The sequence below is a fragment of the Nicotiana tabacum genome, chromosome 7 (assembly GCF_000715075.1).
Source record: "Nicotiana tabacum cultivar K326 chromosome 7, ASM71507v2, whole genome shotgun sequence".
Taxonomy (NCBI): Eukaryota; Viridiplantae; Streptophyta; class Magnoliopsida; order Solanales; family Solanaceae; genus Nicotiana; species Nicotiana tabacum.
The window spans coordinates 101,684,844-101,829,022 of record NC_134086.1 but is presented as its reverse complement, the minus strand read 5'-3'; the positions used below and the strand labels follow the sequence as shown (position 1 = coordinate 101,829,022).

The window sequence follows — 144,179 nt, the reverse complement described above, 5'->3', positions numbered from 1 at the left end:
TCGGAAAAAAGGCCCTCAATAAACCGGCAAACCCTCTCGCAAACAGTAGAAACCAAGGCTGGTGCATGTTAGCCAAACTAGTGTAACAGACAGCATACTCTGAGACAGTCATAGCACCCTGGCGCAAATGCTCAAACTCCGCACGCCATGTGTCCCTAAGGCTCTGAGGAACATACTCTCTCAAGAACAGATCTAAAAACTGAGTCCAAGTCAGTGAAGCAACCTCATCCGGACTGTCTAACTAATAGGTGCTCCACCGCTCATAGGCGACTCCTCAAAGCTGGAAAGTAGTGAAGGAAACCCCGCTCGATCCTGATATACCCATGGTACGGAGAATACAGTAATACTCATCTAGAAATCACAGAGCATCATCCGATGCTAGACCACTGAATACAAAAGGCTTGTACTTCTTGAACCTCTCAAGCCTCAGCTGCTCATCCTCGGAAACTGCTGCCCTGTCCTCGGGCTGATCTCGGACTGTAGGTTGTACAAGAATAATATCAGGTACCTGCTTAACAAGCACTCACTACACAGGAGTGCGGGTAGCGAGAATCTGTGCTCCTCCCCCGGCCTGAGATGTAGCCGCAGCAAGGGGAAGCAACCCTGCCTGAGACAAAGTGGTGTACATGCTTATGAACTATGTCAGAGTCTCCTGAAGTGCTGGAGTAGTAGTAGCAGTAGGTGTATCATTTGCTTGGACTCCGGCTAGAATTGCTTGTGGTACCTCACTGGCAGCTCGTGCAGGTGCTCTGGCTGTACCACGTGCACGTCCTTGGCCTCTACCTCGGCCTCTGATGGCTGCAGTAGGGGGCGCGGGTGCCTGATCATATCGGGTAGCGCGTGTCCTCACCATCTGTGAGAGAATAGAAGACAAAAGTTTAGAATTCTGACATCAAATCTCTCACGACAAGGAAATCAAATGAAGTGGAATTTTCCTAACAGTTACATAGCCTCTCGTAGATAAGTACAGACGTCTCCATACCGATGAGCGAGACTCTAATAAACCGGCTTGTGATTCATGACTCTTATGAACCTAGAGCTCTTATACCAACTTGTCACGACCCCAGTTCACCCTCCGTGAACTACCGTGATGGCACCTAGTCTCTACGACTAGGTAAGCCTAACAAATGCGGAAAAATAACAAAACTTGCGGAAGAAATAATTCAATGCCAAAATAATTGAATGAAACAGTATTTAAAATGTCGCTCGGCATGTACAATACAACTTCTCGAAAACTAATAACATTTCCCAAAACCCGGAATCTCGTGAAACCATAAGCCTTGGAATGTCTACCAGTGTCTAATTCCAGAATATCTAACAAGGAAAGGAAAAAAATATAGAAGGGCTAATACAATAGGGAGAGTAGAAAGGGACTCATCGGTCTGTGGACGTAGCAGATATACCTCGAAGTCTCTGGAACAGTCGCCTCACCTCAAGGGTGATAGTACTGAGTCAAAGCACCTGGATCTGCACAAGAAAAACATGCGTAGAAAGGGCATGAGTACACCACAGCGGTACTCAGTAAGTGGCAAGCCTAACCTCGGTGGGTAGTGACGAGGAAGGTCAGGGCCCTACTGAGGTTAAATAAAATATAAAGTTCGACAGTGTAGAACAGAATAGTATAAACAAGTACAATAGTAAAAGTAACACATGATATAAAGGGCAACAACAACTATTACAGAGGAAAGGTAAACACAGAAAGAAATGCAGCTCAGCACCATAATAACAATCGGGAATCTCCTAGGATACCATCATGTAGTCCCAAATATACATATCCAATGGATCTCCGGGGGATCCCGTCCCGTAGTTCAACTCATAGTGTGCGAGGATCTACCGGAATCCCATTCTGTAGTCCCAAATATAAATATCCAATGGATCTCCCGGGATCCCGTCCCGTAGTCCAACTCATAGTGCGCAAGGATCTACCGGAATCACGTCTTGTAGTCCTAAATATAAATACCTAGTAATGGGGGAATCTATCGGGTGTAGTCTCGTAGTTCCATATAACTGTTTAGGGGGATCTACCGGAATCCCACGTCCGTAGTCCTAAATAAACAGACAAGGGGGATCTACTAGAATCCCACATCCGTAGTCCCAATGGAAATACACAACAGCAACAAGAAAATATTCAGCAAATGTCAATTCCATATTAAGGCAAACAAGTAATTCTAGTCTAGCATGCTGCACAGAATTCATGTAGAGTAGTTTGAGCAAATAAAGCAATTAAATTACTTAAACATTCTTTCCTACGCTAACAACAGGCTTAATGTGCAAGTAATATAAACAGGGAAGGAAACATACTAGTAATTACTTAATGAAAATCGAATTTTCAACAATTAGCACAAGTACGCACTCGTCACCTCACGTACAAGGCATTTCAATTAACAATAATACCAAATCCTAAATAGAAAGTCCCCCACACAAGGTTAGACAAGCCACTTACCTCGAACCGGCTCAAAATTAACTCGAAACTATATTCTTGCCACGAGTACTCGACTCCAAATGACCCATATCTATTCAATTCAATTGCATAATGTAAATAACACTTCAAGTAACTAATTCTACAATTAAATTCTAAGCTAATACGCGAAATTAGGTAAAATGACCAAAATGTCCCTCGGGCCCACGTCTCGAAATTGGGTAAAATGTATATTTTTAGAATCCTTATACTCTCACGAGTTCATGCATACCAAAATTATCCAAATCTAAGGTCAAATTCCCAATCAAAATTCGAATTCTAGGTCTAAGAACTTTCTTCCAACTTTTCCCTAATTTCATCTCCAATCCGAAATTAAATGATGAAACTAACTATAGATTGATGGAATATAACTAGGAAGGGTGAAAGAATTGTTACCCAATGATTTCCTCCCAAAATTGCCCTCTCCCGAGCTCTAATTTGATTTTTCCAAATTTTGAACCAAAACCTCAAAATTTCATATTTCTGCCCAGCGATTACTGCATCTACGGTGAAGGGAGCGCACCTGCGGTCCCGCACCTACGGAAGAATGTATCGCAGGTGCAAAAAGTCACTTAACAGGCTGGGTCCGCATCTGCGGTCGCTTGGCCGCATCTGCGGCACCGCATCTGCGAAAACCTAGCCGCACCTGTGGATCCTGGAGCTTGGGCCAAATCTCGCTCCTGCGGCCATATAGCCACTTCGGCGGCGCCGCACCTGCGGTCCCACACTCGCAGGTGCGGTTATGACAGGTTCAACAATTCCAAATTCTTCCTAAGTCCAATTCCACTTTTATTAAGCACCCGAAACTCACCCGAGGGCCCCGAGACCTCAACCAAATATACCAACCAGTCCTAAAACATCAAACGAACTTATTCCAACCCTCGAATCACATCAAACAACACTAAAACCACAAATCACTCTTCAATCCAAGCCTAAGGATTTCCAAAACTTCCAAATTACACTTTCGATCAAAAAGTCTATCAAACCTCGTCCGAATGACTTGAAATTTTGCGCACACGTCAAATTCAAACCAACAGAGCTACTCCAACTTCCGGAATTCCATTCCGACCCTCAGATCGAAATCTCACTATCGAACCGGAACTTCAAAAATTCGACTTTCGGTATTTCAAGCCTAAATTAGCTACAGACCTCCAAAACATAATCCGATCACGCCCCTAAGCCCGAAATTACCTAACAGAGGTAACGGAACCATCGAAATTCCATTCCGAGGCCGTCTTCACACTGTTGCAACTACGGTCAAATTTCCAACACTTAAGCTCTCATTTATGGACTAAGTGTCCCAAAACTCTCTGAAACTCAAAACCGAACATCCCGGCAAATCAAAATAGCAAAAATAAACACGGAAAAAGCAGTTAATAGGGGATCGGGGCGTTAATTCTTAAGACGACTGGCCAGGTCGTCACATCTAAATTTCAGCCGATGAGAACAGGGGTGGCCCGCCGAATACCAAACTTTACAAGGGGCTTTAATTTTTTGAAATTGTTTTTAATTATTTTTTATTTAAAGTCAATTTATTAAAGCTTTTTTAGATGCAAAGCTGTTAATAATTTTCTTATAATCGATTTCTTCTGATAAGTCTTTCTCAAATGACAATATGGCTAATCTATTGTAGCTCTAATGAGACATTATTGATCATAGGTAAGATTTTATCAATTTTATTTTTTGAAGACTTCTTTCCGATGAAGCAATGGTATGAGTTATTAACATTATTCTACAAGCAATATAGACATTTGAAAAAGAATCAAATCTTCTTATTTGATTGAGTATATCAAACAAACGGTTTTCTTCTAATTGTATTATTTTTCTTAACACTTTTAATTCAGAAAATAAATCTAAACCATCGATATCAGATTAATTATTATGCTTTAAGGGTCAATCAAGATTAAGGCAATATTTTTTCAAATTTCTATCATCTAGTGATCTCGGTTTTTTACCGCTAAATAGAAAACCCAAAATATTTTCACATGCTTCGAATTGTTCAAATCTATTATAAGGTGAAAATATAACATTGTCTAATATGTATAAAAGTAATCAACTCTAAAATACTCTTCGAGAGATTTTGAAATTTCATTTTTAATATTCTCATCAAATTGTTTCTTCCTATATATCACATGTTTCTTACGAAATTCGGGTTCAACATTCATTTCTGTTGGTGAAAATACAATTGTAGTTGAAAAATAAAATAAAAAATAAAATATTTTCAGGCTGAGGCTCGGATATCTCGCCTCTTTAAGGAGATTCAAGCCCACTACAACAAAGTGTTCACTAGTCCAGCAGTAATCCTCTTGACTTGTCTCCCCCAGGATACAACAGCCCGATCACGTCGTATGACTCGAATAAACTCTGGACAAGTTGTTGAGTCCAAAGTTCTACCAAGATGAACACCTTCCTTCAACAAATTAAAAGTAAAAACTCTCTTCTTCTTTTTTCACAACTTTAACCCACTTTATTGAAACACTCTACAATTAATTTTTTCACACCACATTATGGAAGAAAGACTCCTATTTATAGGTGTAGGATTCTTCATTGAATTAAATTGGAAGAAAGTGGGGTAATATTATGAAATCATGGTGAAAATGAGATAATTAGTGTGTAATTAGTGGTAAAACATGAGAGAAGAGTTACAAAAGAGTTATGATTGTTTTCTACTCATGGAGTAGTGGGAGTTATGACATATTTTATTCTAATAATAAAATGCTATTATACTAACAATTTCAAATGCAATTTCCTTGACAGAAATCATAGCAATTGCAAGTTCTTCTTCTCTATATTTGTTAAAGTAAGAAATCAAACATTTTCACTCGACATAACTTTTTTAAAAATTTATATATAACCAATTAGATATAACAAATAATGGGCCCCCACAAATCAAGGGCCTAAAGCAGTTGTTTTACCTGCTTTAGGGAAGGGCCGCCCCTAAATAAGAATTACTATATATGAAACTACCCATATATGTTCTACAATCGCAAAGTTTAAAATAATTTTAAAAATATCTATGACGTTAAAATTCTAAGAGTTTGAATACGAATGGCGGACCATTCATTTATTGTTACTCTATTATTATTATTTCTTAATACAAATCATTGTTATCAATCTTAAAGTGTTTTATTCAAAATATATGAAACTTAATTAGATACATATTTGACCTAGTCGTTATTAATGATAAAAGCCTATATAAAAGAACTACAATGCATGTTATTCATTTATTAGTCCGGTGCATATATAGAGTGTGTGTAAACTTTTTTCCATTACAAAACTAGAGGTTTTAGGCTTTTAGCATATCTTTCTGGAAAATGTACCCAAGTAGTAATAATGTTGCAAAGAGATTTTGAAATCGAATGATGTTAAATAGTTAGTCAAATAATTGGAAAGACCCCAATCTTTAATGGTCATTCATCTTTTCTGGCCAAATTACATTACGAGAAAATTTCTCTAATATGCCACCCGACTCTTAGACCCTATTCAGGCAACTACAACAAAATCTTCTTTAACATTCTGCTGAGAGCTAATTGAGGAAGATATTAAATAATACTGCCACATGGCCTTTTACTTACAAGGTTGGGAATTCAAATTAATCTACTTTTATATTTAAGACTCTAAGGTTGAACTGTGCCTATTTCTTAAGACTTAACTTTTTCTATAAATAGGGGCCTTTATCGCATTCAACTCATCCCAATACAAGCAGAACATTGCAAGAATAATACTACGTAGTTGTCTAATTGAGAAAATTTTGTTTCAATCCTTGATAATGACTCTTATGGCTCTTAACCATTTTACTATTTTCACATATTTTACCCTTTTCTCTCTTCTGACTATTTCTTGCTTTTGCTTCAATCCTAAACGTCTCAACGTATCAAAAGTTAACACAAATTCGGACTGGTCACCTGCTGGAGCTACTTGGTATGGAAACCCTAATGGCGCAGGAAGTGATGGTAAGCTACACACACTAAATTTTCTTGTTAGCCTCTAAATATTGTAGGAAAAAGAAAAGAGAATATTGGTGCATTAAATGGTGCACATAATTATATATATTAATTTTAATAATTTTCTTTGGGTATATTTTGTGTTGTGCAAAGGTGGAGCTTGTGGGTATACTAACGCAGTAGATCAACCACCATTCTCCTCCCTAATAGCTGCTGGCGGCCCTTCCCTTTTCAAATCAGGCAAGGGATGTGGAGCTTGTTTTCAGGTGCGCGACAAATTCAGTACTACTAAGAATTTAAGCTAGCTATATGCGCTCACAATATCAATAAATTTATAGCAAGTTAGTTAAATTACATGCTAATACTTGCTAACAATTACTTACATTTATTCAATTCCCTTTTCTTCACAAATAAAAATAGAAAAAATATCTTATTCACCACGTACACATGCATGTGAAGGCAAAAAGAGAGGGGGTGATTAATAATTTTTGGTTGTGTAAATAAAATAAAAAATGCAGGTAAAGTGCAAGGGAAATGCAGCATGCTCAGGAAAGGCAGTGAGAGTGGTAATAACAGATGAGTGTCCAGCAGGAGCATGTGTAGCAGAATCAGCTCATTTTGATTTGAGTGGCACTGCTTTTGGAGCCATGGCTCTTTCAGGACAAGCTGATCATTTGCGTAATGCTGGAGTTCTGCAGATTCTCTACAAAAGGTGAACTTTTTCATACACACTATCTTTACTTCTAAACCTTCCCATTGTGTATATATATATATATATATATGGACAGAAAAGATAACAGCCAGTTTGAAAATAATTCAAGGACCTTGTTTCTTCGGCCCCAGAAAATCCCTTATAATATACATATATGGAGTAATATAATTTATAAAAAAAAAAACAGCCCCTATTCTATCCTTGATGAGAGATTTTCCGTGAATATGAAGAAGAGTTTGAAGGTGGAAGAAGGATGCACACTCTATTTAATAGAACATTAGTACTCACTTTTCAACTAGTGTTAGGTCGTTATTTGCCATTTTAAAATGCATAAAAGTGGACACTATAAATTAAAAAGCCTTGCGTTGCTCCCCCAATATTCCTAGTAATATACCTTAATCATAGTAAGCAGTATTTTGTACTAGTAATTATTATAGTATACTCAATTCCTATAATTTGTTATCAGAAATAATGAGGAGTTGATCTCGTAATAATTAACGGTACATGCAACAGAGTGGAGTGCAACTATCCCGGAGTATCACTGGCATTTCACATAGACTCAGGTTCAAATCCCAACTATTTTGCAGCTCTAATCGAGTACGAAGATGGAGACGGAGACCTAAATAGAGTTGACCTGAAACAGGCCTTGGATTCAGATACATGGCAGCCCATGCAACAGTCGTGGGGTGCAGTGTGGAAGCTCAATTCTGGCTCCTCCCTAGTGGCACCCTTCTCTCTCAAACTCACCGGAGAATCCGGGCAGACTGTGATGGCCAACGGCGTCATTCCGGCTGGTTGGCAGCCAGGAAAAACTTACCGATCACTTATCAATTTTAAAGTCTAGAGCTTAATGCTAAACAATGTGCTGCTTTATCAGTTACTGCACAAGTCAATATGGTAGACTTTGTGTTATCAAATTATAATTAGGGTGACTAGTAGAATAAACTATAAAGTAGAAAGACACAAGAAAAATGTGGCTGTTGTGTATTTTTAATATTAATACCATGCCCTATTTATGGTTTAGGGAATAGTACGTTCTCAAAGTTCAGACTACCTGTTGGTAAATTGTTACTTTATGGATATTACTGAATATTAAGTATCTCTTTATCCCATCGTTATATAATGCATGTGTTGAACTTATATATGCTTGGAGTAAAAAATATTTAGGAAAAAGATTTGCAATCTTTGGTTACCTTCAAATCTAACAAATGTTTCTCGAAGTGGGGATGATTTTCCATACTTATGAGCAAAATTTATTTTGTTTTAAAAATATTTCAACTCTTGTTCAATCTCAATATTAATCTTTAATATCGAAAAACATCACGGAAACATTAGCTTACACCATATTTTACACCTTCCACCCTTACTATGTGTCACCTACTGTTGTACCCAATCAAATATTTAAAAACAATCGATATCCTTTTAATATTAAGACTCTAATTAAGGTTCGATTCCAAACAACTTTTAAGATAAACATTAATCTTGTGAAAACACATGATTCTTCAATACTATTTTCTCTCAATCTTGTGATTTTCTACATGGTATCTGCTCACACGATCAAACATAGCCATAACAATACCCTCAACCTCTTTGTGTCTATCACCTGCTTCTCTGCACCATCTGATTGCCTCTTGTCCAGTTAAGTTGAAGCCATCAAACTATTTGATCTGTATGACACAAATACTCCAGTTGATTCAGGTAATGAAGGTGACAAACTTGATCAAGGAAGGCAAGCCAGACACAAGCAGTTCATCTACTTTTGATGGTGCTGACAAGACTGTCTACAGAGGTGATGACAACACTGATTGGGAGAAAAAAGATGTAATCCTCAGGAGTTGGATCTCTGCTACAATGACTGAAGAAAGCATGTACCTCATAGTGGGATGTTCAACTGCCAAGGAAATGTGGGAATGTTTGGAAGAAACATACCTGCAGGCAACCAAGGATAAGGAATTTCAGCTTAAGCACAACTACAGAATATCAAGCTAGGAACCAAAAAGCTTGATGAATATTTGAAGGAGTTCAAAGGCATATGTGATGGTCTCAGCCATACACAAGCCTGTTGATGAAGACATCAAAGTAATCAGCTTTGCTAGAGGAGTTGGTCAAAAGTACAAAACCTTTAGGACTGTCATGCTGGGAAAGGCTCCATATCCTACACTGAATTAGTTTGTCACTGCTCTTAGAGGTTTTGACATGAGAGAAGATGAAGAAGAAGTGGCTCAACAAGACTACAATATGGCTTTTACTTCTCAAAAAGGAAGAGGTCGTGGAGGTTACTCTAACAGAAGAGGAAACTCAAACTTCTCCTCAAGAGGAAGATGTTTCAGACCTGTAGGACAAGGCAACAATTAGACTAATCAAGCTACTCAGAACACTGCAAATCCAAGATAGCAACAGGGCAAGGAAAATTGCCAAATAAGTGTAAGACACAATCACACAGTCTTAAAATGTTTCTACAGGTGGGACAATTCCTATTATGCTATAGAGGATCTGCTACAGGCTTTTTCTGCTTTTAATCTGCAGAATACGCAGGCTGAACATGAAGCAATGTATGTTGACTCTGGTGCAAGCAGTCACATAACCAATTCAACAGGTAATCTATCAAACCTTCAATCTTATGGTTCTAATAAGATAATAGTTAGGGATGGATATAAACTTGACATCACACATATTGGAAATACAACAAAATCTGGACTTAAAGTAAAGGAAATCCTGGTTGTTCCTAAGATTAAGAAGAAAATGTTGTCTGTTAGTAAACTTGCTAAGGACAATTCTTGTATACTTGAGTTTGATGGATCTGATTTTGTTTTAAAGGACAAGAGCTCAGGGAGACTTCTGGCCAAGAGATCTAAGAATAATGATATTTATGCACTAGAGGACAATAACTTTTATGCCTTATCTGCATCAAAGGAGTGAAAGAGTATAAACAGTATTTGGCATGCTAGATTAAGTCACCCTAGCTTAAAGTCTTTAAAGATTCTTAGTAGTAACAAGTGTATTGATGTCAAGTACTGTAATACAATTCCTACTGTTTGTGTTAGTTGTCAGTTAGGAAAAGAATGTAAGCTTTCATTTGAATTGAGAAATAAGATTGAAAAAGAGCTTTTGTTTAAAATTCATTGTGATCTTTGGGGTCCAACACATGTTGAATCATCTCAGCACATGAGATACTATGTAGTGTTTGTTGATGACTGTACAAGATATACCTTGTTCTATCCACTAAGAAGGAAATCTGAATTCTAGGATATTTTTGTTAAGTTTCAAAAGATGATCGAGAAACAATTCACAAAGACTATTAAGATTTTTCAGTGTGATGGAGGTGGTGAATTTAATAGCATTGCATTTGTTGAACATCTAGATAATTGTGGTACTGTTAGACATATATCATGCCCTCACGCACCTGAGCAGAGTGAAGTCTCTGAGAGGAAACACAGACATATAGTAGAAACTGGTCTGAACTTGTTGTTTCATACAAAGTTACCACTGTTTCTTTGGGTAGTAACCTTCTTGACAGTTGTATTCTTAATTAACAGAATACCTTTATTAGTGTTACAAATGGTAAATCCATTCTTTAAGCTCTTTGGAGAGCATCTAGATTATAATAGTCTAAAGGGTTTTGGATGCAGATGTTTTTCCTACTTGAAAGGAAAAACAAAACTCTCTCCAAAGACCGATGCTTGTGTGTTTATTGAATACAGTAGCCTTCATAAAGACATATATCATTCCCTCACGCACTTGAGCAGAGTGGAGTCTCTGAGAGGAAACACAGACATATAGTCGAAACTGGTCTGACCTTGTTGTTTCATACAAAGTTGCCACAGTTTCTTTGGGTAGAAACCTTCTTGACAGTTGTATTCTTAATTAACAGAATACTTTCATCAGTGTTACAAATGGTAACTCTATTCTTTAAGCTCTTTGGAGAGCATCTAGATTATAATATTTTAAGGGTTTTGGATGCAGATGTTTTCCCTACTTGAAAGGAAAAACAAAACTCTCTCCAAAGACCTATCCTTATGTGTTTATTGGATATAGTAGCCTTCATAAAGGCTATATGTGCTATCATGCACCTACCAGAAGAGTGTTTGTCTCAAGACATGTGGTCTTTGATGAGAATACATTGCACTATGTGCAACCAGATACACCACTAGGCAATTCAAGTTATTCTACTCACATTGCTACCTTCTATGAGTTTTCTCCAGGTTGCAGGATACCTCAAGCCCAGATGTACACTCTTATAATTCAGGGGAAGTGTTGAATCGATCACCATTAATATGTGTAGGTGATCAGCCTACAACTGATGTGAATGCACCATCATCTAGTGATCATCTCACTCCCGAGTCTCCAGTTGATGCACTTGATGAGACTGCTGAGCCTACACCTACAACTGATCACAATGCTGCTGAGCCTGCTGAATCTCCTTTAGCAGCAGTTCCTAGAGGAATAGATGATCTCATGACTACTTAGAGTGAAGAACCAAACAGCTCAGCTCAAGACAGTGCGTCCTCTGACTCTAATGTGTTTTCAGTTTATGATCCACAGGGAATTCAACTTGAAGTTGACTTGTCTCATTGGTTTAATACTGAACCTAATCAGGACACACAAGCTATACCAATACAAGTTATACCAATTGATGATGTAGAACCAGTAGAGCACACATCAAAGGCACAAAGCTATCACATAGTCATATGACAGAAATCAAAATACATGCCTGTGAGACACATGTGTCTGGTAGCAGCTAAGGAGCCACATACTATAAATGAGGCACTTAGCTCACCAGAATGGCTTGTAGCTATGCAAGAGGAGATAGATGCAATTCACCAAAACAAGACTTGGATATTGGTGCCTAAGTCACCTGGTATGAATATAGTTGGCTCTAAGTGGGTGTTTAAAACCAAGTTAAAGGCTGATGGATCCATTGATAGGTACAAGGCAAGACTAGTTTACAAAGGGTATTCACAGCTAATAAGTAGGGATTTTAACCTATTATTTGTGCTCTTTACTTCCATTTTAGGCCAAAAATGCGTGAAGGTATTCCCAGAAACTAATGTAATATGCTTGCTTGCAGGGATTGCTTAAAATGAGCCAAAGGAGCTATAATCAACTCATAAAAGAGTCAAAACTTGAACAAAAATCATGATTGTGCCAACAGATGAGAAATGCGGACCGCGCCAAGCTTGTGCGGCTGCTAAAGTATCAACACGGCCGCGAACACTATTTCGAGGTCCACGAAATGAATAATCAGAGAGATGGATTTTTGGGCTATAATACAAACGCGGACTACATCAGAAAAGTGCGGTTGTGAAAGTACCTGCGACCGTGATTGGAATTCCGCGGATTGCGGTTACTGAGGTTTAGAGAGTTCACATTTCAAGCTAAAACAAGAAGTGCAGTCTGCGTTATAATTATGCGGCCGCGAAAGTATCCTACACAATCACGATAAAAATTAAGCGGTTTGCGAAACCATGCTCAACCCAGATCCAGAAGTTAAAAATATGGACCGCGATCAGAATTACGCGGTCGTGAAAGCAAGAGTGTGGCCGCGGTCAGAATTACGTGGCTGCGAAACCTCCACATGGGTATTTTTGTCCGAAAATTTTAGCTTAGTATAAATAGATCTTTTTGTCATTTTAGGTCAAGTTATGTATTAGATGAGCACCTGAGACAGCTGACTTTACTGCTTTTGGAAATTTTGTACTAGATTCATCTTTTAACATTAGATTTTCATCTTTTAATCTAGTAATATGAATTTCATCTTCTTTTTATCTTTGATTTATGTTGTTTCCATGAGTAGCTAAACTCATAGCTAGGGTTGTGCACCAACCCTCGTGTGGGTATTTGATGGGTATTGAATTTTAGGTCTTGAATGTGTATGGGTTAGTGATATTTAGCCTAGTTCTTGCTAGAACTATAGAATTAGTGGTTGCAAACACTGTCTCATGCCTTTATAACTTAGTCTCTACTTGAGAAAGAGGGAATAAGTCTAGGAAAGCTAGGCTAATAAAGAACTGGGGTGAACTCAAGAAATTGATAGCCCCAATTAAAGGGTTAAACCTAGAGATAGTAATATCCGACTTGAGCTAAAATCACTTGAATTGCATGAATACCCATTTGGACTTGAGAAAGACAAAGTGGGAAAAATCACTCAAACTACCAAGAGGTATTGAGTGAGTTCCCGGGTGTGATAGCTATATTACGACCCTAATTAATCACATGATTGCCCTAGATTCTTGTTACCCGTTAGATATCCACCTAGGTGGAAGTCACTACCCTAGTCCCTTTAAACCCTTGAAAATCAACAACAAAAATATTGTACTTTGTGTCAAATATTGCATGCAATAGAATAAAAGTAGAAGAAGAAATCAAACCAAACATTTGTGGAAGTGTAATTAAGAGCAAAACTCGCATCTAGACATGGATATAAACCTAATTTCAATTATTAATTCTCTGTAGATTCGATCACGACTTAGTTGCATTAAAACTGCATCGAACGTCCTCTCTACTCAGTATTAGTGTAGGCCTGGACCCGATCAACAGCTTGAAGGAGTAGATTTTGAAGAAACTTTTAGCAGTTGTTAAAGCAACCATTATAAGAATAGTTCTTTCGGTAGTTGTGAGTCTCCACTGGTATAATAGGCAACTAGATATAAAGAATGCATTTCTGCATGGACATCTATAAGAGGAGGTGTACATGAGTTAGCCACTAGGTTTTAAAGACTCTAGACATCCTGATAGTGTGTGACTTCTAAAGAAAGCACTGTATGGTCTTAAACAAGCACTTAGAGCCTGGTTTGACAGGTTCAGTTTGCACTTGCTCTACCTTGGTTTTAAGTGCAGTAAGGCAGGCTACTCACTTTTTGTGATGCACTATGAAAGTGGCATAGTCCTGCTCCTTCTGTATGTTGATGATATAATTGTCATTGGGAGTCACACTGCACTAATTTCAGAAATCATTGATGAACTAGCTAAGGAGTTTGCTATGAAGGACCTTGGACCTTTGCACTTCTTCTTAGGATTGAGGTCACCTACTTTACTGGAGGTATTCATCTGAATCAGAGTAAGTATGCTACAAAATTACTTGCCAAGACTAGCATGGCACTTGCTAAGCCAATAAGCACACCTCTAGCACAGAAGCATGGTCTACAAGAAGCTGTGGATAATCCAGTTGATGCCTCACTATACAGAAGTATTGTTGGTAGTCTACAGTATTTGACTCTCACAAGGCCAGACATAGCTCATACAGTGAATTTAGCAAGTCAATTCATGCAAAGCCCAAACAACACTCATTACCAAGCTGCAAAAAGGATCATTAGATATTTGAAGGGCACAACTGAGTATGGTCTAAGAATCTTGTCTCAATCACCATTCAGGCTATATGGTTTCTCTGATGCAGACTAGGAAGGGTGCCCTATGACTAGAAGATCAACTATAGGCTATAATGTCTACCTAGGAGCTAACTGCATATCTTGGACATCCAAGAAGCAACAAATAGTGGCAAGGTCTAGTGCAGAAGCTAAGTATAGAGCACTAGGCTCGACAACAACTGAAATGACATGGATAACCTACATCATCAATGACATTGGGGTTTGTTTAAAAACTACACCAACTTTGTTTTGTGATAACTTAAGTGCACTATATATGACAGTCAATCCAGTAATGCATGCAAAAAAAAAAAGCATGTTGAGATGGACTATCATTTTGTTAGAGAAAAGGTTGCTAGTGGTCAGCTAGTCACAAGGTTTGTTAGATCAAAAAACCAGCTAGCTGACATTCATACTAAGGTATTGACTAAGTAGATGTTTGCAAGTTTTCGAAGCAAGCTAGGAGTGGTACCTATACCCCTCACTAGCTTGAGGGAAGTGTTGAAGAAGTTGATCATGATAATGATAAGCTTGAATGATATAAGGATAATTAGATTGCATTGTAGAGTTTGTACTTAACTCAATGTAATAGTCGTACATATAGTAGAACTCTAAGTCATTTGTAGTAGTTGTCACTTAGCATACTTAGCCTAGTTTTTAGTTGTTTTTTGACTTGTATAAATTCAGTCACTTATGGCTTTGTAAGACATGTGAAAACACACGATTCTTCAATACTATTTCCTCTCAATCTTGTGATTTTCTACAATAGCCCAAACCGAAAAAAGCTTACTGGGTTATCAGTATTGGGTTATTAGGTTAATGGTTCAGTAACGATTTAGTATTATTTTACTATTGGGTTATCGGCTCGGGTCTCAGTTTGTTCAATTTATTAACGGTTTAACCGATAACCCAATAAACTTTATAAGAATACGATTTTTATACCTTTAGATATATAAATTTTACAGTTCTCCCAAATTCTCTATCTACTATTGTAACCTTCCCAATTTTTTCAACACATAAAGAAACAATAGTAAGGTATAACATATTCTTTGAGAGGGTTATAGCAGTAGAGAAAGTTTATCATATTCTTGTCACGACCCGGAATTCCCACCCTTGGAAGACGTGATGGCGCCTACTAATGTGAGCTAGGCAAGCCAATCTTTAACAGCTTACTTCATTAAAAAATCACTTCTTTTAACGATTATCAGTGATAGCATGAAAATATCAGAATTTAATGAATATACGGAAGACTTAAATTAAAGAAATTGAATAATAATACGGAAATCAACATATGCCTCTACCCAAGAACTGGTGTCACATTACTCACGATCTTCTAAGAGTACTAAATACAACCGTTTGAAAGAAAAATATAAATTGTTTGTCTCGAATACATGAGATAACAGACTGAAATAAATATAGAGGAGACGACGGGCCTGCGGATGCTTGCAAGCTACCTCGGTGTCTCACTGGACTGAAAGCTGGCTCCCGCGCTACTGCTGCTGTCCAAGACCTGGATTTGTGCAAAAGAGCACAGAGTGTAGTATCAGCACAATCGACCCCATGTGCTGGTAAGTGTCTGGCCTAACCCCGGCGAGGTAGTGACGAGGCTAGGACCAGACTCCAGATAAACCTGTGCAGTTATATACTATATGGCAGAAAAATAAACAGGTAATAAGCAATCAAAGCTAGGAAAGGGGAAACATGCTCCGGGGGTAGCAGATAAAACAGAATATCAAAGAATAGTAAGGAAACTACAATTTAACTTCTAACACGGATAAAGAGAAATAAGGCAACTTTCACTTTCAGTTTCATCTTGTTGTAGGTATGCAACCCGATCCCATTTCTCATATCTTGTGGTAGGCGTACCACCCGCTCCCATTTCAGTATATCTTGTGGTAGGCGTACCACTCGCTCCCATTTCATCATATCTCGTGGTAGGCGTACCACCCGCTCCCATTTCATTATATCTTGTGGTAGGCGTACCACCCGCTCCCATTTTATGATATCTCGTGGTAGGCATACCACCCGCTCCCATTTCATTATATCTTGTGGTAGGCGTACCACCAGCTCCCATTTCATTATATCTCGTGGTAGGCATACCACCCGCTCCCATTTTATTATATCTTGTGGTAGGCGTACCACCCGCTCCTTTTTATATTTCATCACATAATCACAAGAAATCCCGGCAAGGGAACATAAATAATATAATACTTTTCCCGGCAAGGGAACAACAATATTGAATTAGTCATCCCGACAAGGGAGAATCAGCTATAACCAATCTCAACTCAACTTGTACTCAGTTCAATTATTGAAAATGCTCAATCATCGAAGATCATTAAGTAAAGCACCCAAGTGTCATTTAAGAACACAACAACTTTCAATTTAAGACTCACGGTCATGCTTGACACCAATGTATAAATACTCGTCACCATGCCTATACGTCGTACTCAACAATAAGCAAGTAGCAAGTATGACTCAACTCCTAATCCCTCAAGCTAGGGTCAGACCAAACACTTACCTCAATGCCTTGATCAACACTCAAGTCTCAACTATAGCTTTACCCCTTGATTCCACCACCAATCCGCTCGAATCTAGGCCCAAGTTACTTAATTACATCAATAAGTGCAAATGAATCAACCCTAATGCATGAAAATGAGTTTTCTAAAGTTTTACCCAAAAGTCAGAAATCATCCCCCCGGGCCCACGTGGTCGAAACCCGAGGTTCGGACCAAAACCTGATTACCCATTCCCCCACGAATCCAAATATATAATTTATTTTGAAATCAGACCTCAAATTGAGGTCTAAATCCCTAATTTTAGAAAACCAAGATTCTACCCAAAACACTCAATTTCCCCCATGAAAATCTTTGATTTGAAGTTGAAATCATGTTAAAAGATGTTAAGGAGTGAAGAAAATGAGTTAGAAATCACTTACCAACATTTTGGAGAAGAAATGTTGTTTGAAAAATTGCCTCTTATGTTTTGGGGTTTTGAAAAGTGGAAAATAACTGAAATTCCCGTTTATTTATATCCCTCTCAAACCCCCAGTGCGGACCGTATTAAATGGACCGCGGCCGCACAGCCTCCACCGCGGACCGCACAAAAGCGACTGCGGCCGTGTTGGCCCCTCCCTGAAGACCTGCAGTTCAATACCCTGGGCGGACCGCACAAAGGCAACTGTGGTCACATAGCCTCCACCGCGGACCGCACAAAGGCGACCGCGGCCGCGCTGGCCCCTCCGCGGTCGCACGCGATTTCTCGCGGACCGCACTAGAGGGTTCAGAGACTGTAACTTCCTGAACCTGCAACATCTGACTTTCTAAGCCTAAGGCATTCCGGAGCCCACTCGAAACTCACCCGAGCCCTCGAAACTCCAACCCAAGTATACACATAACCTCAAAAACATCCTACGGACATATTCCTGTAATCAAATTACCAAAATAACATCACGAGCATCGAATTAAACCTCGAGATCAATAAAATTTCTCAAAACTCTTTTAAACAACAAATTTCTCAATAAAGGTTCGGATCACGTCAAACGACGTCCGTTTTTAACCAAATTTCACAGGAATGACTCAAGTCATATATAAGAACTGTACCAGGTGCCGGAACCAAAATACGGTCCCGGTACCGTTGCTTTCTAATCAGTTTTCACTTCAAATTTCCTTAAACAATTTCTGAAAACAATTTCACTTAAAAATATATTTCTCGGGCTAGGGACCTCGGATTCCGATTCTGGGCATACGCCCAAGTCCCATATTTTCCTACGAACCCTCTGGGACCGTTAAATCACGGGTCCGGGTCCGTTTACCCAAAATATTGACCGAAGTCAAATTTATTCATTTTAAAGTCTAGACTTAACATTTTTCATAGAATTTCATATTTAAGCTTTCTGGCTATGCGCCCGGAATGCGCACGCAAATTAAGGTGACTCTAAATGAGGTTTTCAAGGCCTCGGAAGCTCATAATGGGTAAAAAACAAGTGATGACCCTTTGGGTCGTCACATTCTCCACCTCTAAAACAACCGTTCGTCCTCGAACGGACAGAAGAAGGAAGTACCTGAGTCGGGGAATAAATGAGGATAACGGCTCCACATATCAAACTAGGACTCCTAGGTCGATGCCTTAGGAGGCTGACCTCTCCACTGAACATGAACCGAAGGAAAACTCTTCGATCTCAACTGACGGACTTGCCGGTCTAGAATAGCCACCGGCTCCTCCTCATAAGACAAGTCCTTGTCCAACTAGACAAAACTGAAATCTAACACGTGGGATGGATCGTCGTGATACTTCCGAAGCATGGACACATGAAATACTGGATGCACGGCTGATAAGCTAGGCGGCAATGCAAGTCTATAAATCACCTCTCCCACTCGATCAAGAATCTCAAATGGACCAATGGACCTAGGTCTAAGCTTGCCCTTCTTCCCGAATCTCATCACGCCTTTCATAGGCGACACTCTGAGCAATACCCGCTCACTAACCATAAAAGCCACATCCCGAACTTTGCGGTCTACATAACTCTTTTGCCTAGACTGAGCCGTACGAAGCCTCTCCTGAATGATCCTGACCTTGTCCAAGGCCTCCTAAACCAGATCCGTACCCAACGACCGAGCCTCTCCCGGCTCAAACCACCCAACCGAAGATCGATATTGCCTACCATACAAAGCCTCATAAGGAGCTATCTGGATACTCGACTGGTAGTTGTTGTTGTAGGCAAACTCTGCTAAAGGCAAAAACTGATCCCATGAACCTCCAAAATCGATGACACAAGCTTGGAGCATATCCTCCAAAATCTGAATAGTCCGCTCGGACTGCCCGTCCGTCTGAGGATGAAATACTGTACTCAACTCAACCTGAGTGCCCAACTCTAGCTGAACTGCTCTCCATAAATGCGAGGTAAATTGCATACCTCGGTCCGAAATGATAGATACGGGCACACCATGAAGACGAACAATCTCCCGGATATAGATCTCAGCTAACCTTTCGGATGAATAGGAGACTACCATAGGAATGAAATGCACTAACTTGGTCAGGCTATCAATAATGACCTAAACTACGCCAAACTTCTTCCAAGTCAGTGGAAGTCTAGTAACGAAGTCCATAGTAATCTGCTCCCACTTCCACTCGGGAAGCTTAATCCTCTGAAACAGTCCACCAGGCCTCTGATGCTCGTACTTAACTTGCTGACAATTCAATCATCGAGCCACATATGCAACAATATCCTTCTTCATTCTACGCCACCAATAATGCTGCCGCAAATCCTGATACATCTTCGCAACGCCTGGATGAATAGAGTACCGGGAACTATGGGCTTCCTCTAAAATCAACTCTCAAAGCCCATCCACATTAGGTACATAAACTCGCCCCTGAAATCTCAAAACTCCATCATCACCTAAGGTAACCTTCTTGGCACCTCCACGCTACACCGTGTCACTAAGGACACACAAATGGGGATCATCAAACTGTCGATCACGGATATGCTCCAATAATGAATATCGAGCGACCGTGCAAGCTAATACTCAGCTAAGCTCAGAGATATCCAATCTCACAAATCGATTGGCCAAAGCCTGAACATCCAACACAAGCGGCCTTTCACCGACCAGAATATAAGCAAGACTGCCCATGCTGGCTGACTTTCTACTTAGAGCATCGGCCACCACGTTGGACTTTCCCGGGTGATATAAGATAGTGATGTCATAATCTTTCAACAACTCCAACCACCTCCTCTGCCTCAAATTCAACTCATTTTGCTTGAACAAATACTGAAGACTCTAATGATCCGTGAACACCTCACACGCTACACCATACAGATAATGCCTCCAAATCTTCAATGTGTCAACAATGGCTGCCAACTCTAAATCATGGACCGGATAGTTCTTCTCATGAATCTTCAACTGCCTCGAAGCATAGGCAATGACCTTGCCATCCTGCATCAACACTGCACCAAGCCCAATACGGGAAGCATCGCAATAAACTGTGTAAGGCCCTGAACATATAGGCAAAACTAACACCGGTGCAGTAGTCAGAGTTGTCTTGAGCTTCTGATAGCTCGCCTCACATTCGTCCAACCATCTGAACTGGGCACCCTTCTGGGTCAACCTGGTCATTGGGGATGCAATAGATGAGAACCCCTCCACAAACTGACGATAGTAGTCTGCCAGTCCTAAGAAACTCCGAATCTCTGTAGCTGATGTTGGTCTAGGCCAGTTCTTGACTGCCTCAATCTTCTTCAACCTGAATACCCTCTGCTGATACAACATGACCCAGAAATGCAACTGAATTCAGCCAGAACTCACACTTTGAGAACTTAGCATATAACTAACTATCCTTCAGAGTCTAAAGAACCACTCTGAGATGTTGCTCGTGCTCCTCCTGGCTGCGGGAATATATCAAAATATCATCAATGAAGACTATCACGAATGAATCCAAATAAGGCCTGAACACTCGGTTCATCAAATCCATAAAAGCCGATGGGGCATTTATCAACCCAAATGACATGACCAAGAACTCATAATGCCCGTACCGAGTGCGGAAAGCTATCTTAGAGACATCGGATGCCCTAATCCTCAACTGATAGTAGCCAGATATCAAGTCGATCTTTGAAAATACCTTGGCACCCTAAAGCTGATCGAACAAATCATCGATCCTCGGTAGTGGATACTTATTCTTGATGATGGCCTTGTTCAACTACCGGTAATCAATGTACATTCTCATCAAACCATCCTTTTTTTTAACAAACAACACCGGCACACCCCAAGGCGAAACACTGGGTCTAATGAAACCCTTCTCAAGCAAGTCCTGGAACTGCTCCTTCAACTCTTTCAACTCAGGCGGGGCCATGGGATACGGCGAAATAGAAATGGGCTGAGTGCCCGGAGTCAAATCATTGCAAAAGTCAATATCCCTATCGGGCGGCATACCTGGCAGGTCTGAAGGGAATACCTCAGGAAACTCATGAACCACAGGCACAGAATCAACAGAGGAAACCTCCGCACTAGAATCATGAACATAAGCTAAATAGGCCAAGCACCCCTTTTCGACCATACGCCGAGCCTTCACATAAGAAATGACGCTATGGGTAGAATGATCAGGAGTCCCTTTCCACTCTAAACGAGGCATACCCGGTAAAGCTAAGGTCCCAGTCTTGGCGTGACAGTCCAAGATAGCGTGGTAAGGTGATAGCTAGTCCATCCCCAATATGACATCGAAATCGACCATGTCTAGAAGCAACAAATCCACACGAGTCTCAATACCCCCAATCACAACTACACAAGAGCGGTAGACTCGATCTACCGCAATAAAATCACCCACCGGTGTAGACACATAAACAGGAATACTCAACGAACCACTAGGCATGACCAGATACGTTGCAAAATAAAATGACACATACGAGTATATAGACCCTGGATCAAATAACACTGAAGCATCTCTATCATAAACCAGAGCAGTACCTGTAATAACTGCATCTGAAGCCTCAACCTCGGTCCTGGATGGGAGAGCATAACATTGAGGCTAGGCCCCACCACCCTGAACTACCTCTCTGGGACGGCCTGCTGCTGGTTGGCCTCCACTTCTGGCAGCCTGAGCTCCTCCTCTAGGACCTCTACCTCTACCTCTAGCACCTCTACCCCCACCTCTAGCTGGCTGGGCGGGCTGTGGAACATCTGGTGCCTGAACCATAGCACGGGAACCCTGATGCAGAGAACTGTTCGAAGCCCGAGGGCAATACCTAGCAATGTGCCTCGTGTCGCCACAAGTAAAACAAGCCCTCGGCTGCTGGGGCTGACGACCCTGAAAACTCTGAAGCGGCGGTGCACTGATAGGTGATGGTAGTACACTGAAGGACTGCGGATCAAAATACTGAATCGGAGGACCACGACCACCTGAAGCACCGTGAAAAGCCTGAAGAGCTGACTGAAAGGGCCTAGGAGGATGGCCTCTACCATATGAATCTCTACCTCCAGACGAGGTACCATTGAATCTACTTGAATGACGGGGCCTCTTATCTGACCCATGACCACCTCCCTGTGACAAAACTATCTCAACTCTGCAGGCCACATTGGCCGTTTCCTGGAAAGTGGTCTCACTGCCGGCCTCCTTGGCCATCTGAAGACGAATCGTTGAATAAGACCATCAATAAACCTCCTCACCCTCTCTCTCTCGGTGGGAAGTATGATAAGAGCATGCGCTCAAACTGCCTCCGAAAGGTCGCCCTTTGAGTCACGGGGAGAAACTTCTCCAAAAACAACGTTATGAACTACTCCCAGACAATAATCCCTCCACCAAGTCTTGGCGGATCCAGACAGACAAAAGGTAGCAAAATCAACTCCATTGGTCTCAACGATCCCCATGTTCCGAAGAACCTTGTGACAACTATCCAGATAATTCTAGGGATCCTCAAACGAAGCACCACTGAAAGTAGTAGTGAAGAGCTTGGTGAACCTATCCAGCCTCCACAAAGCATCGACAGACATAGCGGCTCCATCACCGGTCTGAGCTACTACACCCGGCTAAATTGCTCTAACTGGCTGAACCGCTGGAGTCTGAATCTGAGGAGCTACCTGCTCCAGAGTGCGTGTAGCAGGAGTCTGAGCCCCTTCTCCAGCCTGAGAAGTGACTGGTGCTACAGGATGCAAACCTGCTCGGGTGACACTCTCCATGAGGCCTAAAAATCAGACCAGAGCGTCCTGAAGAACTCGGGTAGCATTAAACCCCTCTGGGACCTGAGCTGGGCCCATCGGAACTGCTGGGGCCGGAACCTCCTCCTCAAAATCAACCTGAGGCTCCGCCATTGGTGCTACTTCTCGAGGCTGAACTCTGCTCCTACCTCGGCCTCTAGCACAACCTCAGCCTCTAGTAAGAGTTGCTGCTGGGGGCTCGGGCTGCTGAGCGGTATATGAGGAAGCGCGTGTTCTCTCCATCTGCGAAAGAATAGAGTAGAAATCCAATTAGCATTTGAGGAATGAATCTGCGCGACAAGAAAGAACAAATGTGAAGTTTTCCTAACTCGGTAGCCTCTAGGGATAAATACAGACGTCTCCGTACTGATCCTTCAGACTCTACTGAGCTTGTCCGTGAGTTGTGAGACCTATGTAATCTAGAGCTCTGATACCAACTTGTCACGACCCAGAATTCCCACCCTCGGGAGTCGTGATGGTGTCTACTAATGTGAGCTAGGCGAGCCAATCTTTAACAGCTTACTTCATTAACAAATCACTTCTTTTAATGATTATCAGTGATAGCATGAAAATAGCGGAATTTAATGAATATACGGAAGACATAAATTAAAGAAACTGAACAATAATACGTAAATCAACATATGCCTCTACCCAAGAACTGGTGTCACATTACTCAAGAACTTCTAAGAGTACTAAATACAACCGATTGAAAGAAAAATATAAACTGTTTGTCTCGAATACATGAGATAACAGACTGAAATAAAGATACAGGAGACGCTGGGTTTACAGACGCTTGCAAGACCTGGTTCTGTGCAAAAGAGCACAGAGTGTAGTATCAGCACAACCGACCCCATGTGCTGGTAAGTGTCTGGCCTAACCTCGGTGAGGTAGTGACGAGGCTAAGACCGGACTCCAGATAAACCTGTGCAGTTATATACTATATGGCAGAAAAGTAAACAGGTAATAAGCAATCAAAGTTGTGAAAGGGGAAACATGCTCCGGGGTTAGAAGATAAAACAGAATATCAAAGAATAGTAAGGAAACAACAATTTAACTTCTAACACGGATAAAGAGAAATAAGGCAACTTTCACTTTCAGATTCATCTTGTTGCAGGCGTGCAACCCGGTCCCATTTCTCATATCTTGTAGTATGTGTACCACCCGCTCCCTATTTAGTATATCTTGTGGTATGCCTACCACCCGCTCCCATTTCAGTATATCTTGTGGTAGGCGTACCACCCGCTCCCATTTTAGTATATCTCGTGGTAGGCATACCTCCCGCTCCCATTTCATTATATCTTGTGGTAGGCGTACCACCAGCTCCCATTTCATTATATCTCGTGGTAGGCGTACCACCCGCTCACCATCCGCTCCCATTTCATTATATCTCGTGGTAGGCATATCACCCGCTCCCATTTCATTATATCTCGTGGTAGGCGTACCACCCGCTCCCATTTTATTATATCTTGTGGTAGGCGTACCACCTGCTCCCATTTCATTATATCTTGTGGTAGGCGTACCACCCGCTCCCATTTCATTATATCTTGTGGTAGGCATACCACCTGCTCCCTTTTACATTTCATCACACAATCACAAGAAATCCCGGCAAGGGAACATAAATAATATAATAATTTTCCCGGCATGGGAACAACAATATTGAATTAGTCATCCCGACAAGGGAGAATCAGCTATAACCAATCTCCACTCAACTTGTACTCAGTTCAATTATTGAAAATGCTCAATCATCGAAGATCATTAAGTAAAGCACCCAAGTGTCATTTAAGAACACAACAACTTTCAATTTAAGACTCACGGTCATGCTTGACACCAATGTATAGATACTCGTCACCATGCCTATACGTCGTACTCAACAAGAAGCAAGTAGCAAGTATGACTCAACTCCTAATTCCTCAAGCTAGGGTTAGACCAAACACTTACCTCAATGCCTTGATCACCACTCAAGTCTCAACTATAGCTTTACCCCTTGATTCCACCACCAATCCGCTCGAATCTAGTCACAAGTTACTTAATTACATCAATAAGTGCAAATGAATCAACCCCAATGAATGAAAATGAGTTTTCTAAAGTTTTACCCAAAAGTCAGAAATCACCCCCGGGCCCACGTGGTCGAAACCCGACGTTCGGACCAAAACCTAATTACCCATTCCCCCACGAATCCAAATATATAATTTATTTTGAAATCGGACCTCAAATTGAGGTCCAAATCCCCAATTTTAGAAAACCTAGGTTCTACCCAAAACACCCAATTTCCCCCATGAAAATCTTTAATTTGAAGTTGAAATCATGTTAAAAGATGTTAAGGAGTGAAGAAAATGAGTTAGAAATCACTTACCAACGTTTTGGAGAAGAAAGGTTGTTTGAAAAATCGCCTCTTATGTTTTGGGGTTTTGAAAAGTAGAAAATAACTGAAATTCCTGTTTATTTATACCCCTCTCAGACCCCCAGTGCGGACTGCATCAAATGGACCACGGCAGCACAGCCTCCACCGCGGACCGCACAAAGGCGACTACGGCCGTGCTGGCCCTTCCCTGAAGACCTGCAGTTCAGCACCCTGGGCAGACCACACAAAGGCGACTACGGCCGCACAGCCTCCACCGCGGACCGCACTAGAGTGTTCAAAGACTGTAACTTCCTGAACCTGCAACATCTGACTTTCTAAGCCTAAGGCATTCCAGAGCCCACTCGAAACTCACCCAAGTATACACACAACCTCAAAAACATCCTACGGACATATTCGTAAAATCTAATTACCAAAATAACATCACAAGCATTGAATTAAACCTCGAGATCAATAAAATTTCTCAAAACTCTTTTAAACATCAAATTTCTCAATTAAGGTCCGGATCACGTCAAACGACGTCCGTTTTTAACAAAATTTCACAGGAATGACTCAAGCCATATATAAGACCTGTACCGGGCGCCGGAACCAAAATACGGGCCCGATACCATTGGTTTCTAATTAGTTTTCACTTCAAATTTCCTTAAATAATTTCACTTAAAAATTCATTTCTCGGGCTAGGAACCTCGGATTCCAATTCCGGGCATACGCCCATGTTCGATATTTTCCTACAGACCCTCCGAGATCGTCAAATCACGAGTCTGGGTCCGTTTACCCAAAATATTGACCGAAATCAAATTTATTCATTTTAAAGTCAAGACTTAACATTTGTCACAGTATTTCATATTTAAGTTTTCTGGCTACGTGCCCGGACTACGCACGCAAATTGAAGCGACTCTAAATGAAGTTTTCAATGCCTCGGAAGCTCATAATGGGTAAGAAAACAGGTGATGACCCTTTGGGTCGTCACAATTCTTTATACAGTACACATTATCCTTCATTACTTTTTTCCTGTAGAATCTTGATTGAGTTATCTTATCGGGTAAACTGATAATGATCGATAACCGATTAACCAATAAATGATATTGCATACGATCAAAATCAGGTGCCCCAGATCTAGCATGCTCGAGATATAGCACCGAGGGCTGAAGTTCAGTAAAGACCAAGTCGGGGCTCAAAGCCAAAATGAGAGGCTCGAAGAACTAAGTGTCCGAGGGTATTGGAGGCAAGTATGGCCAAGTCCGAGATAGAGCCGTTACGAGTTTGCTACAGGAGGACAAGATTCTCGCCACGTCTCCAAAATCATGGCGTAAATTCCGGGATAGATTTGTATGAATCTGTACCAGGCGATTATACAGTTGTACAAATAAGATTCTTTACTGTAAATGGAAATGTACCTTATTTAGGGCTCCTCTCCTATATAAAGGGGACCCCAATCATTTGTAAACATGATCTAATCATTGGCAAAGAATATACTATCCTACTTTTCTCTCTTACTGTTCATCAGAATTGTCCTTTATATTTATTGTTCTTACTTTATTGCTATTAGTTCATCTCGAGGCTATTAAACTCGAGGTCACCACTGCTGAGTAACATTGGTTTGGTTCATTTATTTCTTTCATTTCTACTTCATTTTTCTTGATTATTAATTGGTATTAAACTAAATCAAATATCTTTATAACCACAAATAAAATTTAATTGTTACTCGTATTTTCGAGGTAAATAGTTTGGCCCACCGTGGGGCTAAATATAATAGTGATTATTTCTTTACTGATTCTCATTACACACGTTGTTTTGACGCTTTTTCTTGTCAAGATTTTTTGATTCTCAGGTTGAAACATGTCTAGCACACAAAACGCACATGTTCATGACAACGAAGGTCTTGGAAAAAACAACAATGCAGGGGTTGGTGTACCACCGATAAACCCAGGGGAAGTGCCAAATATGGAACCAGTTGATGTTAGTTCACACATTGCTCTAAATGCGGATTTAGGCACAGACCCCCAGAGGGAATGTACGTAGGGAAGCTCAATCTGGTGGCCAAGGAGAACAAGGAATGGGAGATGGGGGAATCAACCATCAAGTGATATTCGAGATGCTACAAACTCAGTAGATCACCATCACTCAACTTCAAAGTTAGAATAAGACTTCGAGTGTTGCTGAACATGAAAACACTCGACGTGTTGAACCAGCACTAGAGAGGTCGAACGAAAATGACTCTGGGACTGACCCCACCAGTATGAGGAGGCTCGAAGAGCTCACTAAGAGGATTGAGTCCGGAGAAAAGAAGATTGAGGACAATGATAAAAAGGTGGAGACTTATAACTCTCGTGTTGACCAAATACCGGGGACACCTCCAGTCTTGAAAGGTTTAGATGCCAAAAAGTTCATACAAAAATCATTCCCCCCAAGTGCGGCTCCGGTGCCCATCCCCAAGAAGTTTTGCATGCCCAATATACCTAAATACAATGGGACAACTGACCCTAATAAGCATATTACTTCATACACTTACGGGATCAGAGGAAATTACTTGAATGACGATGAGATCGAATCAGTTTTGTTGAAAAGGTTTGGAGAAACACTATAGAAAGGAGCTATGATTTGGCATCACAACTTGCCCCCAAACTCTATTGATTCGTTTGCTATGTTAGTAGACACCTTCATAAAAGCACATGTCGGGGCCATAAAGGTGGCAACGAGGAAATCGAACGTCTTCAAGATAAAACAAAGGAACGATGAGAATGTTATGGGAGTTCGTGTCTATGTTTTAGATGGAAAGAATGGAATTACCACTAGTCTCCGATGACTAGGCAATACAGGCCTTTATGCAGGGTTTGAATGAATGGAGTTCGATAGCATCTCGATACTTAAAGTAGAACTTGATCGAGTATCCAGCTGTGACATGGTCAGATGTGCATAACTGTTACCAGTCTAAGATTAGGGTCGAGGACAACAAGTTGGGAGCCCCCTCGTGCTTAGTTCATCCTAACAGAATGGCGACTAAGCCCTCAAGGGATATACACAAGGAATCAAGATTCAACAAAGAACGCCCATATATCGATCGGAGAAACAACAACTTAGGTCGTAACATTCCTCGGAATGATCAGAGAAACGATCAAGGTCAAAGTTCTCAAGGACTCATTAGTAAGAGCAGGTTCGATAAGCATACCGATCCCACAGAGGCACCTCGATTGCCAGAGTATAACTTCAACGTAGGTGTATCGGGGATCGTGTCAGCTATTGGAAAAATCAAAGACACCAGGTGGCCCAGGACCATACAAATCGATCCTTCTCAAAGGAACCCAAACTTGATGTGTAAGTATCATGGCACACATGGTCATAGAACCGAAGATTGCAGGCAGCTAAGAGAGGATGTAGCTCGGTTGTTCAACGAAGGTCACCTTCGAGAATTTTTAAGTGATCGAGATAAGAATCACTTCAGGGAAAGGGATGCAAGGAAAAATGAGCAAGAAGAACCACAACATGTAATCCACATCATCGTTGGCGGAGTCGATATCCCCCAACGACCTATATTCAAACGTACCATGGTATCAATCACCAGAGAAAAATAGACTCGAAGCTATGTGTACGAGGATGCCTTATCGTTCTATGACGAAGAAGCAGATGCCATATCAAAGCCACATAATGACGCCCTGGTAATTTCTATCTTTTTAAATAAAATTCAAGTTAAACGTGTTTTAGTGGATCCAGGTAGCTCAGCAAACATAATCAGATCGAGGGTCATAAAACAGCTCGGCCTGCAAGATCAGATTGTACTTGCATCTCGGGTCCTAAATGACTTCAACATGGCAAGCAAACCAACAAAGGGAGAGATTATCCTGCCAGTAAATGTAGCCAGGACCATACAAGATACAAAGTTCAATGTCATCGAAGGTGATATGAGGTATAACACACTCATCGGGAGACCGTGGATACACAACATGAGGGTAGTACCTTCAACTCTTCATCAGATGATGAAGTTCCATACAAAGGATAGAGTAAAAACGGTCTACGAAGTGCAACATGCTGCAAAGGAGATGTTTGCAGTCGATAAAGTGATGCTGATACCAGAGCCTTCAACCTCAGGAAAGTCGAACACCAAAGATAAGCCATCGGCCAAATAGCAATCAATGATTCTAGTCCCGATCGAGCTAGAGGAATAGGTAATCGAGGAAGAAGAAGAAGAGGATTTCTTGACTCCTCGAACCTTCATCATTCCCGAAGAGTCCGATGCAACTAAGTAAACGATCAAGGAACTGGAGTAGGTCATACTGATCGAATACATGCCTGAAATAAAGGTATACCTGGGAACGGGATTAACCCCCGAACTCAGGAAAAAACTCATTCAATTTCTAATCGATAATATGGATTTCTTTGCTTGGTCCCATTTAGATATGACAGGAATTCCACCGAAAATAACAACACACCAGCTAAGCATCGACCCCGGGTTCAAACCGGTGAACCAAAAAAGGAGGCCCCAGTCTGAGGTGAAGCATGCATTCATAAAGGACGAGGTAACCAAACTTCTTAAAATAGGGTCTATTCGGGAGGTAAAGTATCCCGAATGGTTAGCCAACGTAGTTGCAGTTCCTAAAACAGGAAACAAGCTTAGAATGTGCGTAATTTATAAGGATTTGAACAAAGCGTGCCCAAAAGACTCCTTTCCGTTGCCTAACATCGATCGTATGATCGATGCCATAGCCGGCCACGAGATCCTAACTTTTCTCGACGCTTACTCCGGGTAGAATCAAATTCAGATGAACCTGGAGGATCAGGAAAAAAGGCCTCATTTATCACTAAGTTTGGAACTTACTGTTACACTGTAATGCCCTTCGTGCTAAAAAATGTTGGATCCACATATCAACGCCAATTTAACAAGATGTTCGAAGAACAGATAGGTAAAACGATGGAAGTTTACATTGACGGTATGTTAGTTAAGTCCCTGTGCCCAAAGGACCATTTGACTCATTTGCAGGAAACATTCAAAATCTTGAGGAAGTACAACATGAAGCTTAACCCGGAAAAATGTGCCTTCAGAGTTGGCTCGGGCAAGTTTCTCTGCTTCATGGTATCTAATAGAGGAATCGAGATCAACCCCGATAAGATCAAGGCCATCGAAGATATCACCATCGTGGATAGTGTAAAATACGTCCAAAGGCTAACAGGAATAGCCGAATTGTCGGGTCAATTGGCTAAGTGGGAAATTGAACTAACCGGGTACGATATCGAATATCTACCCCGAACGGCTATCAAGTCCCAAATCTTGGCTGACTTCGTGGTCGATTTTACGTCGACCCTCGTACCCGAAGTAGAAAAAGAACTTCGACTAGGATCGGGTACATCATCGGGTATGAACCCTTTTCACGGAGGATGTCTCGAATGTGAAAGGGTCCAAACTCCACATTGTTTGAAGCCACCAACAGTTAGTATTATTAGACAATCTATCAAAACTTCAAGATTGACTAACAATGAGGTCAAGTACGAGGCCATAATTGCAGGTCTCGATCTAGCGAAGACCTTGGGGGCAGAGGTCATCGAGGCCAAATGCGACTACCAATTGGTGGTAAACCAAGTAAACAAGAGTTTTGAGTTTCGAGAATTTAGAATGCAGAGGTACTTTAACAAACTATAGGTGACGTTGCACCTCTTCAAAGAACGGACCTTGGATCATGTGCCTCGAGAGCAAAATAGTAAGGCCAATGCGCTTGCAAATCTGGGATCGTCGGTCGAAGAAGACGACATTGTCCCGGGGACTGTCGTTCAGTTATTGAGATCCATGGTCGAGGAAGGTCATGCCAAAATAAATTCCACGAGCTTGACTTGGGATTGGAGAAATAAGTATATCGATTATTTGAAAAATGGAAAGCTCCCTTCGGATCATAAAGAATCGAGGGCTCTAAGAACCAAGGCTGCTAGGTTCACACTAAATGGAGATGGAATATTATACAGAAGAACGTCCGATGGGATATGTTTAGGATCGGGGGATACCGATTATGTTCTACGAGAAATCCACGGAGGTATTTGTGGGAACCACTCCGACGCCGAGTCTTTGATTAACAAAATTATCAGAGCAGGGTATTATTGGGACAACATGGAAAAAGATACTAAGGAGTTTGTCAAGAAATGTGATAAATACCAACGATTTGCACTGATGGTCCATCAGCCCAGAGAACATCTCCACTCAGTCCTATCCCCATGGCCTTTCATGAAATGGAGGATGGACATAGCCGGCCCCCTGCTAGCGGCCCCAGGTAAAGCTAAATTTATTTTGTTTATGACTAATTACTTTTCTAAATGGGTGGAGGCACAGGCCTTTGAGAAGGTCAGAGAAAAGGAAGTTATTGACTTTATCTGGGACCACATCATATGTCGGTTCGGGATACCTACCGAGATTGTATATGACAATGGAAAATAATTTATCGACAACAAGGTGACGAAGTTCCTCGAAGAACACAAGATAAAGAGGATCTTATCAACACCATACCACCCAACTGGAAATGGACATGCCAAATCAACAAACAAAACCATCATTCAAAACCTGAAGAAAAGAGTGGACGATGCAAAGGGAAAATGGAGAGAAGTTTTACCCGAGGTCCTTTGGGCATATCGAACAACATCGAAGTCTAGCACCGGGTCTACTCCTTTCTCTTTAGTTTATGGCTCTGAGGCACTTATCCTTGTCGAGGTCGGTGAACCCAGTTCCAGGTTTCGTCATGCATCGGAGGATTTAAGTCAGGAGGCTATGAATACTAGCCTCGAGCTATTAGATGAAAAATGAGAGGCAACACTTGTTCGGATGGCCACACAGAAGCAAAGAATCGAGAGATACTACAATTGAAGGACTAATCTTCGACACTTCGGAGTCGGGTACTTAGTTCTACGGAAAGTCACCCTTAACACTTGAAACTCGAACGAAGGGAAACTACACCCAAATTGGGAAGGACCGTACCGAGTCCTCGGAGTTGTCGGTAAAGGATCTTACAAACTTAGCATAATGGAAGGTGAACAACTGCCAAACAATTGGAATGTATCACTACTCAAACGATACTATTGCTAAGGTATGATTTTCTTTTGTCCATTTGAATTTAAAACTAACCCACTGCAGGTGTTCGATCGAAGCTATGAAGGCCTTAGGTTTTAAAGCATACATTGCACTCTTTTTCCCTTAGATAGGATTTTGTCCCAAATGGGTTTTACCGGCAAGGTTTTTAACGAGGCAACAACTATGTGCTACCTAAGGAAAACTCAACAGTATCCAAGGCTTCTTTTCAATCAACCTCAAATACTAGGGGAATCACCCTTGGAGGTTATGTTTTCGAGGAAAATACTTCATGCCAAAGAGGGCTTTGATAGGAGAACTTTTTAATGGGCCAAATGGTTAGATGAACCGTGTCCATATAGTATAGTCGAGCCCTGATGGCAAAACATGTACGCATGTATCAATTATTCAAAGAAGAATTCTTTCTATATCAAAACACTTTGTGTCTCAAAGAAGTCTATTATCTTACGAGCTCTACGCGTATAATTCCATGAAAAACGGCCCAAGTGCCAGAATGCAAATCCACCCCTAATACTCGGGGACTGTCATCGACAACCAACATATCTGAGTTATCAAAAACTCAAATGTATAAGACCTCAAAGAGTCATTCCCTCGATATAAAAGCCAAGGCGATCATACTCGAAGACTAACACTTCGGACAAGTCCGAAGGGTTATCGAAAAACAAGTCCAAGAGACATACCCGAAGGCTACAACCATATTAAATACTACGGTCATATAAAGGCTACAACCAAAATAATGCGGCTCGGAAATGTCTGACTTATGCAATAAATCACAAGCCTTCAAACACTTTGAAATAATCGGTTAAACCAGGCCACCCTTGGCAAAAACAAAGTTAAAGGGTTTCGATAAAATCAGTCCTCGAATAATTTAGAGGCTTCGATAACATCAGCCTTCGAAAAAACCTCAAGAGGTATTTGATTAAGTTTACAGAAACAAATTACTAATAAGGTTCCAATCTGTCGGACCTTCGAAAAACCCAACGGGTATAAAAAACCCTCATGCTAAGGCATAGATAAATTTTCACTACGTCTTTTAGCCGAAAAGAGGGAAAATACAGCCGCTTTAGAGGCTGAATTGGCCCAACTTAACCAGCCTAAGGGCCGATATATAAGAGCCTAAGGGCCAACTTAAAGATCATAAGGGCCGATATATAAGAGCATAAGGGCCAACTTAAAGAGCCTAAGGGCCAAAATATATAGGGTTCGATCCTTAAGTCTAGATATCCCGAGCTCACATCAAACTAATTTAAGCTTAGCTCGAGGATTAACTAAATCCCTAAGAGGTATTATGTTGATCAATGAAAAACCTAAGGGTTTATACAATAAAATTTTCCTCAGATGAAGATAAAACGGAATTCAACACAAACTGAAGATAAAGCAAAAAGGTTCTTTATATTCACAAAGATGATTAACAAAGTATATTTACAACGCTCACGAAGGGCCCTTACACAAAAAAAGAAAAAGAGAACCTAATCTATTTCGGGGTTACATCTCCGGAAGTGACGTCCTCAGGAACGTCACCCTAGGAAACTCTATCTTCGGAAACCCCCTCTTCCTCGGGGACATCTTATTCACCTTCCCGGTCCTTGAAGCCACTTACAGCATCCTCTTTATTAGAAGAAACAAGAAAACTGGCATCAATTTCTCACACCTTTGCTTCGGCTATTTCTTCAGTAAGGTCAAATCCTTGGGCGTGGATTTCTTCGAGAGTCTCCCTCCGGGCTTGGAACTTGGCCGAATCATTACTCCATTTTTCCCAGCCGGAGGCCTCCTCAGCTTCTCTTGAACAGCCTCGGCATCCCTTAAGTAGATGGTGATGGTCTTATCAGTCGTAGCCTTCGTCTTCTCAGCTTCAGCCTTGGCATATGCAGCTTCGGTCCGGGATCTTGCGGGTTCTGCCTCTAACTCCTGAATTTTCTTGGCCTAGACCAGACCCTTTAATTTAATGCCTCGGAGTTGAGTTTTAGCTGAGGTCAGTTGGGCTATAACAGCTTCCTTATCGGCAGCGAGCTAATCCATGTTCTCCTTCCATCAATGGCCGTTAGCCTTAACTTGATCATCCTCGCCCCGGAGCTTCCCAATCATCTCCAACTTTTGTTGCAGCAAAGATATCGAAGTGTTAGCCTCTAAAGTAGGGCCGAGAAGACCATATTCTATTAAAATCACAGTTACCTGCTCATCTAGCTCAGTCTCGTTTTTTCGAGCTTTGGCTAATTCAGCCTGGAGGTCCTTAAGCTCCTCCTCCTTTTGGCTACAAAAGAGCCTCAGGGACTTCTCTTCACCCAACACTTCCTGAGCTCGGCCTCACATTGGCTCAGCTCAACTCTAAATTTGGCGATGGCCTATACATCAAATGAAGATATGTCAGTCAAAGGAAAGGAAAGAAAGAAAAAATTATAACAATGAAAGTTAGTATTTACCCAAGAGAGGAGATGTTGAGCCTATTTCAAGAGGGTGGATGCATTATTAAGGTCGGCGGCATCATCAACCCCAGCAAAGCAACCCTGAAAGGGATCTTCTTCGAGGACCTTGCTCGGATCGGGCGTATGTAAAGCATTAGCATCTTCGATTACCTCATCGGAATAAGATGGTAGAGAAAGGGAGTGACCTGTTGTCACCACCCCAAGCTCTTCACTAGGGATGTTTTGATTAGCTTCGAGGGTTCTGCACTCGGCCCTTCCGGTGTACTTGTTGAAGGCGGAGGAACGATCTCAATCTCCAAGGAAAAGGGGGCCTTTCCCGAGTCCTTCTTTGGAGTTCCCACACCACGGGATGAGGTCACTAGTTCGGAGGGCTTGGCGGTCTCGATTAATTTCCTGGTTCGAGGAACCAATGCCGACTCTTCACCATCATTTTCTTCGTCATCCGGGGAATCGTGGGCCGAATCTATGTCCATATGAACAAATCTCTTCCGTAGCCTTCGAGCAGGGGCTTTCTTGTCTTGGGGTTCCTCAGGCTTGAAGCCCTCTTTCTTTTGTTATCCCGATTTCGGAATCGGGGACTCAGTCTCTTCCCTGGGTGGGGCTGGCCTCATTTCGGAGATATCTCCGATGCCTACACAAGTAAATATGAATGAGATGACACCACCATTAAAAGAAGAATGTCAAAAACCTGAGAAGAGAATTTATCATGATGTTTGGCCTCCCATTTGCCCCTCGATAAATCATGTCATTTGCGCTCATCGTAAGAGGAGGTCGCAGCCATCTTTCGGACCTAGTCCTCGAGGTCCGAGACAGCGTGAGCTGTCCAAGCAACAACTGCAAAAAAGATGAAAATATTATAAAACACAGAAGCAGAATATGAAGAAGTATTTGTTAAGGAACCCCACTTACGATTAAAATTCCATCTCTCTGGGAATGGCATTTTGTCCAGGGGGATGACGTCTGAAGTCCTGACTCTAATGAACCAGCTCATCTAGCCTCGATCTTTATCTTCGTCGTTACCAGTAAACAAGGCCTTCTTTGTTCGATGTTGCAGCTTGATGAGCCCTCGAAATAGTTGGGGCCGATACAATCGAATAAGATGATGGAGGGTGAATTCCAACCCCTTGTCCTTTCTAGAAAAATAGCGCAGCATGATCACAATATGCCAAAATGAGGGATAAATCTGGTCGAGGGTGACCTCATATGTTTTGCAGAAGCCGATCACTACCTAATTGGGGGACCCAGTATGAAGAGGTAAGTATAAACACTTAAAACCCCTCCACGTGGGTAGTGATGCTTTCCTCGGGGCCTGGGATCTGAACCACGACCTCGCCTCCCCAGCCACAGTCCTTCTTCATAGCTTTGAGGAATTTTTTCGATATCAAATTGATGTACCTAGATACATGTTTGCACCGGCCTGGGATATCGGGAGGATTTTCGACATTAAAATCCTTCTTTATCATGCAAGGACCGGGGGTGATTTCGTGAATAGCCGGCGGCACCACCGGTTTGGCTGGATGGGAAGCAGAATAGGACGATTCTAAATGACAAGATGTCGAAGACGGCGGAGCTTGACATTTTTCGGCACTAAGAAGGCGGTAGAAGCAAATAATAAAAGGAAACAGATGACGAGAGAGAGGTATAGAGGAGGTTCAGAGATGGTTTGAAGATTGAAGTAAAGCCTTCTCAGAGGTTAGACCTTATATTTATAGATGGGCAGCGACAGTTCAACGATGTTAGTAGCCGACCATACCGACATACATTTATTGCCTTGGGAAAGCAAACCGATAGGACGTTTCGGTCACTTCAAAAGTTGAAATCAAGATGTCATTACCAAGGGCTGCGAAATCGATGTTCAAATCATTTCTTATCATTTTACTCTAAGAAATGCGAGGACTATCTGTATACGGTCAAAATCAGGTGCCCCCGAACTAGCAGGATCGAGACGTCGCACTGACGGCTGAAGTTAGGTAAAGACCAAGTCCGGGCTCGAAGGCAGAATGAGACGCTCAAAGACCTAAGTGTTTGAGGGTATTGGAGCCAAGTATGGCCAAGTCCGAGATAGAGCCGTTATGAGTTTGATACAAAAGGACAAGATTCTCTCCATGTCCCCAAAATCATGGCGTAAATTCCGGCATAGATTTGTACGAATCCGTACCATGCGGTTATACAGCTGTCCAAATAAGATTCTTTACTGTAAATGGAAATGTACCTTATTTAGGGCTCCCCTCCTATATAAAAGGGACCCTAACCATTTGTAAACATGATATAATTAGTGGCAAAGAATATACTATCCTACTTTTTCCTCTTACTATTCATCAGAATTGTCCTTTATATTTATTATTCTTACTTTATTGCTCTTAGTTCATCTCGAGGCTACTAAACTCGAGGACACCAGCACTCAGTAACATTGGTTTGGTTCACTTATTTTTTCGTTTTCACTTCATATTTCTTGATTATTAATTGGTATTGAACTAAATCACATTTCTTTAAAGCCACAAATCAAATTTAATTATTACTCGTATTTTCGAGGTAAATAGATATCTTATCAGTTCGTTTATCGATTTAGCATATTTATAAATGGATAACTGATATACAAAACCAAAAACATTCACAACCGAACGAACTTACCGATGCCCATACCAAAAATAAAGTAACAATTCTTGTTCTTACTTTTTACACTATGTTATTTTACTACTTCAAATAGTAAGTTCATTCCTCTCTTTTTTCTCTCTTATATACTTAATCGTTAGAGTTCCACTGTGGCTACTCTTCTTTTCGTTATTTGTCAGGTAGCTTTGATTATAGTACACGGTAAGTTTTAATATGATTCTTCAATCTTTTTATTTCTTTGTCTGATTCAATTGCCAAAGAAAAGTAAATTTTTGCATACGTGTTTCAATCCCTTATTCAGATTCGTGATATTATAACTCGGATAATAACTTTTTGTAGGACCAGGTTGTGTTAACAATGAAAGAATCGAACAAATTGAAGGTTTGTTAATGGAGGATTAGGGGTTCTAGAACTCTCCTGTTAGAGAACGACATAACCGATGGACTAAAATGAATGGGCTGCTCAATATAGCTGGGCCCTCCTGTATTTATAGTAACCCGGTACCCGGTTCAAGTCTTACAAAAATAGCTACAAAATTAATATTGGCTAACTATTACAAAGAGCTACTAATGCTAAATATTATCAAGATATAAATAATTGTGTCATGTCTATGATTTTTGTTTTGGGCCGGATGTTGAATATTCGGAAAGCCCAACACCCCCCCCCCTTCAAGTTGGAGGGGGAGACCACCTTCAACTTGCCCAAAAAACCGATGAGTAGCTCCAGGCAATGACTTAGTGAATAAGTTAGTAAGCTGATTAGTAGTGGAGACATGGAACAGTTGAATGGGACCTTCAGCTAGCTTGGTTTGGAGGAAATGACAGTCCACCTCGATGTGTTTGGTGCATTCATGAAAGACTAGATTCTTGGCAATATGAATAGCCGCCATATTATCACAGAAGATAGAAATTGGAGAAGAAGATAAGACATCAAGATCAGCCAACAGCCGAGATAACCAAGATAACTCTGCCACGACCTTGCTTAGTGCGCGATATTCAGCTTCAGCCGAAGACAATGACACTACAGGTTGTTTCTTGAATTTCTAACCTATAAGACTATCACCTAGGAAAATGCAAAAGCCAGTAACAGATTTGCGAGTATCAGGGCATGCAACCTAATCACTGTCTAAGTAAGCCTTCACAGAGAAATCGAAAGAGTTAGAGTAAAAAAGCCCAAGATCAATAGTGCCCTTGAGATACCTGAGAAGATGAATAGCTACCAGCATGTGAGGAACTCTAGGAGTGTGTAATAATTGACTTAAATGTTGAACTCCAAAGCAAATATCTGGGCGAGTGTGCGAGAGAAACAATAGTTTCAACAATAAGACTTTTGTACCTCTCAGGATTGGGCAAAAGAGTGCCAACATCAGCTTTGAGTTTTTGGTTCAACTCTAAGGGGCTGACAATAGAGTTAGCTTACAAACAATCATACTCCTTTAGGAGATCAATGATAAACTTCTTTTAATTTAAAAGAAGACCAGAAGGCATAACAGAAACTTCAATCCCCAAAAAATAATGCAAAGAACTTAAATCTTTATTTTTAAACTCATTGTCTAAAAATTGCTTCAGAACTGAAATTTCAGGCAGGTCATCACCTGTAACAATAACATCATCAACATATACTGTCAGTATTACCAAATGACCAGGAGACCCTTTGATGAACAAAGAATAGTCATTAGGGGAATGATGATAGCCCCTAGAATAAAATGCTTGAGATAACTTGGCATACCATTGCCTAGAGGCCTGTCTCAAACCATAAAGAGACTTCTTTAACTTGCAAATTAAAGGAACAAAAGAAGAAGGAGAAACAGAGAGGCCAGGGGTAATTTCATATAAATCTCTTCATCTAAAACACCATGAAGAAATGCATTATTGACATCAAGTTGAAACAATGGCCAGTTTTTCTTAATAGAAACTGCAATTAAGCATTTAACAGTGGAAAGTTTCACCACAGGAGAAAAGGTCTCATTGAAATCAACCCCTTCAACCTCTGTGTCCCCCCTAATCACAAGTCTAGCCTTGTATCATTCCACATCACCATTAGCCTTATATTTAATTTTATAAACCCACTTGCACTCAATCGGTTTCTTACCCTCAGGTAGTTCAACAATATCCCAAGTATGATTAGCCTCTAAAGGCTCAAATTCCTTAGTCATGGCATCCTGCCAGGCTGGAATAGGAGCAGCTTGAGAATATGTTTAAGGTTCAAAATCTGCTTGCTGAGTAATAGAGCCAGAAAAGGAATTGGGAAGTTGATAGACGTAATCTTTAAGATAGGAAGGTTAGGTATGAAGTCGAGCAGACTTTCTGAAGGGTAAGGAAGGAGAAGAGGCAGAAGGAGTAGGGGAAAAATCAGGATTGAAAGGAGAAGCAAGTGTAGGAGAAGAATAAGTAGGAGCAGGTGAGGATAGAGCAGGTGGAGAAGGAGAAGTGGAATTAGAAGGAGAAGGAACAGGTTCACTTTGGCTGGAAGTTGGTAAAAAGACATGTGGAGCAGGTTATTCAAAGGAAAGAGAAGAGGAAACAGGATGGGATTCATCATAGGAGAAGGAAACAGGAGAATTTACTGGATATGGGGAGGCAGGTGGGAAAACTGCAGAGATATCAGGAAAGGAAAAATCAGGAGAAAACGGAAAGTGATGCTCATGAAAAATGACATCTCTAGAAACAAAGCATTTCCTAGAGTTCAGATTAAACAGTTTATAACCTTTCTTAGCAAAAGTATAACCAAGGAATATACAAAGAATGGCTCTAGGTTTTAGTTTATCCTTATGTGGAATTGGAATAGTAGCATAGCAAATATAGCCAAAGGTTCTTAAATGAGAGTAACTTGGTGCTTTTCCAAACAACAATTCATAAGGGGATTTGTTATGAAGTAAGGGAGATGGAAGCCTGTTGACAATGTATGTAGTTGTGAGTAAACAATCACCCAAGAATCTTATTAGAACTTTTAATTGAAAAAGTAATGCTCTGGAAGCTTCAAGAAGGATTCTATGCTTTCTTTCTACCACACCATTTTATTGAGGTGTGTGTGGGTAACTAGTTTGATGAATAATTCCTTGGTCAGATAAGAAAGTAGTAGCAGCTTTACTAGCTCCCAGTTCTAAGGCATTGTCAGATCTTATTTTCTGGATGGTGACATGAAACTGAGTTTGAATCATTAGGACAAAAGTTTTCAAAAGAGGAAAAGCATTACTTTTATAACCCATTCAATGAGTCCATGTACTTCTTAAAAAATTATCAACAATGGTAAGAAAGTATTTAGAACCAGAGTAAGTAGCAGTGTGGTATGGTCCCCATGTATCAACATGTATAAGTTGAAAAAGTTTACAATTATGAATAAAACTATCAGGAAATGGTAGCCTAGTTTGCCTAGCCATTGGGCAAATGATGCATGGAAATGATTGTGTGGATGAAATAACAGAAGAAATTTCAGGAATGCATTTCATTTAGCAAAAGGAACATAAGCGAGTCTATGATGTCAAACAATGTCAGTTGTATTTATAGCAGCTTTATTACAAGTGGAATACAATGTATTTACAGAACAAGGAAAAAAACTAGAATCAGACATGATGGTAAGCTGTTACAGGCATATGATGGGATAGACTGTTGTTGAGAAGGTTTCTCCCACACAAACTTGTACAATCTACTGTCCAATTTACCAAGATCTAGAAGCTTCTTCAAAGAAGGGCCCTGTATGATGCATGATATTTTGGTAAACTGAACTATGCAATCAAATTGTTCTGTAAGTTTGTGCATTGAGATGAGATTATGTTTAAAAGAAGGAAGATAAAGAACATTTTGAAGAATGATAGACTCAGTTAAGACAAAAGAACCTGTGCATGTAACGTTAACTTTATACCCATTTGGAAGGGAAACAAGAAAGGGAATAGGTAATGGAGTGATATTAATAAGAAAGTTTTTGTTAGAAGTCATATGGTCAGATGCACCAGAATCAACTATCCAAGTCAAAGAATCTGATGTACTCAGCAAAGTAGAATTGAAACTATAAATGATATTCTTGGGTAGTAAAGTACTAGGAAAATTGGCAGAACTCATGATGTTAGGTTGAGGCCCACAATCAGAGAGATGAGTTTGCTGCAGTAATGAAATCAACTGGGAATACTACTATTTAGTTAAACCAGGAACTAGAGAACCTTGATCACTAGTAGCAGCAGTATGGAGAGATGTCTGACTACCAGGAAGATGATTAGGAGCAGAAGAATCAGACTCTATGCTCACATTTGTAGCTGTTCTTCTTCCTTTAGCAACCTTGAAAGTGGGAGGAAAGTCATGGTACTTGTAGCATTTATCAATTGAGTGCCCAGGTTTCTTACAATATTTACAAAAAGTATTAGCCTTAGATTGATCAAAGTTCACCCTCTGATTGAATTGTCTTTGGTGTCCCTGAAACTGGATGTTGAGTTAAGGCTGAATATGTTTGTTTACACCAGAATTGACATTAAAGGAGGCTGACTCAGAGACAAATGGAAAAGTTAGATTAATTTGCCTATGTTTTTGTCTTGGAGAAGAATATTGTATATATTATCCAGAGATGGTAATGGTTGCCTCATTAGCAAATTGCTTCTAACACCCACATGCACCTCATTCAGACCCATAAGAAATTGATGGACTTTGTCCTATTCTTTCTCCTTCTGAAGACCTCTTTAGCTGCACAAATGCAGGAGTTTGCATGGTTGCTGCACATTAACCCCCCCCCCCAGTTCATTCCATATCTTCTTAAGTTTGTTAAAATACGAGGCAATGTCTAGAGAACCTTGGTAAGTAGAAGCAAGTTCTCTCTTTAACTCAAACACTTTAGTCCCATTTGCACTCCCATATCTACTATTTAACTGTTTCCAAATACTTTCAGTTGTTTCAAAATATTGGACAGTTTCAGTTATATCAAGAGATAAGGAACTAGTCAGCCACGATATAACCATGTTATTACATCTATTCCATTGCTTATACTCAGGTGAATTTGCATCAGGTTTGACACATGACCCATCAATAAACCCTATCTTATTTCTAGCAGACAGGGATACTATCATACTACGTCTCTAACCTCCAAATCCAGTCCCTGAAAAAGGAACAGATACCAGAGACACTCCGGGAACATCAGACGAAAGAAGGAATAGAGGGGAGGAAGGGTCAGAAGTATACTTAGAAGATCCACCAATACTGGTAGATGAATTAGTAGTACCAGTCATGATAACAAAGCATAGTGTAGTCACACAGCGATTCAAGTAAGAAACTTTAACCCAGCAAACAATTGTCAATAATTATTAATAACCACAAGATACGAACTAACAATTTGTATGTAACAATACGGATAAGAGATAGAAATACCAGCCTTCTTCGCGACTTGAAGAAGTAAAGGACTGGATATGCAGTTAATATCTTCGATGAAGCTCCGAACAGTTTCGAAAAAGAACCCTGGACCGAACGACTAGAGAAGAACTTCGACAAACACAAAAAAAAAAACCTAGATCAAACGACTGGAGAAGAACTTCGACGAACACCAGAAATTTAGGAGTAAACCAGCATTGTAGCACTGTCAATGGCGAGAAAATATAGACGAATCCAAAAAAAATGCATCCTTGACCGAAATCAGCAGCGAAAAAAACACAAAGCTTCAGCAAAAATGGAAACTTGACGAACTCGAATGGGGATAACACCGCTCGATAGAAGAAGATGAGGACAAACGGATTCATCGCTATGATACGATGTTAACAATGAAAGAATCGAACAAATTGAAGGTCTGTTAATGGAGGATTAGGGTTCTAGAACTCTCCTGTTAGAGAACGACATAATCGATGGACTGAAATGAACGAGCTGCTCAATATAGCCGGGCCCTCCTGTATTTATAGTAACCCGATAACCCGATTTAAGTCTTACAAAAATAGGTACAAAATTAATATTAGCTAACTATTACAAAGAGCTACTAATGTTAAATGTTATCAAGAGATAAATAATTGGGTCATGTCTATGCCTTTTGTTTTAGGCCGGATGTTGAATATTCTGAAAGCCCAACAAGTTGTCTGAAATTATAGTATATAGTCACATTTAAGAAATACTAAAGTTTGTAACATTCTTTTCTTGATAAGAAATGTGTAAAATATAGTATAAAACTCGTCAAGCATACATGTAAAAACCGAACATTACGAGAAGCACTTTAGGCATCAAAGTATTAAAGATAGAGGAGGCATTTATGGAACTGAAATTTTGATGGGCTCAAAAAATAATTCGGAATTGCGATTTTCAATCATAGAATTTTGAATTCCATGCCCATCTCCATACTGGTAAATGCTCTGTCCCGTTCTTGCAATATTTACCCCACATCTAATGAATGCTTCAGAAAATATTGAATTTTCCCGTTGAGCCGTGTTGATCAGTTTCCATGTTTCATTTATCAAAGAACTGATGTGTTTTCTTGCATCTTCTTCGGAAACACCCTTCTCATTCATGTAACATTGAATTGACTTGGCAACATCACCTCTTTTCATTTCATCCTGAAGTAACAGGAAATATACACTATATATAATATACTACGTATAATATTTTGAAGCCCAGTGAATTTGAGCTTTGCGTTGAATTCTAATTACTTTGATCTCAAATGGAAAGAGTTTAACTCAGTGTATTAAAAATTTATATATAAAAATACACTAATAGGTTGTTTAAAAAATAAATGCACATAATTGCTAATAATAAGTTGGTTGCTTTGAAAAATAAGGGAAATTTGCTAATAACAAGTAAAATTACACTGACCTATAATCGACGAATTCTTTATGTCTATATAAATTAGAATCTAAAGAAATTTAAGTTTTATTTCAAAGGAGCCAAGGAGGAACTTGACCCTGTATATTTTATTAGACGTAATTTCATTGCACTTGTTTGTACCATACTCCCAACCCAAGAAAACGTGAATTTGGATACAAGCTTAAATCACAATTCGTTCAATATTAGATCCTTACATTGAATTCGTTTGTCAACAGTACTTCAAAACTTTTCCAAGGGCAATATAACTCAGTTGTATAAACAACCCATATATTGAAAAACTATACAATTAATACACATGATTTTTAATTGTAATTAACTTTCTTCGTAATTTTGAACATGTACTCTATTTTGGTTACACAAGAGGTTCAAGTGCATGATTTTAAAATAAAGGAGGTATATCTGCAGTCGAATAATATTATGGAGAGCACATAAAGTTTATATCATAGGTAAGGGTTAAAAAATCTTACAGATGTTGTCGCTAAATCATCAGCAAGACGAATAATTGTAGCAGACCAACGAATAATGTCAGGGTACTTGCTTAAGTATTCCAGCGCCTCTTTGGTAATTGGATTGGTGACAAAGAAGAATGCATTGAATACTATAACAAGACTTCCAACTGAAATCCATGCATTATCCATGTATTCTTCCAGAGTTGGTATATACCCTTTGTAGTACCATCTTGCTTCTTGTAAGTAAGCTTTGCACAAATCTCCCCACTAATTATTAATAAAAATAAGCAGATTAATGGTAAGTGGAAAAACAATGAATTAAGAATTAATAAATTAAAATACAAAAGATTCAAAATAGAAAAAAGTATATATATTTACTGATTTTTGAAGGTAGGGTATGATGTTGATCCCTTGCTCTTTGAGTACTTCATAGGCAATTTCAGTGAGAGTGTTGAAGAGTGCAAGGTAACATACTTTCATATAGTCTGGAAGATGGTCAATCGCTTTTAGGTCCATTCTGAATGTAAAAAAAATCAAATGAGGAAGGGCTATTAACAAAACTAATAAAGGTGTAACAACTAAGAGAAGCGTACATATATCTCTTATTAAGTAAAGAGTGAAAATACAATTAGAGAATTGATGAACATGCGTGAATTCAAAGCAGAAAAGCTATAAATAGTCCTTTCATGAAATTAAAAGGTAAATATAAACTCGTCATTTGTTCATCATTTTGGGACATGCAATTATATAAATCAAGTAGTGGTTAGTGTTAAGCATGAAATTCAAAATATCTAACAAGAGTATTCAAGATTAACTCTTCATCATGTTTATACTGGTTATATATTAGTACATAGAGTTAACCTTTATATATCTTCGTAAAAAGATAATTACTTCTTATGATGATAATTAAAGAAGGAAGTAATTTCCGTCAGTAAATTATAAAAATGAAACAAATTGATAAATCTACATGCACAAAGTTTACAGACATAGTGACTAATTTCTGACCTTTCAACAGCACGAGTGAAGAGTTCCAACTCATCAAGAGTGCCATAGACATCATAAATATCATCTATAACTGTAGCCATAGCAGTGACCCTTGTCAACAGTGTTCGGCAGAGGTGGTTCTTTTGAGGTTCAAACATCATCCCCGCTATCCATAAGAAAGCTTCAACAATTCTATCCCTCGTAAATGGCAATCTTTGTGCAAGGCATGAGTTCTTCCACCACCTTAATTTACATGAAATTTAATGTGTTAGATACCCTGGATCTCGGATTTAACTTGTATCCACAGGCCGTATAATATACAAAATTACACTATCAGTGTGTTTGACATGTCTGTATATCTAATATATGTCTGTATATCCACAGGCCGTATAATATACCTTGTTCGTTAAGTTAGTAATTTTACTTATTATATGGGTAGTTAATTATAACTTATCAAATGACCTGATAGTCATGTAAAAAACTTTTACATTATCAATACTCGATCGATCTCTCACCTTGATAGATTTCTTAAATCTTCTTGGTGTGTTGCTTGAACAATGTTGAAGTCCAACTTAGCAAGTTCCAGCAGAAGAGGATTAGCATTTGGCATTTTCTCATAAATGTTTATATACCACCTTGTCTCAACTCTCAACATCATCCAATGCAAAGGAAGTTCCAGGGCATGGCGCACTAGTGTGACTGTCACATCGTCTTCATCATATATTTGATTGTTCAGATAATTCTGTAGATGAGATTTTGCAAATATATTGGCGCACTCTAGAAAAGTGCTTTCAGTTTCGGTAGAGAGAAATGAAGCTTCATATAATTGTAACAACCCTTTTATATTTTTACAGAGACTTTGCTTGAGGTTACCCTGCTCATCCTTGAAATCGTTCAATATATCTAAAATACGAGAATAAGAAATTAAATGGTGGTCAAAACATGCATAAATTTGACCAAATATCAGAACATATATATATATAAAAGAAGAAGAAAATTAGTTTGGCAAAAAGCAGTACCTTGAGAGATATGAAAACCATGCTGTCTCAAGAGTCTAAATTTCAAGGCTCTGGCGTATAATGAATCTCCTGAGGATGCATTTAGGTATATGCTCCTCAAAATTTGCATGATTTCATCGTTGAAGTGGTAACTTACTCCAAGCCTTTGTAAATTATCAATTAGCTCCAACTTATCTAATTCTTCTGATCCCTCATTAATCAATATCATCATCTTCTCCTTCATTTCCTTCTTCAGTTTGTTAAACCGTTTGATATACTTCTCTCCCTACGCAAAGGTTACAAATCACATTAATTTATCTGAGTGATACGACGATATTCATATGTGCTGATTTTTTAATAACAACAACAAAGTCGTGCTAAACATATGTAATTACCACATAATCATTGTGTATGGACTGAATATATTCAAAATCCCACGTGGTGGGTTCGTAGTTCCCTGAACGCCTAATGGGATTAAGATCTGAAGATGATGACTGATTAGTGGAAATAGTAGAGTGATTAAGTGGTGGTTCAGCTTTAGAATGGCAGGATATTGTTGATGATTTTCCAGGGGTAAAAGAGGGAAAACAGGTATTAGGTGGAGGTCTTCTGGAGGTAGCCATGGGTAGCAGTATCCCTACGTTGGTGAATAACATTGCCTCCATTGATATATTCAATTCAATGTCTCTAAAACATCTTATATTTATATATATGGACGTGTTATGTTCATTATTTTTTCTTCCGGGATTAGTGGGGACCACTCCACAAGTACAATTATGATTTAGTTTGCGTCTGAAATTAAAGTCTGATTAGCAAAATATATCGATGACTCAAATACTCCAATAAGTAAGATTTGCTAAATCTTTCGTGGCTAACTACCAAATGTAAATGTTTTTAGGGAAAAGGGATGAACAGTTTTGATTTGAGGCTTTACGATCAACTAAGAAAAGAGAGCATATCTCAAGGAAAAAGACCTATTTGTATCTTTGCACTAAATTAATTCATTATCATAGTAATAATGTTTCATGTGAATTATATGAACAAATAATTCATGATAACTGACTTCACAATTAAGTCTTGAATTTCCATTTTGAAATCTGAGTACTTGGTGAAAATGGAACATCATTAGGAAAATGCAGATTAATTTGTATTAGTACTCTATTGGTCTCAAATTAAAGTACAATTAGGAGATGTTTTTTTTTCTTTCAAAAAGATAAAAATAAAATCTATGTACATTAAAGGATCAGGAAAAAGAGAGCATTGATATCAGTAGACTGTAAGCTTTTATTGATTGATCTGATAGAGCACTTAAAGAAAGCACAAGAAGACTCTTTTGCATTATTATAGACACTTCGCATAATATTAATATCACATGTTTCTCCTTTTTTGCGTTTGAGTTTCTGTTTCTCCACGACAAATCTAACGTAAATCATCAAAGTATATTTTATTTATTTTATCTGGTAAAAACATGTTTTTAATGGGTAACCATGGCAAGATAAGAGCAAATCTTATTCGATGCTGACAACATGTTAGGAATCGAAGCTTTATAAATTTCAGAACTTAATGATGATTCCATGAAGAATTGGAAAGCAAAGGAAGCTGAAATTGTGAAGAATCAGGACACAAACGAGGTGAATGTCTTCTGTCCAAACAAAGCACATGTATAAGAGATTTGGGATTTGGACTCTTTTCACAATTGGGCTCCAGGTGTTTTTTGGGCTCAAAGTGCTTGTGCTGCTGATTGTTGATCTATTTTTATTGGGCCCAAATTCGTCTGAAGCCTCTTGGGCATGTTATAGAAGAAGACAAGACAACGCGTGCAGATTTCTTGGTTATTGTAGATAAATTATTCTTTCTGTTTCTGTCCAATAATTTTGTTATAGAATAGTTAATAGTCATAGGCCAAGTGACATAGTTAGTTTATTTGTATATAAGGACAAGTTCTGTACAGATCTCAATCAATCAAATATACAAAAAATTCTCTCAATCACATCTTCATTCTCTTATTCTTCTAACATGGTATCAGAGCTTTAGTGCTCGATTCTTCTTCAATCCATTTTTTTTGGTTATATCCTAATCAACCATGGGAGACCAAGTCGAGCTCCCTTCAGCATCTGTCACAGCAACCAGTTCTCCTCAGATGGGAACAACTGCTTCTGCACTTCTTGACTCCTCACATTCCTTTTACCTCCACCCTTCTGATTCACCTGGAATGTTTCTTGTTAATTCTCCTTTTGATAAAAGGGGATATGGGGGTTGGAGAAGGGGAATGCTCATAGCTTTGTCTGCCAAGAATAAAGTAGGACTCATTGATGGAACCTTCATCCCAAAATCTCTTCTGATGACTTCAAGTCTTTGACCCATTATAATGACATGGTCATTTCTTGGCTATTAAACTCTCTTTCCAAGGCAATAGCAGAGAGTGTTCTGTACACCAAGACTGCCAAGAAAATCTGGGATGAGCTTGAAGAAAGGTTTGGTCAGAGTAGTGGACCACAACTTTATCACATACAAAAGGAGATCAGTGAGTCAACACAAGGAAATTTGGACATAGCAGGATATTATGCTAAGCTGAAAAGGATGTGGGATGAATTGGACAGTCTGGATATATGCCAACACTGTACCTGTGACAGTAGTTGTGGTGGTAAACTCAAAAACTACAAATCTCAACAGGATAGCAGACTAATTCAGTTCCTTATGGGACTGAATGACACTTATGCAGCACCTAGAAGCAATCTACTTCTGCTATCTCCTTTGCCTTCACTGAATCATACCTACTCCTTGCTTATTAGAGATGAGAAGCAAAGAGAAGTACAGATCTCTCATCATCCAGCTGAAAGTGCCTTTGTTGCAGCTCAATAGTACTATGGAGTGTCACACCTCCTTTTTTACACGCTGGAGGGTATATATAGGGAGTTTTTCCAATTAAAGTGACATTATTCGAAATGAGATTATTTATTTATTTTATTCAGAGTCGCCACTTGGGATGGTTTGTTTTCTAGTGTCCCAAGTCACCGGTTTATTTTAAAATCCCAAATCGAGGAAATTCGATTTTCCTTTTGAAATCTGCGAACCAGAAATTCTAAGTAAGGAATTTTGTTAACCCGGGAGAAGGTGTTAGGCATTCCCGAGTTCTGCGGTTCTAGCACGATCACTTAAACCATTATAATTGACATATTATCTGATTTTAATACATGTTTTAGCATATGGGACAATTTTAAATTATTAACTGCTTTTAATTAATTTTAAAGAAGACTTAACATCGTCTAAAACATATCCTTGGACTGCACCACAAGAAATGCACCCGCAATCCGAAACACATTTTATTCGACGTTATTAAGATTTGGATTTGGGTCACATGAAATGCGCACCCGAGTTTAGGAAGGTAATATTATTAAAACACACGCCTAAAGCAACTACGCATTTTTTATTTTGCGAGGGCCATGGAAATTTTTTAGATGGCGCGCCTCGAATTCTAAGGGTTTTAAAAAAATAATTTAACCGAGGACCACGCATTTGGGATTTTATTTGGCGCGGCGCACCTCAATTCTATTTTTGAAAGGGTATTTAAACTAACACTAGAGGGCCATAATCTATTTGTGCTATTAAATATGGCTCACCTCAATTATTAAGGAACTTGGTCAATTGACTAGAGGACATGCAGAATTTCCAATCGTTAATGAGAAAATTTAAACTCAGAATAGGTCATGGATCCATTGTTCCCCGGGGCCATTTCGTCAATAATCAAGAGACCAAGAATAGGCTCCAACGTGAAGTCCAAAACTAGGAGTACCCAGTAAAGAAAACTCGGCACACATGGGCCGACATTATAGCCCAAGTCATTGTCTCAAATACCAATCGACGCAGGAAGCCCAATTGTAATGAGAAATTTAAAGTTTGGACAAAACAACTACTAATCAACATGCTATTCCATCAATTACAATCATCCAACTGAACTTCACAAAGAGCAGTTTTTAAAAAAAACTTCATACATACGCTGGATTCTGATCTTACACACTAGTCCACTTAAGAAAATTTCATGGTTTCAACAAAAATAAATGTAAAAAAAAAAAACTAGACTAGGCCAAGGCACTCCCAACACAAAACCAAGATCCACTTCCATTTGAGACTCTCATTGAACAAAATCATTACACGAACAAAAGTGAAAATGTTGACACAAAACTCTTGAAATTGTGAAACTATACTTCAGGCTATAAGAAAACAGGTTTGCAAAACTAGATGGAAAAACAGATTGTGAACCAATTGTGTTGGACATACAAAAAATTGGACCAAACTAGTGGAAACAGTCTTTAAACCAAACTTTGAACCAGCCAAGGTAACAAATGAAATGCAGCAAACCAAAGAACACCCTAAACTTTGAACCGAACTTTGAAAACCAACCAAACTCAGATTATTTTAGCTCAAGAAAGATCAGAAATCATCTTCATAGATTGAAAACTTAAGAAATCACAAAAGGAACTCAATGAAACAGTAATTTTTTTCAATTTTTTCAGTTGTTTATGATTTTTTTCAGAATTTTTATCTCTTGAAGCTCTCCCCTTTAATGAATGGAGAATGAGCTTATATAGGCATGCCTAGGGCTGCCCTAATGCAACTAGCCAATTCCCCATTTACCCTCCCTTCCTTAGTTATTTTTTTTACCCTTCTAACCCTCTTTCAAAAATATCTCACACTTCAGCTCTTATCTTATTCGTTAGAACCTTCTATTCTAACAGAATTTGATTCCCTCACACCCTAAAATCCCTAAATTGACCTCTGACCAACTAGTTATTACAACCTCTGCCCCTTCCTTTGAGACCCCTCTAAGTTTCTAGACTTACAATTAACCCCTCTATAGATCCATGAAGAATGACAAACAGGACTACTCAAACACAAAGGGCTTCAATCAGATCAAAATAAACTCTCAAAAACTCAGAAAACTTTGACAATTTCAAAAGTTGAAAACGAGCTTGCCATGAACCAAACACAATGCAAACTTCACAGAATTGTTAAGCCAATTAATACAAGCTCACAACATTTTAACAGAAATAAAATTCGCCAAACCTATTCCAATAAAACTAAACATGATTTAAACAGCTTTAAACATCCAAATTAACTGATACAAATGCATGAAATTTCAATGACTAGTGGCTAACTAAAATAATCCGAAGAAGAAAAAGGCAAAAGAAACTAAACTACACTAGGTCGGCTCTTGCAGAGCAAAGACAAACTTAACCATAGAGAGGAGAAGAACAGGAACACAAATAACAGCACAGAGTTGTACCTGAGAGCAGTATTAAGGGCAAATCTCGTTGAATTGGAACCAATGGCGGGGACTATCTCGAAATGGCCGAAAATTGAGAATAATCATTTGTTCTTTGACAAAAACAACTAATTAGCCTTTATTTCCGGCTAATTCGAGACTTGCAAATCACTCGGAGACTTTGTGGATTCAAAACTTGGGGTCAGTACCGAGGTTTTTTTTCTAGGGTTTAGCCGTGAAGTTACACTGAACGGAAGTCGTGGATAGGGCAATTTCAGTTCTGAATGATTTGGGGAAAATTAGGTTTTAGGTCTAATTTTCGATCCAATATTCGAGCCAAACTCGGGGGATTCGAGGGACATGGTTTAAGGATTTGAGGAGTGGACGTAATGAGGATTCCGGGGTGTATTTTTGGTGGTATTTGGAGGTGGCGCCGCCACCCTAAGGCGGCGTGGGAATGGTGGCGGCGGATTTAGGGTTTCAATTCTCTAAAGAAGGGGTGTGAGAGAGAGACGATGAGAGGTTGGGTGGGCTTTGTTCGGACAGTTATATAATACATGATCCCCACTTCTCAGCCGTCTGATCAAACAACATCGACAGCTGAGATCGAGACTTAAGAAAACGTGGCCATTTGGATAGGGGGAGTGTTGGACCGGTTTATAGGCGGGTTTGGGCTTGATTTTACCCGGGTTTAAGGCAAAATTATTTGGGCTTGGGGAATTTAATCTAAAATGGCCAAAAATGGCCTCTTTATTAAAGGTTCTTCTTCCTTCTCTCTTTTTTCATTTTAAAATTTATTAATTACAAAATTAAACAAAAACACAAAAACACAAATCTGATTTAAATTCTACAACTAAATTCATAAACTAATTGCTTCCCAAAAATTAATTAGGTCCTAAATTATGAGAAAGCTAAAAAATTTGAAAATTAAAAAGTTAAAAATGCAAAATGAATCAATTTTTATAACATTAATTAACTAATTAGCCTGCAAATATAAAATAGGACTCTAAATGCAAATGCAACATATTTTTGTATTTTGATGCATTAAATAAATTAATCATGCACACAAAAATGCAAACAAACACAAAAATCATGCAATAATTCCTAAAGATCAAATAATTAAAAGAAAAATCCTGATTTTGGGAATTCTGTAGGAGTAATTCATGCGAGGCAAAAAATCACGTGCTCACATCTATCCCTTTTTGCTCGAAAATATGAAGGGTTTTCGGGCAAAGATAAAATGAGCAACGATGAGGGATTTTTGCCTGCTTGGCACTTTATGAGAAGCATTTTTTTTAAAGAGTCTGACCGAACCTTGCTTCAAAGGTTGCCTAAATATCCTTGGTGATAAAGGAATCAGGTCAGTGTAGTTCTGGAAGTTTTGGTAGATGTGACTACCGGGAGCTGTGATTTCACTGTTGTTGCTGCTGCTACTGCTTGCTGAGCTCCTTATTACACCAAAATAAAAAATAAAAATTAACTAGCTAAGCCTATCAACTACGAGTTACACGATTCCTATCTATAAATCTCTTGAGGCTTGATCTTGAGTCTTGGCTGGTTCTTGCTACAGACTCCGATCTGAATCTTGATGCTCGTCAGCTGTAACCACTGGTTCACTCTTCAGCTTTGGATCAAGGTGGGACATGCGAAGCTTGTGACTTCAATCATAAATTGAGCAGTCCGCATCCTTCTCCACTTCAGCACTTTGAGTTCATTTCTTTTTGCTCTTTTTCTTATTTTCTTTATTTTGGATTGAGACTCATTCTTTTGGTTGTCTCAAACCTTGTGCCTCGAGGTCAAACCTACTCAGACACCAAAACAAACAAATGAACGAAATTTTTCTGCCCTAGTTTTCACTAGGAAAATTTTGTGAGTTATTTGTAGCTAAGATCTAAACCTTTTTTCCTTTTTTTTTGAAAGCGATAAAATCAGGATTGTGTGTCTTTAGGAGGAAAGATTAGGGAATGGAGCCCTATATCTAAAATTCTCAACTAGGGAATGGAGGCCCTATGTTGGCAAAAAAAAAGCGACTACAAAAAAATGCGACTAGGGAATGGAGGCCCTATGTCTAAAAATCTCAACTTAGGGATTGGAGCCCTAATGTTGGCAAAAGGCGACTAAGAAATGGAGGCCCTATGTCTAAAAATCTCAACTTAGGGATTGGAGCCCTAATGTTGGCAAAAGGTGACTAGGGAATGGAGGTCCTATGTCTAAAATATCAACTTAGGGGTCGGAACCCTAATGTTGGCAAAAGACGGCTAGGGAATGGAGGCCCTATGTCTAAAATCTCAACTAGGGATTGGAGCCCTAATGTTAGCAAAAGGCGACTAGGGAATGGAGGCCCTATGTCTAAAAAGCATCAGCTCAAGGATTGGAGCCCTAATGTTGGTAAAAGGTGACTAGGGAATGGAGGTCCTTTGTCTAAAAAGCATCAAATCAGGGATTGGAGCCATAATGTTGGTAAAAAGGCGACTAGGGAATGGAGGCCCTATGTCTAAAAAGCATCAACTCAGGGATTGGAGCCCTAATGTTGGTAAAAAAGGCGACTAGGGAGTGGAGGGAGAGGAGACCCTATGTCTAAAAAGCATCAACTCAGGGATTGGAGCCCTAATGTTGGTAAAAAACGACTAGGGAATGGAGGCCCTATGTCTAAAAAGCATCAACTTAGGGATTGGAGACCTAGTGTTGGTAAAAAGCGACTAGGGAATGGAGTCCCTATGTCTAAAAATCTCAACTCATGGATTGGAGACCTAATGTTGGCAAAAAGCGACTAGGAAATGGAGACCCTATGTCTAAAAATCTCAACTTAGGGATTGGAGCCCTAAAATCTCAACTTCGGATTTTCTTCTTTCCTTCTTTTTTTTCATTTTCCTTTTCATTTCTTTTATTTCAATAAAATGCAGGAAAGAATTTTGGAGGAAAACTTCCCTTTTGGATTGATTGTTTCTTCGAAGCTGTTTCTAGCTTTTGCGCAGCTTTTCTTTTGGCTGCACCTGCTTTTGCACGGTTACCTTGGGTTGCACCTGTTTCAATTTTAAACAAAGAACAATTGTTAGTTTGAAACGGTGGTTGGTTTTTTGTCCTTGATTGTATCGATCACTCGATCTCGGCCCGAACCTTTGTTGAGAACCTCTGCTGCTTAGTGGTTTTCTGAAGATTGATCTATCTTTCAAACCGCGGGACTCAACTTTTAAGGTTTCATGACGGCTTACCCACATGGGGCTTCGACCCTTTCACTTTATTCCGCCTTTAGGCTTTTGCCTTTGGCTTTCTTTTCCTTTTCAATAACTTTTATTTCAAAACATCAGCCATCATGGCCAGTCGGGATCGACTTGATGCACCTGCTGAGGCTGGGTACTTTTCTTTAGCTTTTGTTAGGCAGAACCCTGTAAAGCCAATCTTGCCACTTTTTCTTTGTATTAGTTTTGGAAACAGAGTTAGACCGAAAGGGATTCAAGGAAAAGTAAACAAAAGGCAAGAAAATGAATTTAGAGAGAAGTGTCCCTTTCGGGTAGGAAGGACGGACTTATCTGGGGTGCATGCAGTCTTCAATAAACATGACATGCTTCTTGGACTGGATGCTCGATCCCCACAACTATCCCAACTTCTTATAAATCCATTGCGACCTGCATTTCAAAACCGAGGAACCTTGTTAGGACTCTTTCAATACCAATGGGGGTGAGGGGTTTCTTCTTTTCGATCAACGACGCCCTTTGCGGGTTTTCGCCAATCGACCTCTCTCATTTCTCTTCTTACCATCGCCTTATAGTGCTTTTTTATGAGTTTTCACTAATAAGACTCTCATTTTCAATTTTTCTGCTCACCATCGCCTTACGGTGCCCATAGGTTTTCACCAATAAGACTCTCTCATTTTATTTCTCTCACCTTGATTGCATCGAATCCAAACAACTGCGTTCTTTGTTTTTTGAAAACCTTTCATCGATTGACCGGGAGGACTTTGAACAAGGTTTGGTTAAAGAGAATTTGGACGGAATTACAACTTTGGAACCATTTTGTTGGGCTCATTGTAAAACCATTATAACATCTGCTCCAGTTTCACTTTTGGGGGAAATGGGATTTTTATTTTGGTGTGACTGAACCCCAGAGATAGGCTGCCTACGTATCCTTTCAGAATCAAGTCGGACGTAGTTCAGGAAAATATTTTGCTTTTGTTGTTATTGTTGTTGTTATTATATTTTCTTTTTTTTCGAGTTCCAAAGAGGATAATGAAAGAAAAGTAACCGGCTCAAAGGATTAGCAAAAGGACTGGAGTGTTTGGGGTAGCGAGAATGAAAGCCTTCGTCATCCCAATCGGATAGTGCTATTATTGCAGAAGGACTAGACATAGTACCTTTTTACCGCATCTGCATTCACAGCTGCCTCGGGATTATTTCCTTCAATATCTCCCAAGTACAATGCTCATCTGGGCAATATCTTTCTGATGATGTATGGGCCTTTCCAATTGGGAGCAAATTTACCTTTTGCTTCCTGATGATGGGGAAGAATACGCCTCAGAACGAGTTGCCCCACTTCAAAATTTCTAGGCCGCACTTTCTTGTTGTAAGAACGGGCCATTCTTTGTTGGTACAACTGCCCGTGGCAGACTGCGGCCATTCGTTTCTCATCAATCAGGGTTAACTGCTCCAGGCGGGCTTTGACCCACTCACTGTCTTCAATTTCATCTTCCACAATGATTCGGAGAGAAGGGATTTCAACTTCCGCGGGTATTACGGCTTCAGTGCCGTAAACCAAAAGGTACGGGGTTGCTTCGACCAACGTGCGCACAGAAGTGCGATACCCCAACAATGCAAAAGGCAACTTTTCATGCCACTGCGTAGAACATTGAATCATCTTTCTCAAAATCTTTTTGATGTCCTTATTTGCTGCTTCAATGGCACCGTTGGCTTTGGGACGATAAGGAGTAGAGTTCTGATGTGTTATCTTGAACTGTTCACATATCTCCCTCATCAAATGACTATTCAAATTTGTAGCATTATCCGTAATGATAGTTGCGGGAATACCAAAATGGCAAATAAGGTTAGAGTGCACGAAGTCTACCACAGCTTTCTTGGTGACAGATTTGAGAGTAATTGCTTCAACCAATTTAGTAAAATAGTCGATGGCGACCAATATGAATCTATGCCCATTCGAGGCCTTTGGCTTGATTGGCCCAATGACGTTCATGCCCCAGGCGACGAACGGCCAAGGTGCTGACATGGGATGCAGTTCTGTGGGCTGTGCATGAATCAAATCCCCGTGAACCTGACACTGATGACACTTCCGAACAAAACTAAAACAGTCTTTTTCCATGGTCATTCAATAATAGCCCGCTCGGAGGATTTTCTTTGCCAAAACATACCCGTTCATGTGGGGTCCGCACACTCCTGCGTGTACTTCATACATGATTCTTCCAGCCTCTTTGGCATCAATACATCTTAACAAGTTGAGGTCCGGGGTCCTTTTGTACAAGACATCACCATTCAAAAAGAAACCACTTGCATGCCGTCTAATGGTTCTCTTTTGGTCTCTACTAGCTTGCTCGGGGTATTCTTTGGTTTTCAAAAATCTTTTGATGTCATGATACCATGGCTGAACATTGGGCTCTGCCTCAACTGTATTACAATAGCCATGCCTTTCCCTGATTTGGATTTCCAAGGGATCAATATGGGCATTGCCTGGGTATGGCAGCATCGAGGCCAAAGTAGCAAGCACATCGGCCAATTCATTATGGCAAAGAGGGATTACCTGAACTCTATTGACTTGAATCACTTGCCAAGATCTTCCACATATTGTCTATAAGGAATAAGCTTGACATCTCGGGTTTCCCATTCTCCTTGAGCTTGTCGAATAATCAGATCCGAGTCTCCCATGATTAACAACTCGTCGACATCTTGGTTGATTGCCATGTTCATACCCATAATGCAGGCTTCATACTCGACGGTGTTGTTTGTGCAGAAAAACTGAAGCCGGGCTGTGGTTGGATAATGATGGCTGGTGGGTGAGATCAAGATTGCCCCAATTCCAACACCTTTTGCGTTTACCGCCCCATCAAAGAACATTTTCCAAGCATGGGTGTCTTCAGATATTGCCTCAACTGAATTTACCTCTTCATCTGGGAAGTAAGTGCTCAAAGGTTGGTATTCATCATCAACCGGGTTCTCAGCCAAATGATCTGCTAACGCCTGGGCTTTCATTGTCATGCGAGTGACGTAGACTATGTCAAACTCTGTGAGCAAGATCTGCCACTTTGCTAATCTCCCAGTGGGAATTGGCTTCTGAAATATGTATTTTAAAGGATCCAACCTGGTTATGAAGTAAGTGATGTAAGCATGCAAATAATGCCTCAGCTTTTGAGCGACCCAAGTTAAAGCACAGCAAGTTCTTTCCAATAAAGTATACTTGGCTTCATAACTGGTGAAATTCTTTCTCAGATAGTAAATAGCCTGCTCTTTCTTTCCGGTCACATCATGTTGCCCGAGGACAAAACCGAAAGAATTTTCCAAGACTGTCAGATACAAGAACAGAGGCCTCCCTGGCTCAAGTGAGACCAATACCGGCAGATTTGGCAGATATTCTTTGATTTTATCCAAAGCCTCTTGGCACTCATTTGTCCATTTGATTGCTGCATCTTTCTTCAGCAATTTGAACATGGGTTCACACATGGATGTTAATTGAGCAATGAATCGGCTGATGTAGTTCAATCCTCCCAACAAACTCATAACATCTTTCTTGGTTCTTGGAGGAGGAAAATCTCGAATAGACTTTATCTTTGCCGGGTCCAACTCGATGCCCCTCCGACTGACTATGAATCCCAAAAGTTTGCCGGATGGTACCCCAAATGCACATTTGGCCGGGTTCAGCTTCAAATTATATTTGCACAACTGCTCAAAAGAATTTCTCAAGTCCTGAACGTGGTTATCCTGAGTTTTGGATTTAATGATTACATTGTCCACATATACCTCTATCTCTTGGTGCATCATATCATGAAAAATTGCAATCATGGCTCTCATGTAGGTTGCCCTGGCATTCTTCAGACCAAATGGCATGACTCTGTAACAGTATCTACCCCAAGGTATGGTAAAAGTTGTCTTTTCTGCATCTTCTTCATCCATCAACACCTGGTGATATCCTGCGTAACAATCCACGAAGGACTGTATCTCATGTTTGGCGCAGTTATCAACAAGGATGTGGATGTTTGGCAAATGGAAGTTATCTTTGGGACTTGCCTTATTTAAATCTCTGTAATCCACACACACTCGAATTTTACCGTCCTTCTTTGGCACTGGAACTACATTGGCTAACCATGTGGTGTATCGAACCACTCGGATCACCCCCGCTTTCAATTGTTTTGTGACCTCTTCTTTAATCTTGTCACTGATATCGGTTTTAAACTTTCTTTGTTTTGTTGGACAGGGGGACAATGGGGGTAAGTTGGAAACTTATGAACCACCAAATCAACACTTAGTCTTGGCATGCCATTGTATGACCAAGCAAACACATCTTTGAACTCAAACAAAAGTTGGATCAATACATCCCAGGTTTTCTCATCTGTGTGAATGTTTATCTTGGTTTCCCTGATTTCTTCAGAAGTACCCAAATTAACCAGCTCAGTATCATTTAAGTTCGGCTTAGGTTTATTCTCAAACTGTTCGAATTCTCGATTTATTTCCCTAAAAGCCTCTTCTTCATCATATTCCGGTTCTTGGTTCATTACTTCATATTTAGACAGCATGTTTGGATCTGGGCATGAAGTCCGCAAGCATGTCATGTTATTTAAAGCTGCATTATTAGAACTGAAAGAAGAAATAAAAGAGAAAAATAACCAAATCAGAAAGAATAAAGAAAGATGAACGATGAAATATTGATTTCATTTCATTGAATTTGAATATAACAGGGTTTACATTGGAAATTAAAAGACAAGAAACTAAAGAAAACATCCGAGTTACACCCTGGAATAACTCATGATGCAGAAAAAGTGGCAGGACAGGTCTGCCGGGACTCCCGCCCGATTGGGAATGGCGTAGCCTTCCAATTCTGCAGTTTGGCATTAGGTCCCATATACAGCACCTCAACGGTGCTTGAGCCTTTCCCTGGTTGAACCATGTGGTCTTCATACAGTATCTTCCTCATGGCCCCATAGATATCTTTGATTTCTTCGGCCGTGAATGCCTTATCCTCCTCTTCCTCATTGTATTTTGGCTTGACAAATGTTCTGTATAGATGCGGCACTGGCTGAGGCAAGACCCAACCATCGTTCTTTCTATCATCTGCACATCTTACATCAGCTGGAGTAGGCCGGAAGCCTACCCTAAAGAACTTTTCACTGACGGTCGGGTTATAGGTCCAGCTATTCCTTGCAACAAATTCCCAAGCCCTTTCCTAGGTTTGTAGCCGTGCCTGACCATTTCTTTGGCCACCATGATTGATGCATTAGAAATGAAGGGTTGGGGAAAAGGTTTTCCTTCTTCGTACTGATCAGCTACTACGATTTCAAAGGCATGATAGACTATTTGCTCACTTCCTTCTCTTACTTCAAGACATGGGACTGACGTGTCCCGATAAATCGATTGCTCATCTTCCCCGTGAACTACAATCTCTTTGATCCTCATGTTCTAACTTCACCATCTAATGGAGAGTAGAAGGCACAGCCCCCGCTGCGTGAATCCACGGCCTTCCCAAGAGAAAATTGTAGGACGTGTCCATGTCCAGAACCTAGAAGGTTACCTCAAAGTCTACTAGGCTGATGGTCAGAATCAGATCAATCTCTCCAATTGTGTCCCTTTTGATACCATCGAAGGCATGTACACAGACATTGTTGGGTCAGATTCTCTCGGTACCAATTTCCATACGCTGCAAAGTTGAGAGTGGGCAAATGTCTACCCCAGAGCCTCCATCCAACATAACCCTTCGCATTTGACTATCAGGTGCATGGCTTTGTTATGTGCGGCCCCTTCCGGGGGCAAGTCATTTTTGCTGAAGGAGATCTTGTTAATTGCAAAAACTCTTTTGGCCATTCTCTCCAACAGCTCTACAGAAGACGCAACAGGCACACATGCTTCATTAAGGGTCTTGATCAATACCTTTTGATGTTCGGTGGAATTCATCAACAGAGATAACAAGGAGACTTGTGCGGGAAATTTTTGAAGCTGGTCGATCACCTCATAATCCACCATTTTCATCTTTTGAAAGAAGGCCTTCGCTTCCTAGATGGGAAGCGCTTTCTAGTGGCATTGTTCACCTCTTCCAAAATTGCAATATTTTCAGCGGGGTTATTTCCTTGAACTTCACCTGAGATTTCTTTTCCCTTGTAAGTCACCACTGATTTGTTGTAATTCCAGGGCATAGTGGTAGGATCCATCATGGGCTTTTGTAGTGTGCAGCTAATAACCACGGGCTCACTCAGCCTTGGTAGATTAATTGGCCCCTGCATCATATAAGCTCCTTTGGGCACATACATTTGGGTTGTCTTATTTAGTTCGAATCTCCTGGGAGGACTCAAATCCATCTGCTTTTCTTTGCGGCCTCAAGGGACATAGAGGACAACATCTTTGGGAGGCATTTCCCTAATTTCCACTTCAACTTTCTTTTCTAACTTTGGAGGAGTGGTTTTGTTCTTTTTCTCCCCTTTGTCTTGCTTCGGGGCAGCTTTTGGTTTCTTTTGTACATCAGCAATGGCAATGATGGCCTTCAATGCTGGGTCAAATTCCTTGTCCTCACAAATCATTCTGATTACCGGCCCGTTTTTGTGGACCGACAGTGGGTTGTTAGTCATATTTGGAATATATTCATCCCTTAGCACTATCTTCCTTTGTTCTATCAAGTTTTCCATGGCTCTCTTCAGAGTCCAACAGTCATCTGTGTCGTGCCCTTCTGCCCCTGAGTGATAGGTGCATCGGGTACCGACTCTGTAAGCGGGTGATGCTGGATTTTTCCTGGTTTGAGGAACAGGCTGTAGCAGACCCATTTGAACAAGTTTTGGTAACAGGCTGGAGTAAGGTTCGCCAATTGGTGTAAAATTTGGCCTCTTGGGTGGTTCACGAGGGTGAAAATTGTTTTGTGGAGGCCGGGGGTTGTAGTGGTTTTGGTAAGGAGGCTGGTTTCCAGGAAATAGAGCTTGATTTCGGTTGGCTTGTTGTTGTGGCCGGATATAAGGTTGAGCATTCATGACCAGGTATGGCTAAGGAGCATAGGCTACGTCTTGGTGGGGGTAGTAGTGTTGCGGGGTCCTTTCTGTGAAAAAGGATCTGGGAGTACGGTGTTTTCTTGCATCCGACGCTGCCAAGGATGTTTCTTCCTTTTCTTGCCCTTCGCCACTCCTCCAGACCCATCCTGAATGGCTTGGGAGATAGCTCTGATGGCGGATTGGCTTAGAATTCGACCCATTTTCAACCCATTTTCCACCATTTCTTCAATCTTGATAGCTTCAGCGAACGGTTTACCCATTGCGGACATCATATTTTGGAAGTAGTCAGCCTCCTGAGCTTGGAGGAAAACTGTGACCATTTCAATCTCATCCATTGGAGGCTTTACCCTGGAGGCCTGTTCACGCCATTTAATTGCGTACTCTCGGAAGCTTTCCGACTTTTTCAAGTTTGTCAATGAGTTCCTATATGGAGCAATATCAATGTTGTACTGGAGCTGCCTGAAAAATCTCTAGCCAAGTCATCCCAGATGTGCCAGCGGGATATATCTTGGTCCATGTACCACTCAGATTATGCCGACTAGACTTTCTCCGAAATAGGCCATGAGTAGTTCTTCCTTCCCACCGGCTCCTCGCAGCTGGTTGCAATATCTCTTGAGATGAGCAATAGGATCACCCTGTCCATCATACTTCTCAAATTTTGGTCTTTTGAATCCCAATGGTAGATGCACATGAGGGAATATACACAAGGATACATTTTTCTGTCCACTTAAGCCTTGTATGCTTTTGAGACTCTGTTCCATACTCCTCATCTTCTTCGCAATCTCTTCTTGCTCAGGAGTTTTGGTGATCTTTTCTTGCCCCACAGTGAATTCATGTCGGGGTGGTTGAGAGTAAGTATAAGTGGGAAACTGAGGAAGTTCCATTGGGAATGTAGGTGTTTGGAAGGTGAAAGCTGAGGGGTCAAAACAAGGCCTAGGCAGTGTAGGTTGTGCCGTGGCCGAGCAAGGTGGAGCGGTGAAGATGTTTGAGGCTGCACCGGACATTAACACCTGGGGGCGAACCTCAGAAGGTGTTCCCATAAAATCGGCCGAGATAATTGGGTGTCCTAGTGGTGTGTTTGGGTAGTTTATGGGGATGTTGGAGGTCCCACTTGCCCTGGGAAAACGCTCGGGAAATCCAAGTATTGTACTTGGTGGTTCTCTTCCATTTGCTCAGGCGTCCCACATTTCCATCATGTGGAGACGCATTAGCCTGTTTTCCTCGGCAACTGCCGATTTTGAAGTTGGGATGCCCGAGACCGGACTCTTATCCGCAATAGGAACTGTTGGCAGAATCATTTCTGAAGACATTTCAACGCTTCCCTTCGACATCGTGAAGTATGGATGCGAAGCCAGACTACTACAAAACCAACCACCTTTCTATAAAACTTGGGCTGGGTGTAATCTTCAGCAAATGGTTAGCTTGGAACAAATGACGGACAGGTAATCGCACGTTGGGGGTATGATGCACCTATACAGTTAAATGTATTTCTACATGTTTTGCAACGGTTGCATGCTTCATTTCGACTTTTCATTTTCTTTCCCATTTTCCTTATTTCCACTCCCATTCTTTCCCCTTTTTTTTTGGTATGGTCGAATCCTATGGAGATTGCCTACGTATCATGACCCCGCATGAATCAGACCGGGCGTAGTTCTGGGGATAATAAATAACAAAATATTTTGGAATTTTCAAAATTTTCATAAAAAGAAAATGTTTTGATTACAATGACTCAAAACTAACAGACTTGAAAAGGAAATCAACAGAATCTAATAGCAAGATGACAATACAGACTCAAGAACCAACTAACAGACTCTGACAAAAAGAAAATACAGACTCAAAAATATACAGACAGACTCCAACAGAAATAGACTAAAGTGAAAATTAGAAATACATTAATGCTCCTGGGGCCCGTGGGACATCATTCGGTCTCGCCGCGGGCCTATATGCGAGATCCCCTTGCAGTCGCTCCAAATCACTCATTATCTAGTGAACAAAAGTCATCACTGCAGTGAAAAAGGTAGTACGAGTCATGTCGCACGCTTGGCACTTCACGGTAATGTAGTCAGCAATGGCTCTGATCCTCTCTCGGATTTTGCCTTTTTCCTAAAGCAATCGCCCTATCTGCTGATTCCTGGCTTCTAATACATGAGAGTCGTGAAGGTGTTGATTTTGCAATTGTTGTATTCCTTCCTCCATCTGAGCCATTAAATCATAACAGTGTTCCATGTTAGCTTTGAAGTCTTTGGCCTGCTTGGCTGCCTCATTCTCAAGAGTAGTTACCTTTCTTCTCAGGCTGGTGATTGTCCCTTCATACTTTCTCTTTATTTGTTGCACAAACTATGTCCGACCTTTTGCATTTTCCACTAATTGAGCTCGCGCTTTTGCTAGACTAGCCTCAGACTTTTCTAAGTCATCTCGACACTCAAGGGCTTTCTTTTTCAAACTGCTTATAAGCCTTTCAACCGCTCGGCTTCTTTCCGGGTTTCTAGCAACTATTTTTATCTTCCGGATTTGAGCTTTGAGGGCTTCATTTTCTTGAGTTAGCTTTTTCTTTTCTCCTTCATCCGCGACGGCTTGCAAACCATTTTCAAACTAAAGGTCCATGACTTGTCTTTCCAACTGGCTTATTCTAGCCCTGTAGCTTGCTTCTCTTGCCAACCAGCCACACTGCTCTTGCGAGTCATTGGTGAATTGCTGAACATGAGCTCTCTTAGCAGGTCTCTCCGGAATCTGGAACCTTTTACCGAACCAAATAATGTACTTGGGGTCTACTTTACTCTAGCTAGATCCCGCACCATAGTCTTAGGTTCAAGAAATCTACATTCATTCCACACCTGGCGAATTCTCCCTTCTGGAAATACGGCTTTTGGGCCCAATTCAATGACATGTTTACTCAAATCTTCATCATGGGGAATGGTTTGAAATCTCCCCAGTTGGCGCAAAACCATGTGGGGGCATACGGCTGGATGCTCCGGATGCCCATCAAGAGGAGATAACACACTTCAGCTAACATGTATACTACTTCGGTGACAGGAAGCCATCTGAATGCCCACTCAATTTTACCGGCGGTCAAGGAGCTCAAATGTTCAAACCAAGCTTCAGTACCCTCGGGGAATTCAATACCCACTACTCGGCTTTCAAATTCTTCAATGCAACTCAAACCGGTCATACCGTAATTCATATACCCAACCCAGTGGCAGAGATGTTCCTGCATCCATAATTATAGTAACAGATTGCAGCCTTGGAAGAACTTTCCTCCTTCCCGACAGATAGTCAAGTCTCGGTAGATTTCAGATAAGATCAGGGGAACCACAGTGTTGTTGGCTTTCTTGATTGCAACAATGATCATTCCTACGAGACCTACCTCTATATTACCATCTTTTCACGGGCAGAACACAACACCTAAGAATGATACTATAAAAGCCAAACCCCGCCTTGCCTCCCATTTGTCTTTATTCCCGGCATGGGTCAGACCAGTGTTCGGCTCTTCAAAACCTCGGGGGTTACCATAGCGCTGGTACAAGAACAGGAGAGTGCAAAAACCTTCGGATAAATTTCCATCCTGGATACCCCGACTAATACCTAACAAATCCAGAAATCTATAGGGAGATACCAGTCTTGGTGACACTGGATATCGACTTCTAAGGTTTCCATTAAGGCCCGCATAACCCGCAACTTCCTCCAGCGTGGGTGTGAGCTCAAAGTTAGAGAAACGGAACACATTGCGAGTTGGGTCCCAAAAAGGTACTAATGCTTCAATTATGTCCAACCTTGGCTTGATGTTCAATAGTCTGATGAGACCTCCCAAAACCTTTACCACGGTTTCTCTACTGCTTTTTCCTAGATCATTCCACCACTTGTGGAGCTGTAAGGGGATCTCTTTAAGGACTATGAAGGGTTCAATTTCATTTGTGCTCATCTTGCACATTTATTTAGGTGGTTTAATAACTTAATTTGACCCCAAAAACAAATAATACCATTTTTCAAAATTTCACATAAAAAATAAAACCCGATTTTTGCAGATATGGCCTTTAAGCACTTCGGGGAAGAAGATTTTAAGGCTGTGCCTGCTAACCGGTCAAAAAATAAAAAAAATAAACAAAAGTGGTTGTTCTTGCAAAAACAGCCTTCCGGCGCCCTTTTGGGGACATTCAGCTTATTTTAAACAAGAATGGCATCACCCTTCTTATTTGTGACAAAAATAAAATTTTGTTGTTTTTGGGCTATTTTTGCAAAAGGGAAGTTGGACCCGATGGGGGTTGCCTACGTATCCCACATCCAGTGAGAATCAAACTGGCGTAGCTCGGGCAGATTTGACAAAAATGGAAACTAATTAATTTTAAAGACAAAACTTTCTTCTTTGTTTTTTCAAAAATTTTGGCAGAGTTTCGGTATATTTTGGACACCGATTTTGGAAACAAGTAACTACCTCTCTGAGACTTCACACTGTTATTTTATTTTCCCAATTTCTTCTATTATCCACAAGTCGGTCAACACGCCAATCCGTGCACAAGTAGCACGTAGGATGCATCAGGATGGTCTTTTCATTTCGGGTACGCCTGTCCTAGACAGACTCAACCCCTGTGTTGAGTCTCCTAAGTCAAATGCACGTGATGCAAACAAACGTTCCTACTAGGGATCCGGCATGAGGTTTTGTTATACTAGGTTTACAACCTGGGTTAATTGTTCTAGACCTGGCTTACCCGAGCGGACAACTCGAGCCGAGGGGGGGCAGCGTACCTAGAATACAAAAGCTTCACCGGCTTAGCAACTTATCCGAACCTCGTTATAAAATGGGATAAGACTCTAGACAGAAGAGAAGTCACACGAAGTGCACCCTTCTCCATGATTTAGAAGACTTAGAGAGAGGAAGGGTTTCGTAGCAGTTTATATACAGTTCACAGAATATCAAAGCGGTAAAAGCATTTAGCACATTATGCTCAAATATGCGGAAAAATCAGATAACAGATAAAGCCAATCATAACAGTTATTCTAAGCTCGAATTCTTGAACCCTGACCCAGAGATTCTGGGTTCGATCCTCAGCAGAGTCGCCAGAGCTGTCACACTTCCTTTTTTACACGCCCGAGGGTATATATAGAGAGTTTTTCCAATTAAAGTGACATTATTCGAATGGGATTATTTATTTATTTTATGCCACTTAGGATGGTTTGTTTTCTGGTGACCCAAGTCACCGGTTTATTTAAAATCCCAAATCGAGGAAATTCGACTTTCCTTTTGAAGTCTGCGAACCAGAAATTCTAAGTAAGGAATTTTGTTAACCCAGGAGAAGGTGTTAGGCATTCTCGAGTTACGTGGTTCTAGCATGGTCGCTTAAACCATTATAATTGACATATTATCTGATTTTAATACATATTTTAGCCTATGGTACAATTTTAAATTATTAACTGCTTTTAATAAATTTTAAAGAAGATTTAACGTCGTCTAAAATATGTCCTTGGACTGCGCCACATGAAATGCACCCGCAATCCGAAACACATTTTATTCGACGTTATTAAGATTTGGATTTGGGTCACATGAAATGTGCACCCGAGTTTAGGAAGGTAATATTATTAAAACACGCACCTAAAGCAACTACACATTTTTTACTTTGCTAGGGCCATGGAAATATTCTAGATGGCGCGCCTCAAATTCTAAGGGTTTTAAAAAAATAATTTAACCGAGGACCACGCATTTGGGATTTTATTTGGCGCGGCGCACCTCAATTCCATTTTTGAAAGGGTATTTAAACTAACACTAGAGGGCCACAATCTATTTGTGCTATTAAATATGGCTCACCTCAATTATTAAGGAACTTGGTCAATTGATTAGAGGACATGCGGAATTTCCAATCGTTAATGAGAAAATTTAAACTCGGAATAGGTCATGAATCCATTGTTCCCCGGGGCCATTTCGTCAATAATCAAGAGACCAAGAATAGGCTCTTACGTGAAGTCCAAAACTAGGAGTACCCAGTAAAGAAAACTCGGCACACATGGGCCGACATTATAGCCCAAGTCATTGTCTCAAATACCAATCGACGCAGGAAGCCCAATTGTAATGAGAAATTTAAAGTTTGGACAAAACAACTACTAATCAACATGCTATTCCGTCAATTACAATCATCCAACTGAACTTCACAAAGAGCAGTTTTTAAAAAAAACTTCATACAGACGCTAGATTCTGATCTTACACACTAGTCCACTTAAGAAAACTTCATGGTTTCAACAAAAATAAATGTAAAAAAGAAAAAACTAGACTAGGCCAAGGCACTCCCAGCACAAAACCAAGATTGACTTTCATTTGAGACTCTCATTGAACAAATCAATACACGAACAAAAGTGAAAATGTTGACACAAAACTCTTGAAATTGCGAAACTATACTTCAGGCCATAAGAAAACAGGTTTGAAAAACTAGATGGAAAAACAGAATATGAACCAATTATGTTGGACTTAAAAAAAATGGACTAATGCCTTTGAAACATGGCCAAGCCCAAGCAATTTCAGCTACAACCAAGACCCTATTCCCTAATCAAATGATTCATTTAAAAAAAAGTCCCAACAGTCCTGAATTATTACACTTAAAAAGGTTCGAATCCAAACTAAAAATGAAATACAACAACAATGATGAATTACTACACATAATGATTAAACTGATGAGCATATGAAGAAACTAAGAAAGATCCAGCAATCATTTGAGAAAACATGTAGCATCCATCAATTCTCTTCAAGTTTGGTCATGTGACATTCATCTTGCATTTCATACAATATTCAGGGGTCAATACATACATGGAAAGCAAAGTAAGAGAAAAGGAAGAGGATCAGCACAGCAAAGCAGTATCAGCAACAGAAATAACTAGTGGAAACAGTCTTTAAACCAAACTTTGAACCAGCCAAGGTAACAAATGAAATGTAGCAAACCAAAGAACAACCCAAACTTTGAACCGAACTTTGAAAACCAACCAAACTCAGATTATTTTAGCTCAAGAAAGATTAGAAATCATCTTCAGAGATTGAAAACTTAAGAAATCATAAAAGGAACTCAATGAAACAGTAAAAAAATTCAATTTTTCAGCCGTTTATGATTTTTTTCAGAATTTTTATCTCTTGAAGTTCTCCCCTTTAATGAATGGAGAATGAGCTTATATAGGAATGTCTAGGGAAGCCTAATGCAACTAGCCAATTCCCCATTTACCCTCCCTTCCTTAGTTGTTTTTTAACCCTTCTAACCCTCTTTCAAAAATATCTCACACTTCAACTCTTATCCTATTCTTTAGAACCTTCTATTCTAACAGAATTTGATTCCCTCACACCCTAAAATCCCTAAATTGACCTCTGACCAACTAGTTATTACAACCCCTGCCCCTTCCTTTGAGACCCCTCTAAGTTTCTAGACTTACAATTAACCCCTTTATAGATCCATGAAGAATGACAAACAGGACTACTCAAACATAAAGGGCTTCAATCAGATCAAAATAAACTCTCAAAAACTCAGAAAACTTTGACAATTTCAAAAGTTGAAAATGATCTTGCCATGAACCAAACACAACACAAACTTCACAGAATTGCTAAGCCAATTAATACAAGCTCACAACATTTTAACAGAAATAAAATCCGCCAAACCTATTCCAATAAAACTAAACATGATTTAAACAGCTTTAAACATCCAAATTAACTGAAACAAATACTTGAAATTTCAATGACTACTGGCTTAACAGAAATAATCTGAAGAAGAAAATCTCGTTGAATTGGAACCAATGGCGGGGGCTATCTCGAAATGACCGAAAATTGAGAATAATCATTTGTTCTTTGACAAGAACAACTAATTAGCCTTTATTTCCAGCTAATTCTTGCAAATCACTCGGAGACTTTGTGGATTCAAAACTTGGGGTCAGTACCGAGGTTTTTTCTAGGGTTTAGCCATGAAGTTACACTGAACGGAAGCCGTGGATAGGGGAATTAGAGTTCTGAGTGATTTGGGGAAAATTAGGTTTTAGGTCTGATTTTCGATCCAATATTCGAGCCAAACTAGGGGGATTCGAGGGACATGATTTAAGTATTTGAGAAGAGGAGGTAATGAGGATTCCAAGGTGTATTTTTGGTGGTATTTGGAGGTGGCGTCGCCACCCTAAGGGGCGTGGGAATTGTGGCGGCGGATTTAGGGTTTCAATTCTCTAATGAAGGGGAGTGTGAGAGAGGCGATAAAAGGTGGGGGTGGGCTTTGTTCGGACAGTTATATAACACATGATCCCCACTTCGCAGCCGTCTGATGAAACAACATCGACAGTTGAGATCGAGACTTAACAAAACGGGGCTGTTTGGATGGGGGAGTGTTGGACCGGTTTACAGACGGGTTTGGGCTTGATTTTACCCGGGTTTAAGGCAAAATTGTTTGGGCTTGGGAAATTTAATCTGAAATGGCCCAAAAAATGGCCTCATTATTAAAGGCTTTTCTTCCTTCTCTTTTTTTTTTATTTTCAAATTTATTAATTACAAAATTAAACAAAAACAAAAATCTGATTTAAATTCTACAACTAAATTCATAAACTAATTACTTCCCAAAAATTAATTAGGTCCTAAATTAAGAGAAAGCTAAAAAATTCGAAAATTAAAAAGTTAAAAATGCAAAATGAATTATTTTTGTCATTTTCTTTAAATTTTTATAACATTAATTAACTAATTAGCCTAAAAATATAAAATAGGACCCTAAATGCAAATGCAACATATTTTTGTATTTTTATGCATTAAATAAATTAAGCATGCACACAAAAATACAAATAAACACAAAAATCATGCAATAATTCCTAAAGATCAAATAATTAAAAGAAAAATCCTGATTTTGGGAATTTTGTAGGAGTAATTCATGCGAGGAAAAAATATAACAGTTTTCAATGGAGGACAGAAAGTCACACCTGCTAAGAAGTTCAACATGGAAACAAAGAAGGGAACTCAGTTTTGCAACTATTGCAGGAAGCAAAATCATACCATTGAAAACTGTTATAGATTGATTGGTTTTCCCTCATATTTTAAGTTTATCAAATCCAAAAGATTCAATGGAGCAAAGAGCAATGCAACAGTTTCCATGAAAACATCAGATACTCAGCCAAATAGTGCAAGAGACCAACCTATGACACAAGATCAGTTTCACAGCCTTTACCAGTTGCTTTAACAAGTGAAAGTTGGTTCTCAAATTGAGCAGACAGATGAGGAGACAGTGTCTGCTAATTGTGTTGGTATACATCATTCCTCTTACTCTTCCAAAACATATATCAGTGTTTCTCTTCAATCTATTTCTTGGATTTTAGATTCAGGTGCTTCTGAGCACATGACTTCTGATTTACAGCTTCTATTTAATGTTAAAATCCTTCCTAATCCAGTCTATGTAAAGCTACCTAATTCGGCTAAAGTGTTGGTTTATCAGGCAGGATCAGTAACCATTCTACCTAGATTTACCCTTCATCATATTTTGTTTGTGCCATGTTTTAATTACAACTTATTATCCGTACACAAGTTGTGTTTGCAATTTCATTCACTTCTGATCTTTTCCTCTTTTGTTGCAAAATTGCAGGCCTCTTCACTGAAGAGGCCAGTGGTACTTGGTAAAGTCACTAGAAGGATCTATGTCTTCAATTCAGTCCACTCAAGCCAAGTTGGTCCAGCCAAGTTTCTCAAGCCTAGAGTAGTTATGTCTAATTTAATGAAGGTTTTTAGCCATTCTGTTTGTAGTCAAAAGTCTAGTAGAGCAGTTTCCAATTCTAGCACATGTTTGGCATCTATTCCTAAAGATGTAAGTTTATGGCATAATAGACTGGGACGTATGCCCTTTTCTAATATGAAATGCATCTCTTCTATTTCTTATTCTTCTTCTCCTTCTAATTTTCAGCCTTGTGGTATTTGTGCTAAAGCTAGGCAAGTCAAATTACCTTTCCCCTCTAGTTCTATAACAACTAAACAGATTTTTGATCTTATTCATGTCGACACTTGGGGACCTTACAAAACACACACTTATGATGGTTACAGATACTTTCTTACTATGGTGGATGATTATAGTAGAGGCACATAGACATTTCTTCTCAAAACTAAGTCTAATGCTTCCACAATGCTCAAACAATTCTTAGCCATAACTGAGAGACAGTTTCACACCAAATTAAAGGTTATAAGATCAGATAATGCCCTTGAGTTGGGATCTAGTCCCAGTACCTCACAGTTCTTTGCTTCCCAAGGTATTCTTCATCAAACAACTTGTGTTTCCTCTCCCTAACAAAATGGGGTTGTTGAGAGGAAGCACAGATATTTACTTGAAACATGCAGGGCATTACTTTTTCAATCTAACCTTCCAGTCAAGTTTTGTGGGGATTGCTTGTTAACAACAACCTTTTTAATTAACAGATTTCCCTTTACGGTTCTAAAGATGAAGACCCCTTATGAAGTCTTATTTGGTCAACCTACTAACTATGGTACATTAAGAGCCTTTGGTTTCTTATGCTATGCTTCAACACTACCTACACACAGATCCAAGCTAGAGCCTAGATCAGTTAAGTGTGTGTTTTTGGGGTATCCTTCTGGCAAGAAGAGATATAAGCTTCTTGATATACAAACTCACCAGGTATTTGTTTCAAGGGATGTTATTTTCCATGAACACATCTTTTCCTATACCTCTATCAAGCCCCTGTCACCTATATTTCCAGTCAAACTATCTTCCCATTCTATTGACACTCCTGATCAAGCATCACCTACACCTCCCTGCTCTATACCTTCCCCATCTCTAATACCTAGACCTATTTCTTCTAGAATTTCCTCTTCACCACCATCCCCTCTTCATTCTACTCCTTTACCCTTTACTTCTCCCATTTCTACTTCACCTACTTCAGCCTATAACTCTCCCGCTTCCCTACTTCCTCCTGCTCAATCTGATTCATCCCTATTTCCCACCACTCTACCTTCTCAACCTGCTCTCAGAAGATCCACCAGAGAACATCATTTACCCTCTTATTTGGATGACTACATCGTCAATTCAGTTGTTTAACTAATCTGACTACCCACTATTTTGCGTCCCCTGTGTCTCCTTCTATCTTATCTTTTTCTGCCCTATCTTCCACCAACCAAAATATCCTAAACACCACTTCCCATATTGAACCTACCTCATTTTCCCAAGCTTCCCTTCATCCTGGTTGGCAAGAAGCCATGAACTAAGAACTTGTAGCTTTAGAGGAAACAAAACTTGGGATGTTGTGCAACTACCTTAGGATAGGAAAGCCTTGCCATGTAAGTGGGTTTACAAGGTGAAATATAAGCAGGATGGTTCAATAGAGAGGTTTAAAGCTCGGTTAGTCATCAGGGGTGATATACAAAGGGAAGGGATTGATTTCAATGAGGCCTACTCCCCAGTTGTTAAGATGACAACCATCAGATGTTTATTTACAGTGGCAGTTAAGAAGTAGTGGGGTATTTACCAATTGGACGTCAACAATGCTTTCCTCCATGGTGATTTACAGGAGGAAGTTTACATGAATTTTCCAGCTGGACTTACCCCTCCGACCCCTGCTCATGTTTGCAAACCGCGCAAATCTCTCTATGGTTTGCATCAAGCCTCTAGGTAGTGGTATGCCAGGCTTACTGTTGCTCTAAATTTCAAAGGTTACTCTCATTCACTCAACGATTACTCGCTCTTTTTCAAGAAATCATCAGGCAACACTGCCATCATTGTTGTCTATGTCGATGACATATTACTAACAGGAGATGGCCCTACAGAACTAAATTCTCTTAAGGTGTTTCTAGACTCTGAGTTCAAACTCAAGGATTTTGGTCAAGCACATTATTTTTTGGGTATTGAAATCATCAGGGAAACACAAGGAATCATATTAACTCAAAGTAAATTTACCTTGGATCTTCTTTTTGAATTTGGCTGTTTGGACTCCAAACCAGCTTCTTCTCCTCTTGATCCTTGTTGCCACTTACGTATGAATGAAGGTGATCTCCTACCAGATCCTTTCATCTATCACAAACTTTTGGGCAAACTCAATTATTTAACTCACACCCGTCCTGATTTGTCATTTGTTGTGCAGCACCTTAGTCAATTCATGAAATCGCCTCGTCTTCCTCATTTTGATGTTGTTTTATGTTGTTTACGTTACCTTCTTTTGGACCCTAGTTTAGGGCTTTTTCTCTCATCTAATCCCTTCTTCAAGCTTGTTGCTTTTTGTGACTCCGATTGGGGCCGATGTACGGACACTCGTCGATCTATCAGTGGCTATTACATTTCCCTTGGTTCTTCTCCCATTTATTGGAAGTTCAAGAAGCAATATTTGGTGTCCCTTTCCTCCGCCGAGGCAGAGTACCGTTCTATGCGCCGAATCGTCGCAGAACTCACATGGCTTCTCCGTCTTCTTGAAGACCTTTCTCTTACTCCTTATATTCATGTACCTCTTCACTCTAACAGTCAAGCTGCTATCCACATTGCCAAAAATCCAGTCTTTCACGAACGCACCAAGCATGTCAACCTTGACTGTCACTTTGTGCGATAGCAATACCTTGCTGGTCTCATCTCTTTATCCTTTGTTCCCTCCTCTTCTCAGATTGTTGATGCTTTCAAAAAAAAACTTTCTGGTCCGATCCACAAGACTGTTTAGGGCAAGTTGGGGGTTGTTTCACATCCCTCCAACTTGAGGGGGGTGTTGGAATCGAAGCTTCACAAATTTCAGAACTTAATGATGATTCCATGAAGAATTGGAAAGCAAAGAAAGTTGAAACTGTGAGGAAGAAGACGAACACAAACGAGGTGAATGTCTTCTGTCCAAACAAAGCAGATGTATAAGAGATTTGGGATTTGGACTCTTTTCACAATTGGGCTCCAGGTGTTCTTTGGGCTCAAAGTGCTTGTGCTGCTGATTGTTGATCTATTTTTATTGGGCCAAAATTCGTCTGAAGCCTCTTGGGCCTGCTATAGAAGAAGACAAGACAACGCGTGCAGATTTCTTGGTTATTGTAGATAAATTATTCTTTTTGTTTCTATCCAATAACTTTGTTATAGAATAGTTAATAGTCATAGGCCAAGTGGCATAGTTAGTTTATTTGAATATAAGGACAAGTTCTGTACAAATCTCAATCAATCAAATATACAGAAAATTCTCCCAATAAAATCTTCATTCTCTTATTCTTCTAACATAACATTCAATGAAAATGAGACAAATCTCTTGCAAAAGCTAAGCTATCTCTAAAACGTTTATAACCAGCTTTCTAGTTAAAAAGAAAAACAATAACTAAAATTTCTATGTCCTCAAGAACACTTCATCTAAAATTGGCCCCAAATAATCTCCTCTAATTGGAAAAAATATAATCTTAAATTCATACTACAGTAGACCACTTGAATCTAACATCTGACCCTGTTGGGATGCCCAAGAAATTAGTTGGATGGACCTCTTAAATAGTTCATTTAATATAGAGTTTATATAATTATGTGAATTGACGGGGATAAAAAATTTTGGAAATTAATTAACCTTGCAGTGAATTTACACGACAGTTGACGATAAATTTCATCATCCTTTGTGGGTCTTCTAGAAATATAAGGAGTTACCACTCCATAAATACACGTACTATTATCTACGAATAGATAGTCGTTCTGGACACGAAGATGTGAATATAGGAAGATGGTAGATTAATTTTTTGAGGTGAGCAACAGGGGTTGGATTTTCTTTGGAAATCTTAAGCAAATTTTCAATTAGAATATATTTATTTAGAGACATTTATCAGAGGTAAAATCCTAGATTCAAGAATAGTAGTACATGCACATGAATGCTATCAATATTAGACTAGTTGAGAAAGATATTCTGTCCTTCATTCAAACGCCTTATTGTTTGACCAAAAAGTGTTAAGCTCTTTGTTAAACTAATTAATAAGAAAATGAAGGATAAATCTTAGCCAAGAATAATTAACTCTAGATGAAAGCATGCTAAATACGATAACAGAATAGAACCATGCTTTTAATTCTTTTTGGAGGTTATAAAAGATAGCAAACATAAACGACAAGATTACATTCATAATGCATTCTTTCGTAATTTAAGAGCGAAGAAGAAAAAGAAGGAATGCCATTGACAGCTAAGGTATCTATCTTTATTGATTCAGCAATGACGATTACTGAAATTTGCAACCAAGATCTAGACTTTTCCTTTGTTGCCGTCAGAGGTCCTTTCCTATTCTTCTGTCTCTCTTTCTTGGAGAAGAGAGAGCCCCCTTTTCTTGTTATCTTTCCCCTATTTATATACTCCATCCGTTCTAGTTTATGTCAACCTATTTCCTTTTTGTTCTGTTCCAAAAAGAATGATCTCTTTCTAAATTTGGAAACAATTTAGCTTAAACTCCCAATTCTACGCTTAGTGAAAAGCTTTTATAACCACACAAATACTCTGGACCCCTTTCTGACTTGTTTAGGACCACAAATTCCAAAAATATTTATTTTTTCTTAAACTTCGCGCCAAGTCAAACAAGTTCACATAAATTGGAACACAGGGAGTAGTAATTATTCCCTTTTATCCAACGGTTCTTAGCTAGAGGGCCTTAGTCTGTTCATTGTACGTTGGGTCGTTCCCCTTAGATGTAACGACATATGCCTCACTGTATAAGCTTTGAGATAGTTCGATCTCGATCGCTGCCGAGATGCTCATTGTTATGACGTCTTATGAATACAACCATGGCTTAGTTGACCCCTCGCCATTCCTTTTAAGGCTGATCCACGCGTGGTCAGATTTTGACCCATACAGTTAGTCCCTCCGCCTATTGAGGTCGCTTCTTGGCGAGCTCGATTGGCGTACTCTGTTGACTTGAGAAGGAGAGATCTCAATGCTTTGTGCGAGAGACGAGCACCTCATAGAGAGGAAGCGACGTGAAGTTTCGAGAATTGCGTCAAACCGTTACATCAGTTCGGAATGTCATTAATGTTTCTCATGCATCATTATGGCACACGTTTCCTATGCTTTGCATCGTTTCCCGTGCCTTTTTAGTTTTCTGACTGGCGGTGCTTGGTTTTTCCTTTTAGGGCATTTATGTCCATATAAATAGGGGAGAATCCCTCATTTGAATGTTACGCTTCTTAATCGTTCAAGAGAGAAGTTTGCAACTCTTTTTCTCCAGTTTCCTAAATTTCTATTTTTGTTAGGATTTGCTGTGGCCATCACCTTTTTCCCCTTATCATTCTCATTTCTTTTGTTCAAAGAGAAAATGAATAGTGCTTTTTCTAACTCCGATAGAGCTGTCGGTGCTCCGATGGCGGAAACTGATGTACCTCTAATCGAAGAGGGGGTGGAGATAGTGGAGGATGTGGGCTTTCCGACAATGGATGAGGTGGTCCCCCACCTGGGTAAGGCGAGGAATAACTTTAATATCCCTACCGGAGACAAGCCGAAGCCCGTTCCTTCTACGATGGGTGATGCAGTGCTCACGGCATTCAAAGCCAAACGGGGGATTCCTGATTATATTGAAATGGTGTCGGTGGATCGGGACATAGTGCATTTACAATGCCCAGGCTATTGCGTGTTTTATGTGTATCCCTTTATCATCGAGTATACACTTCCCCTCCTTTCCTTGGTAGTGGATTTCTACTGCTTCTATGAGGTGTGCCCGGCTCAACTCTCTCCGTACGCGTACAAGCTTTTCCTTATGCTTATCAAGTATGCGGAGCTGGTCGGCCGAGGAATCTCTCTAGGGGACATGCTTCACCTCTTCGCCCCCTATTTTCTTCGGGGTATCATGATTGACATGCGTCACCGAGGAACCAAGAGTTTGGTGGTGAAAATGGACGACAAGGCAAATCTCCGCTTTTGGGAGATCTTCTTCTACATCCGAACAGAGCACATCGTGTCGAACCCGGTGAGGTTTCCTGAGACATGGAATTTTGATCGTAGGTTTTCTTTTTACTTTATGCAATTTCTCTTAAGATGGTCATCGGTCGTCTCCCTTTAATGACCTTGCTGAGGGTTTGTTTATGTTCTTGTAGCCAAGAGAGTACCTCCTCCACCAGTTGCTGATATTCGCGAGCGAGTGAGGACGATTCTTCCCCAGACAATGGGGATTCGTGAATGGGTGCCTTTCCACGAGAAGTTCGGGGCGCGAGCCTCTTGCTGGTGAGTTGGCTTGTTGTGGCCCGTTACTTTGTTATTTGCTCCGTATTTTCTTTTACCTTATTACTGCTTGATTAAATCTCCTCATTGGTAGGTCGGAGAGGGGTGAGAAGGACAAGGGCGCTTGCGCTCTCTTTTCGCCAGTCGGCTTCCTCTGTCCCGACCCATTCGAAGGGCACATGTGTATGAGAGCACCCAATATGTGGTTTCACGGTAGACCATGTCGACGACCGAGCATGTTCGTTTGGAGGTTGCTCCCCCGGTCAGATACTCTGGTTCTTGTCGTCCGTTCAACGGGCGAGCCTTCTTGCAATAGTAACGAGGAGGCACCGTAAAAAAGGCGAAGGTTGTCAGAGGGGGCATCTTTGGTTAAGACGCCCTCGAGGGGCGACCCTACTTTGGCAGTATCTGGAGCTGGCGGTGACGCTGGTCGGGGTGTGGAGGCGATGCCTATTCCGGTTGCAGAGGAGACCATCGTGGCGGGGGGACAGAATTTGGGGTCTGCCGCGACTGTTTCGAGCGGCCCATCATCATCCCGAGAGACCCGCTCCCCTTTTTCGGCAAATGAGATGGGGAATGCCTTGGTGATAGATGATTATGAGTCGGATTCCGACATCGACCCTGAGGATATGAGGATGTTCGAGGAAGGCTTTACTAGGGTCAATGTAAGGGCGGAAGGTCCTTCTCGTGTGCTCGAGATTCCATCTGATTTTAATTTTTTGGAGGACACAGTGGAGTTGGTACCTCAATTCGGCCTTCTATGTTCTTCCGCCGAAAGTGAGTCTCTTCGGGAGATCAATGACTCTGCTTTGTCACAAGTTGTGGCCGGGATGGCCTTGAGGGTGAGTTTCTTTTTGCCATTTTCATTATTTTGTGCTATTTTGCCTCCGTTGATGTCTCCCCTCTTTTTTTTTTCTGCTCCTTGTTTGCAGACTTAAATGCTGGAGACTGAGAGTGCTCGCAGGGCTGAGATTAGCGTCAAAGTCTTTTTGAAAATGGCCGTAAAGTATCGCTGGTACCGTGACAAGTGCCGTGAAATGCATGCGCAGCTTAGGGCGGGTGGTAACACTCAGTCCGTTAGGGAAGAATTGGAGAAAAGGGACGAGGAACTGATGTGGTCTATCCACTGATGCAGCGAGCTCGAGGAGTTACTCCATGCCAAAGATGAGGAGCTCGAAGTGGGAAAAAGGGTTGTGGTGGAGTGTGAAGACCTTCAGGTGAAGGTACTGTCTTTGCAAGGCGAGCTTTAACAAAACGCCACCAGGGTCATCGATTTGAGTGCAGAATGGACGGAGAAGGTGGCCGAACTAGAAAAGAAGGTGACCGAGTTGGAAGGAGCCGAGGGGGCTCAGGTGTCGGCTATAGCGAGGGCGGGGATGCTAGAAGACACTATCCACGTCCTCAGGTCTGAGCAGGAATCTGAGAGGGAAACGTCCACACTGATGGAGTTGCGGCTCGAGGAGCGCATTGGTGAAATTTATTGGGAAGCTTCAAAGCTAGGAGACCGGGTCGTGTCTCTTGAGGCCGAGAAGGCCAACTGTTGGCCCAGGCTATCCCTCAAGAGTCTTCATCTGCTACTGTTCTCTGCCACTTGTACGAGATATGGGTCCATGTTGAGGCCCAACGAGATATATACAAGGGTTTGTGGGAAGCGGGGAGTGTTCCTGAAGCCGCTTTCGAAGATTCTCGAGTGAAGGCACGCGAGGCTCGTCTTGCCTGCGGCTACGACCCTGCGACACCGGAGGCTGATGAGGATGTTGATATGGAAGATGGACTTCCTTCCAACGACGACACTGGGGAGAATGGTGGTGGAGATGATGCCGAGTGAAAAAGATTTCTTACAGCTTTTGTACTTAGTTTTTTTTTCTTGTTTGTTTTCATCTTTTTCTTCGGGGCCCGCTTTTGGCCTTTGTAAGGCGCAGATGTTGCTTATGTACATTTTATGAATAAAATAGTCGCTTTGCCTTGGGTTATGGACCTTTTGACCTTCTTTCTCCCTCCTCCCCCCCCCCCCTTTTTTGAAAAAGATCTTTAGACTTCCCCGCATTGAGTCCCTGATTTTTACTCGGGGTTGGAATGAGGTCAAGCTTGGAGCGATTCGAGCAAGATTGAATGTGAAGTAATTCGAGCAAGGTCGAATGTAAATTAATTCGAGCGAGGTCGAATGTAAAGTAATTTGAGCTAGGTCGAATGTAAAGTAATTTGAGCGAGGTCGAATGTAAAGTAATTCGAACGAGGTCGAATGTGGAGTAATTCGAGCGAGGTCGAATGTAAAGTAATTCGAGTTAGGTCGAATGTAAAATAATTCGATCGAGGTCGAATGTAAAATAATTCAAGCGAGGTCAAATATAAAATAATTCTAGCGAGGTCGAATGTAAAGTAATTCGAACGAGGTCGAATGTAAAGTATAAAATGACTTGGTAGGGTTGTGCGAAGATGTTGCTTCGTTTATTTCATTTGATGGAGAATACTACATGTTTCTGCTTGTTTCATTCATACATTGGAGAAGTTCTACTCTACCTATCCCCTTCATCGTTCGGCCTGGAGAAGTAGTCGATAGGTGGGGCAATGAGTTTCACTCGAATTTGGTTCGCTTGATCCGAGTGAACTCGAATCTTGTTTTGTGAGTTCGAATGAAGTCGCTATTGATCTGCAAATTCAAGTGAGGTCGACTTGTGATTTGCCATTTTGGGCGAAATCAGTTTTGACTTATATATTCGAACGAGATCGAATTTTGCTTTCACCGAGCAATGGCCGTAAGGATGTTAAGTCGAGCGAGGTCAACTTCTGATTTGCCATTTTGGGCGAAATCAGTTTTGACTTATATATTCGAGCGAGGTCGAATTTTACTTTCGTCTGGAGATGGCCGTAACGATGTTAAGTCGAGCGAGGTCGAATATGACCCATTTGGCGATTGCCGATGGCTGTAAGGGTATTAATTCGTGCGAGGTCGGATTATAACCCATTTGGTAATGGCCGATGGCCGTAAGGGTGTTAGTTCGAGCAAGGTCGAATTGTAACCCATTCGGCGAGGGCCGATGGCTGTAAGGGTGTTAATTCATGTGAGGTCGAACTATAACCCATTTGGCGATGGCCAATTATGGCCGTAAGGATGTTAATTCGAGCAAAGTCAAATTGTAACCCATTCAGCGAGGGCTGATGGCCGAATTATAACCCATTTGGCGATGGCCAATGGCCGTAAGGGAGTTAATTCTAGTGAAGTCGAATTGTAACCCATTTGGAATTCAAGCGTAGTCGAATTTCCTTTTTACTTGGCGATGGCGCATGCTTGCCTGTTGCATTACTTTTATTGGATAACATCACTCATTGTTGCATTGTTTATGCGTGCGTTGGGGTGAGTTCTTATTTGTTTACTTTTGCTTTTACTGGTTTGTCTACCGATGTAGTTTGTTGGTGATCACCAAATCTCAATAGAAGTCTAATGGAAGTTGGAATGAGAATAAATTTGTCTTTGGTTAAAAAAGCCAAGAAGAAGAAGGCCTCACGATTTCTTTCCGGCAAGGTTCCGATTTAAAGTGGCAATCTTATTCCGGTTTTTTTATTATAAAAAAGAGAGAGAGTACCCTCACGTGCTTATAATTAGTGTAGCGCACACTCTTTGCCATATCACCAGCATGTGCCTAATAAATATACTTAGGCTTAAGTTCATGTGTTCAATAAGTACAAGTGTCTAAATAAAAACTCAAACAAGTTCAAGGGCCGCATATGCACTCAGCCTAATTATTAAACTGAGGTTAAGATTAAAGTCATGTTAATGCTTAAATTTTCTTAACAAATTGAAATTTCTCTAGAGAGGACGTGTCACATTATTAAATCATGTTAAATACATTAAAGCATATATATGTAAAATCCAAACATTATAATAAGAAGAACTTATAAGCACCAAAAATTACTAAGGTTGGAGGCCTTCATGGAATTGAGATTTTGGTGGGCTCGAAAAGTAATTCGGAAATGCGACTTTTAATCTCAGAATTTTGAATTCCATGTCCATCTCCATGTTGGTATATGCACTGTGCAGTTCTTGTAACATTTACTGCACATCCAATCAATGTTTCAGAAAATAACGAGTTTTCATGTAGACCAGTGTTTCATCATTTCCCATGTCTCCTTTATCAAATATTGTATGTGTTCTCTTGCCTCTTCTTCCGAAACATCATTTTCGTTCATGTAACATTGAATTGACTTGGGAACATCACCTCTATTCATTTCATCCTGAAGTAAGAGGAAAAAAATTTCATTAATTTAAAACTATAATAATCTTTTATACAATCAGCTCAATTACAACTTTCTATAGCAAAAATAATTAATAAGTAAAAAATGGTGAGTGAAAGTGAAAGTCGTCTATGTACACCAAAGAAAAACATTTGATTACAAACTTAAATTACGTACGTTCAGAAATAATCAAAGATAAGGTTGAGAAACATAATGATGATGTCCCTAAATCATCGGCAAGACGAATAATTATAGAACAGTGACGAATTATGTCAGGATATTTGCTTAAGGATTCCAATGCCTCTTTCGTAATTGGGTTGGTGACAAAGATGAATGCATGGACTAAATACATAGGGGCTCCAATTGAAATCCATGCAATATCCATGTATTCTTTCAGAGTTGGATTATATCCATTGAAGTGCCACTTTGCTTCTTGAAAGGAAGCTTTGCAATAATCTGCCCACTAATAACGTTGTTCCAAATAAACATATTAATGGTGATGGGGAGGAAGAGAACAGAAGAATGAATAAATTAATTTAGAAATTCAAAGTTAAGCTTAATTACTGATTTTTTAAGGTAGGGTATAACGTTGATCCCTTGCTCTTTGAGAACGTTATATGCAATGTCAGCGACAGTGTTGAAGAGTACAAGGTAACATACTTTCATATAGCCTGGAAGATAGTCAATCGCTTTTAGCTCCATTAGATCTGGAAAATTATTATCGTCAGAAGACATATTCACTTGACAATTAGTTTGATGACGAGAACGGCAATATACAGAAGTAATAAAGGGGAAGTACATATCCTACTAAATAAATTTATATTCTACAAAATTGAAGATATGTGCGTGATCGATGAATTCAAAGCAGAAAAGCCAAATAATCATTTCTTGAAAATTTGAAGGTAATATACTCATCATTTATTCATTATTTGAGACTGACAATCTAAAATTATAAGATTGTACCTTTATACTAAGGCGTGTGCGCGTTCATTGTCACAAAGTACGTAGTAGTGGGGTGATACTTTGTGTTCAATGACTTAAACTTCTAGCTCTGCCTCAGAGAAAATTAATCTACTATCCTTAGTTGCATTATACTAGAGCGGATGTAAATTAAATGACTGAGAAAACACAATGATAATTCTACAGGCAAAAAAATTAGAGATGTAATTGCTTCCTTGAGGCTTGAAGTTATAACTAACCTTTCAACAGCATCAGTGAAGAGTTCCAACTCATCAAGAGAGCCATAGACATCATAAATATCATCTATGACTACAGCAACAGCATTGATCTTTGTAAGCATTCTTCGGCAGTAACTGTATTGAGGTTCAAATATTGTCCCCACTGTCCAAACGAAAGCTTCAACAATTCTATCCCTTGAAAATGGCAACTTTTTTGCAAGGCATGTACTCTTCCACCACTTAACATAAAAATCAATGCAGCACGAGAAATATTATCCAAAAGTCTTTTTCTATTTGATAGCTTACAAGTTGAAATCTCTTTACCTGTATGATAAAACTTTTGCACTATCAATATCACTTATTATGAACAGTTACTTATAATTATATTTTAACTGACCTAATAATCAGTGTATAGAAGTTGGTCTAAAAACACGAGAAGATATTGGTCAAATCTAAAAACAATTGATTTCTTTATTCTTTTATACTATATATGGCAACATACTAGCAAATAGGCACACCCATTTAACTATATAACTCTATACTAATACCGAAACAACATTTATAAAACAACTTCAATGTAAATCTAGACAACTCGGCCGTATAAATCTTAAGCCTATTTGTTTTTATTGTAATTAAGATGTGTGAATCTAACTACATATTTGATTGTTAAGGTGTTGTACTTAAATCCGAACAACGAATAATTAAGAATGATCATTTTCTCATCATTTAAATGTACTACCATTATTTGAACACTAATAAATATAAAACTACGAAAATAATACTCCCTCCGTTTCATATTAGATGAGGTAGTTTGACTCGGCACGGAATTTAAGAAAAAAGGATAAGACTTTTAAAACTTGTGGTCTTAAAAGCTTAAGGGGTAAAAAGTTTTGTGGGGCCATGATATTTGTGTGCCTATAAAAGCATCTCATTATGGGTAAATGGGTAAAATAAAATAGTTTAAAGTTAAATTATTTCTAAATTTAAAAATGTGTCATTTGTTTTGAAACGGTTTAAAAAGGAAAGTACCTCGTCTAATATGAAACGGATGGAGTATTAATTAAAATATTATAGAAAAGCTTAATCTACATGGTGTTGTAAAACTATTTGTTTGATGAAGATATAAAAACTAGTGGTGGTAACAACTAACAATAGTGGTCGTCTAGTGATGGTGACAATTATAAGGTGGTGGCTAGGGGTTGTTGGGGTTGGTGGAGGTGATGACATCCATATGGAGGTGATTATTATTGGTGTGTGGCAGCGAGAGGCTGATGGTAGATGTGGTTGGTAGTGGAGGCTGACGGTAAAGGAGGTTAGAAGGTGGTGGTAACCGACAGTGGAGGTGGCTGCTTTAGTGGCGGTGGTGGCTGGTAGTGTGGCTGGGAGCGGCAGTAGTTGTGCGGTGGAGATGGTGGTGGAGATATATGAATGAAGGTGGTTAGCGATGGTTGTTGTAAGGTAGAGAACGATAGTAGAGGTGACTGATAATAATTGACAGTATGGTTGTGCGTCGGAGGTTGGCGGAAATGATTGTGATAGGTAGGGCACAGTGGCAAAAAGTCACATTCACAGAAATCTTTAAGTCAATAACATCTGACTAATGTTAATATTATTTACCACATCTAAACGATCTAGACCTACTATGAGCAATTAAGCGGTTACAAATTAAAACAAGTAAATATACTTAATGGGGCCGAGACATGAATAATTAAGATTTATACCTTCAGAAAACAAACGGAGCCTTATTAATATTTTCTTAATTTTGGATGTGGTTTCCAAAGTGTAATGAAACTATATTGTAGTAATGGTAATTGGTCGCAAGTTTTATGTGTTAAATCACCAAATATAAAAGTTAACATGAATAGAGTTCATCAAATCCATGAAATTTTGAAGGTTCGGATCTAGTTTTATATTTTATACATATTTAATGAATTTTTTAAGACAAATATAAAGTTTAAAGACCAAAGTTATTGGGTTCTGTCGAACCTGTAATGTTAACACTGGCTCTCCCAGAACATGAAAGAAAAAGGAAATTAGTTTGGCCAAAAACAGTATATACCTTGAGAGATATGAAAACCATGTTGTCTCAAGAGTCTAAATTTCAAAGCTGTGGCATATAATGAATCTCCTGCGGATGCATTTAGATATATGCTCCTCAAAATTTGCATGATCTCTTCCTTGAAGTGATAACTCACTCCAAGCCTTTGTAAATTATCAATCAGCTCCAACTTCTCTAATTCTTCTTGTGATCCCTCAACCATTATCATTATGTTCTTCATTTCCTTCTTCAGCTCGTTAAACCGCTTCATATACTTCTCTCCCTATGTGGCATAGTTACTAATGATCGGCTCGAATATTCGTGTAAACTTTATGCAATTAAGTATTTAGTAACAAGAATAACAGTAAAAGAATGAGTGCTAAAAAAACGTAACTTACCACATAATCATTGTGTATGGACTGAAGATATTCAAAATCCCACAAGGTAGGTCCGTAATTCCCTGAACGTCTAGTGAGATTGTGATCTGAAGATGAAATAGTAGAATACTGATTAAGTGGTGGTTCAGGTTTCATGCCACCTGCCGCCAGTGGCGAGCCAAGAATTTCTCCAAAGATTTCAATTTTGAAAAAAGTGAAAAAAAATTCTAATAAAAGGTGTTCAATATGTATTATATACCTCTAATACATAATATTGTACCTATATATATAGTATAACTTTTCGACGTGACCACCTTTTTGATCATGTGGCTCCGCCCATGCCTGCAGCAGCGGCTGTAGAGAGGCAGGCTTCTGATACAAGTGATGGCTTTCCTCGGCTGAAAGAGGAAAAGTAGTTAGCCGGAGGTCTTTTCGAGGTGGCCATGAGCAGCATCCCTATTTTGGTAAATGATGCCATATTTGACTCAGATATTTTTAGCCACAATGAGAAATTGGCATAGAAATAGGCATCTACCTGATGAATGGGACATGTTTTACTATTCATTATCTATATTTTCAGGGAATATGGACCACTCGATCGACAAGCACACAAGTATTGGCTCTAATTGCAAAAACTATTTTTGGAAAGTGTTACCTTTCCACATCCGTGAATGTCCTTGTTCTCGATTAAAAGAAGATGTTTATCGATACTAAGTGTCAAAACATGGAAAATATTAAGTATTAAAAGTACTCGCTCGGTTCTAATTTATATGACTCACTTTTCTTAGTATTAGTTTGTACAAAAAAAATGACATATTTTTATATTTAGAAATAATCTAACTTTAAATTTTTTTTATTTTATGCATTTTACTGTTACTGATAAGTTATTATAGTCACATAAATGTTATAAAATATTTTAAGACCATAAGTTTCAAATGTCTTATCGCCACACAAATATATGATATGTTTAAGACCACAAGTTTCAAAAATAACAAAAATTCTTAAATTTCATGCCGAGTCAAACTACATTTTATAAATTAAAATGGTAAAAACGTATCTGCGTTAAGTGTTTATACCCACTTTAGTTAAATTGACCATGTATAGAAGAAAAACTAAGGTCTACTAGCTAGGTGCCTTTTTAAAATAAAAAAAAATGAAAAGGAAGTGAAGTTATAATAGCATAACGTTAGAAAAATTGAGCTTGCTGTAACATTCCTCGTTTTTTTTATTACTTGCCGCTGGTCTTCTTAATTTTGAAGTTCTGTGTCATTCTATCTTCACTAATTTAATGCTTCCATGAGTTGTCAAAGCATTTGTCAGTTATATTCAGACACATCTAAATACATACTGACGAAACTTAAGATAGATAATTTACACTAAGTAATGGTGGTCATCTATGATGTGAAGCCGTAATTCTAGTCTCAAAAATGGGTGAGCCGAGGGAGGTTGGCGCAATAAAAAGAGATAATAGCAAAAGGGAGTGCAACAGGGGAAAACTTTGATATCGTCAGCAGATAAAAAGTTCCGTGTCCAAAATGGCCAGTGATGACCTTTGCGATGTGGTTAGTGTCAAAGAAATTTTAATCTACTTGATGCTAGGTTAAGAACATGATGGAGAATAACAAGAAATTTAGCATTTTTTATATTAATTATTATTTAAGATCATGTGCCAAACACATTACAGTTAACTATGAGTCTATGATTAAGTACTAATAGTTGTAATTAAATATAGCAACATGTGTCATTTTGGTTATTGGCCATGTGTAAACCCCGGTACAGATAAGTTTTTACCAATTAAAAAAAGGGAGAGTATCTCATTATGGTTTAAAAAAAAGAAAGCAACAAACTGATATCCAGAAAGTAAAAGTATGTTGTTGAATATTTATCGGGACGTCGCAGAAAATTGGATGGCCTAAGAGGTCCATTTAGTAAACTACTGAGAAGCAAAGTTACCAAACACAGTGATCTCACTCACCCGCTGAGAAAGCTTTGGAATAAATTCACACAACTACGACAATTGGCAAGAAATTTCATCATCATTTTTTGGGTCTTCTTCTAGATTTTAAGGAGCTAGACAATTACCGGGTAAAGCTTAAAATATTTATTGGTAGAATATTTTAAAATAAGACTTTACTAATATCTAAAACTTCAATTTATTTGAACTATTGAAGGTAGCTCGAGTTGGACTTTCAAAAACTATCTTCTATTTATATATAATAGGAGAGACAAAGAAATGTTAGGGTGGCAAGTGACATAATATTAAACGGACACATGTCAATTTTTTGGATAATTCTCCAACTTTGTTGGAGTTTCAAATTTATTTAATAAAAAATGAACGAGTGTTTTTTATTTAAGATTAATATTTATAAATTGCATATTTAGGAAAAAACACCTATTACATTACAAAAAATAATAAACGAGTGTTTTTTTTCATTTTCCCCCCTACTTCTTTGTTTAAAATCTATACTTGAATTCTATATTATTTAATTATATTAAATTAAAAGATAAGAAACTCCCATGATCCCACGACGTTGAAAACCTAAGCGCATAAAAAGGATAACAACGAAAACTGCTGAGAGATCAGTTTCTCTCTTTTCTTCTTGAGAGAAGTTTAAAACCCATCTTAATTCATCAAATGATGACCAGATTGAAGAACCATAGACTGTTCTACTATTTTCAATGATACGAATGGTAGGCGATTTGTACAAATAATGACCATATCGAAGAACCACCAACGCTGATGGCAGATTGCTAAAGAAGACGATCCAATCCGTGGTTGTAGGCACAAAATCTGAAGTTTGTCACATAGACAACAGGTCCTTTGTTCTCTTTTTTCAGATTTACTTATCTTCTTTTTTATTTATTGGCGAAATTTAGTATATCCAAATCAATTTGGTGGACGAAATTTGGTAAACCATTTTGACTTTTTGCCAAAAAAAAATTGAGTTAAATGATAATACAAAGCTTTTTAATGATTGAACGATTCAACATAAAAAATGATAGGATACGAATGAAGGAAGGTGTTAAGCAGAGAATCAAGGTGTTCCTCCTCGAACATCACTTCACAATCTATTCGTTTGCGTGTGCTGGCATTAATTGTAGAAAAAGCAATATCTATTGTTACATATGTTTTGATAAATATTATTTCATTGATATAGCTAAGTGATCGGGAAATTTTTACAAAGTACTCAGTATTTTCTTATTGAATGATGCTCTTCATCCGATTTTATGTGTTATCTACCGTGTATAAAATGCTCAACGGATTTTTTACCATTCAGTGATCATATATTTGTTGATTTGATCCTCACCTGAATCAGAAAGTTGCTAAACGCAAGTTAGTGGCCTCGAGAATTCTCCTGGACAAAGAAAAAATGGCCTTTGAATTGCTACTAGGTAGGCATTGCATTTGCTTCAGCATATATCCTGAGTAGCAGCTAAGCAGGTACTTTTTCAGTACACATACTCATATATTGGTGGTTATAGATAGATTTGGAGCATTCCTACTATGGTAATTCCATTGACTAACTGTGACTCTTTAATTTGCTACATAAATTATGCAAACTTTGTTGGTTTTTAGCATTTTCATTTTTGACTTGTGGCATATATGATTTATATACAAGATTTAGTACATGTGTGACAAGAGGGATACATTTAAGTAATGATTAACTGCTACTTATAGTCTCATCTGCCTTACCTCGAAATTTGATGAATGATGGATTCGGACTTTCTATTTCAATATGCACATAAATTTAAACTTATGTATATAAATAAAGCATATGATATTGTTTCTCTAATCAACTTGATGAGCAAGAAATATATTATTTTTTAAACTCCGATTATTATTGATCTTGAAACTTTATGTGTCCTCCTTTCTTGCATCTTAATTGGCTCAATCATTCACCAAACTTTACCTCTAAGAATATATTTGAACTCTTTTGGATACTAACTAGAAAAAACATGAGATATAAGTTTACCTTTGTTGTATGCTTTCGACTTTTTAATATATTTATCGTATATTAATTTATCTATTTATGGTAATAATGAATTGACAGGTTCAACTTCTTAAATTAATACAGGAGCGATATGTTACACTAACATTGCGAATGCAAGAAGAGACTCATGTGAAAGTCGTGTAAACAAGGTAAGAGACAAAAGAAATTTAGAATCAATAGATTTTTAGCTTTATTTCATAAACTTCTTCGAATCTATGCTTTCCGTTATACAATACAAGTATTTATACGTGAAATTAAATGCACTACATTGGCAAGTACTACCATGAAGATCCGTGAAATATGATTTCAAACATTGCTCTTGAGCTTTCGTGTATAAAAGCTTTAAACATTAAACCCTCAATATTTTAATAGTTGGATTGCTGTTGGAAATAGAACAATTCTTAAGATGCAACTGATTGATTTAATTGCGAGGCAAAAAGAAGTATTTCATGCAATCCCAATAATGACTGACACTCTATGTTTAGGTAGGCAACATCCTTTAAATTCAGACTCGACTTCATATCCCATAAACTCAAAAGAGACCAATATTGTACAAGCAGAGGAAAACAAATAATATAAGATGTCTTCATTCTAAATAAGTGATTGATAATCTTTATGCGGAAAAAAAAAAGAAAGATGAGTTGAATCACTAAATTATGAAGTGGCTTGATAGTGCTATAGTAAATAAAGTTTTTTGGTCGAAAGATATAATTGAACAACCGTGGAAATATGTGAGAAAGAGGTTGAGGCATAAATGGTTATGAAATCACCGAATAGACAATGGTCTAGATTGAATTGTGTATGTGCAAGAAATTTATAATTTTAGTGTGTATCCATATGAAGAAAAGGTTTGCGTTCATGTGTTTTCTGTATTAGTTGTGTGTGAATATGAATATGATACTGAATTTGTGGAGTCTTTGAGGTCGCTCTATGACGTTCAAAGTAAGTTGCAAATTCAAACAACTAGAAGGAAAATTGGCAAGCAGTTTTATCCAAAAAAATATTAAACTAATAAGATGTCACTATATAAACCAACCAGTCAAACCTCATAGCAGTTGTAAACATGCATTCTGTGAAGATTTTTTTTCGGGATTGCACATGGCTGGTTTTTGAGGTACAAAAATGAAGATGAATTAGTGGCCGTAAGAGGTTCACCAAGATATGTTAGGTGGTCTAGGAAGCATCTCAAGTAAATTTCTCTCATTATTATTATCTACTGCTTTATTTTGAATAGGCCGTGAATGTAAAATTTAATTACTAGATTGTATCTTCTTGGTGTTGTAATTTGGCATATTTACCTCTAAAGTAACTTTATTGATTTTGCTTGGATCATTAAGTTTTTTTTTTTTTGGTAAAGTAAGATTAAACATCAAGTCTTTGTATTTAGAACTATAGCAACATAAAGAATAGGAAAAACTTGCGGTTAGTATGATCGGGGTTAAAACTTGCTTTTTTCAAAGTACATAAATAAGTGAAAATGCTTTTAGATTGCTTGTTGCCATTATTTTTAGCTTATAGTGTTTTAGGAGCTTCTCTATTTCGCATAAATATTTTTCAGAAGGTCAATTGATAAAAAGGAATAATTAGCATCAATTTATTTATTATAACAATTTTCTTCAAAATGACCAATATTGGTGAAGGCAAGTAAAGGTAAAGAAAGTAATATATCTAACTTTTATCCAATATTTTTATTTATTGGACCACCAACATGATCATGAACAATCTTTTTTTCCCATCTTTCTGAGCATTATAGAAGCAAAACTAAAAAGTATAAGTATACAAATTTATTCTCAACTCTACGCCTTTCCTACTTATATACAAGTCCAGTTATTATGTATTGTGGACAACTTTTCGAGATACTACAAGTAACTTTGTGAAGATTAATAACTATTTTTATTTAGTTATCGTGTGTAACTTTTTCCTTTCAAGACTCTTTTGTTTAAAACTGCTTTTGTTTTAATAATGTTTGTCTGTCCCGTTTATATCGAGTTATTTTCTTTGTTCAACGATAGAGACGCAGAAAACATAAAAATTAAAGTCGTCCTTCTCATTGTTGGCTTAGAGGCTGATTTTGAAGTTTAATTTGGACATAAGGTCGAGCAACGGAATCTTGAGGGAACAAATCCTTAACAAATGGTTATCGCCATGCCAAACAGTACAACATTAGAAGTGCAAAGCAAGGTTGATGTTGGAGGTTACATTGCTTCGGCTCAGCCAACCGGTGCCGATGATATCCGAGCACTTTTAATTGGAGATCTGCAATTTTGGATGAATGAATAATATCTCTATATATAGCTGATTTGCAAATATTGGAAATGTACTAAAGTTTCTGAAATAAATTGTTGTTGCTGAGTGTTTTAATATGTAAAACTATATCTTAGGGAGAAGAATAGATCTATTAAATTGTTGTGAGAATATTGTTTTCATATGCTTTGGATTGATCTTCTATTGAGGGTAATGCAGGTTTACCTGAGGTAAATGAATATTACTCATTGGTGTTTATATGCATCGATTAATTTTATATGATAAACTAAGTATCAGTAACATCCCTCTATATTATCTTGATTGACAAGTTTGAGAAATTTGCCAAAATAATTTATCCGTTAAAATCTTTTATTTTCCATAAATTTTCTAAATTACAGTCCTTCCTTTGTACTCAAAACTGCACAGGCCAGCTAGCATGACTATTTTTGCAAGATTTTCTTCACAATATGAAGAATGCATGTAGCTTTAGGTTAATTTAATTTATATAAATGTAAATTTCATTGCTTCCAACATGCAAAGTAAAGTAGTTTAAAATGCAGTATAGTATAATTAGGGCTGCAAGAAACAGTTTCTTAGAAGCTCTAACAATAGAGCAGTGAAAATAACAATATTGGTAAGATAAGAATTTTGTGAAATTACTTCTATTTAATATTTTCCGCGCATCGGGTAGGTATACTAGTTGTATATAATGAATGCACTGCATTGTTAATTTATAAACGGCACTTTTGTAAGAAGAAGAAAACAGAAACACCCAATATTCAACCATAAATGTTTATATATATATACACGTATTTCCTCCGCATAGATAGTTCTGGACAAAAAGGTGGCCAAAGGGGAAAGTTGGCAAGATTCATTGTTGAGACAGTAGGTGTATTTACAGGTGTACCTACTTCCTTCGAAATCCATATCAACCAAAAACGCTGTGCATACAAGTCCATTATGAATATTTAAGTCTCCTGGCAGGTCTATCCGCCTCTTCGTCGACGGCGAAACAAAGACCTCATCTGCCCTGCAACACGCTTGATACTGGATCCTGTTGTTGGTCCTAAATTATCTACTTCACTACAATTCGCAGAGTTGACCACCTCTGAATCCTGGATATATAAGCTTGCAACTTCCTCACATGATGTTGAAGAAGGCGCAGTTACGTTTTTCCCTGTTCCAGAACTGGACACCTCCAAAACTTCAGGCACGGGCCTTGGCTTCTTTGCAGCCTGCTCTACTAATTGTGAAGACAATATCTTTTCATTTACTTTGTAATCATAGATATCAGTGGAGTTAACCTCCTTGTGGCACGAAGCAGAAATAGTGGCTGTAGTGGGTAGGTTATTCTCCAGACCATTCGGATCATGGTTTTCATCTTCCTCCTGAGAGTCCAAAACAATATAGCCTGCAAGTTCCTCTGCCGAAATTGGTGAGTCAAATTTTGCTGCATCAGGAGCGGAAACCTCCTCTACTTCAGCCTTAAGCTCTTCATCATCTAGTGAATATGGAGATCGACATCCATAACTTTGACAACCTGGAGTTATCTTTTTGCTAAGAAGACTCTCTCTTCCAGGAAACAGGGTTTCTGCTTTAGAACTGCTGGAAGCATGTGGTGCTGCAAAAATTTCAATGGGCTGGCTCCCTGCTTTGATGGCTGGTGATATAGACATTTGCTCCCCAATTGCATCTTCCTTTTAAAAAATAATAAGAAACAAGACAACTAAGTTAACCACTGGAGATGTGCTCGGATGCGAATATAAACTGGATAAGAGACAGGAACATTGTCAAGAATGTGATAACTTCAGGCCAAAAAGACAAGAAGAAGAAAAACCTGAACATCAGAGTTAAACAGGAAATATTTGGACAAATACAAATACACCACTTTAGTAAGGGGGCAAGATGAAACAAAAAATTGATTGCTTTGCCAAAGTAGTAGTTGCAAAGGCCCCTTTTCCTGCACCACACCAACCTTCATCACTCAACATGCAAAGAGAATGGTAAGATAACCAACATCTGCAAACGATGAGGGTTCTATAAATTAATGCCCTTGCCACTTTCTTAGTTTTGTCGTTCACACCCTTTTCACAGATATTTCCCTGGAAACAAGCAATCCCACAAAAGGGGAGCTGATGACTATCCATGCAACTATTTTGTGAAGGACTTCCATCCAGAATATTGGTTGTTATAAAAAGTCAAGCAAACTTAAGCACCAGAATGATAAAGATCGATTACCTCTATTGGTGACATGACATTCCTAAATGGATCCAGTAGTGCCTTTTGCTCATCATTGTCATAAGTGGGTGGCTTTGCAGAATCTGGTGCTTGCAACAAATCTCTAGAAACCACTTCTGATACTGCAGCACTCTTCAAACCCCTAATAAGGTTGGCTACAGGAGACATAGTAAGAAGTTCAGCCTCATGTGAGCTCAAGTCACCACCAGGACATGCTTCTCTGGCATTCCAAGTTTCCTGAGGAACATTCTTACAAATATTTTCCTCCTCTAAGCAATGTAAAGAATAGTTGTCATCAGAATCAGCTGAAGAAACCTTCTGAACTCTATTTTTTGTAATTTCACTGATCAATCGTCTAATATGGTCACGTTTGCAATCAACATCTTCAGTTGAGAACCAATCTCCTGCAAGCTGAAAAATGGAATATTACAAAAAGTGCCAGTAGGACATGAATAACTGAATAACTATTCAACACAAGAAACAATAGAATAAACCCAGCAGCAGTCAATGTAACTGTCAAAATAGTTTCCCATCGTCCCAATAATATTATTGTAGTCTTCATATCAAGCTAAGAATGTTAGATCCCCATAGAGTTCAGTAAAATCATGCAATAATTAACTGATATCATAACACCATGATTACATATAGTAACATTGAGCAGATGCTCATTATATGATCTCAAACATTGCATCTTTTAAGATATAAGTTTGTGAAGAAATAGGTCAACTTCAGGATACTTATTCCTAGTCCAGTCAGACAAGTTTACCAATGACTCTGAATTTAAGTCGCTCAGCTCCGCAGGACAGTCAAAATCTAAAAATGGAATGAAAGACACGATTTACAATAGAGCCATGATTAATATGTCTTCAACTTATTTTATAGGTAAACAATTTTTGAACCCCTTTGCCACAACAGTAGAAACTTCCCGGATTAATATGTATTCAACTTTAACTATGAACATGAAACCTAATGAAATAATGATTCACAGAGATGCGAGAGAGGCAACATGTTAACAGATGATAACTCGAGAAAAGAGGCATCTTGTAGCCACATAATGCAACACCCTGCATGTCTGTAGCATTAGGCAACAAGTAAAGCACAACAAGAAATAGAAGAATAAAAAAAGTTCTAGATAATGGGGAGAAAGACAAGCACAATGGATCATCATAACTTGTAGGCTACTAGGCTCCCCTTTATGTAATTTCACTAAACTACAGGACAGGTATATTAAGATTACCCTAAGATTTTTTCTGGAGCTTTATTACTCCATACACAATTTGATCCTACAGAAAAATGCCAAAATGCAGATATGTAAGTTCGTATAATTAAAGCTGCATGAAGCAGTTCAGCAGTATCAACTAAAATTGCAAAGTACCAAGGGCGTGTTTGGTACGAAGGAAAACATTTTCCGGAAAATGTTTTTAAATTTTCCAATGTTTGGTTGGCTTAAATGTTTTGGAAAACATTTTCCTCATGAAATCATTTTCCTCCAATTGGAGGAAAATGTTTTCCCTATCAATCTAATGAAAATATTTTCCAAAACTCTTTTTCAACCTTCCCACCCTATTCGCCATCCCTACCAACCTCCACTAACCCATCCCACACCCCTAGCTACCGACCCCAAATTATTTAGAATACAACAACAACAACAACAACAACTACAACGACCCAGTAAAGTCCCACTAAGTGGGATCTGGGGAGGGTAATGTGTACGCAAACCTTACCCCTACCCCGATAGAGCAGAGAGGTTGTTTCCGATAGACCCTCGGCAAACCCCCACCCTAACTAAAATAAAAATATTCTTAATAGTACTTTCTTTTCATGTTATAGATAGATTTTTTTTTCATTTCAACAAATGAAAATTTTCTTTATGATATAAAAAAGTATTTTTTTCATTTTAACAAAAAAAAAAGTACTTTCTTTTCATGATGTAGAAAAAATATTTTCATTCATTTCAACAAAATGATGTAGTAAAAAGTAGTTTCTTTCATTTCAACAAAAAGAGTATTTTCTTTTAATGATGTAGAAAAAGATTTTTTTTTTTTCATTTAACAAAATAGTATTTTCTTTTCATGATGTACAAAAAGTATTTTCTTTTATTTCAATTAAATGAGTACTTTCTTTTTCAACCAAAAAAGAGCATTTTCTTTTTAATTATGGAGCAAATTTCAACGTTGTTTTTTGCGTAAAAAGGTAAAGCCAGCGCATTAGTTCCTTTAGGTTTGTGTGAATTTTCAGAAGAATAATTAAATTCTTAAAGAAAATAGAGTCCTGGAAACATTGGGTATTTGTGGGGAGGGAGGAGGGGGGCAAGGAACCATGTGGGCTTGGGGGAAGGGAGGTGAGGAGAGTAGCATAAAAAAATATTTTCTACTTTCTAATCAAACACTAAAAAATATTTTCCGGAAAAAGTTTTCCACTCACCAACCAAACAAGGGAAAATAAGTGATAAAACTACTCATTTTCCATGAATATTCTAGGAAAACATTTTCCATAGAAAACATTTTCTTTCGTACCAAACACACCCCAAAATTTATCCACATTGCATCACTTTGGCAGCTCAATGTGAAGCCTTGTTTGCTAGTCTGGTTCCAACTTCTCCATAAGTGAATTTCTCTATCCTGAGTCCTCTGTGGAATATTACCATTTCTTCTTTGTGCATCCAGAAGAGCATGTAGGTAAACTTGGGAGACTGCTTTTTGAACTTTTACCGTATCATGTACTACTAAGATGCACTATTCGTCAAATTCCAAATTCCTATATCCTCAAGCTCTTCCTCTCATTCTACCCCTTATACTACCTAAGCCTCAAGAAAATTGTATACATTCCCCTTTAATCAGCATGCATACCAGAAAAGAGAAAGATATTCTCAATCTATTAAGACGGACTAGTACCAATTAATCAAAACCCTGGAGCAGCTCTAGAAACAAAGATAAACGAATTAGTCACAATAGGAAATTTTGAGAAGTATTTGAGAAAAGAATTCAATGCATGAGGAATAATAGCAGGAAACCCTGAAAAGCAAGCATTCATAGACAAAATGACCTTGTCGACTTAATGAGAGATGGCGTGGATGAAGTGCAAAAGCTTCTCTAAAGTCCAAGATATCCATCACCTAACGCCCCCAACATATATAAAATGATAACCCCCGGTTCAATTCAAAAGGATATAACAAGGACGAAACAGCTTACAAATTTGGACGATGTAGTTGTTTTGGAGAGGTTGAAGTTGACCGGAGCCTGCTCCAGAAAAAGTTCCACATAATGTAGCAGAAAAAGGCCACAATCAAATGAGTTTTCCTGCTGTGGCAGCTGGAAGCAAAAAATAAAGGTGTGGGGGTGTAAGAAGATGTTTTACTATAAAAGACAGTAACAAAATATTTGTTATGATTGTTTACTGCAATTTTTAGTTTCAAAAAGTATGTTTCAAGCAGTATGCATGCATGTTGCAATCACCAAAATTAACTCCAAGTCTATGAAAGAGACCAAATAGGAAAAAGAATCTATACTGCAGAAAACTTTACAGTAGACATTTGATAAAAACCCATTTGCAAAAGAATGTGGTCACTGAGTAACATTAAAAGTTGTAACTCTTCCTGTAGTACATCATTAGTGGGATTCTTTCTTCTCCCTTTGGTTTATTTAAATGTATTTTTCCTTAGTCAGGTGCCGACTCACTATACTCAATTGAATTGTCCTCTAAAAGTAGTGGGATTCTTTCTTCTCCCTTTGGTTTATTTAAGTGTATGCTTGCCTTATTCTTTTTCCTTTTCCCCCTTTTTGTATAATTTGAGGAGGCAAGGGCAGTTGGAGAAGTAGAGCGGAGCAATTCCAATTCTAACCAAAGGGTCAATAAAACTGTCCAAGATACCACAAAAACCCCAAATTTACAAGTATTCTAGTGATAAATGCTTAACTTTATATGGTATAACTTATAAGTAGTGGAAGAGCTTGGTGCTCTAGCATGCAATTGAAAAAAGCAGAAAAATGCTAAATTAGTAAACAAAAATATGTCAGGAGTATGCAAAGTTCTCAACTAACGACTTTGCTGGATGAACTAAGGATATAAAAGGCTAATTTCAGTTCTGCAGTGAAAATGCAATGGGGCATATCGTAGTAGAAGAAAGAGATGATTGCTTATCCAATGGTACCAAAGATTGAGTTTATTTTTCTCAAATAGTACATAAAGACAAAATCAATCTGCAAAACTGTAGCATTCAGCAGGCATGAGGATTTGAAATTTGAAAAATCACAATTCTTAATGTAACAGATGCAGATTTAAAAAACCAATTGTATTTTCCTCCATCAGCTGCACTTTATAAGGCCCAAGTGCTTGCAGTGGAGATTAAAGAAAAAAGTGCAGGCAGATGATTACGTTGGAGATTTTGAATATGATTCAAAAAATATTAAACAACTAAGTAGGTGACTTATAAAGAGTAGTTAAATCAAGGATAAAGTAATATAAAGTACTATCAGGTACATTGTACTGAAAACAAGATATTTATACTGAACAAAAGAATTATTCCACATAAGGAAATCGGTCTAGTTTTTTTTTCTTTTTTTTTTTTTTTGGAGGGGAAGTGTGTTATACTTGGTGGCCGGGCTAGCTTGCACATACCTCAACTGATCCAGGGGATAGTCTGTCTACCCCACCACAAGCACAGGTAGCCAAGGTAATCCCATCCACCAAGGCTTGAATAGATGGGCTCAACAGCAAATCAGGGTGCTTTGTGTCGCAATTAGCATCTTACAAGTTGATAGTCTCTCATAATCTCAAGAGTTTTAGGTTACTTACTTCTTCCCATGTCCCAAAATAAATTTACTGTCCAGTCAAGAATTAAAAGTTCTTTCCATCGCACTTCTAATCTGTGGTTTTGACTGTTACAAAAACTTCCCCTATTCTAAATATGAATTTTGAGTAACAAATATGCCTTAATCCCATCCTAGTCCTCTATATGAATCCTTTGTATCTCAATGCTGTCCTTTTTTCAAAATAAGGATCCCTATGATGTATTCAGACCTATGTCTTTGCAATATTAGTACACAATTTATTGTTCGAGACCGTTAAGAAAATGGACACTGGGTTTAACCCTAAAAGCTAGCCCGTGAGGTGAGGATTGTCAAGACAATATAAGAAGACAACAATCTACTCCCTCAGCAAACGTGGGACACTCTAACAACCTTGATACGCTCAGGACTGGACATCTGGAGTGTACTGTAGACAATATAACATAGGGGACCAACATTAAGTGAACCGAGAATAAGATTAGGTTTGGCTCTAATACCATGTTAAGAAAATGAATATTGGGATTTGGGTCTAGTCCAACCCTTAAAGCTAGCTCATGAGATGAGGTTTGATCTAGGAGAAAACAATCCATTCCCTCAACCAATGGAGTACAATCTAACAAGGCAAATTGGAGGTTCCTATAAGAAGATGGTCTAGATCTCACACTTATCCCCAGTTGAATCGAATGTAAGTGTATCAACAACTAACCTTTAATCCAACTAGCTGGTATCAACTGTGTAGACCCTTTTGTTTCACTATGTTCTGGTTTTAGCTAAGTTCACATGATTCAATAAAATTCAGGTACATTCTGAGACGAGATACAATTTGATTCTCGAAATCAGAACCAAAACTAGGGTAAATTTGAAGAAAATAGCATACCTTATCAACGAAATCAATCCTTGACTTATCTACAACTTGAGAATAAAAAAGAAAATCCACACTGTACAAGCTATGCATAAGTATTCCACAAAATTTCTCATAATTTAGAGATATTTTTATTTTTTTGAATTATTTTTAGCCGTATCCCCGCACCCGTATCCGTATTAGGATCTGTATCGCCGAATCTTAGAATTTACATTTCGAAGGATCCGACCTCTAGATCCGCACCCGTGTCCGAGCAACTTAGGTTGTTACAGCCAATCTACTTCTTTTGGGTAACTAAACATTATATTAATCACCAAGTAATGAAATTACAAATCAAGTTTAGCTACTCCAAGAGAAAAAACATCTCATTTACCTTCTACCCATATCTACTTAATACATCACAATGACAACAATAACGACGACCCAGTAAAATCCCATTAGTGGGGTCTGGGGAGGATAATGTGTATGTAGGCCTTACTCCTATCCCGAGGAAATAGAGAGGTTGTTTCCGAAAGACCCTCGGCTCAAGAAAACAAGAAGAAATAATATATATCAGTACCATCAACAGAAACCAAAGGAATAATAACAACATAAAAGCCGGAAAATAGATGAAAATAATAGCAATAACCAGTAAATAGACCCGACACTATAAAACGAAAGAGTAGTTAGAACACAACATTAACCACTAGCAGTCTAAGATAAAAATCCTATCAGACTAGCCTCACATAGTTACGGCCCTACCCTACAACCCTAATACTCGACCTCCACAGTTTCCCATCAAGGGTCATGTCCTCGAAAATCTGAAGCCGCGTCATGTCCTGCCTGATCACCTCTCCCCAATACTTCTTAGGCCGGCCCCTACCTCTTCACAATGAATAGTTCTTTTTTTAAGAAAACCTCTACAAATTATTAATTATCAGAAACAAAATTATAATATATTTTATATTCTATTGAAAAGTTAAACTCCCAAATAATACAACATATATTTATATTACTTCTATAACAAGTCCGACAAAAAAATCCTTCTCAGAAGAAAAAGGGCATAATTTTGTTTTTGGACTTCTGGCATTGTAAATACGGCTTGCAGCACTCTCTTGGTGTTGCTATATATACAACTGTTAACATTTTTTTTTAAAAAGGGGGTCCTACAAAAAATGTACTCATGAATGATTAAAATATTAAGCTTCCTGTTAATAAGTGAAGGAGTTTAATAACTAATAAGCAGGTTGCAACTAATAAATTTTTACTTTCCCAAAACAGTGATTTATTAGAGAGTCAAATTTAGAGGTTGAAGATGATAATATAACTGTAATTATTAACATATAAACAGCATATAATCAGTGTTCATTCTATATGTGCAATAAATAGATTTTAAAAAAGATAGCCATTGCTTTTGTTGACAATAACCAAAACTTCTCCTTTTGTCGATTAAAGGAATACGTCTTATTGAAGGAAAAAGCATTTTCAATGCACGATAGAGAGATCGGAATGGAGTGATACCTTGAGACTGAAAAAGGGCAGATTCGAGAACTTCCTTGCAACATCCTCTGATACTTCCTTGTGCCTCTCTTTCCACTCTTCCAATAAGTAACTGCACTTACAAGACATGAAACATTCTCTCTTTCCATTATAATCAAGAAACAATCTTAGTCGTTCATAGTGAAACCTAAATGAATTTCACTAATACAGACACACTACCTTGTAAAGAGATCTCATATATATCATTGTTTGCAATATGCTCACTTGCATGGTGAATGACCAAATGCTATCACTAGACTATTGGTACAGATGTACCTCATATAATATACGAACAGAGTTAATTTATTTTACATGATTGCGACTCAACCAATAACTACTCAACCTTGTGAGTCAAAGCAACTCAAACGGATTATACCTTTGTAAAAGATTCTTCAGGCCTTTGTGGCTCCCTCTGATTGAGTCCATGTGCAAGATACATGGTACCCTAGATGATTTCTTCATTTCTTCCTCTCCTAAAAACTTACCTCCAGTTATGAAGAGTCATAATAACTAGAAACAGAAACAGATAAGTCATCTGATATACCTCTAAAGGTAACAACCTCGCCAGGGTGACAGATGACTATCAAACTCCAGTGGAGACTGTCACAAGAAAAAAAATCATAGTGGAGAGCTGTACCATAAAAGTTTTAACATATAAGATGGCTCTATAACAGCTTCTAACCTGAAGTTGACGGGAATAAAAATGTAATCCTTTCCAAAAAGATTAACTTTTGTAGTCCATCTACGAACTCGCTGGAAAGCAGCTCTACCTTCACAAGCTCTAGTAGGATCTTTGTCCAGATCAGCAAGCTTTCTGAAGAAAAAGCTATTGAAAAAATGGAACCTATCTTTCTCCTCTGGATTGATTTTGTTCCTAAGATACCTGCAATTCATTTCATCAATCGAGTTTTCCTTCTTTCACAGTGTCAAGCAGTAGACAACAAGTACAGAACTTCAGAAAAAATGAATGAAACATCTTTGAAATGTTGAAATTTGTGGTTTTACGCTTTTGAATGTCATTTTTTAGATGGATTTTTGTATGTCTCTTTCAGAGCAATAATGCAAAACAGTACAATCATAGACCAGAAGAAAATATTCTGGGTAGATCTCCAGCTTACTTTCATATGTAAAACGTTCGAACAAACTGTCTCTATATCCATATATCTATATATATATATAAACGTTTAGTTTACACAACACTTGAGCAACATCTGGAGATGGTATAATCTATAGAAAATAAGGAAACCAACCGATAGGAGTTTTGAAATACTATACCCTTAGATAACGATCTAGACACATATAAGGTAATAAAATTATAAAAGTAACATACAGTATCCTCCATAAATAACTACCCTAGTATTGTCAGGGTTAATTTGTTCTCAGGCCCTGGTACTCTACAACATGCTGAGGTGTTATAACAAGCGAACTATCAAACTTTAAAGATTGAACTTTATCTGTGTATTGAGCCTTAAAAGAAACTCATGTATGCTGTGAACAGCATGAACTGGGATTACACAGAGGACCTGATATTCATTTACATGGAGCCTATATACTGCAAATGAAGGTGGTTGACTCATGTTGCCTGTAAGAGATTACAAATATTTATAATCGGGAGGGAGGGAGGGATTATGACAGCAATAACCAAATCTGGTTCAGATGCAACTACTATGCAATGAAATCATTAGGAGTCCATCATGCAGTAAACTTTGACCTGTCCTGATTAAAAAGCTGAAACAAAATGAAGAAACATTTGACCTAAGAGTCACACAGCCACTAAATGTTTCCTTTTATTTGTGGTTAACAAAAGTAGATCCTACTTCCAGATGTTGATAACGAACCACATGCCAATATTTATACTTACAGGAATAACTAAGTTCACATAAATGAATAACCAGATAAAGAAAGAAAGAAAAAGGAACCAAAAAGATTAGCTAAATTTAATTCCAAACCAAATTAGCGGGGCAGTACCAATTGAAACAGGTAATATAAACTCACATAATGTAAAAGTCGATGATGGTATCATTGATAAAATTCTTAGGCTGTAATAGATCAACATCTCTCTTACTTATGGAAACTGCATCTGGATCCCCTTCTGGAAAAATAACTTCTTCAAAGTTATCTCTGGAACAGTAGATAATGAAATAAGATACAAGAATCAAACAATGTGAAGTTACTTCAGATACACAGAAGTTGGAGGCATGCGTACGACAAATCTTAAGGCGTTAATCAGTGACCTTTACCCAAATTTGAAGTTACTTCAACTATCCTTTTTTTTTTTAATTAGATTACTGTAAAGGTTGAGTTTTTACCTTTAGAATGCTAGAAACACATGGCAGAAAGAAAAGTCTGAGGAATATATATCTTAAACTAGAACTTTCAAACTACTTGAACCCTTTACATGCCAAATTAGCTAATTACTAGTCATTCTTCCTGGCTCTACACCTCATAACTGCGTCAATCTTTTGGCAACAAAAGAGAAATGTCGCCACAAAAAAACCTTTTATAATGATTCATAAGTCAAAGAGAAAGACATAAGGAACTCCTCCGGTTCCCGGGACCAGTTTAATATATATATAGAAATATAAGTGGGCATACTGTTTAAATCACCACTAGCAATTTGAAACAAAAGCTGTTCATTCTTTTGCGGCCAACCAAAATTAGACCTTAGTCAACTCGGCAAATCAGATGTACATTGAAAGGCGACAAGGATAAGTATCTCTTACTTGGGATGATAATGCTTTGAAACTGAACTGCTTTTCTGCCCAAAAAATGGACTGTAGCTCCTCGTGCAATCAAGTCTGACAAAGGAGGCATTGTAATGAACTAATGATGATATTAAAAGTTCCATCAAAGAGAGGAAAGGGAATTAACAGTAAGATTCTAAAAGCTACTCAAGGTAAAGTTGCTTTGGCATAACCGGTAAAGTTGCTGCCATGTGACCAGGAGGTCATGGTGTTCAACCCGTGGAAACCACCTCTTGCAGGAATGCAGGGTAAGGCTGCATACAATAGACCCTTGTGGTCCGTCCCTTCCCCGGTTCCCCCGCATAGCCATAGCGAGAGCTTAGTGCACCGGGCTACCCTTTGTTCTAAAAGCTACTGAAGGTAGAATCAATAACAAATTGATCTTCATCATCCATTGGTGGTATTAAAATCGTCATTTTAGTAGTTTCACTCACATCTCCGGCAACTGAGACAGTCAATTGGTACAGCAAGTGTGTCCTACAAGGCCAAGAGAATAAATCTAGAGAACTTTTTCAGACAAATTATCTCACAAATTCTAGTGGGGAAAAAAACTCTTCTGCTCCCACAGTCCATCAAAGAAGAAAACCTACTTTCTTCATAAAAGGAAGAGCATAATCATTATACACAGAAACACTAGTCTCACATTGAGCTTAGCCAGCTAAATCCAGAAAACAATGAAAGAAGTATCTCACAGATGTGCCTGGGGGAGGAGAGGCTGTTGACAATAAATACAGTAAAGGAACACAAGTAAACTTCATTTTCCACTACCAAAACGAAAGCAAGATCCCAAAGGACATCTAAAAATAAGAGATGAACCATCAAATACATTGTTCAATGAAGAATCTTACGATGTAATGTCATTCCATTTATCTTTGTATCTCACATCCAGCATCTTAATTGCTTCTTGTGTTTCAGACCAATCAGGGTGGAACAAAGCAAACTTTAACACAACAGCGCCTGTAAATTTAGAGGTATTCATGTAAACAAAGATCAATCACTTGTAGAATCACAGCTTTAAAAAGCTACCAATATTCTCCCCTAATAAATTACACAGAAAAATCTACGTTTTTCAGTTTCCAACTCCAAGTCTCATATCCCTCCAAAAGCCAAAAACTTGACCCATCAGACAGTTACATGCAACAGAATCTCCAGTACATATATGACCAACAGATAATGAATTTTGAATTTGAAAAATCTAGCATTCTCTTCTCCAACCTAATTCTAACAATTACTCTACCCTAAAGACAAAGAAGTTGTTTCATTAGAGCATGAAGGAGGTTCTTCAGAACAAACCAGCAGGAGAGCATGATTTGGCTTTTTCAGTTGCAGCTTGAGACCATGAAATTAATCTCAAATGTTGGGAATTGTAATTTAAAAGAAGGAAATCATTTATCTAACAACATCAACCATTACGTCGGAAAGTATTCTATTGAAATGCAGAAACCTGAATTTTCATTGGATTTGAGATGCAATTCCACAAGGGCAGTTTTAACCTAACATTAGCAACAAAGTAAACTCGCATGTTAGCAAGTTTCACTTACCAACCAACTCCCCCCCCCCCCTTCCTCTTTTTTTTGGGGGGGTGGGTGGGAATACAAAAATAAAGGATGCACTATACTCACAATTTTGTACCACACGGAGTTAATAGTGAGAATATCACAGTGTGCCCATTCATATGTAAATGGTAAGTTCATCCACTTGGAGGAGCCCTCAAGCCTTATGGAACTGCATGAAAAAGTCAAAATGGAGCTTGTAGAACACATATCTCCATACTCGACACGATCAGGTTTAACAATCACCGAAATTTTCTGCAAAGGATAGCAAAAAGAAAAGTGAAGTATAAGCAATAGTTTTCTGCAAGCTTTGAAGAAAACTCCTATTGTAATCTTCACCATCATTTGTGTTCAATTCACTTTCTAAAAGGATTGACCACCAATCGGGGAAAATCCATGCTCAACTCTCCTTTTCTTTCTTCTTCACCAGCTCTCGCCCCCTTCATCACTTTATGCTTGGCAGTAAAGGAAAAAGCACGCAGAGTGATACAACATCAGCAGTATTTTATATTCCAACATCAGTGTAAATTAACTCATATCTAGAATGGAACAGACATCATATCCTACCTTATTTAATTGATCTCAATCACATTATGAGGCCTGAACAATATCATGGGCGCAGAAAGAGTTCTGATAGAGGAACGGTGTGTGTTGTATTTATCAATATACAGCTTGAAGCACATGACCAATAATTTTTAATCGTTGATGTATGTGATTGATGTATCATATGATTTACTTCACAGTTCATGAAGGTGTTGGTTTATGTTTAGTCAACAATGGCATGCCAATTGGAAGAGTTGGTGGAAAGAGTTGGTGTGGATGCTAGGAGGAAGCTTCCTCCTTTGATGTCACCCATGACATCAAGAGGAGGTAGTTTGATGTCACCAATGACATCAAGAGGAGGTCTTTACCTCTATAAATAGATGCACTCCTTCATTTGTAGAAACCATCCCAAAAATAATACAACACATTGTAGTGAGTAGAGAGTTAAGAGAGAGAAATTCGCTTAAGTGTAATTGGGAACTCTCCCCTTCCTTTGTTAATATTAAAAAGGCAATTGTTCTCTGGTGGACGTAGGATTATTTTGATCTGAACCACGTTAAATCTTATGTTCTTTCTTTTACGTTTCCGCTAACAGTTCATTTATTAGTTTGTCCTACATTATGGCACATGGATCCTCCAAAACCCCCTTGTTAGATATGTAGTCTTGTCCCACATTGGAATAGGAGTAGTATGTCCTTGTATAGTATAGCTATAAATAAGGACCTCTTGTATTGTATTGAACATACAATATATCAATATATATCATATTTTCTCCCGTGCCTTCTCACATGGTATCAGAGCTATCGTAAGAGATTTATCGCTGTGCATAAATTCCAGCTATTCTGATAAGTGAAATCAGTCACCGGAACCCTTTTTCCGGCGACTTTCAAAGTTGTTTTGCATCTGCTTTGTCTCGGTCACTGTTGTTCCAAAAAATCCAACACTACCACAAGAGTAGTCACTGTTCGGCGACCAAACCCCAGTGAAAATCTCCGACGGTACTGTAGCTGTCCGAAGAAAATTTTCCGGCGAAATTACGACGTCGCGTGGGCCACCTTCCGGCCATTTTTTGGCGACGACTCTTCAGGGCAGATTGTTCCCCTTGCAATTCCGAGCCTACCCATCCAGGTTACACCAAATTTCGACCACTTTTATATTTTTCCGGCGTGAATAGTGATTTCAAAAGTGGACTTCCAGCCATTTTTTGAAAAAGTTCCTTCGGAACAGTTGGGTCGTCTGGTAATTCCGATCCTACCCCTACTGTTTTTTATTTCATTCCGACCACTTTGAATTTTTTTCCGGCTGCTACAGTAATATTCTGAGAGCTACAGTATTTCTGGAATGAACAGTGTTTTCCAGCGCAGAATAGTGTTCTGTTTTGCTGCTGTAAACAGTGTTTTCTCAGCGATTTCTTCAGTTTTCCCAAAGGAGTTACTAATTTTCACTATTTCAAGTTAACCCTACTACTATTAATTGTAGCGACATGGGAACCGATGCTTCAAATAGTCGGATGATTTCTTTAGTGGATTATTTTGAGTTTCTTCAGTACAAAGCAGGTAAGCAGACATCTTCTAAGATAGTTTCCATTGTTCAGACAGGTAATAGCGTGACTTGTGTCTCTCAATCTTCATCCTCTGAGTCTTGGGTCATTGATTCAGGTGCATCGGATCATATTTCTGGTAACAAATCTCTTTTCACTACTATTTCGTATTCTCAATCTCTTCCATGAGTCACAATGGCCAATGGGTCTCAAACCATGGCAACTGCAATAGGTCAAGCAAGCCCAATTCCTTCCTTACCTTTAGATTCAGTTCTTTATGTCCCTAATAGTCCTTTTAATCTCATAGTTGTTAGTCACCTAGCCAAATCACTTAAATGTGTCGTTTTATTTCTTGATGACCATGTTTTTATACAGGAACGCAGTACAAGGCGGATCATTGGTACCGGGGTGAATAAAATGGACTTTATTATCTTATCCTTGCTAAATCACATGGACTCATATCTTGTCTTCCTTCAACAACTTGTCCTGTTACTGATTCACCAGATTTATTACATAAACGATTGGGACATCCTAATTTGTCAAAACTTCAGAAAATGGTACCTGGTTTATCTCACTTGTCAGCTCTAGAGTGTGAGTCTTGTCAGCTCGGTAAGCATACTCGCTCTCATTTTCCTCGACGTATTGATAATCAAGCAGAGTCACCTTTTACTTTAGTCCATTCAGATATTTGGGGTCCTAGTCGGGTTAGTTCTACCTTAGGATTCCGCTACTTTGTTAGTTTCATTGATGACTATTCTAGATGCACCTGGATATTTTTGCTAAAAAAATCGATCTGAGTTGTTTTCTATTTTCCAGACCTTTCACGCTGAATTCAAAATCAATTTGGGGTTTCTATTCGCACATTTCGTAGTGATAATGCCCGAGAGTATTTGTCTTTCCCATTTTAACATTTTATGAAATCTCATGGGATTATTCATCAAACATCTTGTCCGTATACATCTCAACAAAATGGGGTAGCTGAAAGAAAGAATAGATATCTTATTGAAACTGCTCGTACCCTACTCATACAATCTCATGCTCCGTTGCGTTTTTGGGGGGATGCAGTTCTTACATCTTGCTATCTTATTAATCGTATGCCATCTTCAGCTATCCAGAACCAAGTTTCATTCTCTGTTATGTTTCCCCACTTACCTTTGTTCTCTCTTCCACCCCGTGTCTTTGAAAGCACTTGTTTTGTCCATAACCTTACTCCAGGAACAGATAAGTTAGCTCCCCGTGCTCTTAAGTGCGTATTTCTTGGTTTCTCGAGAACGCAAAAGGGGTATCGATGCTATTCTCCTGACCTCCAGCGGTACCTTATGTCTGCTGATGTTACCTTCTTTGAAACCCAATCATACTTCACAGGTCCAGGTAATCACTTAGATATTTCTGAGGTACTACCAGTCTCTTCTTTTGGAGATTCAGTCACTATCTCCCATCCATCTTCCTCTACATCTCCAGCTCCACCACCTATAGCTCCCGTTCCACCATCTATAGCTCCAGTTCCACCACCTATAGGTCCAATTCCTCCACATAATCTAGTTCAACCTTTTGCAGCAACGCCACTCTTGACTTATCATCGCCGTCCACATCCAGCATCAGGCCCAGGTGATTCACGTCCTGCATCAGATTCAGCACCTACTGCGGACTTGTCTCCTCTTAGTCAACCAATTGCACTCCGCAAAGGTGTACGGTCCACACTTAATCCTAATCCCCACTATGTTGGTCTAAGTTATCATCGCCTGTCGTCACCTCATTATGCTTTATATCTTTTTTGTCCACTGTTTCTATTCATAAGTCTACAGGTGAGGCACTATCTCATCCTGGATGGCGACAGGCTGTGATTGACGAGATGTCTGCTTTACATGCAAGTGGCACTTAGGAGCTTGTTCCTCTTCCTGCAGGTAAGCCTACTGTTGGTTGTCGTTGGGTTTATGCAGTCAAAGTCGGCCCAGATGGCCAGGTTGATCGGTTTAAGGCTCGTCTTGTTACAAAAGGATATACTCAGATTTTTGGGCTTGATTATAGTGATACTTTCTCTCCTGTGGCTAAAGTAGCATTTGTTCGTCTTTTCTTATACATGGCTGTTGTACGTCATTGGCCTCTTTATCAGTTAGACATTAAGAATGTTTTTCTGCATGGTGATCTTGACGAGGAAGTTTATATGGAGCAACCACCTGGTTTTGTTGCTCAGGGGGGAGTTTAGTGGTTGTGTATGCAGATTGCGCAGGTCACTATATGGTTTGAAATAGTCCCCTCAACCCTGGTTTGGTAAGTTCAGCACAATTATTCGGGAGTTCGGCATGACTCGTAGTGATGTTGATCACTCTGTGTTTTATCAGCATTCTGCTCCGAATCTATGTATTTATCTGGTGGTTTATGTTGATGATATTTTTATTACTGGCAACGATCAGGATGGTATTACTAATGTGAAGCAACATCTCTTTCAGCACTTCCAAACTAAGGATCTGGGCAGACTGAAGTATTTTCTAGGTATTGAGGTCGCTCAGTCTAGCTCAGGTATTTTTATTTCACAGCGGAAGTATGCCTTAGACATTCTTGAGGAGACTAGAATGATGGGTTGCAGACCTATTGACTTTCCTATGGATTCGAATGCCAAGCTTCTGCCTGGACAAGGGGAGCCTCTTAGAGACCCTACGAGATATAGGAGGTTGGTTGGAAAATTGAATTACCTCACAGTGACTAGACCCGACATTTCTTTTCCGGTGAGTGTTGTAAGTCAGTTTATGGATTCTCCCTGTGATAGTCACTGGGATGCAGTTGTTCGTATTCTTCGGTATATAAAGTCAGCTCTAGGCAAAGGATTACTATTCGAGGATCGAGGCCACGAGCAAATTGTTGGGTACACAGATGCTGATTGGGCAAGATCACCTTTTGATAGACGATCTACATCTGGATATTGTGTTCTAGTAGGAGGTAATTTGGTCTCGTGGAAGAGCAAGAAACAAAATGTAGTTGCTCGATCTAGCGTCGAAGCGGAATATCGGGCCATGGCTATGGCAACGTGTGAGTTAGTTTGGGTCAAGCAGTTGCTCAAGGAGTTAAAGTTCGGAGAAATCAGCAGGATGGAACTAGTGTGTGATAACCAAGCTGCTCTTCATATTGCGTCAAATCCAGTGTTCCATGAGAGGACTAAACACATTGAGATCGACTGCCACTTTGTCAAAGAAAAAATACTTTCAGGAGATATTGTTACAAAGTTTGTAAAGTCAAATGATCAACTAGCAAATATTTTCACTAAGTCTCTTACTGGTTCTCGTATTAGTTACATGTGTAACAAGCTCGGTACATATGATGTGTATGCACCGGCTTGAGGGGGAGTGTTAGATATGTAGTCTTAGCCCACATTGGAACAGTAGTATGTCCTTGTATAGTATAGCTATAAATAAGGATCTCTTGTATTGTATTGAACATACAATATATCAATATATATCATATTTTCTCCCATGCGTTCTCACACCCTATTGCAGCCATGTGGATTCAACATGATTTCTGTGTGGGTGTCATGCCCAATGGATTTGGTCAATACATTTAGGGGTCGTTTGGTTCACATATTAGTTATGCGGGGATTGTGTTGATTAGCATGATTCAAGCAGACTTGATTTAGGAGTGTTGATTAGCATGATTTCAGGAGATTTGATTATATTTAGGAGATCTGATTTTATTCTGATTTTATTTGATAGCTGGATTGATTGTATAAATTGATTTTATTTCCTTAATTAGCATTAGGAGCTTTGTATAAATTCCTTTGCTCATGGGATGTAAACATACACAGAAATACAAGAAGCCTTTTCTTCTTCTCAAAATCTACATGGAATCAAAGTCATTGTTACCTTTCTGAGGTGAGTTAACTCCCTCACAGCACTAGGGTTCCTCTTTTATCAAAGAGATCAAGTTTTCTCTCTCTGTTGGTTGTCCGTAACACAAACTCCTTCTGATTTCCTTCTTATTGGTCTGAAATACGGAGACATTCAAGGAGACAGTTTTTGGAGAAATCTTATCTTCGGATGAAATTCAGCTTTTCCGTCGCCTCCTAGCCAAACTTGACTCTGTTAATGTTGCCACATCCAAATCATGTGCCATCAGGTACTGCCTTTGCTGATAACCTTAATTCTTGGATTGTCGATTCTGGTGCAAATAGACACATGACAGACTCTTCTAAAGGCATTCAAAACTATTCTCCGTCTCCCAAAGGAGATAATGTTAAAATAGCCAATGGTTCTTTAACACCTATCTCTGAAACAGGTTCTGTCATTTGTACTCCTAATATTAAACTATCATTCGTGCTCCATGTCCCCGAGTTCCCTATCAATCTTTCACTTGTTAGTGCCATTACCAAAGCTCTATAAAATCGAGTTCTTTCCCGATCATTGTATTTTTCAGGATCTTCAAACAGGGAAAAGGATTGGCAGTGGTAGATTGCGTGATGACTTGTACATATTATATGGAATTCATAACTCTGGTCAAGCCTTTTTTAGGGAAAGTAAGGATGTCAACCAAAAAATAATACAACAGCATAGACGGTTAGGACACCCATCATTCTTTGTTTTGAAGAAGTTATATTACGATTTGTTTTCAAGGATTCGATTTGAATCTTTGTTCTGCGATGCGTGTGAATATGCCAAACATACTAGAAACTCTTATCCTGTGAGTGATAATAAAAGCACAACTCCGTTTATGACTATTCATTCTGATGTATGGGGTCCTACCCAAACTGCTTCTTTGTCTGGTAGTCGATAGTTTGTTACTTTCATTGCTGCACTAGGATGACTTGGGTATATTTGTTAAAAGCCAAAAGTGAAGTTTTCTCTTGTTTTCAGTCATTTCATAAGATGATTTGTACTCAGTTTGATGCCAAAATAAAAATCATGAGAACTGACAATGGCAGCGAATACATGGATAAAAGATTTGGTGCTTATTTGGAGTCCAATGGGATAGTCCATCAAGACTAGTTGTCCTTACACTAGTGCACAAAATGGGGTTGCTGAAAGAAAAAATAGGCATCCGTTAGAAGTAGCAAGATCTCTTATGTTCACCATGCATCTACCAAAACATTACTGGGGGATGCTATTCTAGCGGCTGCCTATCTTATCAACAGAATGCCACTTAAACCCCTCAATTTTCAAAGTCCTCTGGAAACTTTAAAGGGTAAGAATGAATATATTGCTCCTCCAAAGGTGTTTGGGCGTGTTTGCTTTGGCCACACTAGAAATTCCGGAAAACTTAATCCTAGAGCTATAAAGTGTGTTTTCATTAGGTATTCTCCGACATACAAAGGTTACAAATGTTATCATCCTCCCTCTAAGAGATCTTTTGTTAGCATGGATGTTAACTTTCGAGAATCTGAGCCCTATTTCAGTATTACCTCATCACCTCTTCCGGGGGAGAGCAGTAAGGAGGAAGAGGTGATTCTACCTAGTTCCATGACTGGACATTTTGATGACATTGTCACAGGGAAAAGTGAAATTGGAGAAAGAATTCAGGGGGAGACTATTTGGCGTTTGGATAGGCCTAATTTGAAAACTTACTCAAGGAAAAAAAGAGCAAAAGAAGCCATCATGCAATCTACCGAAGTTGAACCTTCTTCTACTGGTGAGTTATCTACATTTCCTAATGAGTTAGATGAACCTATTGCTCTCAGAAAAGGAGTCAGATCTTGCACCACCAAACACCCTTAATCTAATTTTGTCTCCTTCCTATAGAGCCTTTACCTTGTCTATTTCTTCTGTGTCTATTCCCCAGAATTGGAGGGAAGCTTTTGCAGATCCTAAATGGAAGCAAGCTATAATTGAAGAAATGAAAACCTTGTCAAAAAATGAGACATGGGAACTTGTCACTTCACCACCAGACAAGAAGTTGGTTGGTTGCAAATGGGTCTTTACTGTGAAGTACAAAGTTGATAGTAATTGAAAGATTCAAAGAAAAATTGGTGGCTAAGGGATTCACTCAGACTTATGGAGTGGATCATCAAGAAACATTTGCCCCTGTTGCTAAGATGAACACTATTAGAACTTTTATCTTGTACAGCTAATCTTGATTGGGACTTACAACAGTTTGATGTGAAGAATGTATTTCTTCGTAGAAACTTAGAAGAAAAGGTGTATATGGAGATTCTTCCTGGATTTGATACTGCACAGAGTCAAGTAAAGATATGCAGATTGAAGAAAGCCTTATACGGACTGAAGCAATCCCCCAGAGCTTGGTTTGACAGATTCAGCAAAGCAATGATCTCCTTTGGTTACCAACAAAGCAATGATGATCACATCTCGTCATAAGACATCAAACGGGTAAACTCACTCTTCTCATAGTTTATATTGATGACATAGTAATGACAGGAGATGACAAAAAAGGGATATCTCGATTGAAGAAGTTGTTGGCATATGAATTTGAGATCAAAGATCTAGGAAAATTGCAGTACTTCTTGGGAATTGAGGCTGCTAGATCCAAAAGAGGAATCTTTATTTCTCAAAGGAAGTATATTCTGGATCTTTTGAAAGAAACCGGTATGACAGGTTGCAGACCCGCAGAATCGCCCATTGAAAGCAATCACAAGTTACAAAGCGGAGTTGGAGAATCAATTGATAAAGAGAGATGTCAGAGGCTGGTTGGAAGACTCATTTATCTCTCCCACAATAGACCAAACATAGCCTATTCAGTTAGCCTGGTGAGTCAGTTCATGCATGATCCCCGAGATCCTCATATGCAAGCTGCCTTTCACATTTTGTGTTATATGAAGTCAGCTCCAGGGAAAGGTCAACTTTTCTCCAAACATGATCACCTCCAAACAGAAGCTTTTACAGACGCGGATTGGGCTGGATCTCTAGATGACAGAAGATCAACATTCGGTTACTGTACGCTCGCAGGAGGAAACTTGGTTACTTGGAGAAGCAAGAAGCAAAGTATAGTTGCTAGATCAAGTGCGGAGGCAGAATATAGAGCTATGGCCCAGGGTGTTTGCGAATTGCTTTGGCTACAAAAGCTACTACATGAATTGAGACTGTATGAAAAAGAAAAACTTTCCTTGTACTGTGACAATAAAGTTGCCATCAGTATAGATCATAATCTAGTCCAGCATGACCGATAAAAGCATGTGGAAATTGATCGACACTTCATCAAAGAAAAAGTTCCAACTGGTGTCTTGAGTTTGTTTCATGTGCCATCGGAAAAACAGCTAGCTGATGTGTTTACCAAAGGTCCCAACAAGCGAACTTTCCATACTTTGAGTTGCAAGTTGGGCATGTGCGACATCTTTGCACCAACTTGAGGGGGAGTGTTGATTAGCATGATTCAAGGAAACTTGATTTAGGAGTGTTGATTAGCATGATTTCAGGAGATTTGATTATATTTAGGAGATATAATTTTATTTGATTTGATTTGATAGCCGGATAGATTGTATAAATTTATTTTATTTCCTTAATTAGCATTAGGAGCTTTGTATAAATTCCCTTGCTCATGGGAAGTAAACATACACAGAAATACAAGAAGCATTTTCTTCTTCTCAAAATCTACAGATTGTTTATGAGGTGATTAATAATGAAGAGATTTTATGCATGAACTACTTACACAAAAGGGCATTTTTGTTTCTAGATATTTAATACTTGCATTGCTAATGCAAGTATTCTTATTCCACATTTTTATCCCGCATAACTTAATGCGGGTATTATTTATAATCACCAACCAAACGATGCATTAGTTATGCAGGGATTATTTTATTCATATGCTACCAACCAAGCATTCCATTATTTTAAGCAGGACTTTGTGCGGAGATAATTATTGCTAAACCATCAGCAAAATGATATGTTAGGGTGTGTTAACTACAACTATGGTAGAGAAGCATATTTCAAATTGATGGATCTATACGAGCGCGTGCACTTGCAGACACACAAAGTATCAGAAACTTTGATATCATAGGAGATATACTTATGGAACAAAATGTTGAATTTACTGATACGTACTTGGTATGTATTTATTGGCAGCATCCAGCACCCATACCTGCAATACTAAATGTATCGCCGAATCCTAAGATTTAGGTGACAACAAATCCGACTCCTAGATCCTCACTCATATCAGATAACCACCCTCGTTTCCGTGGAACAAAAGTCCTACATATATACTGTTTTCATATGAAATTTTTTACTTTTGATTTATCCATGGTTGTTTAACAAAACCTATTTGCTTTCTTATATATTTTAAGATTAATGACGTGCTCAGATCCCTTATGCATGCCGCTTTGCAGTCAATATGGAAGTTCAGCCATGAAATATTGCTGAATGAAAGAAGAAGAAACGTAGAGAAGCTGCATCTTGGACTAGCAAGTTGAGTAAGCTGCCAGCTATGTTATCACCACTAATAGTTCATGAAACCGTCTTGCATAAGAGTTACAGAAGAAGCTAGCATTTTATCTCAACTGTGCAGCTTATGGGGGAGCAATCATTATAAGGTGGCTTGATTTTGGAACCTAAAACTAAACAGGAAGTTAAGACGAAACAGAACTTAGAAAGATTAGGTTTTCTGCCTCTACACCACTAACTAAGAAAAGCTGGTCTGGAGAGAAAAGTTAAGTTTGTATTGGAAAAGTTGTTGCTTTAATTACTCGATTTTGCATTTCCATTATTATTATTATCATTATTATTATTATTATTATTATTATTATTATTATTATTATTATTATTATTACTATTACTATTATTATTATTATTATTTTATTATTATATTATTATTATTATTAAAGTACAGTTAGCCTAAAGGTTAGCAGCTACACCAAAGAAATTGTGAACAACACATCAGCTGGAAAAAGGATTTATAGTCAATGAACCATCTTTTAGAAAAATTACTTTTAGATGCTCAAAGTTATGATGGAGTAAACAAAGCACAGAGGCTTGCTCTATCAGATACAAGAATGAATATCATTTTACTTCTGAAGACTACAAGAGGCATGCTCACTTTATCACATAGATTAGGACTTTGCATCAACTCTTGCTGGTTTCCTGAACCTAAAATGATTAAAAACAGAACATCTTCATAAGTAAATAAGTGGCTTTATATGAGCAACCGTTGAAAATATGAAATGATAATTTAAACAAACCCTTATTTTCTGGCAGATAACAGGCTGGCTTGGATGATTCGATTTCAGTAGCATCATCTGAATCTAGAATAACTGGCTCATTCTGCAGAAGTTTTGGATGGTATAGTCATTAAGCATTCGTTAGAAGTATGTAAAGTTTGAAACATGAGAAATTGAGAAATATGGGTACATCAGCAAAAAGTGTTCCCCTAAAACTTTTGCCATCAGTGACAGAGCATCCAGGTATTTTCGCTCTTGTTAAACGGGATTTGGCCCCGGAAGTGTCACATTTTGACTCAAGATGACCAAGAGAATAATCCGTTGAAGGCTTCAAACTTGAAAAGCTAGATGTCACAGTGGCACCTGACTCCAATATCTTCTTTTCTGCAATATCATCACTATCATCAATGTGTAGGATTTCACTCACGGAATCATTTTCTGAACTCCTTGTTCTTCCTTCAACTAAGGAAAATTTGTTAAATAGAATATCAGCACTTCTATAGTTAAAAGAAAAAAAAAAGATAAACTAAAAGCCTGCTGGACAAAAACAGGGCAAAAGTTTAGCAATGAAAAAAAAATACCGAAAGGAATCTGCAAACAGAAATAGATGTCACCTAGTTTAAGCCAAATATTTTCACAGATCTTATAGATATGTCATTCATCTTCAACAAATTCAAAACCAAAAGCATGTACAATTTTAAGAAGATGGCTTCCTTTAGTTAATCCATGTGGGATGAATGCAAAAGCATTATATATGTTTCATGGAGATGTATCAATTTAATTGAATCCATAAACACTATTATTGTATACTTTGAGCAAAATCTGATAAGAAGAAACTGCAAGAATAAGTTACACCACAAAACTTCTGTTTCTCAATTCCTAGATATATGCATCAACTTATTCTCGTCGTTGATACTTCCGCTCAATGTGTCCGTCATCCCCCATGTAGTAGTGCAAGGATCATGCTCAACCGAAGTACATTCTCAGTCTCCGTCCATTACCTTCAACCCTATGTTCATCACTTTTATTCCCTTTTTTTACACAATCGTATTGTTATCTTTCAACTTTTATATTTTCCCCCTCTTCTGAAATTAGACACAACTCAGAAGTTGCACTTTTACTTCCTGCGGTAGAATGATAAACCAAAACCATCAGATGTATTATGGTTCCATTATGTCTTTTTTCTTCCTATTCCAATACTTCATGTTTCGAGTGTCAAGATCAATTTGAAATAAAACAATGTTTTGCACTAGTATAATACAAGAGCAACAAAGAAAAATAACTACATTATGTTCAATCAAAGATTGTACGCTGGAAACAAAAATTAGGGTTTTGCAGAAACGTACAGAAACCGAGAAAGGTGTACTTATCAATCGGGGAATGGATTTTTTTAGGTTTTTGAATTTTAAATGCTTGCAATAACTTTTTGGAGTGTTTCTCAACGCGCTCATCGTCAGGGTTAAACTCGAAAATGGAGAATTTGTGATTGCTAGGGCTTTGGCTGTTGCTGCTACTCGTCTTCTTCTTTCGGCTATTCCTCTTTGTCATTGTGGATGATCGTACCTTTTGCGCTGCCTCAACGGTGCCTTTGCCCACTTTCCACGCCAAAGATTTTGCCTCTCTTTTGTCCCAATTTAAATGAAACTTACAATTTTACATTTGAAAAAGTTGCAAAAGATTCCAATTAATAGTTGTAACTCAATTCTAATTAAATACAGTTGCATAAAGTGAAAAGAAAATATAAAAGATGACACATTTTTCCAATTTTATAGTACCGAGATCAACAATGAATCTTCAAAATTCGTTGCATAACCCAAAATTCTATCTAAGTTGGAGATGAGAGGCTTACGTGTAAGCCAATGTTTAGATTTTTAATGGTGGTGGGCATTACTTTGAATTACACAGAGATAAAGATAATAATTTATATGTTACGAGTAGTGTGCAAGCTCACTTGGATACTATTAAAACAATACTTTAGAAATAACTATATATTTTAAAGTGGATTGTGGCTCTTAAAGTACATAATTTCACAAAAACACCTTTGGAGGTGTTGGCCATATTGCGGACATCCGACATCCTTTGGGACCTTCAATTTTATACTCCCTTTGTCCCAATTTATGTGATCGAATTCGAGAGTGAAAATAGAAATTCAAGTTCCGCCATCATCCTTGACCAAAGGAAAAATTATTAAATCCTTACAACGTTATAAATGAATCAGTACAACAGTAAGCATAAACTAATAACGGAAAGGATTTGTAGAAACTATTCTAAGCCTTTCCAAAAGTTGAGAAAGCAATTACTGCAAGATCACCTAACACATATACAGCAAGTGCTTCCGTCCAATAGTCTGTTTTAGGAATCAACTAGGGAGTTTTACTGAATGTAAGACAGAATTGACATCTACTGACTTATACTTGCAGCATAATGATGTGGATACAATAAGCTTATTCTTCAGCAGTAGCACTTGCTGCACTCAGGTCCACTGACAAGTCAACGACCTAAACAAAAGAAAAATGCATGAATAAACAACTAATATGGCATAGAAATGTCAATAAACAACGACCATTCACGCAATGTCAAAAGAAAGAAGATATATTTGTCAAACAGTAGAAGATAATAAGTTTAATTAGAAACCCTTTTCGCCAGAAACTTTTGATAAGTTATTCGAACAAAAGGGTGTTTTGTTGTTGATAGATGAAGACTCAAGTTCATCAGCATATTTTGATGATGCATCGATATACAATGTGTGTGTGTCCGCGTGTTCCCTATCAATAATACTAGCTATATTCTATGACCAATTAATGCCTCCAACATTTCTTTAGTTGAAGGCATCATTGTCAACCTTATGTCAGTCAACATGCATGCACGTGAGTCTTGATATATGTGCTATGTAACTACCGCATATCGTCAATTGAAAAGTCATCGGATAACCAAACTAAAACTAGAGTCTTACCTTTCCCGTTATCTTGCTGTACATGTCTAGCACATCCATTACCGTGGACTCAAAGTGTGTTGTTGAATCATAGCTCTGCAAGAAAGGATAGTGCATAGCGATTAGATCAGAAAACAAATTTCAACTATGAACTGCAGAATAATGTATATAGAGACATTGGAGGGGCAGGAAAGATTCTACCATAAAGTACATTAGGAAGTGTGATTTAAGTTGAAACGACTACACATATGTTAACTCTATATGCAAGAGAAAGCATGCCTAAGCTTGTAAGACATTACTATTATAATTAATTTTCCGCCTCAGTGGTATTACTAGAAGATGAAGAACGGTTCCCTCGAGTGGCAGTAATTTCACATAATGTGGGACAAGGTTCAGTAAGTCAGAGGAAGAAAATCAAAGTGTCCAATCTGTTTCCAGTGATGCTTCTATAGCATTAGGAACAAACGCATAAAATATCTTCTAATTCCACAGGAGAATTAAAAGCTTGTTGTACTAATAAGTAATAACACAGTCATATGTCTTTCTATATTTCAGAAGAAATAGTTGTATGAAATAGAATAGAAACTAGCAACTAATATTGGAACTTACTTTAGATATGAAACAATTATCAGCAGCAGAGTCGTGTGAAGGTACAAATTGGTCATAAGTTTCATAAAATATCTCATCTACAGGCCCAAGTATGTCTACCCCAGGCTTCAGTTCTGTCTGGGGGTCATCAGTTTTAGCTTCTGTCGAAACAAAGGCAATATATTTCCCTTTTGGAGCGACATTGTGGGAGTAGGAACAGCAGAACAGGTACCTGTAACCGGCATGTTGAATAAGTCACTCTGAATTTTCTTACAAATTTCTCCAAACAGCAGAACAGGTATAGTGAACATGTAATGAAGTCTAGGATTTAATAAACAGTGGCAGTCACTTCTCAACTATTGTCTAGAGAAAAGAGGACTTAGTTACAAGTCAGTGGCATATCATAAGTAAGGTCAAAGTTAGGATGCTTTATACTCTTTATCTTTAGAAGAAGAAAGCTTGCACTGTCAAGACATCCCGCTAAAGACCATAGTACACCACGCAATAGGATATGATAATTCAGTAGACTATCTGGAAGCCTAGAAAACATACATGTCTGATTTGCGACCAAGTTGCTTCTGCGGTAGAATGACCTGGGCTGAATGAGAATCATTAGTGTCAGGGATTGGATGGCTCATTATACAAATTGCACGAGCAACTTTTCCCACCTTCTGGACCTGCATTATGTATTGATACAAATAAATTGTCAACAGAAATAACCAATCTGATCCTTTTTTCTGCTCAGCAGATGATTAAGCAAATTCTCAAGACATGAATCCACAGTGCAGAAAGCCTGGACATATTAGTTTTTCCGAAATTGTTAATTATACCTTATCAGGTAAATAGGAGGGATCACAAACAACTTTCTTGCATTTAGCAGTTTCTCCTTCAGAAGTCACACCAACTACTTTTCCATTTTCATCAAACTCTACCTGCAATTCCAAACCTGAGTGTTCGTATAAACTTCAAATTTAATTCAATGAGTATGTAAGCCATGTAGAATTCTTCAGCATTTGATGTAGAGCAGCCAGCTGAGTGCATGATCATCTCAGCTTTCCTTATAAAACAATATGCCATACTTAAAATTACAATATGAGGTTATGTAATCCTGATCCCATTTTAGAATTGTTTTTCCCATCAGGAGAGAAGAGGTGTAGATGTTAGGTCACATTCTGGATGCTAAAACATTTGTGAAACTTACCTTGTATGGTGATAGTTAAGCATCCAAATGAGCTACAGTTGGTTTTGATGATTACCTTACACTGTGGCTTGTTAAGCATGTAAGTTCCACCATAAACTGCACTCAAACGTGCAAACGCCTGAAAACATGTGCACCAATCAGATACAGAAAAAAATTAATTAGATTTGCTCAGATATGACTGACAAAAGATATCCAAGGAGACAAACCTGTGGTAATTCTCCCAGTCCATACATTGGATAAATATAGGGGGATCCTGCTTGAAAGCGTGCTAAAGACTCTGCATATAGCTTTAAAAACCAAGAGACGAAGTAGCCATTAAGTAATTCTTTAAACAAAGAATTTCGATAGTAGCAAATAATCCTCTCATAAGCAAAAGGAAAGAGGAAAAGGAATCCTTGTTCAAGCACTGTTCATCCAAGTGTCAAGCTTAGTTTATGTCAAAAAGAAGAAGGCATAACTTAGCTTATGTAATCAAACAATTTGGTTTCGTATGAGTTGCAAAAATAGTTCTATTCATATGAAAGGAAGTGGAATTATCATCACAGCATATTTCTAGCATTTGGCATTTCAATTATATATATCTTGATTGTGATAATGTATTCATTAGAGCATTTTATGGAAGACCTACCGTAAGACTATCAGTCGACAACTCAATAGAGTAATCATAGTGTAGGACACATCTTAGATGATAGGATTATTTCATCACTCTATTTTACTTTGCAAAGGTCTTCGATCCATGGCAAGAGAGAGGAAACACAAAAGAGAAAAGAAGACTGATATCTTGATGCCGAAATCAAATCTCTGATCGTTTAAAAAACTGCATTTTCTGATTTGCATTATCAGTTGGCAAGACCATATTGATAAAGTTCTTGCAGTTATCTGAAAAAGTAAGAGATTTACCTCATCTAGTCTAGTAAAAAGGATATGATATCTACAACCAGAAGAGGGTTACATTTAATACCTAACCTAGAGTCTAGTAACCGAAGAGAGTTGGTGGTGGACATAAGAAGCAGTAATATATGAATAATTTAAGTATGCGGGTTTTCTCTCATCACATGAATAAATTTGCATGAGGCCGTACACTCCATATCTATAAAACATGGTAAAGTAGTAACTTCCTTAATTTCTTCTTGTTTCTCTCACGGTCATGGAATAAAGTATACCTATACCATGCTTTCAATCAGATTTAGTAACTAGAATAAGTCACACCTAGCTCATCAGCAATCACAAACCAGACATTTACACTGTCATGTCAATGTGAAGTTTTAAATGGCGTCAGAAGCAAAATAAGCTAGTGCTAAGATCTTCATCAAAACAATTTTATATACTTTCTGAAATACTAAGCTGAACAAGTCAAACTTAATTTGACACCTTTACTCTCTTTACGAAATCCATAGCTGGCTGGTCCAAATAGTTATCATCTGTATAGAGTGCCAAGGCATGTCCAATAAAGTCAATGGTATCAGCTTCAAGTTCATATTTCCTGCATAAACAATATTTGCCAAGAACAACTTACCAAAGAGTGGAAGAAACTGTTTCTAACTATATATTACTGGGTATGCAGCCTTCACCAATATGTTTAAGCAAGGCAATCAAAAACACATGAGGAAAGAAACTTTACGCAATGAATTCTTTTGCAGCGATTTTGTTCAAATCCATCCCTTCATGAGTTTTAGGATCACTCTCTTCAAAATCTTGCACATAAAGAAAAAACTTTCGAGCTCGGCGCTTTTCAAAGAGCCCCATCAATGGGGATTTCAGCGCTTCAACATCAGTTGCTGGAACTTTGTAGATCTAAAGATAGCAGTTTCACGAGAAAGTTATGTGAGAATAAGAAGTTTTCTACCAACAAAAATTGGAATGGAAGTTACACCTCATAGTGCTTTAACAAACATACCTTCCCTTTGTTGTACACAAAACTACCATCTACAGCCTTGAAGTTCAAATACTTGGTAACATCGGTGTGGATGAGCACACGGACCAAAGTTCCATTTGCCATTGCAAACTACAGGACATTAGGAAAAGCTCTAATTCCATACTTGTAAAGCATTTCATATAAATCTAATTATAGAGGCCAGTTATCAAACTAAACCAAATACAGTTTGGAAGTTGTCATGATAATAAAAGAACTCTTTCAAGCCCAACATCTTTATTTCTATAATTTCCTGGCCCTTTCATGAACATAATCTGTCATCAATAGGAAGTTAAGATTTTTTATGAACTTACCTAAAGAAGAGCCTACTCTCTAATTGCACTAGTGTATCTGGTTTCAATTTCCTTTACAATAAGGAGCATGCTGTTGAATCTACTTGTCTGTTTCAAGTGATTATTATGGAAAAATATTCTAGAAAAGTGTTGAGTTATACCTTTAATTATCTGTAGATAATTTCTTACATATCATAACTACTGCAATATTAGCAATCTTCATAATGTGGTAAATTAGATCACATAAACATCTGAATGCTCTTGCCAACTTGTATGATCAGTCGGCATGAGTCTATAAAAAATGAAATAGTTGCTGTCTCAGGTTTTGAGTATTTGTTTCATTAATTTCTTTTGCCTCATCTTAAAGCGGAAATTTTCTTTGAACTGGCTATAAGCTCGTGATCTTCTATGGATAGATATAAGACTTCTATTACTTGCAGGCATATTAGCTTAAGCTGGTTGTGCAAACAATGATTATCAATCAGAACCTACAATTATGTGAATATTATTTGTTTCTATACCAACATCAAGATGCCTCAATCCTTTTAACTTTATCCATAAAAGGGAAGAAACAGGAATCAGAAGTCAAGAAATTGAGTGAATGGCAAAATGGACAATATAATATAGATAATGGAAAGATAAATAATCAAAATTAGTAAGAAACTGTGAACTATCTTACCTTGGGAATCATGTCAACATTGTATTCCTTACTCGTACCTAACTCTTCTGGTGGCTTGTCATTTCCCCTAAATCGTTTCCAAAGCTACACAAAATAACATGATATGTTATGCTGAGATTATTGGCAAGTGTAAAGTTGAAACTAGCACTAACTTATGCCAGACTTCCATTTACACCTCGTTTTCCAGTAAGTTTTAGTCCTCTCAGGAGTCAATACAGAAGAGTAGTGATGAGCTATTCAAAATTCTTTGTGAGTATATAAGTTCTGCACTATTAGCAAAGATGTTACCTGGATTAGATTAAGTGAGCTTGACTCTCCTCCATAATAGTCATTTTTATCCATGTGTAGCACCTGGAGACAATCAGAGGTTAGACTTAAAGTTAGTGTTCAATTTTAAAAAGCGAAAGAAGATGTGTAAATATCTGAACTAGAATATATATAAATAATGAGCTTGATGATCTAAAGATTGGTAGACACCATAAATTGTCAATCAAATCCAGTAAACGGAGTTGCCAGTTTTTGTAATTAACAATGCCTAAGTATTCATACGGAATCAATATTAATAATAAAGACAGTAGGTGCACGTTTTAAATAAATCACTACTCCGTATAAGACATTTATAAGAAAATTCTTTAGATTTTCTACACACACTCTCATACATGTAATAAGATGATTTAAAAAAAGTATTAGTACTAATTAAGGAGGACTTGAAACGAAATGATTGAAACTAAAGAAGATGGAAAGAATATAGTTGTACTTTAAGGCCGTCAACAGAGAGAAGGCCGCTGAGGATGCATTCTTTGAGGCCGGTGCCCAGAACAATCACGTCGTATTCTTCATCCATAATTGATGATATGCTTTTTGTTGATCGTTACTGCCTTATGAAGTCTGATTATATGAATCAAATTGAATTGTCAGAAAATAAGAATGAGAGATCGATCGATCTAAGAAATGATTAAATGAGAATGAGAATGAGATTAATGGAAGTAAAGCAAAGAGGGCGGGAGAGTTAAGGAGGGAGAGCATGTGGCGGTTTCGGGTGTCATTTGTTAGAACGGGTCTTTAGCGCAACTTTAACCACAACCAGCCTCTCCCATAACTGAAATTTAACTTCTTTTTTTCCCAAAGTTATATTTCCGTTAATTATTTCTTTTTAATTTTGCACAAGCACAGCATATAGAGCTGTCAATATGGGGCCGGGCTAGCCTAGCCTAGCCCACGTGGGCTTAAGCAATTGACGGGTTGGACTAGGCTAGCCCGCCATTTTGATGGGCCTCATAATGGTCAACTCATTCCAGCCTTATGTGGGCTGTGGATCCCACGGGCTGACCCATCATTTTTTTAAATATAATTTTATATTTTTTCTTTAAGTTCTAACCTAAAAAAAAATATAAAGTTACAAAAATCTTATTGGAAAAATTTTACAAAACTTAATACTTTTTATACTGTTCCAATATATGATAAACACTAAAAAAGTAAAAGACAAGACTAACATTTCATTCACTAAAAGTCAAAACTCAAAACAAACTATTCAAGAGAACGTCCATGATGTTTACGGGATATCTAACACATCAACTTCATTAAACACATTTGAATCCGCTTGTGAGAAGGTTGTCTTGATATCTTCACTTTCATCTACATCTACAATTCGTATGCAATATTAATTAGTTTAATATTAAAAATAATTAAAAAATTTAAAACTAATTAACGTTTTAAGACTTTGATCTTTTAATATGATGAGCTTAATAAACTTTAAGCTTGGATACTCTTCTTGATATTTTTTGGATCATATAATTTTTATATTTTATATATTTCAAATACATATTTTTATTAGGCCCATGAGCCGGCCCAACCAGGCCTCAATCAAGCCTCACGGGCCATGGGCTTACTCCGGGCCGGACTTAAAAATTTTATTTTTAAATGGGCTTCAAAAATTCTAGCACACCTCCGCTAAATCACGAGTTGGGATGGGATGGGCTCAAGCCCATATTCACGGCTCTAACAGCAGATCATATATTGTGCAACATGCTTGGTACCACCACTAAGTTCTTATTATAATTTTATTTTTGCTTTATGTTTAGTAGTAATAATATATTTGCAATGTTTACGTTGGGCCATCTGGTGAGTGTGTGGTGTAATAAATGGATACGTCGTCACAATAGCATTAAGTGGGAGTTTGGACATAAGAATTATAAAATTAAGTGGGCGTTTGGACATAAGAATTATAAAATTTTAAAAAAAGGTAAATATTTTTTTCAAATGAAAATAGTATTTGAAATTTAGAGTTGTGTTTGGATATGAATATAATTTTGGGCTATTTTTGAAGTTTTGCGAGTGATTTGAGTGAAAATTTTAAAAAACAGCTTTTTAAAGTTTTTTAAATTTTCAAAAATTTTGAAAATGCATCTTCAAGTGAAAATTGAAAATTTTATGGATAAACGCTGATTTCGAAAAAAAGTAAATTATTTTTGGAAAAAAAAGAAAAATTTCTTATGTCCAAACGGGCTCTAAAGGTTTCGTTGACTTGTTTAATTTTATTAATAAAAATATAACTTTTCCCGAATTAAAGATATAGTTTTGGCCTAGAGATAAATACATTATTTATTTAGGCCTTGTGCCTTTCATTCTTGTTTTATTTATTCAAACACTTGCCTCAATCTCATAGATTTTTTATTTTTTTAAAATTCTCGTTTCTTAATTTGCTATTATCGTATTTCTCGTTTTGTTATTACTTGCCATCAGTACTTCCGTAGTTTGCTAGCAGTACTTCTTTTATATTCTCTATTGCTTATTTGGATTTAGTTTTCTGAATATATTGTCTTACTATTACTTGCTATCGGTACCACTTTTATATTCTCTATTACTATCTTCGATTTAGTTTTCTAACTATATTGTCTTGCTATTACTTGCTATCAGGGCTTCTTCCATCTTCTTTAGCCGAGGATCTATTGGAAACAGTCTATCTGCCCTTCCAAGGTAGGAGTAAGGTTGCGTACATCCTACCCTCCCCAGACTCCACTTGTGAGATTACACTAGGTTGTTGTTGTTGTTGTTAATACCCAATTTTACCTTCATATTTATAAAGTATTTCATATACTTTTAAATATTGCTTTGCACTATTATCCAATTTACAGGGGTTATATAAGTATTTTCTATAATTGTTAAAGCTTTAAAATTATTTTTTCTTGCATTTAAACTATTTAAATATTTATTAATTATCTCTTCAAATTATTTTTTAAAGTGATTTAATCATCCAATTTATCATTATATACCCTTGTGCATTTTATAACTTTATCTCTTTTTATATAATATATTTGCATTTTTTTATTTTGTCTATACTATTTACAATAATAGCCTATAAACCCTATATAATTACATTTATTGCATTATTTGTGCCGAAAAGGTATTATTTTCTTTTTATAATATTAAGTTATTATTTTCAAGTATATTACTGAATAAATAATATTTTATTATTTATTAAATCATTTTTTACAAATTATTTTTAATAAATTTTATGTGTTTAAATTATAGCCCAATTTGGAACAAATTTCAGACCAAAGCTGGCTCAAACCATTAAGCCCATGGCATCCCACCTCTCAGCAGCCCAAACCAAATACCCCTTTATTAAATCTGGTCGCGACCCACTCCTGTGACCCCTAGCCCAATACCAGTGACCCACTACCCCATACCCATCCACTAACCCGATTCGCCTCTCATTAAATCCTAGCCGTTGATCTCCCAAAATCAACGGCCCACAAGCCATCTCCCCTCTTCTAATTAACCTCACCCCAAACCCTAGCCTCATTTTACTCGGTCAGCCGCATCTATACCCTCTCAAACTTTCCCTCTTCTCACAAACCCTAGTCGTCGCCCCAATTCTTTTCAGAATCCAACTCATCCATGGATTCTTACCATGATTTACTTACCTTTCACGGATTATACCGTTGTTACCTGCGTAAATATGGTGTTACTTAGTACTTGTCCTTTTTTGGCAAGTACCAGTCTCCGATTCAAAGGAAATCGGCTTCACTTTCTAAGATTTGGACGATATTTCGTCTGTATACGTTCATAGCAAGGCTATGAGGGTCTGATTCACCGATATCGCTGGCCAATTTCTGATCCTTATCAAACTAGGGTTTACCTGGTTTCTTCTTCTAATCTGATTCTAAATTGATTTTTTTGCATATTCTTCTTTCCTTGTTTATGTTCAATTAACTGTATTTTCTTATTTGTGTGTTGATTTTTGCAGTTGTTCCATGTGTAATATTTACATTATATTCATTATTTTGAGCCTGTAATAATTTGTAAACAAAACAGTTTGGGAATTAGTGGAATGGGGAATGGGTATCCTTTAATTTTCGTATGAACAAGTAGAGAGCATGCCTATAGGGTCTACCTACTTTGTTTGCTACTTTGATTCGACATGCTTTATTTCTATACATTAATAGAAATCATGCCTATAAACTCAAGCACTTCACCTACTTAACTTGTCTAATACATGTACATCATCATAAGCATGTTTGTAAAAGTTTAAGTGCTCTACTTGTTCACATGTCTACTTCTATGCACTATTAGCTAGATAACATGCTTATAGGAACCAAATGTCAACAATTATTTGCTCAACATGTGCGATTGCAGTATGATAGCATGCCTATCGGATTATATGCTAATATTCATCCAGATACCATGTCTATATGGGCTTAATTGATTAACTGATCGATTGTTTTTGTCATTCTTATTACACTGCCCGCCTAGATAACATGCCTATAAAAATAAGCATGATCAAATTGCATTTAGATACCAACTATTAGAGAACCTGCCTATAAGATACTATTATTTGCTTAAAAAGCATGCCAATAGGATCAAACATGGGTAATTCTGAGTACCCAAGTGGTTTTACTGCCCCATTGCGCAAATCAGTTAGAGATCATGTCTATATATTTTATAATACCTGTAATCTGCAAGTTCGATAGTCTGAAATAGCAATACTGCCTGTAGGACGTTTTAAATTGGGATCATATAGTAGCCATGTCTATAGGACTTAACGACTCTAATATGCCTTGATTCTGAAATTGCGTACTGCCTAATATGAAATCTGCCCGCGTGCATTTGTTGCTTATGTGTGGAGGCTAACTTGAGTCGTTTATTGTCTTTATGTGTAGTCCTACATGTTTTGAATGTGCGCCTAATTTTATCTTTTGATTACCCTAAGTAAAGTCTTGTCACGAACCCAATTTCTCTCTGTAGGATGTTGTGATTGTTACGACCCAAACCGATGGGTTTCTACGGGCACCTGGTACCTTACTCAACCGAGTAACAACATAACATATCTTTTATATCATTCTATCATAGGTAAATGAATCGGAGTAAAGCAACAAACTTATGCATATGCAGTACGAGCTTATAAGACCAAAAATGATCACTCGTATACTAAACATTGGCCGACAAGGCCATTCAATCTTTTACGTACATGACATATGTCTACAAACCTCTAAGAATACATAATTTTCATAAAGGTCGGGACAAAGTCCGGCCATACCAAACAATACACATCTAACTCATATTAACCAAACAAGAAACTCCGAAGCAAATGAAGTACACCAATATCTTCCACTGAGCTGATAGCCTACTTAGAGGGCTCTCGACCTGTCTATCGGGACCTGCGGGCCTGAAACGCAGCATCCCTGGGCAAAAGGGACGTCAGTACGATTATTGTACCGAGTGTTAGTACGAATAATGTACCGAGTATGTAAGACACATAAATAAGTACATAAGAGATATGGAAGAAATATAGAGTATATGACTCAACTTGTAAGTCTGAATAACTTTGTAAATCATGAATTAATTATAGTATCATGCATATGCGTATAAATGTCATGTCGTGTATATGTACATGTTTCATAATATCACCAGCCTTTGAGGGCATCCCATCATATCATCTTGGCTACTATGGGCAAAATCATCAATGTATACGAGCTGATCAGATGGTGGTGCATATATAATGCCATAACCTTTCCCATATGCCATATATATACATATATATACATATATACGCGTATATAACACCATCTAGTCATGGGTCAATGTACATGAATGCAATGCATGAAAATTACGTTAATAAAATCTTTCAGAATGTCATAAGACCATTTTGCCATTGAGTAATATCATAAAGTAAACTTTTTTCAGCTTTCGTATTATTTTTTTTCTGAGACCCATGAACAGATGATAGAATATTATGACACATGAAAATTCAAGAACATAGATATCTCTAATACTTCTATGAATAGAGTCATTTATGGAATTTGTGCTTTGCTCGTTTTGTTTGTGTCATATAGAACATGCCAAAATAAAGAAGGGATAGCCTTAACATACATGTCGATTCTCTTGACAATCCTCTAACACCCGTTAATTGCGACAAAACGTGGAACAAGATGTATGAAAGCTTGAAGCAATAATGTTTCTTATGCAAAGACCACCTGGGCAGAATTTTTCCTTCAGTAATTATAACATTAAAATGTATCCTTAACTATGAAAAAAGTTAGGAAAGTCTTGGTGAAGTTTGAAGAGCTTATTCTTAACAGAAACGTTAGAAATGATTTACTAGAGTTATGGAAGCTTTTTTTAAAAGTCTTAGAATTTAAAGTGTTGCTGGGAAATGAAAATGTTAGGCATGACATGTCTTGTAACCAACATACTAGGTTGCCACATACTCTAAAATGACTAAGAGTCATTTATTTGGAAAGTGGCATGGCTGCCACGTTTTTTTGGGGGGAAATTTATAAATTTTTATCCACTTTTTAGTTAATTGGGTAATGTCCCGTTACCCGGTATTAACCAATTACCCTTATAATTAAGAATTATTTCCACTTATTTAAAATCTTACTCACTTTTCATATATCTTACTATTATGGCCATGTGGTACCTTGTATGGTACTTGATCACGCCCAACTATGCCTTATAAAAAGGATAATGCGGTCGTTGCAAATATAATTCGGTTTACAAGTCCGGAGTGGAATCCCACAAAGAACTAAGGCTTAGCTACAACTGTTCACTATCACCAAGAAGACAAGCTTGAACAGTTCCTATCTTATAGATATTTAGATTTTTGTGTTTAACTAATTGATTAACAAATTAAAATAATAAATTAACAACTAAAGATACTAAGAGTTAGAGACAAGATTAAGGAGGCCTAGAGTTATGATTTCCCCAATTGTCGGAATTTCCCGCTATGTCTTCTATAATTTCGCCTAAGTATTCTCTACCGATCATGAGCACTCTTATTACCGTAAATCTCTCCCGAGTAATCACGACAATTTACTAGACGCACTCTCCCGAGCTACGCTAGCTGGCTTTGATGCAGCTCACTTCAGATCGCACCCAAGGCTTCGTTATCCCTAATCTCGCCTTTAAACCCTCGGTTATTGATCCCTCATATACTCTGGGAGTGGTGTTGTTCAACAATTACCTAAATATGCACTCTCTCCCGAGTTATGCATACTAAATAGGCACAACTAATTGAGAGCTCTTCAATTAACTACAATAAGAACGTAGTTGAACAAATAGAGATTATACTACGGCTCAATTATATAAAAACATAACAAGAATTTATCCTACAAAAGGTTCTATCAAAACTCTAGATAACAAATTAGCTATTCATAATAGTATGTAAAACTACAGTACTAAAAGTCATAACCAACAATGAAAAATTGGAAGAGGAAAGAAAAAACTTGTAGAAGAATTCTCCCAAGCCTTGCTCCTATTGTGTCTCTGCCTCCTTAGGTCAAATATATGTCAAAAATATGTCCAATTCCTTTTCTTGGCCGGCTTCCTTGGTTTAATATAGGGTTTAGGGCTTAAAATCCTGTGTTTTGCACTTTGGTCCCTAAAATTTACGCATCCTGCCGCGGTTCCACCGCGGTTACGCCGGAACCGCGGCCAAACACCCTCTCAGGTTCTTCATTTGTCCGTGACTGCCTTCTGTCGTGGTTCTGCCGCGGTCCTATCATAATCGCAGTTTTTTACCCTGTTCCGTTTGGAATTTAGAAAAATATAAAACATGAAAGTTGTAGCTCTTTGAGTTATATTTCTAACCATATATTATGGAGCCCAAATAGAGTTCTGAGCAAAACGTTATGTCTATTGTACTAGACAATGCGCAATATGCCTCTTCGATTTTTCATTTTGTTGTTTTATCATCCGTTGATCCCCGAACGCGATCCCGGCTTAATTACTTGAGCTCTTACTTAGACTTCAAAGCTCCAAACCACTTAAATTCATTCCATAACATCTATATAGCTCGGAATCACACCTACAAGGCATAAAACACACAATTAGTGCAAAACATTAGCGATTAAAGCGCAAACTCAACTAAAGTGCAGTAAATTAGAGTGTAATAATCGACTAAAATACGTAATTATAGCCTATCATCAACACCACACACTTAAACCATTGCTCGTCCTCGAGCAATCAAACTACATTTTTTTTATAGACACGACCTTTTTAAACAATTCTCCTAACTCATCACACCAAGAGTATTTAAAATAGACAAAGCATAAAAGCGTAACATTTTCACCTCAAGATTTGACTCATAAGTACCATGCATTATTCACAATTAACCTACTTACTCTAACATAGAGGTCACTGACATTACCTTTCCTTCATGAATCAAGTGCCCTCACACAACAAAAGAGAGTAGTTCCACACACCAAACTTTAAGAACTCAAGATAGAAAGAATTCACTCACTCTCAGAAATAACATTCATATGCCACAAAAGATGCACCATAAGCTTGCTCGTAGTGTACTACTCTACTAATGGAGCTCATTCAATCTAGGATCAATTAGGACTTTATTTGGTTGTAATGTAGGCTACGGTACGGGTATGATACATTTAGATATAAGAGTAACTACACCTCCCTAAGCACTTTAATACATATACTTTAACATTCAAACCTCATACTTATGTCAAGCCAAACTCCACCTTCACATCAATATACATCAACTCCCAAATTATTTAAGCCCAATTATATCAAGAGTCACCACTATCAAAGAATATATTTTTTTAAAGCAATACAACTTTTTTTTTATTTTTCAATTCAAGAGGCTCTTGCTTTTCAAATCAGTGCACCCTTTCTCCTTATTTCATTAGTTCCACTCAAAAGTCAAACCAACCACCCCACACTTTAACTTTTACAAAGTTCATAAGTAATTCAAGTGCTCATGAGAGGTTACAATGGTTCAATAGATGGTTAATTCAAACAAATGGGCAAGGCTTGTAATGTGGTTGCCAAAGAAACAAGATTACAGACTCAAAGGGGTTAACTACGATACATAACAATTAGGTGGGTAAAATATACATATTTGGCTCAACAAAGAAATGCCTATATCACTTCCTAGACTGAATAAAACTACTATTTCGCTTTGCAAACACACGGGACAAGTTCTAGGCATCAAATGCAATGCACAGAATATAACAAATTCTTACACACACATGGCACATGACTCACTCAAGATTGGATCATCAAGACACTTTAGTCAAAGCAGTTAAGCAAAATTAAGATCATACAATTTAAGGTACTTCTACAAGAGTCAAAAACTGAGCCTAAGCGTCACAACCATAGTACTCACTATTCTCAAGGCATAACAAAGTCAAGAGATATTGCTTCACTTCAAAACACAACACAATGGATCCTACTCCCAAAAAAAAACTAACTACACCCGGTTCAAATAAAACCTTTGGAAAAGAACCGTGGTTTACCAAGGGGAAATTATTACACTACCTAACAAAAGAAAATCTTTTTGTACTTTTTCTTTAGACTTAAATCCCTCAAGAAAATTGTCTAATAGATCCATCGTCGGGAAAAGTCCAATCTTTTCTATTTAAAAAAAAATTATTCAATTAAACTAACACAACTAAAATAGCATAGAAAGTCATCCAGACAATCTCCTCACCCCACACTTAAAATTGTGCATTGTCCCCAATGCACACCATACTAATAAGAGGGTAAAAGAAACTCCCTGGTAGGCCACAAGCCGAAGCATTAACAACTCATGGGGTACTCAGACTTCTCCCAAGCTTGGTCCTTTATGCGGGTACCTCACACTTAGTTCCAACCATTTGGTTTGTTGTTGCATCCTTCCAATACCTTTGTTTTTCATGCTCCTAGAAAATAAAAAATTTACACTACAAAAATAATACAATTAAAAAAATAAAAAATAAATAAAAGAAAGCAATAAAGTTAGGTTGCCTCCCAACAAGCGCTTGATTTAATGTCGCGGCACGACGCATATCACTTTTTGCCTCCACCTCGAGCTTATGAATTGAACCCCAAGTTTTGATTCAAGCTTATGATTATGGTCATGGGGCGGTGGAACAAATCTGACTAGCCCAATAAAATAATGTAGTATTCTGCACTTCTTGGCCTTTAGATGAGGTGTGTAATCCCGACTTTCTGGAAAGAAGAATTCCAGAATGTAAGCACTTTGTTCCTCATTCCTTGACTCCTCAAGTGGCTTGGACGACTCTATTTTCATATCATCATCTAAACATAATGTGGAAAAATGCTTGGAATGAGGACCAATGCGCTCAACTACATGAACATTGGGACAGTCTACATTCTCAACACTAATGACAATAGAGTCAACTAAATATGTATCCTCAATATCCTTAGTTGACTCTAGTATCTCCTCTACGACATCGACATCCTCAAAATCTAGTTTGATTGATTGTTGGTGTTCTACTCTAGCCTCCTCCTCTAGCTCATCCTCGTATTTTTTTAAATCCTCCAGTAATATGGAAATTTCTACAGCCCGTTCTTGCTCATATTGGCTACTATCAACAATGTCAACTTGTTGCGCTTTACCCGGTTCAATTAATTTATTCGCTTGAGCCTCCAAGTTGTGAATAGTTACCCCTTGCCTTTGTACCCGCAGTTGTATCTCATCATATTGTTTCGTAAGACACTTTAACATATCCTCGATCTCTTTCAGGTCCTCATACCTGGGTTCTTTGCTCCTATTATCCTCACAAGAAAACATAGAATCATCATAATAAGGGGTTGGGGGAAGATAAGAAATATAGGCACAACCATGAAAGTGACCATCTTGACCACCACACATATCACACACATTCCACACATAAGATTGAGTTGGTGCACAAAACTCGCTCTCGAAAATATTTTGATAATTTTGCCAAGGGTGGTTTTCATCACAATATGCATAAGGAGGATTAAAAGTAGAATTACCAACATCAAAACTTTCATAATTCCATGATTCCATGTTTGTTTTAATCAACAAGTAAAAGAAAAAATAAAAGAAAAAAATCAAATACAAAAAAATAAAAATAAAAGTTCAAACTTGAAACCTAGTAATATGTACACCTACAGCTACACCGTTAGTTCCCCGGCAACGGCGCCAAAATTTGATCACGCCCAACTATGCCTTATAAAAAGGACAATGCGGTCGTTGCAAATATAATCCAGTTTACAAGTCCGGAGTCGAATTCCATAGAGAACTAAGGCTTAGCTACAGCTGTTCACTATCACCAAGAAAACAAGCTTGAACAGTTCCTAACTTATAGATATTTAGATTCTTGTGTTTAACTAATTGATTAACAAATTAAAATAATAAATTAACAACTAAAGATACTAAGAGTTAGAGACAAGATTAAGGAGGTCTAGAGTTATGATTTCCCCAATTGTCGTTGTAGTATAGTGGTAAGTATCCCCGCCTGTCACGCGGGTGACCCGGGTTCGATCCCCGGCAACGGCTCCAAAATTTGATCACGCCCAACTATGCCTTATAAAAAGGACAATGCGATCGTTGCAAATATAATCCGGTTTACAAGTCCGGAGTCGAATCCCACAGAGAACTAAGGCTTAGCTACAGCTGTTCACTATCACCAAGAAGACAAGCTTGAACAGTTCCTAACTTATAGATATTTAGATTCTTGTGTTTAACTAATTTATTAACAAATTAAAATAATAAATTAACAACTAAAGATACTAAGAGTTAGAGACAAGATTAAGGAGGTCTAGAGTTATGATTTCCCCAATTGTCGAAATCCTTCCCGCTATGTCTTCTATAATTTCGCCTAAGTATTCTCTACCGATCATGAGCACTCTTATTACCATAAATCTCTCCCGAGTAATCACGACAATTTACTAGACGCACTCTCCCGAGCTACGCTAGCTGGCTTTTGATGCAGCTCACTTCAGATCGTATCCAAGGCTTCGTTATCCCTAATCCCGCCTTTAAACCCTCGGTTATTAATCCCTCATATACTCTGGGAGTGGTGTTGTTAAACAATTACCTAAATTTACACTCTCTCCCGAGTTATGCATACTAAATAGGCACAACTAATTGACAGCTCTTCAATTAACTACAATAAGAACGTAACAAGTAGAGATTATACTGCGGCTTAATTATATAAAAACATAAAAAGAATTTATCCTACAAAAGGTTCTATCAAAACTCTAGATAACAAATTAGCTATTCATAATAGTATGTAAAACTACAATACTAAAAGTCATAACCAACAATGAAAAATAGGAATAGGAAAGAAAAAACTTGTAGAAGAATTCCCAAGCCTTGATCCTATTGTGTCTCTGCCTCCTTAGGTCAAATCTATGTCAAAAATATGTCCAATTCCTTTTCTTGGCCGGCTTCCTTGGTTTAATATAGAGTTTAGGGCTTAAAATCCCGTGTTTTGCACTTTGGTCCCTGAAATTTACGCATCCTGCCGCGGTTCCACCGCGGTTACGCCGGAACCGTGGCCAAACACCCTCTCAGGTTCTTCATTTGTCCGCGACTGCCTTCTGCCGCAGTTCTGCCGCGGTCCTACCGTAACCGCAGTTTTTCACCCTGTTCCGTTTGGAATTTGGAAAAACATTAAACATGAAAGTTGTAGCCCTTTGAGTTACATTTCCAACCATATATTACGGATCCCAAATGGAGTTCTGAGTAAAACATTATGTCTATTTTACTAGACAGTGTGCAATATGCCTCTTCGAGTTTTCGTTTTGTTGTTTTATCATCCGTTGATCCCCGAACGCGGCCCCGGCTTAATTAGTTGAGCTCTTACTCAGACTTCAAAGCTCCAAACTACTTAAATTCATTCCATAATATCTTTATAGCTCGGAATCACACCTACAAGGTATAAAACACACAGTTAGTGCAAAACACTAGCGATTAAAGCGCAAACTCAACTAAAGTGTAGTAAATTAGAGTGTAATAATCGACTAAAATACGTACTTATAGCCTATCATCAGTACTATTCCATAAATACCGGGTATTTTAGCTCGGGTCGTATTTTACCCCAAAATGCCCAACTTTGATGAAAATTCATTTTCTTTGACTTGCTTCCCCTTTCACCTTCACAAATTTACTTATCACTTGTGAAATAATCCTTATAATCTCCAAATAATCTTTTACTTGGTCTGATGTTAATTACTTTACGACAAATTCAACGTACAATACTACAGGGTGCAACATCATTGTAACTTAATACTGCGAAGCGTAACATCACTGTAATGTAATACTGCAAGGTGCAACATTATCGTAATTTAATACTGTGAAGCGTAACATGATCGTAATGTAATACTGCAATGCATAACATCATCGTAATATAATACTGCAGGAGGTAACATCATCGCAATATTGTGTGGTGTAACAGTGATGGCACCTAGTCACTAAGACTAGGTAAGTCTAACACTTACTGAATTAAATGATAGAATTTAACTAGAAACAACTTTTGAGCATGAAATTGAAATTTCTATAGTGAACCAATAATCCCGAGTGCACTAGAATACCCAAAATCGGTAGTACAAGTCATAGGCTCTGTTGAGTTTTTCTAGGAAAATCTACTAATGTACAACTATTCCGGAATAGAAATAGACAGTACAAGTACAATATCATAAGGTGACTCCGAGGCCTGCGAACGCGACGGTAGGTATACCTTGAATCTCCACAGCAAAACCCGAACAACTAACTAGTGATCAACCAACTCTGAAGTACCTGAATTTGCACAAAAATGTGCAAAAAATGTTACATGAGCTCACCACAGCGGTACTTAGTAAGTATCAAGACTAACCTTGGTGGAATAGTAATGAGGGACAATCAAGACACCTACTAAACTTAACAACATGTACAAATATGAATGTGAAACTAACAGGAAAATTATGTCAATATAAATCTAAGCATGGTAAAGATGACAAAACAATACTCACAATAAAATGAAAGAAACAATGATTAGCAACAAGGAACAATCAGGTAATGATGTCGTAGAGTAAGATGAACATAGTGTAAGTCCGGTGAAACTAAATAAAAGGAACAAGCGCTTTCACACAAGAATTGTTCAAGGATTTCCCCGGGGTACTTCACCTCGTAGTCACATTCCACGGTCCCAATTCAAGAACCCTAATCACTTGGCATCTTGTGCCCAAATTTTAATTCATAACCGCATGGATGACTCACGTGCAAAGGGAGTGACAATCTCTCGTATCCGCACGGACAACTCACGTGCCAACAATAACAATGACTTAGAACCATAAGGGCAACTCACGTGCCAATAAAACAACTCTCACACAGAAGGCAAGTAAACGAGAGTACACATAAATGGTCAATCTCATCAGGATTCATCTTCTTAAACCGAAATGGGTGATTAATTGCGTGTATTCTTGTGTAAGTGTTCTATCACAACTCAAGTCAACAAGTAAGAGTAGAGACAACAAATGGCACATAGGAACCAATCACCACACAACATACAATGTATAACTCACATAAGGTAGGCACACCACTACACATTTTGTCAATAACAATACTCCCAGACCATCACAAGTCATCACAAATTATTCCCCGACATAGCCCACCTTGTCTCGCTACGTGCGAAACAATAAAGTAAATGCCCACCTTGTTTCACTGCACGCGCATAATAATATTCTCGCCTTGTCTCGCCACATGCGCAAACCCATATATATAGCCCGCCTTGTCACACCGCATGTGCAAATATTAATAATAACAATAGCACGGACAATTCACGTGCGAATAACCCAACAATCCTTTCAACAATACCACGTGTTCCAAAAACATAACAACAAAATTAAGGCCTTTAACCACATGTGTGAGTACGTGATTTTTTTTCTATATGAATTGCTGCTATAAAATCAAAGAAAATAGATTTTTTCCAATTATTTGCCATTTTATATGATTTTTATTAACTGTTTGCATTTTTGTACACGTTTAATTCTTATTAAAATCATGAAAATGCCAAAAATACCATGCATTGCATTTAGATTTATTTTTACATTTTTAGGATTAATTAGTTAATTATTTGATTTACTAAAAATGAAAATAAAAAAAATAGCTCATTTTACATTTTTACCTTTTAATTTTTAGATCATTGATTTTCTCTTTTGATTTAGGATCAAGTAATTTTTATAATTAGTATAAATAGATAATTAGTTTAATTTTATGAATTAGATTGATTTAGGACTTAATTTAGGATTTTTAATTTGTAGGAATTTAATTGAAAGAAAAGGAAAAATTAGAAAATAAAAGAAGGAATTGGAAAAAAAGGCTTATCTTGTGAAATTGGGCTAATTCTCACCCATCCTAAATCTGATCCAAAACCTTCCTTGACCCGCCCGACCCGACCCGCCTAGCCTATAACCGGATTCCTTTCCCTACTTTAAAATCCCTTTCTATCCTAGACCTAGAAGAAGAAGTACAGACTCTCTCCTCAAAAATAGGGTGCAACGGCGCAAGAGAGAGGAGAGAAAGAAATCAGCGCAACTTTCCCCATTTCTCACCTCATTCTTAGAAAAGAACAGGCCTAAGAGAGCTGTAAAAGAACTTTAGCATTTTCCGTGGCTAAGCTCCAGATTTTTTCAGAAAGAAATAGTCAAATTGTGAAGTAAAATCATATAGCTTGATAAACACTTTAATTTCCTGTCCTCGTAGTTTTTCGGGGATTCTCAAGGTTGTTTGAAGCTGTAGCGGAGTTGTTTGTTTACTGATTTTGGTAATGCTGGTTGCTGAGCTCCAATTTCTGATGTTGGCCTTTACTCGGCTCTTTTCCTTTTTCTAAATTTGAACCTTGTGCAACTAGGTATGTATTCCTTAAAATGCCTTCAGATCTAGTTTTGGATGTGTAATTCTAGATATCCTTTTTAGCCTATTCACTTGTTATTATTTGAATATGTGACTATCTCCTAGTCCGTTTCTCATGTTGTTATGACATTTGCAATTATTTCGCGTATTCATGTTTTCTGGGTCTGGAACGAAATTCAGAGGGGTGGGGGTTATGTCTTTTATCTGTTTTCAATTAAGTTATTTACGCATCCTTTCAAATGTCCTCTGCATATTCAGATAATTCTGAATTTGAAGTTAATTACTTATGCTGTTTAGTTGAGTTTTCTGTTAACAGTGCAAAAAGGAATAGATTTACTCTTGTCTACATGGGACCTACCTTTTAATTATTATTTTTTTTACTTATAATGTGACTTGTCTACCAAGTTGATGCCAAATAGAATCTTATTTGAAGTTTGGCTTCTGATTTTGTAAAATATTCAAGGTCATAATAACAGATTTTTATACATGTGGAAGGAGTGAAATTTCTGTGATATAGTTTGTTTGGATTTGTTAAAATATAAATATTATTTGTCTCCTTGAAATGGGATTTGAAGTTTGAGTATTATCTTCAAGATTCTGTTACATTGTAGTTAGAATATGAGAGCTACTGATTTTTTATAATTTGCAATTCAATTGACCATAGACTAATTTGTTAATTAATATGGACTCCGATAACTGAATGCAATTAGTGTTAAAACTCTAAGCCAAGTAACGAATTATACATTTTTCCACCATGTTACAATTTCTATAATTCTTAAACTTTGCAATAATCTCAAATTTAGAAAGAAATAATTATAAACCTCGTAGCTTGCTTTAGGCGCGATTAATAATAAATCATCGTGATTATGGGTACGGTTCACGTGACATAGTTACGATGCCTAATTCCAAAATTCGGCTGTACATTTCATGTGACCCGATCATAACAAGTTCGAACATTAATAAAAATAATCATGTCGTGAATCGCGGGTGCATTTCATGTAGCGTGGTTTGCGGTGTGTTCCAAAATGGCAAGTGTACGACAATCATAACTTGTTCAAGAAATAAATTCCATAAATCCTAAAAAGCATTTAAAATAATTAAAAGCGGTTATAAAGCTAAAAATGCACAATAGGTTTAAACACATGTAGTAAATCAGATAATAGGCCAATTTTAATAGTTTAAGCGACCATGCTAGAACCACGGAGCACGGGAATGCCTAACACCTTCTCCCAGGTTAATAGAATTCCTTACTTAGAATTTCTGGTTCGGAGACTTTTAAATAAAGTCGAAATTTCCTCGATTTGAGATTTTAAAATAAACCGGTGACTTGGGACACCAAATAAATTATTCCAAGTGGCGACTCTGATAATTTAAATAAAATAATCCCATTTCGAATAATGTCACTTTAATTGAAAAAACTCTCATATATCCCTCTCGGGTGTGTAAAAAGGAGGTGTGACAGCTCTGACGACTCTGCTGGGGATCATAACCCAGAACTTTTGGTTAAGGGTTCCAGAATTCGAACTTAGAATAACTGACTTGGCTTTATTTATTATCTGATTTTTATATGTTTGGGCTTAATGTGCTAAATGTCGCTTTTTACCGCTTTGATATTTTTGCACTGTATATAAACTATTACAAAACCCTTCTTCTCCCTGAGTCTTCTAAATCATCTGGGAAGTGTGCACTTCGTGTGACTTCTTTTATGTTAGAGTCATATCCCAATTTTAGAATGAGGTTCGGACAAGTTGCAAAGCCGATCATGAAGCTTCTGTATTCCCAGTACGCTGCACCCTCCCTCGGCTCAAGCTGTCCGCTCGGGTAAGCCAGGTCTGGAACAATATGCCCAGGTTTTAAATCTAGAATAACACAGCCTCATGCCGGATCCCTAGTAGGAACGTTTGTTTACATCACGTGCATTTGACTTTGGGGACTCAACACAAGGGTTGGGTTCATCTAGGACAGGTGTACCCAAATTAAAAAGACCATCCTGATGCATCTTACGTGCTACTTGCGCATCTGTTTGTTTCGGCTTGCATGTTTACCGGCTTTTAGATTAGGGAAAGAAAATCAAGAAAAAGAAAAAAATAGAGAAAAAAAATCAAAAATTAAAAATAGAAGTGAGAGGTAGGTATTTAGAAAATTCTGAAACTCTGCCGAAATTCTGAAAAAAAAGGTCATTTCAAAATGAGCCAGAATTTTCAAGTGTCATGTTTCTCTTGTTCCGTCAAAACTGACCGAACTATGCAGGTCTGATTCTTACTGGATGTGAGATACACAGGCAAACCTCATCGGTTCTGACCCCAATTTTCAAAAAATCCAAAAAAAAAATAAAATTCATTTAGTTCCTTCTTTAGAAATCTTTCCTTAGAAAATTCAAAAAAAGAAGAAGAAGTTTTTAAACTCAAAAATAATTTCCTTCTTTCTGAAATCTTTCATATGAAAAAAAAAATAAAAAAAAAATCAAAAGAAATTAAAATCCAAAACACGGGTTTCCTTTATTTTGAAGTATTTTTACAAAAAATAAAAAAAAACAAAATAAAGAATCAAAAAAAAGAAGAAAATATTCTTTTCCTTCTTTAAAAGTATTTCTTTCGTAAATGTCAACAAAAACAAATTTTGCAAAAAAAATTGAAGTCCAAAAATATTTTTGCTTTTCTTTAGAAGTACTTTTGTAAATAAATAAAAAGCTCAAAAATTCAAAACATTTTCTTAAAAGTCTCTCTTTCGAAAATTAAGAGGCAAGATCCAAAAATATTTTCTTTCCTCTTTAGAAAAAGAGAAAACAAATAAAAATTCAAACAAAAATATTTTCTTTTTACTTTTAAAATTCCCAAAGTTCAAATCAAAAGCCAATGAATTTTTAGAAATCTTTCTTTCAAAAAAAAAACAAAACAAAAATCAAAATCAAAAAATCAAAAAAATATTTCCTTTCTTCTTTAAAAGCATTTCTTTCAAAAAATTCAAACAAAATAAAGAGTTAGTTTATTTACTCTATTCTCGATCTTCCCGAACTACGCAAGATCTGATTCATACGGTGTCATGATACACAGGCAATCTCCATCGGATTCGATAATAGCCACAAATAAATTGAGTGAAAAATAAACTAAAAAAAAATTTGAGTGAAAAAGAAAGAAAAAGTGAAAAAAGCGACACAAAA

The 144,179-nt window shown here is 38.2% G+C and overlaps 6 protein-coding genes, 1 long non-coding RNA gene, 1 other non-coding gene and 1 pseudogene across 12 annotated transcripts; 4 read left to right on the top strand and 5 right to left on the bottom strand.

The window, feature by feature from the left end:
* Positions 1 to 6,164: 6,164 nt before the first annotated feature.
* Positions 6,165 to 8,164, top strand: LOC107760651 (putative expansin-B2). Its single transcript, XM_016578737.2, has 4 exons — positions 6,165 to 6,411; positions 6,556 to 6,668; positions 6,921 to 7,114; positions 7,628 to 8,164. The coding sequence occupies exons 1-4, from the start codon at positions 6,228 to 6,230 to the stop codon at positions 7,956 to 7,958; spliced, it is 822 nt and encodes a 273-aa protein (XP_016434223.1). The 5' UTR covers positions 6,165 to 6,227; the 3' UTR covers positions 7,959 to 8,164.
* A 31,944-nt stretch (positions 8,165 to 40,108) lies between these two features.
* Positions 40,109 to 42,820, bottom strand: LOC142162202 (uncharacterized). The gene is made up of 7 exons (XM_075218524.1): positions 42,676 to 42,820; positions 42,388 to 42,627; positions 42,226 to 42,281; positions 41,768 to 41,942; positions 41,447 to 41,587; positions 41,152 to 41,353; positions 40,109 to 40,502 (listed from the first exon to the last, which is right to left on the bottom strand). Exons 1-7 carry the CDS (start codon positions 42,818 to 42,820, stop codon positions 40,109 to 40,111), a joined length of 1,353 nt encoding a protein of 450 aa, XP_075074625.1.
* Positions 42,821 to 43,675: 855 nt separating this feature from the next.
* LOC107785945 ((-)-camphene/tricyclene synthase, chloroplastic-like) lies at positions 43,676 to 47,485 on the bottom strand. Its single transcript, XM_016607373.2, has 7 exons — positions 47,217 to 47,485; positions 46,843 to 47,107; positions 46,339 to 46,726; positions 45,845 to 46,066; positions 45,218 to 45,356; positions 44,858 to 45,106; positions 43,676 to 44,122 (listed from the first exon to the last, which is right to left on the bottom strand). Exons 1-7 carry the CDS (start codon positions 47,475 to 47,477, stop codon positions 43,820 to 43,822), a joined length of 1,827 nt encoding a protein of 608 aa, XP_016462859.1. The 5' UTR covers positions 47,478 to 47,485; the 3' UTR covers positions 43,676 to 43,819.
* A 1,709-nt stretch (positions 47,486 to 49,194) lies between these two features.
* On the top strand, positions 49,195 to 49,683 carry LOC107785942 (uncharacterized). Its single transcript, XM_016607370.2, has one exon. It carries the CDS (start codon positions 49,195 to 49,197, stop codon positions 49,681 to 49,683), a length of 489 nt encoding a protein of 162 aa, XP_016462856.2.
* A 32,620-nt stretch (positions 49,684 to 82,303) lies between these two features.
* LOC107785943 (1,8-cineol synthase, chloroplastic-like) lies at positions 82,304 to 86,681 on the bottom strand (annotated as a pseudogene).
* A 2,069-nt stretch (positions 86,682 to 88,750) lies between these two features.
* LOC107785944 (uncharacterized) lies at positions 88,751 to 92,558 on the top strand. Of its 3 annotated transcripts, XR_001648016.2 has the most exons (3): positions 88,751 to 89,019; positions 89,521 to 90,344; positions 92,290 to 92,558. It is a non-coding gene; the product is annotated as an uncharacterized LOC107785944 (long non-coding RNA). The 3 variants fall into 3 exon arrangements; XR_001648015.2 differs by having other exon boundaries at positions 88,751 to 90,344; XR_012693456.1 differs by having other exon boundaries at positions 88,751 to 90,344; positions 92,258 to 92,558.
* A 659-nt stretch (positions 92,559 to 93,217) lies between these two features.
* LOC107785946 (putative ubiquitin-like-specific protease 2B) lies at positions 93,218 to 119,001 on the bottom strand. Of its 3 annotated transcripts, none has more exons than XM_075217419.1 (16): positions 118,656 to 119,001; positions 117,500 to 117,771; positions 117,331 to 117,412; positions 117,189 to 117,238; positions 106,211 to 106,396; positions 106,033 to 106,081; positions 105,437 to 105,545; positions 104,568 to 104,642; positions 103,840 to 103,965; positions 102,527 to 102,727; positions 102,389 to 102,444; positions 102,221 to 102,317; positions 101,827 to 101,917; positions 97,869 to 97,988; positions 94,678 to 95,088; positions 93,218 to 94,136 (listed from the first exon to the last, which is right to left on the bottom strand). In XM_075217419.1, the coding sequence occupies exons 1-16, from the start codon at positions 118,855 to 118,857 to the stop codon at positions 93,426 to 93,428; spliced, it is 2,838 nt and encodes a 945-aa protein (XP_075073520.1). In that variant the 5' UTR covers positions 118,858 to 119,001; the 3' UTR covers positions 93,218 to 93,425. The 3 variants fall into 3 exon arrangements, with proteins under 3 accessions (XP_075073520.1, XP_075073521.1, XP_016462861.1); XM_075217420.1 differs by having other exon boundaries at positions 93,218 to 94,132; XM_016607375.2 differs by lacking the exons at positions 117,189 to 117,238; positions 117,331 to 117,412; positions 117,500 to 117,771; positions 118,656 to 119,001 and adding an exon at positions 106,481 to 106,619.
* A 476-nt stretch (positions 119,002 to 119,477) lies between these two features.
* LOC107823321 (guanosine nucleotide diphosphate dissociation inhibitor At5g09550) lies at positions 119,478 to 125,995 on the bottom strand. The gene is made up of 13 exons (XM_016649945.2): positions 125,672 to 125,995; positions 125,203 to 125,265; positions 124,915 to 124,998; positions 123,928 to 124,035; positions 123,652 to 123,824; positions 123,402 to 123,513; positions 122,237 to 122,317; positions 122,086 to 122,148; positions 121,660 to 121,761; positions 121,382 to 121,506; positions 120,851 to 121,061; positions 120,263 to 120,337; positions 119,478 to 119,807 (listed from the first exon to the last, which is right to left on the bottom strand). The coding sequence occupies exons 1-13, from the start codon at positions 125,756 to 125,758 to the stop codon at positions 119,754 to 119,756; spliced, it is 1,338 nt and encodes a 445-aa protein (XP_016505431.2). The 5' UTR covers positions 125,759 to 125,995; the 3' UTR covers positions 119,478 to 119,753.
* A 10,614-nt stretch (positions 125,996 to 136,609) lies between these two features.
* On the top strand, positions 136,610 to 136,681 carry TRNAD-GUC (transfer RNA aspartic acid (anticodon GUC)). The gene has a single exon. It is a non-coding gene; the product is annotated as a tRNA-Asp (tRNA).
* Positions 136,682 to 144,179: the final 7,498 nt, after the last annotated feature.

What these genes read in the sequence shown, in the direction of transcription:
- LOC107823321 (XM_016649945.2), bottom strand. Translation starts at nt 125,758, where the DNA reads ATGGATGAAGAATACGACGTGATTGTTCTGGGCACCGGCCTCAAAGAA. An exon ending in ATGTTGACATGATTCCCAAG is followed by an intron (nt 124,036 to 124,914) that starts GTAAGATAGTTC and finishes AATGTCCTGTAG; the next exon opens with TTTGCAATGGCAAATGGAAC. An exon ending in CCTCCTATTTACCTGATAAG is followed by an intron (nt 121,507 to 121,659) that starts GTATAATTAACA and finishes TACATAATGCAG; the next exon opens with GTCCAGAAGGTGGGAAAAGT.
- LOC107785945 (XM_016607373.2), bottom strand. Translation starts at nt 47,477, where the DNA reads ATGTTATTCACCAACGTAGGGATACTGCTACCCATGGCTACCTCCAGA. An exon ending in GATTTAAGAAATCTATCAAG is followed by an intron (nt 46,067 to 46,338) that starts GTGAGAGATCGA and finishes ATGTAAATTAAG; the next exon opens with GTGGTGGAAGAACTCATGCC. An exon ending in ATGATTTAGCGACAACATCT is followed by an intron (nt 44,123 to 44,857) that starts GTAAGATTTTTT and finishes CTGTTACTTCAG; the next exon opens with GATGAAATGAAAAGAGGTGA.
- LOC107760651 (XM_016578737.2), top strand. Translation starts at nt 6,228, where the DNA reads ATGACTCTTATGGCTCTTAACCATTTTACTATTTTCACATATTTTACC. An exon ending in GATGTGGAGCTTGTTTTCAG is followed by an intron (nt 6,669 to 6,920) that starts GTGCGCGACAAA and finishes TAAAAAATGCAG; the next exon opens with GTAAAGTGCAAGGGAAATGC. An exon ending in CTGCAGATTCTCTACAAAAG is followed by an intron (nt 7,115 to 7,627) that starts GTGAACTTTTTC and finishes TACATGCAACAG; the next exon opens with AGTGGAGTGCAACTATCCCG.
- LOC107785942 (XM_016607370.2), top strand. Translation starts at nt 49,195, where the DNA reads ATGGTCATTTCTTGGCTATTAAACTCTCTTTCCAAGGCAATAGCAGAG.
- LOC107785946 (XM_075217419.1), bottom strand. Translation starts at nt 118,857, where the DNA reads ATGACAAAGAGGAATAGCCGAAAGAAGAAGACGAGTAGCAGCAACAGC. An exon ending in TCAAAGCATTATCATCCCAA is followed by an intron (nt 103,966 to 104,567) that starts GTAAGAGATACT and finishes CTACTGTTCCAG; the next exon opens with AGATAACTTTGAAGAAGTTA. An exon ending in CAACTACATCGTCCAAATTT is followed by an intron (nt 95,089 to 97,868) that starts GTAAGCTGTTTC and finishes TCCATTTTTCAG; the next exon opens with CTTGCAGGAGATTGGTTCTC.
- LOC142162202 (XM_075218524.1), bottom strand. Translation starts at nt 42,820, where the DNA reads ATGACTGGTACTACTAATTCATCTACCAGTATTGGTGGATCTTCTAAG. An exon ending in ACTTGCTTCTACTTACCAAG is followed by an intron (nt 42,282 to 42,387) that starts GTTCTCTAGACA and finishes GCATTTGTGCAG; the next exon opens with CTAAAGAGGTCTTCAGAAGG. An exon ending in AGTTAACGTTACATGCACAG is followed by an intron (nt 41,354 to 41,446) that starts GTTCTTTTGTCT and finishes ACAAACTTACAG; the next exon opens with AACAATTTGATTGCATAGTT.